The 144,179-nt window shown below is 37.0% G+C and overlaps 1 protein-coding gene, 2 non-coding genes and 2 pseudogenes across 3 annotated transcripts; 3 read left to right on the forward strand and 2 right to left on the reverse strand.

Moving 5' to 3' along the window:
- The first annotated feature begins 1,613 nt into the window (after positions 1–1,613).
- LOC107648289 (uncharacterized) lies at positions 1,614–3,868 on the forward strand. The gene is made up of 5 exons (XM_021104607.2): positions 1,614–1,787; positions 1,874–2,116; positions 2,227–2,316; positions 2,398–2,550; positions 3,743–3,868. Exons 1-5 carry the CDS (start codon positions 1,614–1,616, stop codon positions 3,866–3,868), a joined length of 786 nt encoding a protein of 261 aa, XP_020960266.2.
- Positions 3,869–24,505: 20,637 nt separating this feature from the next.
- LOC107647067 (cytokinin riboside 5'-monophosphate phosphoribohydrolase LOG7-like) lies at positions 24,506–121,281 on the reverse strand (annotated as a pseudogene).
- On the forward strand, positions 92,625–95,815 carry LOC148562189 (uncharacterized; annotated as a pseudogene).
- Positions 109,282–109,389, reverse strand: LOC148562190 (small nucleolar RNA R71). The gene has a single exon (XR_015886756.1). It is a non-coding gene; the product is annotated as a small nucleolar RNA R71 (small nucleolar RNA).
- An 18,773-nt stretch (positions 121,282–140,054) lies between the features above and the next one.
- LOC148562191 (small nucleolar RNA R71) lies at positions 140,055–140,162 on the forward strand. Its single transcript, XR_015887725.1, has one exon. It is a non-coding gene; the product is annotated as a small nucleolar RNA R71 (small nucleolar RNA).
- Positions 140,163–144,179: the final 4,017 nt, after the last annotated feature.

The following is a 144,179-nucleotide window of genomic DNA, read 5'->3' on the forward strand; positions in this document are numbered from 1 at the left end:
TGTTGGTACACAACTTAAAACTTTGGGCTTTTTTGGGCTATGGCTGAAATAAATTTGTTTTATTTTGACAAAAAAAAAGCCCATTTGGGTAACCACATCATGTGTAAAGCCTAATTTTTGGAACAAAATGTTTATGTAGACAACTTAAAAACCCTTTTTCCCAAAACCTTCGTATAAAAGAAAAAATCCCAAAAGCCTGATAATATGCCACAGTTGTGTTCGTTTTCTTTGTATATTCATGATTGTCGTTACACTTCATGTGGTGGTTACCAACATCGAACGAAAATTAATATCTTGGTGTGTGTGTAATTTTTTTTAAGGGGTTGTTTATAACAGGTGGCCACGGTTTAGAAACGGCATCTTTGAAATAGCTTGTTCGTGAATTTCATGATAAATATTCAAATTGAATTTTGTATCAACCCTAGGGTTTGACACAATGACAACGACCTCTGCAGCGGCTGTTCTTTTCCAAGGTCTCTCTACGGCCTATCTAACAAGCTTCATCATATCCTACCTATTTCTCTAATGCAATGTAAGCAAGAGTAGCAATTTTCGACTATCATAAAAGGCAAATGAAAACTCCCTCTCTTAACAAGTTCCACCTTTCTCCCTCTCTTTACACCTTCTCAGACAATAGCCAGAAAAGCTTTGGAGCAGGTGTAGCTAGGAAAGCATGGACGACAACGCAACCAACATTATCGATGTCGACTCTACAAAAGAAGGGGAGGACGATGCGGGGAATGTGATGGATCAAGATGCTGAGTGACCCAACGGCAGAGACGTTTGTGGTGTAAATGTGACAACATTTTTTCATGGCTGTAATTTTTTTCCTGATTTAGTTGCATTTCACGTATAATTCTGTAATCTACCTTACCCCTTTCCGTTGTCAACAGGCTACTGTTGCCGCTGCTTTGGTGGAGCTGAATAGGAAAATGAATGAATTAAGTAAGAACCTGATGAAGGTGTTAGACGTAGGTCACTCCCTCATAACATCTAAAAAAATGTGAACATCGTGTCTATGTTTTTACCTTTTTCATCTCTATGTTTTGCAATACAGGCACATAAGAAGGATGCAGAACGAGTTGGTCGTATGGATGATGAAATGAGGCAGGGCCTCGCATTGGTTGAGGCATGCATGGAAATATTCATACAGCCTCAACATGGGGCCCCATCTGAAGAAAGAATGGTTCCGCCAAATGTTACCGTCACAGCCATCGATAGCGTGGTCATGGAGTGTACACGAACCCCCTTAAGGCATGCAGCTGATGCGGTGGGAAGTCGTACCGACTCTGGAGGCACTAAGATCCCACCGAAAAGAAGTGGTGGTGATACCCCCTCCTCCCAAATCTTCATGGCTCTTGGAATGAAGGGACCATCATTTTTGGGTCTATGATGCAAGTAAAAGCTACAACTGCACTGAAGACCCCACCACCATACCTCGGTGCCTTTGAGGTGAGGGCCTCCCCTGCAGTTTAATAGTCACACCTCCCTACCAACACCAAGGGACCAGTGAAGCTTCATCCTTTTTTATTGCTTAGGGTTTGTGACCAATGAACGTTGTTGTCTTGTAATGTAAACATGTTTATGCTTCTTCCTTCATGTGAGACTCGGAGATGGCATTGGAACTTCCGTTAGCCATTTTTGGTGTAAATCTGAATCCATCAAAACTTCCTAAACTAACACTAGAATCATCGGAAGAGATGAAAAAATTCGGAAAGATTCGAAGGCCCCCAAGGGAGGCGCCCTCCCAAATCTCCTCTGCGCTGGTTGGGGTCGTTTTCCTGCCGGTAAGTTCTGGTTGTCAATCTTGTTTACATGCAATAATCCATAACTCATACTTGTAATCTAAGCAATGGTTATATTGTTTTTTTAGTTTATTCATTTGAGATTCAAGATAACAAAGGCCATGCGGTATTGTTTGGAAGAGGCCCATTCAATAGCTTACATATTCGGAGACTCCATGAACCCTAAGGAGACGCTATTTAAAAGAGGTGACATGAAGCTCGACAGGGAAGACTTCAACTGCCTGCTGCCGGGCCAAGAACTATCAGCATACATTATGCAACTCATGGCGTTGAAGACAGCTTGGACACAGTCACAATTGCAGCAACACACAGTATGGTCACTTCCGTTAAACTTTTCAATAATGTTTTCCAAGACTTCTGAATCCGCTTCGTTAGTTATGCTTCGCTCTTGCTCTAAGCCAAAAACCATGCAAATAAGCAGGAGTTCGTATTGAATCCCAACATAACTGATGGGGACATCGACGCATTCTTCAGCAGAGACTATCTTCCAACACCTAACGCGCTAAAATATGTAAGGGTTTTGGGATATGGTACATGTAAAAACATAATTGCATTTAACTACATCAATCCTGAGAGTGTATGCTTTGTATAGGTATATGTTCAAATGAAAGACAGGCTGAAGGTGGATCAGGAAAATCACTTTTATTTGATGGTTGTGGATATACAAGGCTGGAAGATCTGGCTCCTAGATAGCTACCCCACCGATGATACAATTATTGGTCGGAAATGTGTTGCCAAAGCTGTGGTTAGTACGACGGGTTGAAATATTTTTGTGTGACACCATCTTCAATTATTTTTTTTATTTTTACGGTCGGGCCCGACGCCATATAGATAACTATTCTATTTAAGTTTTTTTCTAAAATTAGGGTAAACTTAGGGCCGACTATTTTGTGAATTTTTTTGGCTTAGGCCCATTAATCGAATGGGACAGAATAATGCCCATTATTCACAATCCATGGCCGAACATGGAAATATGGGTTTTTTTCATAAATTAATTTTATTTTGTATGATCGTAGGTGTTATCTACTTTTCTTTTTTATTCGGGCATGATATTTTTTTCTGTGACTAGCAATTGGTTTAGTCATTAAGTACGAGTTAGGTATAAACAAACGATTTTTCACTTTGACAACTTGTTAGGGTATTTAATACAAAAGAAACTATTAACTAAATATTTATTTTTAAATTTGTGGAAATCAAATTTTTAAAATTTTTACCCTTCATGATGCGTACCGTAAGTCTTTTCAAAAGACCCATAAAATTTAAATTAGCAAGAGCAAAATATCTACCTAACTACTGATATTTTTGAACATTTTACAACTTGGATATTTTTGGGACACCATGTTAAAAGTTGTGGTAACATAATGGGTGCCCAGATTTAAATTTGTTTAAGGCCCAATATTCATTGTTTCTTTTCTATGGGTGCTGCTATCCTGGAGACCTTCCAAAAAATGGTGGCCAAGCCCTAAAGAGGGGTTTAAACCCCCTCTCTCTCTCTCTCTCTCTCTCTCTCTGTGTGTGTTTAGTAGCTTTTTCCTTCCTTTTTTCCCTTCTTTTTTTCTATGTATTTGGTCACTCTTTCCTACAGTTCCCACCCCAATTTTTTTTTTGTGCATAGTATTCATTTTTATTAAAACCTCTATTTTTGTTATTGTTTTCATATTGGAGTAACTGCTGCTTGTATTTGTCCCTGATTTCTTTAATATTTCATTTTTGTCTGTTGACGACAACGACTAATTAATGCTTATGTTAATCCCTCAATGTGTGCAGTTGGTTTCCACTATAAACATTGATCTTATTATTGTTGAATAAGAATTTTGTGGTGTGCATACTTTAGGCCTATTAATTTAGCATTACATTCTTAGTTGCACGGATCGGAGGAAAGTTACTTTTTTTGCCATTCATTATCTATAACTGTGCGAGTTCAAACGACTCTACAGGCCAGAACTTTGGACAACCTTATGAAGGTCAAGTTCATTGAGGTTAATCTCTTGGGACGTAGACCTCCCCTTGCGGAGTGGAATCCTGAATTTGTTCTTGGAGTTCTTAATATGGGCAACTGGTAATTATAGTGTCAAACTCATTTCCTAGATTGCATCTAATTAAGGCTGTTAAATACTGTACTCCTTTAAACTTTGACTTGGACTCCTGTAACAGATACAAGGATAAGTTATGGATCTTGCTATGGCTACAGATGGAGCAAGCCTTCACACTAAACCCTCCTGGACAGAAGAAGGTTTGTGTCATCTCTTGATCTAAACATTGTTACCTCTTATGGCATCTCGTACTTCAGTAGCTCTAATACGAGTTGTTTCCTCACTTGATGCTTTGTCAAAACAATAATATAGACCTTCTTGGGGACAAAATACACATTGATACTGCTTTAGGCTTAGCCACAGAGCACTTCAACCAGATGAAGGATGAATTTCTGTAGAGAGCTATGGTGGACTGGAACAGCAAGCGCACCATGGCTAAAATTCTGCTTTGGAGAAATGTTGATTTTGTTATCTGCAATATTATTAGTAGCCGGCTGTGTAGTAGCACCATATTTTTTATGTGACTAGTGTTGAACTAAATAGTTGTATGAGTGGAAGCTGATGGTAGTACATAAGTATCCTTGTTTAGTTATTGTGTGTCTGATATTTTGGCAGGATTAGAAGGAAACCCATATCCTTGAAGTGGTGGGTTCTATTTTATTAGTTTCCCACCCCTTTTAGCTCATGGGATTCCTCCAGACATTCTACGTTGGGTCATTTTCAGGATGATGAATTTTGAAAATGTGCATGCGTGCATTTTTTGGTCGGATCATGAAATCAGAACGATCTGAAACGAGGCATGCACATCACAAAATTGTGAATTCAGGGCTACTCTTGATAGTTTGTATTTTGTAGTTGTTATACATTATCACTATTTACTAATGTTTAGGTAAACTCTCTTTGCGTAATCCCACATTTATTTATGTGATGTTTATTAATCGAAAGGCTGGTGATTGAAATTTTACTTGAAAATCTATGCTTTCAACCGTGAATTACTTCATCTATAACTACCTTGCCAACCTTCAATTAATTTAAGTATTGTTCAATTAACATTACTACTAGATATTTACCAAAAAAAAAAAATCAAATGCAACATACTTTCACATGGAGACCGTAAATCTAAATTGTAGTTAACCCCAATTAAGCCATACATGGGAAACTCGTTGCTGCCAGATACTTACCACAATGAAAATGTGTTCAACATACTTCCACCTGGATACATTAAATACATAAATGTCGTTATGGATAATTAATCCATAATTGGCAAATTATTGCTGTCAATAATTAACAAGAATGGAAACCAAATTCAACAAACTTCTACATGGATTCCTTACTTTTAAAATGCAAATAGTCATAATTTGACATAAAAATACTAAATAATAATAGGGTACCAAATACAACTTCAGTGTCTCATACATAATCATGAAGTCTATAGGTCTAAGCTTAAATGCATAGATTAAACAAGAGGCATATAAAACAGTGCTAGTGGCACTATAATCATCTCATACAAGGTAATATGTCTCTCTATGACTCATGCATGATAATTCTAGTTGTCCCGAGATAACCACACACTCTGCAGCATCCTCCGAACATGATACACTGAACTCTCTCTGATAGGTTGAATTCATCACTATCCTGATATCGGAAAATTAAATACATACATGAAGCAACTGTTAGATGTTCATAACCTACGAATATGTGCAACATGGATAGAAAACATATTTACGGACTTACATTTGCTTCAACCATATCATCCTCCTCCTAGACCACATCCATGTTCTGCCAATCTGAGGTGGCCGCTGAGGCATCCTGGCTGCCATCAACAAACAAACTGCTGCACTTGCAAGAGTTGTGCCCAGAATTGCCACACTTTTCCCTGGACATCACTGCACGTTGACCGCATCCTTTGTGCCTTGCGCGTAAAGGATCTCTAATACCAAGCTTTTCACCCACGTCGACAGTCTCGGCTCGTAAGTGATGCTTCTCTCTTAAAGCTGCCCTTTCATTTGCAATCTTAGTCTTCAGCTCAAAATAATCTTCAAAGTATCAACATGACAATCTAATTAGGTCTCTGCAATCGTCAAGCATTGCTGCATGCATGCTCATGTAAGCAGCGTCCAGAATCTCTCCCACACGTGTAACAATGTTTAGCGTCGGTTGTTTAGCTCTCGTTGATCACCTTTCCATTATGAGCTTAGCAGGGATAATGGTAATGTTTAGATACACCAAAAAACCTACTATGTGAATGCATGGAATGCCAAAAGACTCCATGCGCAAGCATGAGCAAGTAAATTCCTCTTCCATTTCCTCCCAAGCAACATTCCAACAACTTTGCTGGCAGTACATCGCAACTTCTAGTGTTTAAATATGGAAGAATTGATGAATCCATATTTGACGATAATTTTTTATTAGAATTGAGTGGATTTCATCATATAAACCTACACTTATTCCCTTAAATAGCATGCTTTTGAGTTTTCCTCCTAAATTATGCTTGATTATGAAAACATGCTCTTTTATGCTTAATTTAATCAAGTTTATCCAATTTGCATTCCATTCGATACCTTGATGTTGTTTGTGAGTGATTTCAGATGTAAAAGGTAGGAATGACTTGGTGAGAATGGAAGAAGAGCATGCAAGAGGGAGGAAGCATGAAGAAACAAAAGAGAAAAGCATTGAGAAGTGTGCGTACGCACAGCCTAAGAATTCGGCCAAGTGTGCGTAAGCACACACCTGTGCGTACGCACAGGTACCAGCGCGTGACTTCATTAAAAAGTCACGTGGCTTGCGTTTTGGGGCTTTTGGAGGCCCAAATATGATGGCTAGAGCTCATATTGGAGAGGCAACACTTGGAGAAACATAAGATATCATTAGAAGTAGTTTTTAGATAGTAGTAAGAGGCTTTAGGTTTAGTTTTTATTTAAGTTTTCTCTCAACTCTATTAGGGTTTCCATTAGGGTTTACATTTCAAGTGCTATTTCCATTTTTTATCTTGGATTTTTGCTTGCCTCCATTGTAAGTATTTCTTAATTACTTCCTTTTATAGCTACAATTTTGATACTCTTTTTGTAGTTAAAATATATATATATACTTCTTTGCAATTTTGATTTCTTGTTGATGATTTTGATGATTGATGATTGTTATATGCTTGTTTGAGTTGGTATTGTTGATTTTGATCATTTGTTGCTCATAGTTTCAAGCATTTTCTTAATTTTCCCATGTTTAATGTTTATGCCCACCAAGTGTTTGTGGAAATGTCAATTTTGATTATGGGCCAAATTTTCACCTCTTGACTTAGGGAAAATGAGCTCATGGGCTACTAGAGTTGTAATATCTAACATTTAGTGATAATTCATGGATTGTTAATTGCTCTTGTTTCCACTAATGCTAACATTTTGTTAAGGCAATTAGCAAATGAGTTAGGATTTGTGGATTAGGAACACTTATGCTCACTTGACTTACTCTTCGATGCTAAGAGTTGACTATGTGAGATTAATCCATCATAATTGTCATAGTTGTGGTTACAAGAAGGAAAGAATCACATAGCTCATCCCAAGCCAAGATTCCACTTATGCTTTGAGTCACATACACACATACGTCAATCACTTTCATATCTTACTTGTTCATATTACATAGCTAGTTCTTTAATTCCTTCATTAGTTTATTAATTACAATTTTGGATTGTTCGTTTGTTCTTTAATTTCTTGTTTCTTTATTGAAAATACTCTTTCCTTTCACAACCGAAATCGTACACTTGTGGTCGCTAATCCTTGGGAGACGACTCGGGATCCTACTCTCGGAATTAATTGGTTTAAATTGTGACACATCTACTCTAAACTTTGGTTGTGAGTCGCCTTATCGGTTGGAACTATACATGCAACGTTAAATTCCATCTTTCCTCCCCTTTTTGGAAGAAAGAGATTTCCTAACCGACGATCCAGGGAGCACCAACCTCTAACCAAATTCTTTTTCAAAAGTTTAGAAATTTGAAACATGCTAGCATGTCCCAATTTCTTATGTCATAACCATTTTTTAGATTCAATGGAAGTAAAACAAGCTACATTTTGTTCTTTCAGTTCCTCCAAGGTGAGTCTATACACATTATTGCATCTTTTAACTACAAACAAAGTTTCACCAAAATTTTCACACACAATTATGCATTCCAATTTTTTGAAAATAACTAAATAACCTAAATCATATAATTGGTTAATGCTTAGAAGATTATGTTTCAATCCATCAACCAAGAAAACAACATTAATGAAGGTGGAGAAACTCTTACCAACCTTACCTATGGCCACAATATTTTTCCTTTCCATTGTCACCGAAAGTCATAAAGCCTCCTTCATATTTGTCAAGCTTGATAAAGAATGTGGACTTTCCGGTCATGTACCTAGAGCATCCACTATCAAAGTACCACATGTCATTCTTCTTCTTGGATGCTAGGCAAAACTGCACAATATTTTTAAGTGATCTTAGGTATCTAAATCATTTTGGATCCTTTAATGTTAAACCTTCTTGGTTACCCAAGAACATTGTACTTGCCAATTACTTTGTAAACACTATCACCAAAAATCTTTTTTCAAAAATGAAACATTGAATGGGCAAATGACCAAACCAATTGTATGAATGACAGAAATTTTTGCTTGCTGATTTTTCAAATTGATTTAAGTTTTGAAAGATTTTGTTTTTGGAAGTTGAGGCCTCATTTTCAAAACATGATTTTTCAAAAATAGATTCAGATTTTTCTTGATACCCTAACCCATCCTTCACAAAAAAGAGGTCTTTGACTAGCTAATAATTTATCTAAATTTTCATAACTTTGAGCAAATTTAGCTATGTCTTGATTTAGACCCTTAATCACTTTACGCAACCTTTCATTCTTTTCAATGCAATTCAAATAGGCAACAACAGAATGCTTTCCTTCAAGATTTTTAATTTCAGATCTAAGCCTTTTGTTTTCTTTAATAAGATTAACATTACATTCGGCTTCTTTCATTTTTTCTTTGAGGAAAGTATTTTCAGCCTTTAAAATGTCATTTCAGATTCAAGTTTATGGCATTGATTCAAGAAATTTATGAATTTCTTCGGTAAGATCATCAGTCATAAGATGAAGTTCTTCATTAAAGGGTTGAAGAAAAATTACTGTGGTCATCCATTAAGCATGCTTGAGAATTGTTATCTGACTCTTCATCCTCTTCAGTGTCATTTTTCAAATCTTCCCAAGAAGTCATAAGCCCCTTCTTCTTGTTCTTCCGAGACTTGTCTTCTCTCTTAAGCTTAGGACGATCAAATTTGAAATGTCCAGCTTCTCTGTAGTTGTGACAAATGACCTTGCTTAAGTCCTTCTTTGATTCCTTTAAGTTGCCTCTTCTGCTTCTTCCTTTTAGTACAAACTCATCATCTGATAAACAGTCATTAGATTCATCATCTAATGATTTAGTACAAGATTTAAGAGCCACTCCTTTCTTTTTTGTATCATTTTTATGTGAGTGATTTTATAAGCTAGTTACTTTTCTCCCAGCTCATCATAAGTCATTTGACTCAGGTTACTACTTTCAGAGATAACAGTAACCTAATACCAGGGCATCTTGGCTAGTTTCACAAGCCATTTTTAGTTTGTTTTAGATTAGTTTCATGTATTTCTTAGGCAATAAGTAAGTATTTAGATGAGAATTTCATGCACACCTTGATTCATGCAAACTTGGTTATTTATGTGCTTTTCATAAGATTTTATGCAACTTATGTTTGATGATTTAATGATGCAAAGATCTTGTGAATTATAGCAAACTTTGATGCAAATGTTTGGTTGATGATAGGTGGAAAGGAAGCTAAGAAAAGGAAAGGCAAATAGGCAAAAAGAAGGCCATAAAAGGAGGCAAAGGGAAGCAACGTTGGAGCCAAAGTTGGTGCTCCAACGTTGCTGGAAACGTCGCTCCCCACAGCCTGAAGGGGTAAACTTCCAACAAGAAAAACATGAGCTACAGAGCTCCAAATGAGGTGAATTCAAAAGCATTGGAAGGTAGGAATCGAGAGCTTTCCAAGAATATATGGCACTACATAGTGGACACTAAAATTAAGGGAGAAAACTACCTCGAAAAGTGCATAAACGAACATGGTACCAACCTGTAGTAAGGCCAGCTGACCTCTACATCTTCGATGGAATATAACTCGAGCTGTGGAGCTCCAAATGATGCGCTTCTAACGGAATTGGAAAGTAGACATTCAGAGATTTCCAACAATATATAATAGTATGGGGGTGGACAGCACGTTTGAGCTTCCGAATCTGACAATGTTCCCAACGTTGGTGTGCCAACATTGCCTCCAACGTTGCACACCGACGCCAGCAACCCTATCCCCTTCAAAGGAGTATAACATAAGTTGCAGATGTCCAATTGAGGTAATTCCAGTTGGGTTAGAAAGCTGACATTTAGATCTTTCCAACCATATATAATAGTCTATCGTGGGCATCAAATTGGCAATGTTGACAAGAGGACAAAGTGACATCTCAAGGCTTGATGTGCAACATTCAGATTTGGAATTTGAGAATTTAGCATCCACGTGCACGCGTAGGTGACGCGCACGTGTGGATGTGTGAACGTTGGAGGTCCAACGTTGCCTCTAGCGTCTGTGATAAGATTTCAGAAATGGGAGTTGGGAATTTTGTGTCGACGCGTACACGTGAACATACTTTTTCAGCCCAACCACACGCACGCGTGAAATAGCAAATTTGACCATTCACGCGTATGCGTAGGTCACGCGTATGCGTGAATAGAAAAACGTTGGCCCTCCAACATTGAGTCAAACACCAATGACAGCAAGCAAAACTAAATTTTCAAAGTGGCATTTGATTCAACGTTTGCCCTCAAATGTGATCACCAACGTTAAGGCCAATTCAATTCCAAATTGCACCTATGCCCAATATGAAAGTGAGTTGCCAATGCCCATCACTGGAGAATTGCTCCTAACTGCTTCAACCAAGGCCCACATCCAAATACTTAATCCAATTGAAGATGAGAAGAGGGTTATAAATAGAAGAATTGTTGAAGATTGAAGGAGCTTTCGGGAGGCCCTGAGGGGCTCTGGGAGTTCAGAATTCTGTTATTTCTCTTCTGCAATTTTTTCCTTTTTAGTTTTATGTATTTTATTTTTCTTTTACTTTCTATCTAGGCTTTAATTTTCATGCACTCTTCTTCTTTGTAAATTGAATTGAGCTATGAACAACTAAACCCCTTTCATTGGGTTAGGGAGCTCTATTGTAATTCAATGGATCAATAGTAGTTTTCATCTTCTTCTTCTATCTTTTCTCTTGATTTTTGTTAGAAAGCTTTCGATCTTAATTCAATTGGATAGTTGTCTTGAGAGAGAAGCTATCCATAATTGGAGTTCTTCGGATCCTTGAGAGAGGGATGAAGAATTCATGCTAGAATTGCTTTCTCACATTGGATTAGATTGGGGGTTGGATGGATATAGTGACATGTAATCCTACCAATACTTTGATCTATGAATTTTTGTGGTATAGTCAGTGACCGAACTTCAACTCTTCCCATGAACAATTAAATCAAGACATTGGACAATTGTTCATGCTTAGAGAGATTGGTGAGCCAAGACATTGGGATCCAATCATCTAAGATTGCCAAGCAATGTCAATGAATGCATTGATTGCGGAAGAGATGAAAATGAATTTGATCTAGAGAATTATACATCTCCTGAACCCAATGATTCTCTATCTCTGATCTACCCATTCTATTTACTTTTTGCTCTTTAATTTCATGCTAAACCCCCATTCCCATTTAATTTTCTGCAATTTAAGCTTCTGTCATTTAATGTCTCGCACTTTAAATTTTGTCATTTAATTTCTTACAATTTAAGTTTCCCGCCAATTTTACTTTCTGTAATCCCAAATCAAAATAATTCTTTGATGGAACACCAAACTTAAAATCCTACATTCACCCTTTGATTTCTAGTTCATAGTTGTTTTCTTAATAAAAGCACATGAGGTTCTCTGCATGTATTCAATCTGTTGCATTAGGCAAGGAACTAAGTTTGGTGTTCACACACCAAATTAAGTTCAGAAATTCACAAGCATACATGCATGCTAACTGTTTTTCAGGTGCTTGGAGAACAAGCAACTTCCAATCATTTTTACAGGAATTCAATCAATCTCTTGGAATGACTATACACCATCATCCAAGGAGACAAAGAAGGATGCAAAAGCTATGGATGATGATAACAAGGAAGAAACAAGAAAACAACAAGAGGTTGTGTTGTACTTAACTGTCTCTGATTTGTAGTGCTTAAATTGAAAGTATGATTTAATCCTGTTCTCATGAACATTCATATTCTCCTTGTTTCTCTTTATTGACGTTTTGGGCTGCTAGTCTAAGTAACTGCTTCATTTTTATCTTGCTTGAATTGTATATTGTGTCCTTGAGCTCAATAAAAAGAAGTTTATAAGAATTTACTGTGAAAGACGAGTGAAATCCAATGTGCAGAATTAAGTCCTAGTGTTGTGGTGGTAATTGCTAGCTAAGTTGATTCATCAATAAGGTACAGGGCTAAGATATCTCTTGAATTATGAGCTTGAAGTGCATTCTATGAGACTCAAATGAATTAATAAAGATCCTAAAAAGAGAAAAAGAGAATGAAAAAGAAAGAAAAGAGCAAATAAATCTAGGCACCAATAGTTTGAACTTTAAGGCATGTGTCTGTGGTGTTTCTGTGCAAGGATATGCTTGGATGAGTAAGTTCTTAGGAGTGCTTTATCACTTGATAACTTGGGTTAACTAACCCGGGATTGTCAACTGAGAGTCCACTATCAAGAGCAACCTTGTCATAAAACATTTAGCAACCCAAAGAGGTGCTAGACACCAAGGTGTAAGGAATGAATAATAAACCATGTGCCTGTGGTGTGTGTGTGCTGAGGAGAGACTTGGGTGATTAAGTCCTTAGGGGTGTTTCAACACCTAGCACCTTGAACCAACTGGTTTGGGAGTGTTGGCTAAAAGCCTATCCTAAAGAGTTGTCTTAACACAGAACACTTAGCTATAGAAAGCAATAAGCTCTAAAGAAGAAAAGAAAACAAAAACAAAGAAGTTAAGGATCAAGAATAAGAGTCTCATAGAAGGCAATAGAGTGAGAGTTCAAGAGCATATGAGAGCCTAGAAACCAACATGAACATGAACCTAAGTTGCCATGCATGAAACCCCATGACCAAGGATTTTAATTCTCTGAATAAGGACTTGTATCTCTTGTATTTTCATGTTTTATCACTTGCTTGAGGACAAGCAAGATTTAAGTTTGGTGTTGTGATGCCAGGACATCTTGGCTAGTTTCACAAGCCATTTTTAGTTTGTTTTAGAGTAGTTTCATGCATTTCTTAGGCAATAAGTAAGTATTTGGATGAGAATTTCATGCACACCTTGATTCATGCAAACTTGGTTATTTATGTGCTTTTCATAAGATTTTATGCAACTTGTGTTTGATGATTTAATGATGCAAAGATCTTGTAAATTATAGCAAACTTTGATGCAAATATTTGGTTGATGATAGGTGGAAAGGAAGCTAAGAAAAGGGAAGGCAAAGAGGCAACAAGAAGGCCATGAAAGGAGGCAAAGGGAAGCAACGTTGGAGCCAAAGTTGGTGCTCCAACGTTGCTGGAAATGTCGCTCCCCACAGCCTGAAGGGGTATACTTCCAACAAGAATAACTTAAGATACAGAGCTCCAAATGAGGTGATTCCAAAAGCATTGGAAGGTAGGAATCGAGAGCTTTCCAAGCATATATGGCACTACATGGTGGACACTAAAATTGAGGGAAAAAACTGCCCCGAAAAGTGCATAAACGAACATGGTACCAACCTGTAGTAAGGCCAGCTGACCTCTGCACCTTCGATGGAGTATAACTCGAGCTGTGGAGCTCCAAATGATGCGCTTCTAATGACATTGGAAAGTAGACATTTAGAGCTTTCCAAAAATATATAATAGTATGGGATGGACAATACGTCTGAGCTTCGAAATCTGGAAATGTTCCCAACGTTGGTGTGCCAACGTTGCCTCCAACGTTGCACACCGATGCCAGCGACCCTGTCCCCTTCAAAGGAGTATAGCATGAGTTGCAGATGTCCAATTGAGGTGATTTCAGCTGGGTTAGAAATCTGACATTCAAATCTTTTCAACCATATATAATAGTCTATAGTGAACATCAAATTGGAAACGTTGACAAGAGGACAAAATGACGTCTCAAGGCTTGATGTGCAACATTCAGATTTGGAATTTGAGAATTTAGCATCCACGCGCACGCGTAGGTGACGCGCACGTGTGGATGTGCGAAAGTTGGAGGTCCAACGTTTCCTCAAACGCTGCCTCCAACGTCCGTGATAAGATTTCAGAAATGGGAGTTGGGAATTTTGTGTCGACGCGTACGCGTCAATGACGCGTACGCATGAACATACCTTTTCAGCCCAACCACGCGCACGTGTGAAATGGCAAATTTCACCATTCACACATACGCGTAGGTCACGCGTACACGTGAATAGCAAAACATTGGCCCTCCAACATTGAGTCAAATGCCAATGACAGCATGCAGAACTGAATTTTCAAAGTGGCATTTGATTCAACGTTTGCCCTCAAACGTGATCACCAACGTTAAGGCCAATTCAATTCCAAATTGCACCTATGCCCAATATGAAAGTGAGTTGCCAATGCCCATCACTGAAGAATTGCTCCTAACTGCTTCAACCAAGACCCACATCTAAATACTTGATCCAATTGAAGATGAGAAGAGGGTTATAAATAGAAGAATTATTGAAGATTGAGGGAGCTTTCAGGAGGCCCTGAGGGGCTCTGGGAGTTCAGAATTCTGTTATTTCTCTTCTGCACTTTTTTCCTTTTTAGTTTTATGTATTTTCTTTTTCTTTTACTTTCTATCTAGGCTTTAATTTTCATGCACTCTTCTTCTCTGTAAATTGAATTGAGCTATGAACAACTAAACCCCTTTCATTGGGTTAGGGAGCTCTATTATAATTCAATGGATCAATAGTAGTTTTCATCATCTTCTTCTATCTTTTCTCTTAATTTTTGTTATAAAGCTTTCGGTCTTAATTCAATTGGATAGTTGTCTTGAGAGAGAAGCTATCCATAATTGGAATTCTTCAGATCCTTGAGAGAGGGATGAAGAATTCATGCTAGAATTGCTTTCTCACATTGGATTAGATTGGGGGTTGGATGGATATAGTGACATGTAATCCTACCAATACTTTGATATATGAATTTGTGTGGTATAGTCAGTGACCAAACTTCAACTCTTCCCATGAGCAATTAAATCAAGACATTGGGCAATTGTTCATGCTTAGAGAGATTGGTGAGCCAAGACATTGGGATCCAATCATCTAAGATTGCCAAGCAATGTCAATGAATGCATTGATTGCGGAAGAGATGAAAATGAATTTGATCCAAAGAATTATACATCTCCTGGACCCAATGATTCCCCATCTCTGATCTACCCATTCTATTTACTTTCTGCTCTTTAATTTCATGCTAAACCCCCGTTCCCATTTAATTTCCTACAATTTAAGCTTCTGTCATTTAATTTCTCGCACTTTAAATTTTGTCATTTAATTTCTTGCAATTTAAGTTTCCCACCAATTTTACTTTCTGCAATCCCAAATCAAATTCCGATTTCGCTCAACTAGAACAATTCTTCAATTAACATTGATCAACCAACCAATCCCTGTGGGATTCGACCTCACTCTATAGTGTGTTTTTACTTGATGACAATCCGGTGCACTTGCCGGAGGAAAATTATTGAGAGACAGTTTCCGAGTGAATCATAGCCTTAGTTTACCACTCTTTTATTAGGCTTCTCAAGACTTTTCTCACCAGTACTTGTTCGGAATGAGTAATCCACATAGCATCCAAGCTATTAATGATGATAGAGAACCTCTCAAACATGTCATCAATTGATTCTTCTTCCTTCATAAAAAATATTTCATACTCTTTACTCAGCATGTCAATCATTGTTTCTTTTACTTGTGTGGTACCCTTATGTGTAACTTGGAGCTTATCCCATATTTTCTTTGCTATTTTGCTTCTTGAAATCTTCTGGTATTCCTCAAAGCTGGTTGTACAATTTAGCATCTTAACTGCCTTGGCATTGAGTTCCACTTTTTTCTTATCATCTTCATTCCACTTTGCTTCAAATTTGGGAGTAACAACACCATCAGCACTTGTTTTAGTAGGAATTTGAGGACCATTCATGATTATCTTCCAGAGGTTGTAATCCACAGACTGAACAATGATCTTCATTCTTTCTTTTCAGTATTTGTAATTTTTTTCATTGAAGAATGGAGACCTGTTGCATTGCCCTTCTGTCAGTGTGTAAGCTACTGCATTGGATTCCCATGTTGTTTGCCATCAAGATCTTTTTGCTTATTCACTTAGTATATATAGCTATATAATTCATTTAAATGGTTGAATTTCACATTTTTGTAAATACTCCAAAGATTAGAAGGATACGAGGAAAAACAAGGTGTGCTAAATTTATGCAAGTTGGAAAGAAAGAGAATAGGTGACTTTTTATGGAGGATGATGGATATTAGTGGCTAAGAGAAGGAGGGTTGAATCTTGTCCTATTTTGATTTTTGCTTTCAAACTAGGATTCTGTTAAGATATTTTGAGTAAGAAACAGGAGACACTTTGGTTTTGTCTCTTTATGTGGTAGGAGCCAAAACAGTTATGAGCAAGGTGTATTATAGTGAAGTATAGCTGGATAGAAGAATCAAGAGATACTTTTATTTTGTCTCCTAAAGTGCAAAACCAAAAACAGAGAACAGAAGAAGAAGTAACACGACCACATATCCTAGTTTGGCTACTCAGTGCAATGCAGCCTACGTCCAGTCTCCATCACAACAATGAGAGAATTTCACTATCTTTCAACAAGATTACATTCACCAATTCTCCCTAGGATTCTAACCCATCATATCTAGGACAAATCCAGTTTCTAACCTAAACCAGACTTGACTAGGAACTCACCCTAGATTTTTAACAATAAAGTGCTAATCCAACTTGTAAGAGAATTCCCACATGATCATGACAACAAAATAGAAAAACTTACAAAGAATTTCTGATATAAATATAGAATTTTCTCCAAGTCTAACACTCTTGCATTTTTCCACTCAATGGCTTTTTTATATAATCCTCACTGTATTGCCTTTTTTCATTGAAAATAAAGAAAGTCTGGACTGAAAAAATAAGATATTCAATGAGAACCATGAAGGAGAAGAGGTAATAGCTCTGTAAGCTATAGGAACCCAAATATTGTGCTCTCACTCCTTGTTCCAATCCTTGATCGTTCACTCCTTTAATAGAGGAGTGAAGCTTTCAGGGCTTGAAACTTACTTCAGCACTTGTTTGAATTCTTCTCCCAAAATCAGAAGCAGCAGCAGTGTGACAGAGGAGAAATAGGGTAGAAGCAGTGACCGAATCATACATGCATCCATACCTTCTATCTTCTCTTTCAACTTATTTCATGTTTCTTGTTGAATATGAAGCCTTCATTCTTGCTTTGGCTCTAAGTCAGATTCTTGAATGTTGATTCACAACAGATCTCCATGATCTTCAATATTTTCAACTTTTTACTTCTGTGATTGTAAGAGAGGATTTTTTTTCATCGAGCTTTAATGAAACACAAATATGGAATCTTCTTTTTGTGATTTGCCCTTCGGATGTGATCTTTCTTTTTGCCCTAGCCTCTATGACTTACTCTTCTTTGCTTGGATTTAGAAACTTGCTTTTTGTTCTTTCATTTTGCCCTAACTCAGAGCTTTCTCTTTTTCTTACTTTTTCTTCTGAGAAATCACGTGGGTGATGGACAAAGAGAAGAGAGAAATTAGTTTCAATGATACGGTTATGTTCAGATGCAAATGGAAATGAATTACTTAGTTAGCAACTAAGTGAATCGTTGGACTTGGACCACCATTTGGGTTTAAGCTTGTTCTTGGGTTAGATTCTTTCTTTCCTTCTTTTGGCTAGATGCTTAATTTTTGTTTCTTATGGGAAAGATTTGTGATGGTAGCAAATAAATCTCGGGCCATGATTGTGTGTGTGTGGGCCATGATTGTGTGTGTAGACCAGATGCCATTTGGGCTTATTTTATTGTTTCTTGGGCCAGTTTTAATTGAATTTGTTTCTTGCACACTTAGCAATTAAATTAAGCACATAATTGGCTTTTAATCCAATAATAATGTTTAGTCATCATTTTAAAATATTGTTAGTTCTTCAAACTCAATAGAGGACAAGCAGTGGGACCAACTCTAAAAAGAGTGAAGGACTTAACTTACTTTATTGGATCATTGGGAAGGAATAGTAATTTCATAACATTGATATATACTAATTAGAAAGTTGTGCCCCCTCAAAGTCAAAAAACGCATATAGAAATATATTAAGGTAAGTGTTTTCTTGATTTTTGTATATAAATAGATGCAACTATCCTCACTTAAATATGTATGTTTGTATATAAATACCAAGGTTGTGAGAACCAAATCGGTTAATGAACCAGTGGAATAACTGGTTCATAGTTCAGTGGTTCAACCGAAGTTCAATCGAAGTTCAATCATTTTAATTAAATGTAAAATAAAATTATTAAAAATTTAATATATACTTTCAAATATTTAAATTTAATTAATTGTAAGCTAATGAAATTTAAAACTTTTCAATTTCACATAATAAATTATCCATGTATTTCAATAATTTTCTTATTAGCTTTAGCTAAGGCTGTGTATTTCATAAATTGGCACAGCAAGCAAGCTTATCAGTTTTCTCATTCAGAATTTCAACTAAAAACTCTTTTCTAAACACATTCATTCCCATCAAAGTACCATCAATAACTGAGAATATAACCAGAAAAATTAGCAACCAACATATTAGAAATCAAAATCAATATAACAAAACTTAACAATGCAGCACATAAATAATAAACACTTATCTGCCACCCGAAGAAACAACAAACAAACAAGCTTTAAACTTTAACTAATTTGCCAACAACTAATAAATTAACTCAGAATTAGAACAATAGCACAAAAATAACTCAAAAGATTACGAATAATCAACAATAATTAATGCAGAAGTCAGAACAAAACAACAACAATCCAGCCCTGTCAATAACAATGAACAACGAAAAAAAATCAACTCAGAAAACAACAATTAACCCAGAAAAAAATAATCAACAATCAACATATTTGATTCCAAAAAACAACAATTAACTCTTAAAAATGAAACTAAAGAAGTAATGGAGGGATGGAGGCTTACCAATAATGATAGTAAGTGAGCTAGGAGAAAGAGAGAGAGAGAAAGATAACGGAGGCAAAGTAGAAAAACGCCGACGAGAAGCGAATGAGCGTGAGTGAGGGGGATGAGAGAAGTCCACGCCTGAGTTAAGGCATGCCAGTGAGAGCCATAAGCGAACCAAAATTAAAAAAAACAAAAAAATCAGCAACTTAGGTTTGACAATGACAATTGGTTAACAACAAGGACAAAGATAACGACGTTAACAGCTATAAGTAGACCTTCTGGCGACGTCGAGGAGAAAAGGGCCGAGCAGACCTTCGAGAGGTGAAGACGGCAACCACTGGCTATCTCTACCATTTTTTGCCAATTTTTTGCAGGGTGGTTCTGTGCATCAATCGAACCGGCCAAAAAACTTATTCTCAGTTAACCTGATCAAATTGATCAGTCCGATTCGATTTTCAAAACATTGATAGATACATACACCTAAAACTGGTGAGTAGTTTTGGTCTCTGTTATGGATCTGGGGTTGATTAATTAGCTCACTATGAATTCTAATTTCTTTTAACCTTTTAACTTCATTTTGTTATGTGCTCTTTCAAAATCGAAGTTCATTCTTTCAAAAGAAGAAAAAATGTGGGTGATGACTCGTATTCGAGAAGATTAAAAATGTTACAAAACAAAAATCAAGAAAAAACATTTTAACATATTTAACAACATTGAAGATATACTAAAAAAATCGCCCTTCAAATATTTTAAAAGTCTAATTTTAGAAGTTAATTGTATATTGGAATATTCTTTCTTTCAGGTAAATTGTAGAACAAATAATTCTATTTCTTCTTTTGATATTTTTTAAATTTTAGTCATTTTGATGTTTTTGCTTTATTTACATATAACTCTCTTTAATTTTGTTAGATATATACTCTACCTCGTATAAATTCTGAAAATTGTAAAAGGCAACAACATCAGCATCGGCCATATCTATAAGACCCTCCCAAAACATTGTCTTAGATCCAAAAATATTATTATTATAGATTAAAGACAGTTCTTTTTTAATCTGTAGGCAATTATTTTTAAATGTTGTCTCACAGAAAATATTGTAGTGATAGTAAGTATGATATATATGACAAAAGCTAACTTTTTTTTTTATTATATTGACTTTAAATTAATATAATGTAAAATATTTAATAGACATTAGCTAGTCGTGGAAATCCAGTAACTAACCTAGTGGTATGGTGACATATACTCATTTCTCATTTCAACTCCTATATGCAACTAGTATACTACTCACGATTAAGGCTGACATATGGACAAGTTGATTTTTAATTTGTATGATATGATTAATTTTAGTGGACATACATAATTCGATATTAATCTCCAAAATAGATTCAGTTTCGGAACAGCTACTTGACCTAACAAGGAGCCCAACCAAATTTGGGAGAAAGAAGGCGAAGTTTTCTTTTGGAACATCTGACTTTCTTTTTTCAGTCTTACTGATCTCTTTAAAAATGTAAAATATATAAAGAACAAAAGAAAACTAAAAAAAAATAAAAAAATACAAGAAACATCTTGAGAAATAATGGTACATGAATACTCTATCATATGTATGTTTGACGTTAGTATATAATTCATCATACATTATCCTACTAGATTTTTCAGTTGAATTTTATTTTATTTGCTTGTTTGTCAATGAGTTTAAGTTAAGAGTAGTATTATCATGAACAGTATTTATCAAAGAAAAAAAAGATTATTCTGTTTACAATAATATTATATATAATACAAACTCTCCTAAAAATTTTAGTTATAATTTTTATCTTTCACTAAACTTCTCTCTTCATCAAAAAATTCTCTTAGCTTAATTATAAAACAAAATTATGCATTATTTATAGCAGTTGAAATCTTAGAAAGCAGTTTTTTATAATAAATTTTAATAGTATATTTGAGATATTAAATTCCATCAATAATAATGTACCAAAAATATTAACGTCGATCTTTTTTTTAAAGCGTTCAAAACTTTGACATTCTTCCAGGTAGACATCGAACAAGAATGCCATGCATTATATAAATAATTATGATGATAGGATTTCCAAAAGTCATAGGACATGATATAATTATTATTATTGTAAAGGATATTGTACATTGTCAACTATTAAAGAATCTACAAATCTAAATTCCATAATGTGCATAATTACGCAGTTTTCACCAACTTAATTATTATTATTTAAGAATTTTCCAAGCTTTAAGTTAGTGGCATGGATTTATTTGAACATATTCTTGATTGGTTAGTTCAGAGCGACAAATGAAACTGAACTGCCAAGCAAAAAATAAAAATAAGAGAAAAAAATTTACCCAAATGATTCTGCATAATAATAAAGGCTTGAAATAACATAAGAAATAAGTACACGTTAACATTGATTTTATATTAGGGAGCTACTTAGATAAAGATGTCAAAAACGTCTTTTTTAAAGATGCTTTTTAAAAATTAAAATTTAACATATCTAATCAATTAAATTGTATTATTTTTATTAAAATTAGACTGGACAAATCAGTTTAGCAAAAAATTAATAAATTAAATTTTTAAACTGGTATAAATTAATATTTTTTATAAAAAATTACTACAATATCTCTATTATAAAACATAACTAAAATATTCCTATCATATATATATATATATATATAAATTTTGAAAACTTTAAATTCTAACCCTATAACGATAGAGAAGAAAAGGGATAGAATTTAGAATCCTCAAAATTAATATATATAATAAGAGTATTTTAGTCATTTTATATAATAGGGATATTGTGGTCATTTTTTATAAAAAATAATATTAATTTAGACGGATTCAAAATTTGATTCACTATTTTTCGGTCAAATTAATTTATCTGACATAATTTTGACAAAAATAATATAATTTAAGTGATTATATGTGTTAAATTTTAATTATTAAAAAATATCTTTAAAAAAAGACATTTTCTGCGTTTTTATGGGAGCATTCCCTTTATATTAACCGCGTATTTGAAAACTTTTAATAGTATAAAATTGAATTAAATTTTAGTGTTTTGAATAAATTAATAAAATTATAGAATTGAATTGAATTCTAATATTTAAAATTTTTATCAAATGAATTAAAATTTTATAATAAATATTTTATTTTTTATTAATATAATATTATATTTAAATAATAAATATATTTATTTATTAAATTATATGAAATAATTAAATAAATATATTTTTGACTAATTTTTTTTTTCAACTAAAATTTGTTCACCTCTTTTAAAAAAATAAAAATTAGATTAATCTAAAAATATTAAATTTAAAAAATATTATTATTAATTAAAAAAATTAAATAATTTTTCTTGGCTGATTTTAACGACAAACCACCAACAGAAAATAAACATGAACTATCAAGAACCAACTTGTTGAATGGTTTAATCACATAGCAAATAAAAAAAATAAAAACATAGTTATTAAGGATAAATTATAGTAACTAATTCATGTTATTAAAATGGAACAAAATTATGCTACTTTTTATTAGTGTTATAGTTGACACAAGTTCGCTTAAAATGTTAAGACTTATTGATAAACGCTTGGTGTCATTAGTCTAAGTTAAACATATAAAATTTATACATATGGATATTTTTTTTAGATCTATATAATAGATTTTTCAAAAAAAGAAAAATAGCTATATATTATAGGTTTAATTACTCTATTGGTCCCTATAGTTTTGCGAAATTTTCAAATAGGTCTCTATACTTTTTTTCCTTTTAATTGTATTCTTGCACCAAATTTTATTGAGTAAAGTATCGTTTTTGTCCTCAACGTTTGGGGTAAATCCTATTTATGTCCCTAACGTTTAAATCGTCCTATTTGTATTCCTAACGTTTGTAAAAGTGATTCAATGTTATCTTGCTGTCAATTACACATTATGAGCGCTTTAGTTTGAGTTTTAAAAATCTCTTCTTGAAGTTAGAATACAAATGTTTGGGATAGAATTAATGATCTAGTCCGAAAAATAGCTCATCAAATGTTGAAACTAATTCCTACAACATTTACATAATTCACTTTTCTAGGGACATAATTGAATCTAAATACAAATAGTGGGTATAATATTAAAATCGACCACATCCAAATGAGACCTAATTGAGAATGAATACATCCAAGTGAGAATAATTAAAAAATATATTCTGATTTGTTAGTATAATTGATAGTAGGATAACATTGAATCACTTTTATAAACGTTAAGGATACAAATAGGACGATTTAAACGTTAGGGACACAAATAGGACTTACCCCAACGTTAGGGACAAAAACGATACTTTACTCAATTTTATTTTTAATTGGATCCTTATACTTTTTTTTTTCTTTTATTTGGGTCTCTGCACCAATTTTTTTTTTAATTGAGTTTCTATATAATTAAACCAATTACTGTTAAGAAGGATCTAATTGAAAAAAAATTTTGGTGCAGAGACCCAATTAAAAAGAAAAAAAAGTATAGGGACCTAATTGAAAATTTTGCGAAATTATAGGGACCAATAGAGTAATTAAACCTATATTATATTAAGTGAATTGAAAAAAAAAAAAGAAAGGGAAGGGAATTAAGGTAGGGAGAGAAGAGAAAGTATGTGTTAAAAGGTGAGAAGCTTTGAGAAAAAGTGAATGAGAAATATTAAAAATTAATTAAATTATAAAGATATTTTAAACATTTTAAATTTTAAGTAAAATTTTAATAGAATTAAATTTTAAATCAGATCTATTTAAATTGGAATTAATTTTGAGAAAAAATAATAGAATTAAATTGAATTTTATCTAAACTAATTTAAATATTTTTATTTCAAATACCGAAATTGAATTCAATTTTCATAGAAATTAAATTTTAAAAAATTTTCAAATATCCTGTAATTTTTTTTTATCCCACATTTTTTAGCTTCCATCATTTTCCATATACCAACGGTATTTAAAAGAAGGAAAAATATAGGATACCAATATAATATTTACTAATTTATTCTCAACAATAATTAATTATTATATTTTAATTATAATTAGCATTAACATGTATATTTATAAGGAGACACATTCACAAAGATACTTCTATTAATTATAATTATAAAAAAGATATTTTTATTAAATACATCTACAAAGATATTTCTATTAAATACAATCACAAACAAAAATTGAAAGAAATTGGTAGAATCCTTATTAATTAAGTGGCGAAATCGTTAAAAGAAAAAGAAAATACTGTACTGTCTACTGACATCTACGGTCCTGTGCGTATATGTTAGATGACTAATTTATGTACCCAAATTGCTACTAATTAATTAAAATGAGAAACCCCAAAAACGTGGTTTGATCAATCGGCCACAAATTAAAGAGGATGGATCTATTACTATATATTATCACATGGCAACTTCTGATTCGGTCCCGTAATTTAGTCTTTCTTCCCACACCAACTTGGATGCAAACTCATCTTGTTCAGGAATTTGTTCCTGCACACATTCACATTTTCTTATATGACTAGGATCAATGCATAGTAAAGAGCATTGAATATTTGATTATCAACTTGTATTTTACGTTATTTATATCTCCATTTTGCTTTGCTCAAAGGAAAAGGGGTTGTCCTTGAACCACGAAAACATTTGATGAAATGTCCATCATTTTAATATATTGAGTAAACTAGCTAGTAATAATTTGCTTATGAAATGTACATTGTAACGAAAATTTAGTAAATAAATAAAATAAACACGGGATGATACCAAAAAACTGTTTGACAAAGTTGTCCAAAACAAATCTCATTTCCGCCAACCGCAAGCTGATGAGTACATTTTTTAAGAACTAGAAATTGGTTTGAATTTTAGAAGTTAAACTGTGAAAATTTTAGTTTTTGAAAGCTTAATTAGTGAATTAACTAGATTGATCAGATTCTCTTCCTATCTATTCATAAGACAAGATCAATCAAGGAATCCAGAGGCAGGATTTTCTACGGGCTCTATAGGCCTTCACGAATGCGTCTTCTCGTCATAATATGGACGATTCCTAATTCATCGTTAAAACGTTAATTTCTTAGTAATAAGAGAAAGGGCTATGCTATTATCGGGATCTTCATAGCGAAATTAAAGAATTGCCTAAAGATTCAAGTTATTACCAGATCAGCTGGAGAATTGGGTATAGCCTTCCGGGTTGGCTCCCACGTAACCCCTTCATCAAGAACGAAAGACCAAGAATGGCCTCTTTGAAAGAAGACGACAGACATGCTGGGAAGGAAAAGAAAGGAGAGAGAGGAAAAGTAGAAAAAGGAAGGGGGGAGGAGACTCGCCTCAATACTTCCCACTAAAAATTGTTATGTACATATTAAATATTAATTATTATGTATTTTATTATTTATTTTTAATATATGTTATATTTTACTATATATATATATGGTTAGAAGCAATAATGATACCTCTAAGTCTAGCATCAATTGTTTGGCTGTGGGAGCCGAGACGATAATGCGACGTGAAGTTGAGGATATAAAGCCTTCATCAACTGCCTTGTCAATGAAGGACAGCAACGAATTATAGAATCCGTCCACATTCAACAGCCCCACCGGCATGAAACCCAACAACACACATTATGTTATTATATTATTACAACCAATCTTCCATTTACCAACAATTCTGTGTGACATCTCTTCTTTAAAACTTAAGAGCTCTTACCTTTTCTTTATCATTATAAAATACTGCATGCTATGGTATCTATAATTATTGTAGGTATCACTACAACAAATAGCATTTTAACGACGGTTTTTTTAATGCTTGGTGACGGTTTTAACTGTTACTAAATGGCTTTGCGACGGTTAAAGAAAGCGTCACAGATTTGAGCGTCGCCAGCTGACATAGTGACGGTTTTGGACCACCGTTGATAAGGAGTGTCGCTAAATTGTTTGTGACGGTTTTTAAAGTATAAAACCGTCACTAATTTGTAACACTTGTAAAGGTGTTTTTTATACTGTATTTCGCAACATTTTGAAACTGTCGTTAAATTACTAAATTCTGTGACAGTTTTTTCTTATATTTCATGACTATTTTAAACCGTCACTAAGTTACTAGTTCTTATGATAGTTTTTAGACATATTTAGTGATTATTTAAATCGTCACAATATTTTTAGTGACAGTTTTTCTATTTAAAACCGTTACTAAGTTATTTATTCCTGTGACAGTTTTTCCTATATTTAGTGACAGTTTTAAACTGTCATAATCTCTTCAACATCAAAGATTTCTATTATCAAAAGTTAAATTCTAGAAATGATATTGTATTTCAACAAATCAAAATTCAATCCCACAAATTTTACAAAAATAGCAACAATGTATTTCAAAAGTTGAATTCTACAAATTCTAATTACATAGTCATAATCCCACTTAAACTCTCCTTCTTTCTTAGCCTTCTTCTCATCATACCTATAAAAACATAAAAGAAATAAAAGAAAATTATATTACTTAAATCAAAGAATAACAATCATGAATAACAATCATGTATAGGTTCACACTTTAAGAATTTGGTAAAATTAAAAATTGAGATATGATCATTTCCTCTTGCATTAGGGAATAACACTAATTTAGCATCTTCAACAATTTTGAGAAATTTTTTAGGACTTTGATACTTCTTTATTAGCCTTCTTCTCTTCATACCTGTAAAAACATAGTAAAAAATATAATTAAAGAGTTCCATGTTAATAAATGGTGCACACTGCACAGTTTATCAAAGAAATAAAAGAAAAAATAAATATAAATTAAAACGGCACATTTGGTATGACTTGTATACTACTAGTGGTTCATCAAGAAGAAATGTGCTTTAGCAAGACTTAATCAATTTGCTAATTACACAACTTAATCTTTTATCACCAATATTTACTTACAAATTATTCCTTAAAGTTTAGTTCGTCAAGAATTACTCCTAAAAATAATAAAGAATTGATTTGACTCATGTTGGACGCACTCATTTGGGACCTTATCAGTTCATCAAATGAGAGAGTGTGGCTTCACCCTTGAGTGGGACCTACACTACATCCTATCATGATATGGTAATGAACTTTTCAATTTGTCCACATCACTCTTCAATTAAATATGCTATAGGCTTACACGGTTAAATTCTGCTTCACAAAAGGAGACTAAAGTAGGGGAAAAGATGAAAATGAGAACAAACAAACTTGAAGTCGGCAAAACACAATCCAATTGACATAAAAGGTGGTTTCAACTTCTAGCAAGTAAAGTATCTGCATATATAAGTTTTCAACTCATAACCAATTAGACATAAACCAATGGCTGCGTGGCAAGGAAGCATGCTTACCTCCCACGTTGCAGCTGATAGTGTTTCACCGGATTCACTCTCTTTTAGCGGCCTTGTTTCTATCCAAGGGCAATCAATGCTCCCTTCTCCTAACCATGCCAAATACTACCAGGAAAGTAAGCAAAACCCAAAAATAGTGCAATCACAAATCATATGAAATGACCAAAGATTAGATTGAAACCACAAATTCTACCTATGACTAATCCACAATATAAACTCAGAGCCAACTAAAAGCATTGTTAAATACTCAATTGAAGAGCTAATTCACAATATAATATGAACAAAAGTATATATGTAATGTACTATTTTAATATACTATAGTTTTCATCCTTACATGATGAAGCAAACTTAAACTTAATTACCCTCCCACATATAGCTAAAGTCTTCCAAGAAATCATCACGTGATTCCAAAATGTATGTAGTGGTTGATTCACCAAAATAAATGAAAAACATGAGAAGTAAATTACTGTGCTAACACTCATATATCACAGATGAAATAACTAACTCAAACTAATTAAAAGAATATCAAGCATTAAATTACATACACGACTAACAGTTTTTGACTCAACTTCCACATTCCAAAGTTGCTGTTAAGTCAATGAAGGAAGATCACAAAATGATAATGAAGCTCAATGATTGATTTGAAATTTCGAATTCCTTCCCAATTTTGGGGCATAACAAGGAATTAGGACAATATTCATAGCCTAGAAACAGATTAATTAGCAACAAAAACATATGTGACAAGTCTGGAATTTGTTTGAAGCATCTCTACTTTTACATTTTTAAACATTATTACTAAGCAAAATCAATCATAGATGCATGAAAGTAATGAGTAATTAAATTTGCAGAAGCATAATTAAACACATGCTAAGTAAATATAAACCACTTTTCCACATTACTATTGACTAAAACCAATCTTAGATAAATCAAAGTCATCAGTGATGAAGCTCGCAAATGCTGAACCAATCTAATTGACAAATGAACTAACATTTAACCAATCTAACTAAAAAATTAGCTAATTTTTAACCAATCCAACTGATTTCTTCAACTGTGAAATATTACTAGTCTCTCCTTATGCTTCTAACTTTCTATTAATCTAACAGATCCTAAGCTTTTCAGATACTAAACTACTAAACATAAATCACTCAATTTCAGTATTGTTAAATACTCAATTGAAGAGCTAATTCACAATATAATATGAACAAAAGTAAAACATCAAAGCGGAGACTATAATAAACCCTAATGATAAGAGCATTTTTAATGTCAGACTTGTACTACAATAGCAATAGAAATAAGAGAATGCAAAGAAAAAAAATCAAACAAATTTGGTTGAAGCATTTCATCGAACATGTTGAATATTGTAGTTGAAAGAGAAGAAATGGTTACTGAAAAGAGCCCAGAGATTAAAGAGCTCCTGCTGAATTTAATCACACATTGAATTTACATCTCATAAAGAGGCAATATCAAAGCTAATCTAATAAAATAGATCAATGAACAAAGAAATTAGAAAATTTGAATCCATATATGTTAACACATCAAGTCATCAACCATCAATTAATCAAAAAACAAGATCTTGAGAGAGGCACAGAAACTAGATGAGAGCAGATCAGTGGAGAGAACTGACCAAAGGCGAGAGAGTTCAGAGGCAGTGACGGAGACTGAGGGATCAGAGCAGAGAGCAGAGCAGCGGTTGCGAGAGCAGATTTGAAGCAAAAACAGAGCAACGGCGGAAAGCGGCATAAAAGAGCAAAAAAGAGCAGATCGGAGACGAGCTCAGAGGTGGCGAACGACAAATGCTAACTTCCTAGAGATTCAGATTCAGAGTTTACCTGGCCCTTAAATATGTTCCTCAAATAAACAATAAAGGCCATTAAAAGAGTTTACCTGGCCCTTATCCAAAAGATATCGACAAAGGGACTCCGAATCATCAATTCTACCAAATCCTTCAGCTTCTTTTCCATAGTAGTAGCTGAAATCAATGAATAGATAAAATGCCCCCTGCATGTGGGAAGAAAGAGTACACATTTATGAAGCAGAACAACAAACATATTAGGAAGAGACAAAACACAGAGAATAACTATTAGGGAATTAACAAAAACATAATTGAGTTTTCTCAAACCTGGGGTTCTGATATTTTAAGACCCTCAATTTCCCTAAAACTTTTAACCAAGAAATCTCATCCCTACAAGATGAGAAAATTAGAATTTTCTTGGTATGCTAATATTACACATGATAAAAAAAACTGAGAAAAGGGAGTAACAGCATTTGCTGCCAACAGACCTGAACCACAAGAGCTTCACCGAACATCCTGAAATCTGTGGCACAGAGAGGTTCAACTGTTAAACCAAAACCAAAAGAAGAGCCAGCCAAATTGAGTTTCCCTATTCAAAGCTCAAATTTCTCTTCCCTAAGGGCCATTTCGGCAGCCTCTTCCTCCTCATCATCAAGCACAAAGTACTCATTCTTCTCCATAGGCCTAAACATATAGGACATCACCATGTAAAATGCAAGGCTCACGGTCTCCTCGGCTGCATTGCTCACCCACTGGTACTTATAATTAAAAGATTCAGCATAATGCTATTCTTGCTTTTTCAATACTTAGAATAAATACATCAATGGGAGATTATAAAATTAAACAATCTAGAAGAAAAAAATTAATCTGAACAGAATTTGAAACCTTGTCGAAATTTCAGTGTCTTAGTGGATCCTCTTGATGAAGTAAACACATCCTCAATACCAGCGAACTACAACACCTTCTTTGGAACCCTCATACTCTATTGATATAAAAAATTAGGCAAGAATAGAATACAAGGAGACATCTTCAATTATATATAAAAGTCGTGAAACTTCAATGCTAACAAATCCGTACAAGGCATAACAAAGTCATAGTATCCCCTATTTTCAGATTTCAATCATGATTATACAAAAATTTGATCCTCCTGAAACTTAAATTTGCATATTTCCTCCCTGGAGATTACGTGTATCATAGATATAAAAATAAAAAATTGAAAAAGAAAGAAGACAGATATACCGTCGATGGCCTGAGTGATTGATTCGAAATCCATGAAAGTTTTGGTTGCTCTGTCGTGAGAGCTCTGAATTAGAATGATCGGTCGCGATTTGACTGCAGAATGTGAAAAGAACAGAATAGATTAGGGTTTTATACTCGTGAAAGAGGGGAAGAGAAGGACGAGGGGGACGGGGGACGGCGAACGGCGAACGGCGAACGGCAATCGGTAAATGGCAAACGGCGAACGAAGAATGGAGAATGGCGAACGCAAACTGCAGTGCGATGAAGGCTAAGCTGTGGTGATACTTTCTCATGTCCTCTTCTCATATCAAACGAGCATGAATAAGGTGGAAGAAATAGGAAGTAAATGAAAAAGTGTAAGAGGTATAGTCTCAACATAGTGACTAGTGACAGTTAAAAAAATTGATGCAAAAGTGTCACAGTATTGCTAAATAGAGACATTTATTTTAAGTGTCGTAAAATAAGCGTAGCTATATACTTAATTTGTTGTAGTGTATGGTGACTATTTATTTTTAGAAATACTTCAAAATATTATTAAAATTAAAGTAAATATTTTTATTATTTAATAATATTTTTAATTTAAAAATAAAAAATTACTAAAATATAAAAAAAATTAACTTTCGTTTCAATAATATTTTTGAAATATTATTAAAATTATTTAGTTATTGTAACTATCATAATTATAGACACTATAAATTCTACCTTATAAAATAGAATATATATATATATATATATATATATATATATATATATATATATATATATATATATATATATATATATATATCTTGTTCAAAAGAAAACCTCTAACTAAACATAATATATATATATATATATATATATATATATATATATATATAACAATAAAAATTTGTCTATATATATATATGATCCACGTACGTACAAAACTTTTTATATTCTCTTTGTTTTTCATTTTAGAAAACAGTCAATTAGAAAGTTGTCGACTTTCAGTGTAACAACTTTGTAAATGTCAACATAACATGTCACAACATAAAAAAATCTTTGTTTTGATTTATTTCCATCCATTTTATATATATTGGTTGATAATGCCATGTTTTAATCTGCTCCTACTCATCAAACACGCAAAATAAACTTCATCATATAATGTACAATTAATGAGACATATGTTCATGTGAATCTGAATTAAATAGCCCACATGCATACATTGTATCGTTTCCCTTTGTTGGTTTGAAGCTTCCTAGCTGTTGAACATATATGGATTGCAAGTTGATAAAACAATTTGTTCACTAGACTTAGGAATATTCAGTCTAATAATTAACCCAAAAAAACATGCATATATCTACCTATGGGTATTATACATGTAACACCCTAACTACCAAAACTCACACTTTCGACTGCGCGGCTCAGATAGATTGGACATTACGACGACTTTTATACTATATAATACTAAAATATGAGCCTGTTTAAAATTTTAAACCGCAATACCGATTTAAAAATATTTTCGTTCGATAACGTACATCCATAGATACCATACAACTTACGAAAAAACTCATAAAGAGTACATCCATATATATATATATATATATATATATATATGGTATTACAAGCATTAGCCAATACCATCTCTATCCCTCTTACAGAATACGTAAAGATAAAGGCGAGGAAACAGTAATAAATAATAATCTAAATCAATACAGAGCATGTCAACGACAACTAAATAAACTCTTCGTGACTTCTGCGCCCATATCCTGAAAGGGGAAAAATGTAGGGGGTGAGAACATCATCCTCGAAAGGGTTCTCAGTAGAGGATTTTTTTGGGAATTACTGTAATAGGATACGTGAAGATAAACCGTACCAGTGATTAATAACCGTCTTATGCCTCTTTTCAAAAACAACGGTTTACAATAAAAGTAAAGTCGAAAATTTTTTCTGAAAGAGGAATCGTTCAATTCTCAAAAACTCAAAAGCCTTTCAAAAAGGTTTATCTATGCTGAACCAAAATAGCCTTTCATATTTTTCCAAACCAGAAACACAAAAACGAAACCAACCATCGGTCCATCACATTTCAACCACGGCCCTAGGTCCAAACACTCCAACCAACAACCAATCACCACAGTCCAACAGAGTCTCAGTCGCAAACACAAATAGGAAGGTTCAAGCACAAACAAACAGTTACAGCAAGTAGAACAAATAGCAGTTAATCACAAGTAATCACAAAGGTAAACCAAGTACAATATGCACACTCAAACAATGTCACATAGATGCATATGATGCATGCCTGTCCTAGTGGCTGATGATATCATCTGTCAGTTATAAAGCCAACCCGACAAGTCCTGGTAACTAACCATTGGACTGTCCCTCTGTCGCGCATCCCCAACTCAATTTATACTCAACATAATCGTGATCATAAACATGATCCATATCCAACACCCTCACTGGTGTATATCCAGGGGGCGAGCTCATCCGGAACTTTCACAGTGTCTGGCCACACTTACGACATAGGGTCAACAGAGTCTCGAGCCTCCACCTGGAATGCATGGTGGCTAGCCACTGCTTTCTTCCAGGGAAACTCATGTCTCAAATAGTGGAAGTGCAACATTCACATTTCATTCAATAGCATATATGCATTCATTCTCAGCCATGGATCAACACCCATCTCAGCCATCCGGCTTAAATTCATAATTCATAGTCAGCCATATGACTCATGACTCATTCGGCAATCAGCCATAATTGAATATCATACACAACCATTCCGACTCATAACAAAATAGCACTTCCACGATTCAACATCATCATTTCGCAAAATCGGCATTTAAGCCATAAATTACTTTTTCTCAATCCACTTTACTTTGAAATAAAAAAAGGATTAAAAAATTAATCCTTTCCAGCCTTGGCTTTAAAATTCTCATTTCTCAAATCATCCCAGGCTCACAAGCCACTTTTACTCAAAGTAAAGTCCTTTTTAAAACAACGCCACTCTCGGCATCCTCTTTCCAAAACTTCTAAAACCATGGAAATTAAAGAGTTATTTGAAAATATTCAAAATCCTCCATCCAACAACTGAATTTTATAACGAAAGTTCCTCGACAGAGTCTCAAGTCTTTAGGGGAGATTAACATAACTCATTTCCTCAAATTCACTTAAATCATTAAAACCTTGGCTTCCTGATTTGAGTAACAAAATAGGATCTAAGCCAAACCAAGTCATGTAATCAATTACTCTTTTCAAAGCCGTTTCCTTTACTTAAACAAAAACCAGCTTCAACCCCATGGAAATTCTAAAGCATTTCAACTGCTCAAAAATTATTTTAGTCTTGCAAACATTCAGAACTCAAAGAGTACTTAAAACTTTTCCCAAAATATTTTAGAATGAAACTTGTCAATAGACGTTTAGGTTCTTTCAAAGTCACTGAAACTTCTCTAATTGAAACCCTCAAATCAATTCAAAGGCATAAACCCCCTTTTTTACATTTAAAATAGCCTTAAAGCATAAGTTTCTTCTAAATGACTTGTTCACAAGGAAAATATAATACTTTTCTTAAGAAAAAAGACTAAATCACAATTTTCTTTTTAATAATTCATTTCAGAAGCATAAGACATCCCTTTCTTAATAATTCAGAAAATATAGTAGAAATCTTTAACTCGTGAGTTTCCGAATAACGTTTTAGTAAAGTCCCAGATTCTACCGGAATTTCGGCAGCACCTCCCCTAAAACTTGGACTTTGTCACCCGGTTCGGGTTCCAACAAAACCGTTGCACAATCCTTTTCAACAGCCCAAAATCTAAAATCAGTTCAAAGGCAAGCCAAATTCAACAGTCACCTCATTTCCATTTTTCAAGGAAACCGTTTCAAAATCAAATCATTATCAGCCAAATAAACTCATTTCTAAAGCTTTAAAGAAACGGTTCAGCAACAATGATTTATCAAAACCAGATCATTTAAAGTAAACCAGGCTGAATACAATGGTGTATTCTATTTTTTACATTCTCAAAAAAATTAACTCAAATCAATTCTCAACGGATTAAACTCGATCTCAAATCTTTAAAAGAGTCAACTTGAAAAGCATTCCGTTTCACAAAACCGCACAACGATCCAGCCAAACAACATTCATAATCATTCGAGACAATCAAACAATACATAACGATGATACAATCACCAAATCATTGTCTCACATCAATATCCATATGTAATAATTCCAATATATAAAAATATAGTTTTCGGAAAGCGCCCTTACCTCAAAACGTAAATCCATAACCCAAACGTCTCACAGAGTCCTTTCCGCCTCAACTCGAAATGACAGCAACCAACAACTCGGCTCCACTTGATTTCTCCACAATCTTAACAACTCTAATCGTAACATACAACAACCGAAACTCAATCTTATAGCAATTAACGCCACAAACCTCAGCGTATGATAGCGGAACAGTAACTAAAGGGCTTTCATATCGAAAATGCTTACCGAACCGAAGGAGGAACGGCTGAACCGAAACAGTAACAGTCTCCGAACCAGTTCGGTGGTAGCCCGACAGCCACCTCAAGTGGCAACGGCGACGAATTCCAATCACGACGACTGAAACCAACAGGCAGTGACCATAGTATCATCGGAATTCAAAAAGACAGATGCTAATGACAAGACCCTTATCGGCAGGATTTTCCGGCGACGGCAGAAGTAGCCAGAAGCTCCGGCAGTGGTCCCGAAAGTCACAGAACCATACCTCGGTAGTCAGAAACACAGAGGCGCAGCTTCCTTCTCTGACAGCGACATCTGCGGTGGTCTGAACCCTTTTCCGGCGGCGGTTTGGGCTTACCATCATCAGCAACAGCGAGCTCAGATGGTGGTAGCAGCGTGAGGCGATGGCATCTTCTCCCCACCAGCGGCAACCCTCGGCGGCAGCGCACGGAACTCCTCCAGTGGCAACGAGGGTGGAGCTTCTTCTCAATCCGTGGCTCGCAGCTCACGGTTCCCCTCTCAACGGCGTTCTTCTTCTGTTCGCGCCTCCAATGGCACCGGCGAAGGCAGCTTCTGTGACAACGGCAAGGAAGCTCGCGACGGTGACAGGCGGTGTCAGACCCTAGCACCGGTGGTGGCACGGCGTAAACCCTCCTCGCGAGGCCTTCCCGCCAGTCTCTTCCCCTCTCGCCTCAGCTCCGATCTGTGACGGAGACGGCCCCGCAAACAACGGCGGCGACCTCAACTGGGCAGGACGCGGTGGCAGAATGTTTCCCCACGTGCAGCAGCTCGGCGTCTCGCTTAGAGGCATCGACGGTGGTGGCGAGACCCAGTGGCGCCGGCGAACATCTCCCTTCTTCCCCTTCCCTCTGCCATTTCATTTCTTTCATTCAAGAAGAAGGGAAAGCAGCGCGTGCTACTGCTGCTGGTGAGGGAACATTTTGAGTGCTATGGCTGGGTCTTGGGGGAAACGGGTTGGTTATGGTTTTCAGGGTTAGGGTTTCATTTTTAAACTTAGGGTTAGGGGCACTTTGGTAAATTCAAATAAAATTGGGAATAATATAGTAATTGAAACCCAAATTAAACCCAACAATAATATCTATAAAGATACTATTTGTTCCTCAATTTCACAAATTACTTTCAATAAAACGTTCAAATCCAATAATTAGGAATAATATAATTAAATCCTTTATTTTCCCAAAACATCAGTATCAATACTTTAAAAATATTAATTATTTAGTCCAAATCATATAAAATCCTTATTATTTCACAACTACCAACTTTATAATTTAAATATAAAAAATAATCTAATAATTGTAAAATTGGATAATAACTATAACTTATTTCAAATTCAATAAATCAAAACTTGCTTTAATTATCTTTAATAAGATAATTTCTGAAATTAAAGCTATAGAAATACTGAATTTGAAATTAGCTCATGATGACCCCTTTTTCAAAGTTCTGGGTCTTACATTCTACCCACCTTATAAAAATTTTCATCCTCGAAAATTGATACAAGACGAAAGAAATTCATAACAGTTCACCCTTGACCACATTTAAGGAAGAAGCAAAAATATCTCATCATATAAACATATATACGGTTTTCAAATACTTAGATTGTCGTATGCTTAAGGATACATAGGGAGAAGTGTGATTGCAAAGTAAACGTTACAAGATAGGCTCAATGCAAAAGATGACACGGTTTAAACATGTGATAGCAAGGCAAGGCGTCGAAGGCTATAAAACAGGATGGGGTTAAAATGATGTGCTCAACATCTGCACACTAATCTCATATCAACCTCAAAGCTTCAACTTTCCAACTCCATCAAGCACTTTACAATCCCCATATTCGATCATAAGCCTAACAACCGCAAATCCGTTCGTAAGGAACAAAACACCCACAACTCATAACGTTGCACACCTACCGCTTCAACTTCTGTATACACATATCACGTCTTAATGAACTAACACATCGTATTACTACGTCTACAAGTCACACGTGATATCAAACAATTCTTGAGTTTACTCAGAAGGATACAAGATTCTAGAAAGGAGAGACAAATGTCAAGGATAATACTCATAGATTTGAGGGAATGCATCCAATTCTAGGTAAACAAGAATTCTCAAGCAATGAAGTTTGCTAGAAATAGTCAACTGATAACTTCAAAAATAACCCTTGGATTAAGGAAATCCAATAGAACCGATAAGAAGAAGAATTAGCACATTAGTTCGAAACAAATTCAAGCTAAGTCAAAGAAGTATGAGGTCTACAGGAAAGAATATCTCAACCCAAGACAAAGCTCACAGAACTTAAGAGCACGATTAAAATACTTCCGAATACATTGTTCATAAAAGAATAAAAAACTTGCAAAAAAATCACTTCACGGTCTGAAAGAGAAGTTAAACAACAAACATCTTTCAAGAGAGTAACAAAAGCATAAACGTGGCTTTGCTTTAATTCAAATTCATGTTGAAGTAGATTATATAGAATGTTAAAAACCAAATGCACACAAGTTTGGCTAAGAGCTAAAATATCTCCTCAAATATGTTAGAAAGATAGTTAGGTGCACCACCTAACCAAAAGCAATCATAAAACTCGGAATAGAAATCAAATGCTTGTTCAAAAATTCCCAAGATCCATATTCAAACAAGCGTGTATAAAAGTTTTAGCAAGGATGAAAGGGAAAGTTAAACTCTATTTAGAAAAAAAAATCCGAGGTAACATTTTCTTATAAATTGATAAAGGAAATAAGTGGTGCATTACGAACGGACAGGTTTCCGATAAATATGGAAGCTTCCCAAAACTTCATTTAAAATGGCGCATGCCAACTTTAAATCAACTTTGTCAAAATTGAACAATGGTTTCAATTACAATCAGGCAACAGAAAAATAAATTTAGTTTAGAACTTCTTCAAAGAGAATTCAAAACTTCAAAAAGTCCGAAACAAGACTCCAAAAGTATACTTGAAATCACCATCTCAGAAGGATATTCAAGAAAATTAGGATGTACTTAGAAAGGAGTCAAGCCATACAAGGAAGGATCTCAAATCAAGGGAGTTCGAACAATATCCACTAGGCATGAGATTCACCAGAGAAGGAAACTAAGATTGGTTGTAGTGCTCACAAGAGATAGAAGAATAATTAAAACAGAATCAAGTATGACATTCATGGAGATGAAAAGCTTAAAAGAGAATGAGTCCGTTGGTAAGAAGAAAGCTATGAGTCCAACATTTTCAAAAGAATAACAATGGCATAAACAATGTAGTATGCTAAACCAAACTCAAGCCAAAAATAAATTAGGTAAAGTTTATCAACGAAAATCAACCAGAATAAAAACTAAAAATCCCTTTCTCTCCAGAATTTTTGAAAAATACCGAAATACATAATCACATAAAGATATGCATTGGAATTGTAGCAAAATTATTAGAAAGTCAAATTTTATTTAAAGTAAGTGCAATCCATAAACCAGTAAAAGTACAGGCGAGGTATTAAAAATAGATAGTTGTTAAACTGTGTAAGTAATCTTCAAAGTTTTATATATACAGATAAGTATATATCTAATTAACAGCAATTTTTATAAAAATCTCAAAATTGGCTGTAATCACTGTCAAATAAGAGAAAAACTAAATCAACAATTTCTCTAAGAATGGACTCAGAATCCGGAGTTAAAAGGCACAGCGCATTAAGACAAGTTCAAAGTTATATCAAAGAATACGTGAGTCAAGAAGAACTCAAACAGAGGAAGATAGATGTAACAAGGACTGCAAACAAGCATATGCAATTAAGATCAAACAATAATGCATATGAATAGAGGAATAGAGTTGAAAAATCAAACTACTTTTCAAAATGATTAGCAAACAAGAACTTCAAGTTAGGATATGAAAGAACAGGTCGACTCGAACAGAATCCAAGATACACAACTGAATAGCCTCGAGAAATAATTTCCAACGTTCCCAAAACCCGCGATTCGTTTTACCCAAAACCCGCATATCATCTATGATAACCCATTAGTGCTTTCATATACATAATTCACTAGTATTAAGCCAGCCAAAATTAATACCAAGAATTATGCAATGCAAGACTAACAGCGTTAATCAATAGATCGTCATGTGCATAAAGCTCTAATTCTCGTCATTCGACAAGACTATTGCATACTCAGATTATGCAACTGAAGCATAGTCAGTCTATTCCTCAGGCTCTACAGGAATGACCGCTCTGATACCATAATGTAACACCCTAACTAACCAAAGCTCACGCTTCCGGCTGTGCGACTCTGATAGATCGGACATTACGACGACTTTTATACTACAGAAATACTGAATTTGAAATTAGCTCATGATGGCCCCTTTTTCAAAGTTCTGGGTCTTACAATATATATCCTAAATATACGTATTACAAAACCATAGGTATGGGTATTATTCCAAGGATTGCCTGAAATGGATGGATTTGGGCCTGAACGTTAGGTCCAAATTCCTTTTAGGACAGCATCCGACTTTACTGATGTCGAGGTGCCGCCGTTCGAGTTTCTTGTGAGGAGGTGGGGGTGATACCTGTAAGGGATTTTGATGCTTATGTTAGCAAGGGTTTAAGCAGGTTTTTTGTAGATTGGGTTCTAAATATACCTGAGTGTGTCACTGTATTTATAGTAGAAAAGATAACCACCTTTTAGAGTAGTTCCTCCTTGAATAGCGGATGATCGTTCCCCTTTTATAGGGAAGTTTCTTAGATCTCCCTTCTAGATGGATAAGAGATATCTTAAGAGTTAGTTATTTATTCAAATAAGTAAGGCTAAACTGCCGTCATCACACCCGACCTTTATGAGGTCGGGTAGGAGTAGATGAAACTACATCCGTCGGGTGGACTTTTATTCCTTTTGGGTCTGGCTATATTTTTTAGGCCAAGATATGAACAGTGCCCCCTATTTGAGTCCGATTTTTACAAGGTCGGGCTCAAGCATTTATAGATCATGCTGATTCCTTGCAGATTTAGCGTATTAGATCGGATAGACTGCCTTTCAAGTATTATATCAGGTACTCGACATATTTTAAATGAAAAGATGTTATGTCTTTTCATATCTTGCGCACGTCACTCTGTGGTTACTTTGGTAATTTCACGCCATAAATGAGGGATCGTAAAATCACCCTTTTGCCCCTAGTGTCTTATAAATACTCAAACTTATTTTTCTTTTTTCTTTTTCGCCTTTCTTTCTGAAACGTTTGCACTTCATCGTCTTCTTTCTTTCAACAAATCCCTTCAACTACTTTTCTTGCATCCATTCTTGCATTAAAGATTTTCTCTATCTTGAGTCTTGGAAAGCTTTGTCTGTACTTTGGAGTGGAACCTTTGTGTCTTGCTATTACAAGTGCCCCTTTTTCCGCTTCGCATTCCTTCAAGTTAGCGTTTTTATTTTTTGAACTTTTGTCTTTGTTTTTATGTTTTGGGTGATGTCGTTGTTATGACTTTTGGCTATGTTTCTTTGTCTGTTGAGAAATTCTTTGGAAAACTTTGCTTCTTTTTCTTTCTTGAATTTGAACATTTGTTACTGCCATCGATCAACCTAAGTGTGGGATTTTTATACTGTTTTGCCCCAAATGGTGCAACTTTATTTGTTGAAGATGGAACCATTTCTGTATCTAATAATGTGATGGTAATTGTTATATTTATGAGAATTTGTAAGAACTATAATCATTTGTTGGTGTTGTTGACGATGACTCGACTTCTTGTGATTGTTACCCGACTTTTTGACTTGTTGTGACGATTTCCTGTTTGTTGCATTATAGGTATAGTTTATATATCTTGGCCAGTTATTCACAACATGTCCTTTAAAATTACATCCGATCTGACCTGGGTAGATATATCTATTCTTACTCCCATCCTTGTTATTGATAGAGAGTATGTCGATATCTTTCGTAGGCACCATAGGTTATATGAAAATCGAGTGGATGAGCGTAGATATGAGATCTTAGTTGCCAGTCCTGAGGAGATGGTGTATTTCCCTCGACTTAGTAACTTGGAACGCCATTTCATATATGTATACTAGTGTTTTTTTTACGAAATTAGGGGTTAGCCTTTTTTTTTACTTCGAATCCGATGTCCTTAGGGTTTGTAAGGTTGTTTCTTCCCAGCTTCATCCCAATTCTTGGGCTTCTTAAAGATTTATCAACTTCTTTGTTGGGAGCTTGACATCCTGCCTTCTCTGAAGGTATTCTTTTATCTTTTTGTCCTTACCAAACCCTTGAACTCCAAGAAACATGGCTAGATCTCCTTCTGAGCTGTTCAAAGGAGGAAGGTTTTCACCATTTTTGATGATTCATTTTATGACTTGAAAATTTACTTTTTTTAAGATCTATTCCGTTGAGGGTGTCCAACCTTTCTTTCTGAATGAAAGGGATGAGCCTATTTTTAGCTTGTAATAGGAGAAGAACCCTGTAGTTGTTAAGTATGGGCTAGATGATTTGGATGAGGTCGAGGAGAGTGTAGTCGCCTGGTGCACAAAATTGTGATCATCAACAATGGCGCCAAAGGACTTGGAGCTCTCAAACGTGAATCACACTTTGTCACAATTCCGCACAACTAACCAGCAAGTGCACTGGGTCGTCCAAGTAATACCTTACGTGAGTAAGGGTCGATCCCACAGAGACTGTCGGCTTGAAGCAAGCTATGGTCACCTTGTAAATCTCAGTCAAGCGAATTCAGATGGTGATGGAGAATTGATAATTAAAAGATAAATAAAACATAAAATAAAGATAGAGATACTTATGTAATTCTTTGGTTGGAATTTCAGATAAGCGTATGAAGATGCTTTGTTCCCCCTGGACTTCTGCTTTCCTATTGCCTTCTTCCAATCATTCATACTCCTTTCCATGGCAAGCTTTATGTTGGGCATCACCGTTGTCAATGGCTACTTCCCGTCCTCTCAGTGAAAATGTTCCAAATGCGCTGTCACCGCACAGCTAATCATCTGTCGGTTCTCGATCATGCTGGAATAGGATCCATTGATCCTTTTGCGTCTGTCACACGCCCAACAATCGCGAGTTTGAAGCTCGTCACAGTCATCCCTTCCCAGATCCTACTCAGAATACCACAGACAAGGTTTAGACGTTCCGGATCTCAGGAATGACTGCCAATAATTCTAGCCTATACCACGAAGGTTCCAATCTTAGATTAGAAACTCAAGAGATACGCATTCAAGCCATTGCTAGTAGAACAGAGGTGGTTGTCAGGCACATGTTCATAGTTGAGAATGATGATGAGTGTCACGGATCATCACATTCATCAAGTTGAAGAACGAATGAATATCTTGGAGAAGAAATAGACTTGAGTTGAATAGAAAAATAATAGTACTTTGTATTAATTCATGGAGAACAGCAGAGCTCCACACCTTAATCTATGGCGTGTAGAAACTCCACCGTTGAAAATACAAAAGTGATAATGGTGGTCATTGGCTTCGGCCCTAGAGGGGGAACCAGAAGAACCAAGATGAAAATACAATAGTAAAAGGTCCTATTTATAGAGGACTAGTAGCCTAGGGTTACAAAAATATGTAATTAATGCAGAAATCTTCTTCCGGGCCCACTTGGTGTGTGCTTGGGCTGAGCATTGAAGCTTCCATGTGTAGAGACTTTTCTTGGAGTTAAACGCCAGCTTTTGTACCAGTTTGGACGTTTAACTCCAGCTTTTGTGTCAGTTTTGGAGTTAAACGCCAGAATTCTTGAGCTGATTTGGAACGCCTGTTTGGGCCATCAAATCTCGGGCAAAGTATGAACTATTATATATTTCTGGAAAGCCCAGGATGTCTACTTTCCAACGCAATTGAGAACGCACCAATTGGGCTTCTGTAGTTCCATAAAATTTACTTTGAGTGCAGGAAGGTCAGAATCCAACAGCATCTGCAGTCCTTTTTCAGCCTCTGAATCAGATTTTTGCTCAGGTCCCTCAATTTCAGCCAGAAAATACCTGAAATCACAGAAAAACACACAAAATCATAGTAAAGTCCAGAAATGTGATTTTTAAATAAAAATTAATAAAAACATAATAAAAACTAACTAAAATATACTAAAAACATACTAAAAACAATGCAAAAAAGCGTATAAATTATCCGCTCATCGCCTTATTCCAGGAATACTATGGCTGAGCTCCTTATCTGGATATCGAAAAATACTTGGGGAATCCGAGCCAAATCCGACTCGAGCTAGGTAGCATTCTTTCTATTTTATAGATATGATTTTGCTGATTTATTTTGGTGGCTAATGTGACCTGACTTTGATATCATACAGAAAAGATGACTCCCAAGTCGGTTGCATAGGAAACTCTTCAGTCTGCCAAAAAAACTGTTGTTGCCCGAACTATCCAATTAAAAGAAGTTAGTGAATATAGCGATCTCTCATCTTTTAAATCGGGCTTAGGCGCGTCAGCCTCGGTAAAAGTTATTGTCGGCCCGACTCCTCAACCGACTCCCCCCTTCTAGCTCGGGAAAGTAAACAACTCTTCCTCCACCTTCCAATCCCGAGCCGAACCATAAAAGGCGTAAGGCTACAAAATCAGTAGGTATTTATGAGCAGAACTTTAATGCAACAGCTTGGAGTGAGAAACACATCCTTCTCCATAGCTATATTAGCATGGATGATGTTTTCGTAAAAAGCCATCTTCAAGTACTTGCCTGGAGCGGAGTTCGGATGGCCGGAGTGTATGCAACTTTGCTGAGGGAATTAGAGAAGACCCCTTGGTGCCACTTAGCGTACTTTGATTGATTTACAAGCTAAGGTGGCATCGTTAAGGGAATCAAAAAAGGAGTTAGAGGGCAAGAAAGAGGTACTTATTTCCGACCTTGGCAAGGCTCAGGAAAGGGTAAAGCAATATGAGGCCGCCTTAACTATGGCGGAGAGCTTAAAAAAGAAGTCCGAGGAGAGTTACACCAGGGTCTTCGGGAAAAAGCTTGAGTTGGTGGATGAGGTCGTCAAGTTTAGGGAAAAATATGTAGAGATGGAAAGGACTATTGTTGAAGGAATGGATGAGTTGGAAGAAAATCTGAAGGTTCAGTTCTGAGTTATAGCTCCCGAGTCTGACCTCTCTCTTATCAGTCCCGACAATATTGTAGCTAATGGGAAGATCGTTCCTGCACCTAATGATGAGGAAGGTGTTCCTATGCCCTATCTGAAGGCCTTAGAAGTTCAAGTTGAAGGCGCTTCTCAGAGCCTTCCTACTCGTATGGACGATGAGCCTACTCCTTCTCAACCAGAAACTCTCCTGACCCTTTCTGCGCAGACCAAAGACGTTTCCAACATGAGTTCTGGTTAACAAATCACTCCTTCGTAATTCAATTTTCAGAATTTGTATGACCCAACTTGTGGGTCTTTTATGAATAATTTGATTTTTTTTTTGTAATAGTTGTAGTGTGAATAATTTGCTTTACTGCTAAAAAAATCTTTTTCCAATACTTGAATATGTGGTGGTTTTTTGCATGAATGAATATTCCTTCATCCTCTATTAGTTGGCGTAGTTCAGTTTTCTGTGACTTAATGATTTTGAGTCACTTGGTAACTTTGGATTCTAATTTTTTAAGTCCCTGAAGACGTCGGTCAAAGTGGCTTGGTCGTTATATTGGATCTTTAATGTTATTTCCCTTAATTGTGTTCCAACTTTAAGTAGTCGGTTTTGTTAAGTTACTTTTGCGATTCGTTTTAGGTCCAACTCTTTCACTTTTATATTTCAAATGAGATCGGACCACGATCTACTTAATTATGTAACTTCTTACACTAATTTGTACCTCGTCGCTTCATTTTGCAGACCATCTAGGTTGGGCAATCATTTTTGTGATTTTTCGAGCTTAAATTAGTGCGTTTGAATGGGAAACTAAATGAAAAAATGAATTATTATTAATAAGAAAAAACAGATTTACATAAGCTTTGTTACTAAGAGTTTTTATTAACCCATTAACCCTTGCTATGGTGCCTCATTGAAATCCCTTTTAGGAAAATCCTTCTCCAGAGAAAACTATGAAGTCGGAAAAAAGAGTACACTAGGGAGAAACGTGCACTTCCTAACTGTGGTATCTTTTTAGATTACATGCGTGCTACGACCTTGGGAGCTCGTTTCCCCTTAAGTCGTTCACTTTATAGTAACCTTTTTCTAGGACTTTGGTGAACTTATAAGGTCCCCTCTGGTTTGCAGCCAGGTTTCCTTCGCCTGACTTCTGTGTTCCGATGTCATTTCGGATTAGTATGAAGTTGTTTGTAGCAAGGCTTCTCCTAATAATTTTATTGTTGTACCTTAAGGTCATTCTTTATTTCAATGCTTCTTCTTTTACCCGAACTTGTTCTTGGACTTTTGGGAGGAGATCAAGTTCTTCCCATTGAGCTCGAATGTTTCCTATCTCATCATAGAATCTAGCCCTTTGAGATTCTTCATTGACTTCTATAGGTATCATGGCCTCTATACCGTAAGCAAGTCGGAAAGGAGATTCTCCTGTTGTTAACCGGGAGGTTATCCGATATGCTCACAAGACTTGAGGAAGCTCCTCTGCCCATGCTCCATTTGCAACTTGTAGTATGCATTTTAACCCGGCCAACACAACTTTGTTCGCAAATTGAGCTAATTGCTCCTATGCTTCTTCTAAGTACTTCTTAATGTTGGGATCTTTAGCCTGATAGGTCCCATTAAATTGAGAGGTTATTATTTGAGAATTAATAAACACAATCAACTTTACTGCCCCAACTTCTTTGGCTAGCCTCAAGCCAACAAATAAGGATTCATACTCGGCTTGATTGTTGGAGGCTAGAAACTCGAATTTCAATAAAAGTTCTATCCGAGTTCCTTCTCGCTCTCCGGAATAACCCCTGCTCCACTTCCAGCTTTGTTGGATGATCTATCTATATATAAGTTATTGGCTGCAGGGCTTCCAAGAGTTTCAGTGTATTCAGCCACGAACTTAGATAGCTCTATTGCCCATTGTAGCATCTGACCTACGTATCCGTTTTTTGTAAGATGTGCTTCATAGACTGATTAGTTCGGACTCTTATAGTATGAGTTTGAAAATAAGGTCAGAGCCTTCCAAATCGGCTTCCTTTATTGAGTATTGAGAACAGGGGTAAAGACTTCAAAGCTGATCCTGCCAAGAATCTAGATAAGGCTACCAGCCTTCCATTTAATTGTTGGACTTCTTTGAGATAGGTCGGGTTTTCATCTCTAATATTGTCTTCCATTTGTTTGGGTTGGTCTCAATACTCCTTTAGGTGAGCATAAAGCCTAAAAGCTTCCCAGTTTCCACTGCAAAGGTACATTTTGAGGGATTTAGTCTCATTCCATGCTTTTTTACTGTGCTGAATACTTCGGTTAAGTCGGACAAGAGATTGGCATCTTTTTTATTCTTGAGAAGCATGTCGTCCACGTATACTTCCATTAATTTTCCAAGGTGAGGTGAGAAAACTTTGTTTATTAATCATTAATATGTGGCTCCAGTATTCTTCAATCCAAAAGGTATGACCACATAACAATAGTTAGCCTTTGAAGTGATGAAAAAGGTCTTTTCCTAGTCCAGCTTGTACATTGGAATTTGGTTGTAACCCAAATACGCATCCATGAAGGAAAGGTATCTATATTCTGAAGCTGAATTTACTAAGGCATCAATGGTTTGGAGGAGATATGGGTTTTTAAGATAAGCTTTGTTGAGGTCAGTATAATCAATGCGCATCTGCCACTTTTCGTTTTGTTTTTTCAAAAGTACCACATTAGCTAGCCACAAAGGGTATTTTACCTCTCTTACGAACCCAGCTTCTAGCAGAGCTTGCACTTGTTCTTCCACGACGTGTGTTCTTTCAGAACTGAGCTTCCACCGCCTTTGTTGAATAGGTCGTGAGCCTGGATAAACAGTGAGCTTATGACACATAAGGTGGTGATGTATACTAGGCATATCAAAGGCTTTCCAAGGAATGAGGTCGGCATTTTGTTATAAGAATTCAACAAGTTTTGCCTTTAATCCTTCATTAAGGTTATCCCCGATGTTTGTTGTCTTCTCTGCCTGATCTTCGTTTTGAACCTCTTCTATTTTTCTGCCGGGTTGTGGTCATAGCTCTTCTCGTGCTTGGACACTGCCGAGTTTAATAGTGTTGACCTCCTTACCCTTTGTATTGTCTCGTAGATTTAGGCTTTCATTATCTCATTTTCTTGCTAACTTTTAATCTTCTTTGACGGTGGCGATCCCTTCTGGGGTCGGGAATTTCATCTATAGGTGAAGTGTAAAAATAACTGCAACTAGCTGATTTAAGGTTGTCCAACCTATTAAGACATTGTAGACTGATGCCATGTTGATCACAATATAGTCAACACTTAAGGTTATTGATTTCATATCCTTACCAAAAGTGGTATGTAATGAGATAAAACCAAGGGGTTGGATAGGTGTATCGCCTAACCTGAAGAGGTTATCCGGGTAAGCCCTCAGCTCCTTTTCATCTAATCCAAGCTTTTTGAAGGCAGTCTTAAACAATATATCGGCCAAACTCCCATGATCTACCATATTTCTGCGGAGGTTTGCATTGGCAAGTGTCATTGTGATCTCAACAGGATCGTCATGACCAGGAGTCACCTCTTGGGCATCTTCCTTAGTGAACGAGGTTATAGGTAAGTTGGGCACTTCATTTTCCTCGCTAACCTGGTAGACTTCTTTTAGATGCCTTTTTCGAGAAGACTTCATTATGTCTTCTCCTGCAAATCCTTCATCAATCATGTGAATGTGTCTGTTAGAGATTTGTGATGGCTGATCTAGTTGATTCCCGTCTTTATCACCTATCTTCCTTTTCCCTGGATTGCCGGACCTATTCGTAAGGTATCTGTCTAACCAACCTTCTCTGGCCAGTTTCTCTATCACATTTTTCAGATCATAGCAATCATTAGTGGAATACCTATATAGTTTGTGGTACTCACAATACTCCGTTGACTTTCAGCTTTCTTGTGCTTAATAGAATGAGGAGATGAAAGTTTTTCAGTGTGACAGATTTTTCTGTAGATGTCAACGAGAGAAACTCAGAGTGTGGTGTAGTTATGATATCTTCGTGGCTTTTCTGAGCTATATTCCTCTTTTTTCTTCGCTTCTTTATCTTTGTCCCGAACTTTGTAGGAGGGTTTTTGATGATTGGAGAATTGACGGTTTAGAATTCACAAATGAATTCTCGTTACAAGTACAGTTTCTAAACCAACAATAATCCTTTCATACAAAAATTTTTGTTTGTCACAAGTAATAAACCCCTAATAATCCTAATAACCAAAGTATTTAAACCTCGGGTCGTCTCTCAAAGGAATTGCAGGGTAGTGTTCTCATTATTGGTTATGAGTTGTATATTTTGGGGTTTTGGATAAGAAACAGGAAAAGTAAATGACAATGGAAATCAAATGACAAAGCGGTCTTGGCAAGGTTTGGTGGTCAAGGATCTATATCCTTATCACTAACCACAACATGAGAATTGGCAAGGATCAATCCCATTAAATCATCCTCTAACTAGTGGTAGAGGAAAGTTAAATGAGCTATATCAATCCAAGTCCATAAGTCCTAACTCTCCACTAATTCAATTAGTGAGAACTAGAGTCAATGGCTCCCAATCATCAATTACTTTGACATTAGTAACTCAAGAATTCCTAAGTTACCATCTCAAGCCAAGAACATAAAATTCTACTCTAACATCCTTCCAAGCATTTCATCAAATACTTAGAAGGCACAAAAGAAAAGCATGATAAATTGACAATAAGAATAGAATCTAACAACTACTAATTGCAAAGAATCAACAATAGAAAAGAAAACAATTATGAAACAACAAAGACATTGAAGAAGAAATGTAGATCTACAAAAGAGAATCCATAAACTACAACTAACAATTCAAAATAATTACAAGAGAAGTAGAAGGCTACAACTATAAGAGAACAATTGAAGATGAAAGAGGAAAATTAAGAGAGAAGAAGTAGTAGATCTAGATCTAAACCTAATCCTAATTCTAGAGAGAACAGAGAGCTTCTCTCTCTAGAAAACCTAACTAAAAGCATGTGAAAACTAAACTAAACTAATTGGTAACTTCTTCATGTGTTTTCTCTTCAATCCTTGGGTTAAATAGCATCAGAAAATGAGTTGGATTGGGCCCAAAATGCTTTAGAATTCGTTGGCCACGAGTTTGCATTTAGTGAATCACATGCAACATCGATGTGTACGCGTACAGTGCACGTACGCATCCCTATACGTGATGCAGTTATGGCAAATCTTATATAGAATCCCTGGATGTTAGCTTTCTAACGCAACTGAAACCGCGTCATTTGGACCTCTGTTGCTCAAGTTATGATCAATTAAGTACGAAGAGGTCGGGCTTGACAGTTTTTTGATTCCTTCATTTCTTCATGAGTTCTCCATCTCTACATGCTTTTTCTTCATTCCCTCAATCCAATCTTTGCCTCCTAAACTTGAAATCACTTAGCAAACACATCAAGGCATCTAATAGAATCAAGGTGAATTAAATTTAGCTATTTTAAGTCCTAAAAAGCATGTTTTCACGCTTAAGCACAATTAAATGAGAATTTACAAAACCATGCTATTTTATTGAATAAATGTGGGAAAAGATGATAAAACTCTCTAAATTCAACACAAAATAAACCCTAAAAATGGGGTTTATCAGTTTTGCCTTGGAATTGGCTCTCTAAGTTGGAATTTCTCCTTCATATTAATGTACTTCTCCGTCCGTTCTTGTACTTCCTACAAAGAGGTCGAATATCGCTTAGATATAGATTGAGAAAATGACCCTTCTCTAAGACTGTTAACCAACCCCATTATTACTAATTTTGGAGGTAAGTTTTGTATTTTCAAGCATGCTTTGTTGAATCTTTCCATATAATCTTGAAGAGTTTTTCCGACTTCTTGTTTAACCCCTAGGAGACTTAGAGCGTGCTTGATTTTGTCCTTCCTCAAAACATGTCACTGTCCTGGGTGGTAAGCTATCAAACCACTTCATTGCTGCTTTGGTTAACGTGGTCGGGAAAGCTTCACAGCGAGTTACATCAAACCCATCAGCTAGGTACATCTGACTTTTAAAATTGCTAATATGGTGCCTTGGGTCAGTCATAGAGATTCATGTTGGGACTTTTGAAGTTTCAAAGAACCCTAGCTCACATGATCTCTTCAATGAATGGATCTTCTCCTCAAAGAGGGCTTTCCCTTGATCAGCCCGAGTTCTAAGGTTGGCCTCTAATTTTGAGAGCTTTTCTTTTAGTTCTCTTCGGCATCGTACCTTCTTTCGCAGATCTCTTTCTACTTCGCGTTGTCGCTCAATCTCCTGTTCGAGTTGCTCCAATTGACCATTGTGCCCGTGTACAAGCCCCGTGATCTTTCGAATGGATTCACCCCAGTGGTGGATTTTCTTATGTACCCTCTCCGACGTTACCCTCTTCGGAGGTAACACGAGTGCTCAGTCATTGTTGTGAGGCTTTGGTTCTGATTCAGATGCTGTATGACCCTCTTCAAATTGATTGTCCGCCATGAGTATGTGTAGACTTCCAAATCCCCAACAACGATGCCAATGTTCCGAGAGTTTTCCGAAACTGATGGATTTGGGCTTGAACGTGAGATCCAGACTCCTTTTAGGGCAGCATCCAACTTTGCTAATGCCGAAGTGCCGCAGTCCAAGCTTAAAGTCAGGAGGTGGGGGTGATACCTGCAACGGACTCCGATGCTTAAGTTAGCAAGGGTTTAAGCAAATTTTTTGTAGATTGGATTCTGAATATACCTGAGTGTGTCACTGTATTTATAGTAGAAAAGATAACCATCTTTTAGAGTAGTTCCTCCTTGAATGGTGGATGGTCGTTTTCCTTTTTTAGGAAAGTTATAACACCCTAACTATCAAAATGTCATGCTTCTGGTTGCGCCACTCTGATAGCTCGGGTATTACGACGATTTTTAAAATTATTTAATACTAAAATATGAGCCTATTTCAAATTTTTTAAACCGTTTAACCGCTCAAGAGGTTACTTATCTGATAACATACAACCACATTTACAAAACAAACCACAATACTTACAAAAGATACATATACATATATCTACATAGAATTAATATTACAAGCAATGCATAATCAGAATCCTATCCCTCTTGTGAAAACTTGTAAAATTAAGGGCGAGGAAAACATAAATGCTAAAACAATACAAAATATCGTGTAAACAGAAATGAGATAGACTCTTCCGAACTTCGTCATCCATATCCTGAAAAGGAAAAACTTGTAGGGGAGTGAGAACATCGTCCTCGCTGGTTCTCACCATAGGGTTAGTGAATTGCTATAATAAGATATGTAAAAACAAAACTGTTTTCATAATACCGTGATCGTTGCTCGTCTTATGAATCATTTTAAAACCAACTATTAATAATCTAAACATTTTCAAGAATCTTTAGTTAAATGGCCAAAATCTGAATTCATATTTGGAATTATCAAACTTACACTGACCCATCACGGCCTCTGGCCCAACAACATATATCACCACCATAATTAACTCACCACCAATACTTAAAACAGAAATTAGTCACAAGCACAAACAAATATAAGGCAAACACACTTAAAGAGCAGTTACAACAAATATCACAGTTATCAGTTAAGCAGAACTTATCAGGTAGGCAAACCAAAACAATTTAAGCACACCCAAACAATGGCAAACAAATGCAGTATGATGCATGCCTGTCCTACTGGCCATGAGCTCACGTGTCGGTTACTTTACCAGAACCTAACACATCTGGTAGCTAACCCAGACATTGGTCTCTAGGTTGCGCATCTCCAAGAGGATCATAAACGAAGGAGAGTGCCTTTCCACCTTCTCCTGGAGGTTTCACGAAGGAGAGTACCTTTCCACATCGAAGGAGTGTGCCTTTTCACCTTGCAACCAGAGAAGAACATGGGGATACAATACGAAGGAGAGTGCCTTTCTACCTTTCCCACATTCACATTACGACAAGAGAGGGAATTTTCACCCTCAACTTGCCATCCAAACATATTTCCAATTTAATACGCAAGCAAGATTACCACCAGACCTTGCCATGCCTCATCATATTCTTAGTAACACCCACAGTCACTCGGACTCAAAATCTTATTTCAAAAATCATTCTTGGCCCACTTTCAAATCACAAACGTATTTAGTTCACATCTTGCCAAGCCAAATTCAAAATCTCTTCTGACAGATCAAAATCACCCGTTTTCAAATCATTCGCTCCATAATTTTGAAATCAAGAGTTATTAATCAACAACTTTGGCAAAGACTCAAGACCCTAGGGAAGAATAACCTGCCTCATTTCTTAAAAATCCTCAGAATCATAGTTACCTAAGTTAAAAACAATTAAATTGAAGATTTAAAATCAAAACCAAAGCATGCAAGCCAAAAGTTCCGAACCAGTTTCAAAACTAAAATTATTTAAGCCCAAAGACCAATTTCTTTTCATTCTTAAATCGGAAACTTTTCCAAAGGCTCGGATTTGTTTAGTTAAAATTTAAAGAATACTTCAAAACATAGACCCCTTCATATTTAAATCAATCGGGAAACATAAACTTTTATTAACCAGCTTAAACTCGAAACACCAATTTCTTAATAAACCAAGAACCACTTCATAGAACCTCTCAAATCCAAATCATTTTCTAAATCACATTTTAAAACAAAATCTAAATTTTTATGAAAATTCGGCAGCATCTCCTCTAAAATTTGGACTTTGCCACCCTTTCGGGTCCCAACCAAACCAATCCTCAACTCTTTTCCAAAGGGTTCAAGACCAAATCAGATTTCAATAGAACCAAATTTAAACTTTAGATATCAAAACCATTTTAAGCCAAATCAATCAGAAATCTCAATTTTAACAAAATTAAATATTATCTCAGTCAAGCAGACAACCATATTCATCCAAAACAAATCAGACGATGCATAAGACTTACATAATCACAAAAAAAAAGTATTTCGCTCGTCATATCAATTTATAACAATTTCACTTTAAGATAAATTAATTTTATAAAAACCCCTACCTTGATAAGCGAAACCACAACCCAAACACGTCTAGGAATTCCTTTCCCCTCGACTCGAAATCAACGGCAACCGAAACCTTAGTTCCGCTTGCTTCCTCAATAGCAGAAACAGCCTCAATCGCAACATGCAAACTCGTTTTCTAATTCCTAAAAACATTAATATCACGGAAATCTTAAAATGCATAACGGAAAACTAATGGCGAGGATTCCGAGATAGAGACACTTACTGGAATAAAAGGAACGATGCAGCAACCACCTCAACATTTAAGCGGCATGCAACAATCAGAACTCGAACCTACGTTATTTATTTTCTTTTATAAGAACTCTAAATAATAAATAAGAATTTACTCAACTTATGATAAAAATTTCTAAAAATATGATCTAAAAAAAATATAATAGATCATAAATATTTAATTAATAACCTTTCAAAATTAGGGATCTTACATAAGTTGCTTAGATCTCCCTTCTAGATGGATAAGAGATATCTTAAGAGTTAGTTATTTATTCAAATAAGTAAGACTGAACTACCGTCGTCATACCCAACCTTTATAAGGGCGGGTAGGAGTAGATGAGACCACCTTTGTTGGATAGACTTTTATTCCTTGTAGACTTGGCTATATTTTTTGGATAAGGGTATGAACAGGTATCATATGGTGAAAGGCTGAAAGCTAATTGAACATAACCTAAGATATAAGGTCAATTTTTTTTAGGAGTGTTTAAGGGTCAGCAAAATTTATTATTTTTTAATCATTATTTTTAGTTATTAATCCAATATTTTTTATTATATTAATCCAATAACATATTTTTATCTTACATATTTAAATATTAATAATTAACTACTAATAAAAAATAATAAATTTTATTGACTTCTCAACCTTCTTTTAATTTTTTCAATTCCGTTAGGTAATCAATAAAGATCTATCCAACAATGAACCAATAAGTATTTTTGAACTATACTTTATATTAATTAATTAGTAATTATTTAAATTTTATTTTAAAAATATAAAATTAATAATTATTAATTATAGTTATTTAAAGTTAGTTGATTAGAAATTGTTGACCTATACTTTTTTTTTAGGTTTAATTACTATATTATATTGGTTCCTATAATTTTGTAAAATTTTTAATTAGATCTTAATACTTTTTTTCTTTTAATTGAGTCCTTGCACCAAAATATTTTTTAATTGAGTACCTACATTTTTTTTCTTTTTATTTGAGTCCTTGTACCAATTTTTTTTAGATGGGTCTCTATACAATTAAGCCAATTACTATCAAAAGAGACCTAATTAAAAAAAAAATTGGTACAAAGACCCAATTAAAAAGAAAAAAATATAGAGATCTAATAGAAAATTTCATAAAACTATTAAAACCAATAAAATAATTAAACTTTTTTTAAAGTTTTTTTTATCGATCTTATTACCATTTTCTTTTTGCCTTTTTTCCAATTTTAAAGTGAATTCCGTCTAGGACGTCTAACATGACACACCAGTTTTTCATCTGGTTGCAAATCATGCATCCCCTGAAGTAATCAAAGTCAGCAGATTAGTAGATTTGAACCAACTCGCCACAAATAGTGTGCTAAAATTGAAAGAACCCATTAATATTTTTTTTTATGAGTTAAAAAATGCCAATTTGACTCAATTCGTCAAAATAACCAGTTGAATGAATTTGTCCGTTTTATAATTTAGTGTTTTATCTTTTAATATTTATATAACAAAATTTTTTATTTATTTATAATTTTATATATTTTCATTTTAAATTAACTAAAATTAAAAGTTTAGTTAACAAATTATAATAACAAAACTTATATATATATATATATATATATTGTCAAAACAAGACATGTCACAATTTGACAAAAACTAAAAATGGCACAGGATGGGCACAAACATTGGATGACACCGTAACAATCACTTTGACTAGAGTTTATATCTATAGTATTTCGAGTAAATGCTTAAAATGGTTCCTGAATTTCAAATCGCTATTTAATTTAGCCTTTTGACTTTTTAAAATAACCAATTAAATTTTTGAAATTCGAAAAAATACGTCTCTATTAGTCCCTTGTAGAAGTGTCGTCTAAACGTTAATGATGTGGCATTCCAATTATATGCTGATGTGTACCAAATTTGAATTTGATTCAAATTGGTACCCGAAATTATTTAATAATACTCAAATTAGTGCATTTTCAATTATAAAACCCTAATCCTCAAATTATTGTCTTCTCTTCTTCAATTTTTCTGCTGTCTTTTTCTCTTTTTCGACCTCTCCGCTATCTTCCAATTCATATTCATCCTGAACTACAACATCAGTGCACTTACCTAAAAACTATTTTAATTGCAAGTTAACGTGGTTGGATTAATTTTAAGTTCAACACAGATTTAAATTATATGTATTCTTGCAGGTTCGTCCATTAAGCTAAAATATATTTTTCACTTTTAAGAAGGTAACAATGGTCATCATCTTTAAGGTCTTAACATCACTTTCTAAGTTTGTCATCCTCCAATTGAACTCATATAAAATTTTTTGTGGAATGGGTGTCGCACAAACTGGTTCTTCACCGCCATCAACCCAATAGAAAAAATTATAATGAATTTCATACTGCAAAGTAAAAAACACAGGTGAATCCAAACTCAAAGTAAAATCATCTTAACATTTTTAGAGCCCATAATCTTACCTCATAGTTTGGACAACTATAAAATAGTTTATCAGGATTCTCTGTCGTCGTTGAGTACTTCATCATTGTCCAAAGTCTGCAATTATAGAAAACGGCATTCTTACCTTTCCTGTTGCACATTCTTTTGCTGCCATAAGGTCTCCCTGCAGAGTTGTTTCTATTTGAGCTACTTTGCCTTTTCTCTCCACCATCCATCATCACTTATGCAGACGAGAAAATAAGATGAATTGAAAAATAATGAAAAAGTCGAAGAAGAGAAGACAGTAGAAAGATCGAAGAAGAGAAGACAATAATTTAGGGATTAGAGTTTTATAATTAAAAATAGACTAATTTGAGTATTATTAAATAATTTCAGATATCAATTTAAATCAAATTTAAGTTTAGTACACATAAACAAACAACTAAAATATCACATTATTAATGTTTAGACAATACTTCTACAAGAGACTAATAAAAATATATTTTTTTAAATTTTAAAAATTTAACTGATCATTTTTAAAAATTAAAAATTAAATTAAATAACGATTTAAAATTTAGAGATTATTTTAGACATTTATCCATAGGATTTCGTTTCATTATTTGTTACAAGCAAGCGGTATTCCAATAAAGAGGTGGCCAAAAAGATTTTTGAAGTTTGTACAATTGAACTGGGTACAATAAAATACTTCGGTCAACGAAGTTTGTAACTAAAGTCAATTGAATCCTTTGACCAAAAGAAAGTCATTATTGTTATCCAATCCACTATTTAGTGTGTGTTTGAATTACAATTTGTAAATGGGAGTTTGTATAGAATTGATTTTGCAAATTTGATTTTAATAAAAAGTAAGTTTGTGTTAACGTGATTTATGTTTGGCAATCTTTATGTCAAAATGGATTATAGTAAAATAAATGTTGTTTGAATTATACTGTTCAAAATCACTTTTAGATGAAAAATTACTAAAAGAGACATCAATTAAAATAATTTTAAATATTATTATATTATTTTATTTTAGATATTTGAATAAATCTTTTTAATTCATTTTATAATAATGTTAATATTTACTTACTAAATTAAAGTAGCATATAAAAATTGACAATATAAGACTTTTTTGACGTCCAACATTCATAATTTTATTAATACTTATTAATAATTTTTTAATTAATTTGTCTTTTTTTAATGGGATCAATTAATTTATATTATAAAAAAGTTACAATAAAATATAATATATGAGAATTATAATTATAAATTTTATATTGTCGAATAAAAAATAAAAAAGACACTTTACATATTAAACATAAAGAACAGTAAATAATAAAAAAAATTCATATGAACTAAAAAACAATAAGAAATAAAAATATAAAAGGGAGTACTATACATTTTATAATATTAAACAAAAAAAATATTTTATAATTTATTTTAGTGTCATTAGTACTTTTTAATCTAGTGTCATTTTGGACTATAAATTTTTATTATTTATAACTCTTTTGTTACTTATAATTATCACAACCAACAACATATATTATATGAATAAAAAAATTATAATAAAAAGTAAATAAAACTCATATAAAAAAATCAAATAAAAAAAAATTTTTACACACAACGTAAATATAGTACAATAAAAGATAAAAAAATAATTTATATAAACAAAAAATAATAAAAATATCATAAAAATTAATAAAAATAAAAATTTATATCAACAATAGTTGTCATATAAATAAAAAATACAATAAAAATATAACAATAGAAAATTAAAAAATAACATAAAAAAATGATATGAAAAATATTTATCATATAAATAAAAAATATAATAAAAAACATAAAAATCAAAATATGAAAGAAAGAACTAAAAATAATAAAAAAATATTAAAATCTTTACCTTGGCAATGATGAAAATAATTCTGGAAAAAAAATTTGTAACCAAGAACATACAGAAAGTGTGAAATTATGTGGTTATGTGCATCCTTTTTATAGAAGAAATGAAGGGTACAATTGGTAGATATGGAATAAGTTTCTTATCTAATTTCTCCAAGAATAATTAACTTTTCCAACGTGAACGCAGAAGCTTGAATTTTTAGCTTCACCTAAACGTACGTTCAGAGGTGAAAGCACTTCTGGGTTAGGGGTTCCAAAAAGTTGCCAAACATGACAATGGAACGTTCAAGACATTCAAACGGGCTTTTCTATTTCCCAACGTAAACCCAAACACACCCTTAACTGTCCAACCAAGGATTTAATTTTAAAAAATGAGAAATAAAAAAAAGGAACAAAAAGGTGTATGTTAGAACTTATGGGTTCGCTGTGGATTCCAAGCTGAGTCCATGTGATTAGGGATGGTAATAGGCAGGGCAGGATAAGATTTGGACTCTATTCTAATTTTATTCGTGGATTAAATTTTTTTTTTAAATTCTATCTTATTCTATTTGCAGGTTGAGAATCTCGCAACTCTAATCCTACTTGCACCTTAAACTTTTAAACCTTATTCTATCCGACTCTATCCGTAAAAAAATAAAAAAATTTTAAGTAAATATAAAATTTAACCATTTTAAATTTTATATTAATAAAATAAAAAATAAAAAACTAAGTTCAAATTAAAATTAAAAACAATAAAATTTTAAAAAAATCTAACATAAAATTACAAATAATATGATCATCAACTAGTTTAGTGGTTATTTCAAATTTTTATAAGAGGAAGATTGTGAGTTTTTATATATATATATTATTAGGAGTGCGGATAGGATAGGGTAAGGTATACTCTAAACCCGTATCCTGACCTATCCTACTTGCAGATAAATTCGTACTCTATCCTAACATACTCGTTGCGGATAAGATAGACAACCCTACTTAAACAGATTGGTTTAGATTGGATACTTACGAATAGAGTATATATTGCGAACCCCACATGTAATAACTTCCAGCAACTCTTCAAGGGTTCCATAACCTCCTATAAAACATCAAACAAATTTAACCCTTCATATGATTTTCTTTTCTTAATTTTAAGTGTTTTTTTTATTTTCCAAAATATCTAACAATAATGTATATTAGTTAATGATATTAGTTTATCTAGAATGAGAAATATGTTACCAATGAGGGCAATGAAGGCATCAGCTTATTGACGAGCCATCTCAGCTTTCCTTTGATGCATGTTAGCTACCACTCTCACTTCCCCAATTGGATCACCTGTTATCTGCATTAACTTTAATGCATTATATATTTATGATTATCATGTAATATCTCATCACTAATTATGCATTATATATTGGCCATTAAATATTTAAAATAAAGTATTATTTTGACTATTCTAAATCAATTGATAATGTCATCATCATATATCATGGTTAACAATATAGATATAATTTAATTTTCAACTATACTTAGTGTTAAAAAAAATCGAGAACTATTACTAATATAGAATGCATATATCAAAATATAAGAGGCTGATTGGTTTGACTATTTTCATTTTCGTTTTTAAAGGAAAATGAATATAAAATATAAAAATATGTTGGTTGAGTATTTGAACCTTATTTTTTAGCAAAAATATTTTTAAAAAGTACAAAATTAAAAATAATATTTTTACATTTTCAGCTTTTTTAGATAGAAACTATGAAAATATTTTAAATTCTTCTCTTCTATCTTTGTATCTCACATCAAAATTAAATTCTCATTTATTTACAGTGAAAAACACTACTTTTTTTTCTATTTATTTTCATTGCCCTTTTATTCTGACACTTTATTTTATTTAAAAGTAAAAATTTCTGATTATATTTTTTTAATTGAATTTTAATATAGTGTCAAATTTAATTTTTTTTTGTCTATCTTCAATGTCTTTTTAAATATTTTTTTTTATTATTGTGAAGGTGTATTTTTCAATTTAATGGGAATATGATCATTTTTTTCTTTAAACTATTTTCTAAAATGTAAAAAGTTTAAAAATAAAAATCATTAAAAAAAACAAAAAAAATTTCATAAACCAATTAGTCCTTAAAATACATATTAAAAATAAGTTAAATAATATATGTATTTATACCTAAATATTTGATAATTAATTTAATGACTAATTTTTTATGTGTATAAAATATTTTTATTTAATTTTATTACATTGACTAAAAAAATTATACGATCATTCAATTAGATTGATGTATTCAAATAATATTTTAAGTAATGAATATAAAAATTATTTTTTCTTTTGCTAATGTGACAATACACTATTAAATATCTTTCTTATATTGACAAAAATAATTAAAAATAATTAATAAAAAATAATAAATTTATTTTTTATACCATAAAAAAATATATATATAAAAAAATACAAACATGCAATGTATATAGTAAGGGATTTTTTTTCAGAAATAAAAAAATTTCATATTTTTTCAAAAACTATTTTTGAACTTTAATTTCCTAAATATGATTTTTTTTTTTGTTTAGAGTAAGTTTGCCTAACTCCCGGCGAACTCTCTTTAATTTTTTTCAATCCCATGTTTTTAATCCATTATTATCATCTCTATATAGTATATAGATCTACAAATAATATATAGGAGTACACAAAAATACATAAACAATAAGTATGACTTCTTCAAAGATTTTTTTAATTATAAATAGGTTGTCTTAAAACTTCAAAGCTCAAGTAATAAAAGTAAAACAAAAGAAAATGAAAAAATGAAGTGGTTCCAATTGTTGCGCAAAAACTACTTTATAACGTCCTTTTTTTTAAAGAGCCAAAACCCAAGAGGCATTAACTTTCTAGAAACTTCTAACCAGCTGCAAAGGAGGTCATCCTTCTCTACGAAGGATATTAGATAGCTATAGAATTTATTATTTTTGTCATTAATTAGTTATGAATATATATTTAAAAATATAAAATAAAGTATGTTATTGGTTATTATACTAAAAAAATTAAATTAAAAAAATTAAATTAATAATTAAATAATAAACAAAAATAATAAATTTTAATAGTTTCTAACATTTTTTTTTAAATTATTAGTATGTATATGTATATTACTCTTTCACTGTACTTTTGAATTTTTGTTTTTCAACAAATAACAATAAAAAGAACTCAGATAATGGTACAGAAGCCACAGATACGGGTAATTTACTTTACGTCGCACGAGTTAAAAATTTCTGTTTTTGGTTTCGATTTTTTTTTTTAATTTTTTTGGATTGTCACTTTTTATGTTAATAAAATGTAAATAGATTTATTTATTCTATCACTACTCCAAATATATAAGTATCCTTTCTTAACTTCTCATAGTTGTAACACCCTACCATACAGAGTCTTATACTTAAGTCATAATTCAGAGATGGCAAGGTATTACGACCTCTAAAACAAAAATTTAGTACGTATAGTAGTACGAATAATTGATTATAACTAGGAGCCTTGTGGAAAAAGGGGTAAACAAAAACCGTAACTCGAAAACGCAACACTCTGATCGATAACGTAACAAACAGGGACAAGCTAACGCAAGATTATATATATACAAAAGAGTGTCAAAAATAGGAATATCAAGACTCAAAATCCGGTTGCGAAGATAACCGGTCCGAGCATAGCAATATATACATATAATAAAATAAGGAAACCCCAAAGGAAACCCAAAGGGACACAAATACAGAAAACCTATTCTCCAAAAATCCCCTCTAGAAGGAGTCATCACAGTTTGTATTATTTAATGGAGATAAAAGTATCTAAACAAGATATATAAACCAAAACAGAGCCCCGAGAACAAAGATCTTCGCTAATCCGGAAGTCTCCAGCATGCCTCAACGAGAAGCCTCGCGTTCTGCATCTGAAAACCACAAAATCCGCATGGGTGAGAACCAGAGGTCCCCAGCACGGTAACAGCTTCCACATATATAGTACATAATAATAGAGGAAAGCTGAAGGCAATCCTAGAACTTCCTCCAGATAATATCAAAGCTTATAAACAAGCTAAACCGTAAGTGGCAACTGACTAAAGATTCTTCAGTCTAACTAATACTTCCCTTTCCAATTCCTTCAGACCTCCCAACCACCAGCAGGAGTATAATATAGCAAACACAGTTATATCAGACAGGAGATATACAAATAAGAATAATTAAGGCATTTAGACAAATAGCAAGTAATATGCAGTCAAATAGGCAATCTCAAACAATTCATGTAGTATGCTTATGATGCATGCCTGTCCCTAGTGGCTGATGATATCATCTGTCGGTTATAGAGCCAACCCGACAAGTCCTGGTAGCTAACCATTGGACTGTCCCTCTGTCGTGCATCCCCAACTCGAGTTATACTCATCATAAACTTGATCATAATCATGATCCATATCCATCACCCTCACTAGTGAATATTTATCCATCACCATCACTGGTGAATATTTATGGGGGCGAGCTCATCCGGGCCTTTCACAGTGCCCGTCCACACTTACGACATAGGGTCAAAAGAGCTTCGAGTCTCAACCTGGAGCACGTGGTGGCTAGCCACTGCTTCCTCCCAGGGAAACCCTCATCTCCGATGGTGGAAGTGCAAACATTCACAATTCATTCAACAGCATATATGCATTTATACTTAGCCATAATCATGGCTCCGCCGTAACACGGCAATAATCTAGCCATCCGGCATACGGTTAAATCCATAACCAGCCAATTCATTAACAATTACGGCCCTTCGGCCCATGGCACATCAAGCACTTCCACCGCCATTATCCGCATCTCACATAATCATCTTTGATCCTCATTGATCATTCATTTTTCCCTTGCTTCACTCGCAAGTTACCACATTCACTAGCCCTTTTCCTCATGCTAGGCATATCATAATGATTTAAGATATAAGTGGTGAGATCGGAGGCTTAGAAGTATGAAATTTGGCTTTTAAAACTCAAAAATCAACTTTGGGATGAAAACAGGTCCACGCATACGCGCACTCCACGCGCACGCGTGGATGGCCTTAAAACTCATCGACGCGCAAGCGTCACACGCGCGAACGCGTGGGTTGAAAATTAGCCAAACGACGCGCACGCGTCAGCCACGCATACGCGCGAATACATTGTGCCCCAGGCACAAAACTGGCACAACTCTAGCACAACTCTCTGGAAAATGGCTGGGCATTCGATGCAGCGTATCGACGCACCCGCGCACACCACGCGCACGCGTGGATGATGCTTTCTCGAAGAACGGCACGTACGCGCCAAGTGCGCCTACGCGCAAGGGGTCATTCTGCTAAAAATTTTCTAAGTTAAAAGCTGCAGAATTCACAGATTCAACCCCCAATATTTCGACGGTCATAACTCTCTCATTTTAAATCATTTTTCACCCGTTTTTCGAACGGCATGGACATTCCGGATCCAATTTCATTTCTAAACAGATTTGGCACAAATCAAAGATCCGTAGTCCAAGTTATGTCCTGTAAAAGTATGCCCAAAAACCATATTTTCATTCAAAACCACAAAGTGCCATTTTCAAAACAAGCCACTTTCAACTCTTTTCAAGATCAATCAAAACATGCCAATTTCAACCCTTCTCTTTGAAATCATTCAAAATGTACCAAAATCAACAACAAGCCATCCTCAACTCACACATTGACATTTTACCAAAATTCCCAAAATCACATCCAACCATTCTAACACTTCTCAATCAAATGGCTAAAGGATAAACACAATATCATGTCATACATCCTTCTCATCCCAATTTCCAATAATATCATTCCCAATCAACCATCATTATACATAATCATCATCATACTCACCATCAACATGGTACCACCCATCAATTCAACCTCAATCATCCATCAAGCATATATCACAACATGCATTTCTCATATATCACACAATCAATGCATCAATATTCATAATCACATATATGAACACATCATATATCTCAACTATTCAACAACACCAACAATTCAATGCCTATCTTAGGGCCTCTAGCCTAAGTATTTCCTACCACATTACATATTAGATACGGGAAACCGAAACCATACCTTAGCCGATTTCTCAAGCTCAACCGGAGCACTTCCAAACCACTTGTCCACAAGCTCTCAAGGTATCAACACCTCCAAGAACAGATTTTATCACACAAAACCCTCTTCCAAGCTTTCCAAAATCACCAATCAAGCTCCAATATTCACATATACACAACCTAAGCCACAATCATTATATCCATACACAACATCTCAATACCCAAACATCATAGAACAACAATTTACACTAGGGTTGAGAATCTTACCACACCCAAGGTCCAAGGAGACAAGATTAACCTTCTCCTTCAAGAGAGTTGGGTCCTATAACATCAAAGAACCCAAAATCTCAACATTTTTGCTCATGAAACTCGAAATCAAGGGCTGGAATTTCGAACAGTAAAACGTGGCTTACCTCAAGATTAATTGTATGAGTTTTGTAGAGCTCTCCGCGGTGAACGCGTGGCCGCAAACGGAGCGACAATCGGAGCTCTAGATCAAAAGTTATGGTGGTTTGAAGATCAAGTGAGAGATAGAACTTGAGAGAGAGTTCTTCCCTTCCCCTCCACCATTTCAGCGTGTTTGAGTGTATTGTGAGGAGAGAGAGTGCTGAAAACTAGGGTTTTGGTTTTGTTATGTTGGGCCAAGGGCCCACTTTGGGTCCGGTTGGTCCGGTTTGGCCCGTTCGGTCCAATCTTGGTCCGATTTCTATAAAATTGGTACCGAAATTCTCGTCTCAATCTCCTCTATCACATTTAGCCATAAAAATAACATTTTTGGCTTTCTAGAATAAATTCTCATTTATGGGTTAATTAGTCGTTAATTAACCGGGTCTTACATTCTACCCACCTAATTGGGAATTTTGCCCACAAAATTCAAATCAAATTACCTGAGAATAAGTGCGGATAATCCGTACGCATCTCCGACTCAAGTTCCCAAGTGTGTTCCTCAACACCGCCTCGACTCCATGCCACTTTGACTAATGAAACCTCTTTTCCACGCAACCGTTTGATACTAGTATCATCGATTCTGACTGGAGCCACTGGAAGCGTCATATCTTCCCTTGACTGAACCAATTCGGGTTCTAACACATGGCTAGCATCAGGAGTGTACTTCCAAAGCTGCGACACGTGAAACACATCGTGCAGGTTCAAAAGATGAGGTGGTAGAGCCACCCGATACGCCACCGGTCCAATCCTCTCCAGGATCTAAAATGGACCAATGTATCGAGGATTCAACTTCTTTGCTTTAATCGCTCTACCTACTCCTGTGGTCGGAGTAACCTTAAGGAAAACATGATCTCCTGCCTCAAATTCCAAGGGCTTCCGCCTCTGATCGGCGTAACTCTTCTAACGACTCTGCGCCGTAAGCATCCTATCTCGGATTTTCTTGACTTGTTCAGTGGTCTCAGCTATCATCTCTGGCCCCAACAAGCCTTTCTCTCCAGCTTCATACCAACATAGAAGAGATTGACATTTTCTCCCATACAATGTCTCATACGGAGCCATTCCGATGCTCGCATGGTAACTATTATTGTATGCAAACTCCACTAACGGCATATACCGATCCCAACTCGCCGGTTGGTCCAAAACATAAGCTCTCAACATATCCTCTAGTGTTTGGATCGTCCTCTCGGATTGACCATCTGTTTGAGGATGGTAAGCTGTACTCAAGCTTAATCGGGTTCCAAAAGCTTTCTGAAATGCACCCCAGAATCTCGAAGTAAAACGAGGATCTCTATCAGAGATTATAGTAGCAGGTACACCATGAAGTCTCACAATTTCCTTTATGTATAACCGTGCTAACTCCTCAAGGGTGTAAGTCATCCGAATGGGCAAAAAGTGAGCTGACTTGGTCAGTCGGTCCACAATCACCCAGATAGCATCAAAACCAGTCCTAGTCCTTGGCAATCCCGACACAAAGTCCATTGCAATACTTTCCCATTTCCATTACGGAACCTCTAAAGGTTGCAACATCCCGGAAGGTCTTTGATGTTCAATCTTTACCTTTTGACAAGTTAAGCACTTTGAAACATATTCCGCCACATCATTCTTTATACCCGGCCACCAAAACATCGCCTTTAAATCATGGTACATCTTAGTACTTCCCGGGTGCATGGAGAATCCGCTTTTGTGTGCCTCCTTTAAGATATCTTGCCTCAAAGTGCCAACATCTGGCACAATGATTCTACCCTTGAATCTCCATAACCCATCTTTTTCTTCCGACACTCTCCACTGTTTTCCTTGCTCGATAGCCGTAACACCTTCCATAACGCTTCATCGTTTTCATGAGCCTTTAGGAGTTCGGACTTAAAGTCACTTGAGATTTCTAATCGGCTCAAACACAAGGTTCTAGATACTTCTCGAACACCAATTTTTAGACTCTCGAATCCCTTGAGCAACTTCTCCTCTTGAAGCATCATCCAAGACGCATATAACGACTTCCAACTTAACGCATCCGCCACTATATTCGCCTTTCCAGGATGGTAATTTAACTCAAAGTCATAGTCTTTCAACAACTCCATCCACCTCCTTTGGCTCATATTAAGCTCTTTCTGATCAAAGAGGTATTTCAAGCTCTTGTGATTGGAGAAGACTTGGAACTTAACCCCATAGAGATAATGCCTCCACACCTTCAAGGCAAACACGACCGCAGCGAGTTCCAGATCGTGCGTAGGGTAACTAACTTCGTGAGGTCTCAACTGCCGTGAGGCATACGCCACCACATTATGATGCTGCATCAGCACGCATCCTAGACCCTTTAGTGAGGCATCACAGTACACTTCAAATGGTTCGTTCGGCTCAGGTAACACTAACACAAGTGCAGTGGTCAACTTTTTCTTCAATGTCTGAAAGCTCTCCTCGCACTCAGGAGTCCAAACAAACGGGGTATCTTTGCGGGTTAACTTTGTCAACGGCAAGGCTAATTGCGAAAAGCCTTTGATGAACCTTCGGTAATAGCCAGCTAGACCCAGAAAACTCCTTATCTCAGTTACTGTGGTTGGTTGCTTCCAATCCATCACAGCCTCCACCTTAGTTGGATCTACGGCTATTCCCTTCTTACTCACCATGTGACCCAAAAACTTTACCTCACTCTTCCAAAACTCACACTTAGACAGTTTCGCATAGAGTTTCTTCTCCTTTAAAATCTACAACACGGTCCGCAAGTGTTCCGCATGCTCTTCTTCAGTCTTGGAGTAAATTAGTATATCGTCAATGAAGACAACAACGAATTTATCCAGAAACGGACGGAATACTCTATTCATGTAATCCATAAACACTACAGGAGCGTTCGTCAAACCAAAAGACATTACAGTATACTCGTAATGACCATAACGAGTCCTGAAAGCGGTCTTAGGGATATCCTCACCCTTTACCCTTATCTGGTGATAATCGGATCCCAAATCGATCTTAGAGAAAACCCCAGCTCCTTGTAACTGATCCATGAGATCATCAATCCTCGGCAATGGGTACTTATTCTTTATGGTGACCTTGTTCAGCTGCCTGTAATCCACGCAGAGTCGCATACTTCCATCTTTCTTCTTTACCAGTAACACTGGAGCACCCCACGGGGATACACTTGGTCGAATAAAGTTCTTACCCAACAATTCCTCTAACTGAGACTTTAGCTCGGCCATCTCTAACGGTGACATCCTATAAGGAGCACTTGAGATTGGTCCCGCCCCAGGCACCAACTCAATAGCAAACTCGACCTCTCGGTTAGGTGGAAATTCCTCAATATCATCGGGAAACACTTCCGGAAACTCACACACTACCGAAATCTGATCCAACCTTTGATCATCACCCGAAACACCAGCGGTTAACAACAGGATACCCTGACATTCGATTCCAGAACAGTTCACCATCATCGAATTCAAGTAATAATTATTCACCACGACCGGCCCTTCTGTATCCTCTGGCATAAAGTACACCGACTTGGTAGAACAATCAAGCAGGACATGGTTTTTGGATAACCAGTCCAATCCCAAGATAAGATCAAGACCGATCATCGGTAAGCAGATTAAATTATGGACAAAATCACACTGCTTGAACCTAAACGAAACTTTCGGGCATCCTAGCCTAGTTACCATGGCTTCATGGGTAGCATTATACACTTTTAAGTCATAACCTAAGGTTAGGATCTTCAATCCTAATTCATGGGCTTTCTCAAATGCAATAAATGAATGCGATGCTCCCGAATCAAATAAAGCATTTAAAGTTTGACCAGCCATTTCACAGTTACCTCGAATGAGTGTCTCAGATCCTTCTGCACCCATAGCTGAGGTGATGAACACCCGACCAGTCTGTTGTGCTTTCCCAGCACCTTGCTTTTGCTTCTCTGGACAACTTGCGGCTTTATGCCCCGCCTTTCCACAATTGTAGCACAAACCCCATCCGGCCTTGCATGGTACTCCCGGATGGTGACTTCCACACCTAGTACAAGCTTGATCATTCTGAGGCTGCTTCCCAAACCTTTTCCCTTGGGAGTTTTTGTTGTTGGGCCTCCTAAAAGAACCTCCCCTCTTGAAGGGTGGACCTCTAGGTGCAAAGCTCTTCCCTCGGTTCTGTGGAAATGATCCTTTGTGACTTCCTTCACACACTCTTCAGCAACCCTACACTTGTTCACCAATTCGGAGAAAGTCCTAATCTCCATTGGTCCCACTGAACTGAAAATATCGCTCCAGAGTCCTCCTTCGTACTTAACACACTTCCATTCCTCATATTCCACCGGAGTCCCTTGACACATACGAGAGAATCTGAACAGCTCCTCAAACTTGTCAGTATACTCAGATACGGACATAGCACCCTGCTTTAGCTGCAACAATTCAAGCTCCTTGGCTGTCCTAGCAGAAGTCGGAAAGTACTTCTTATAGAACTCCTCTTGGAAGACATCCCAGGTGATATAGTCATCACCCTGCTGCAGGAGGCGTCGGATACCCTGCCACCAATGCGACACTTCACCAGTGAGCAAATAGGTAGCAAACTCAACATGCTGTCCTTCAGGCACCACCTGCGCTTGCAGTGCTCGTTCCATAGCCTGAAACTATGTATCGGCCTCAGTCGGGCTAGTAGTTCCCTTGAACTTCGGGGGATTAACCTTCAAAAAGTTTGCCAGTGTCATCGGGCCTTGAACTCCACCTCCGTCATTACCATGGTTATTCATCTATTGACCAAGAGCCTCAGCAGTGGCTTGCATAGCAGCAGCCATATTCTCCAACGCAGTCATAAAGTTCACCGGATCATTAGGGTTAATCCCTGGCGCACGAGCATTCGTATGACCTCTCCCACGGCCTCTACCGCATCCACGAGGCGCCATCTGGTTCCTATACACACCAAACAATCGATATTAAGTTGATCAGTCTCAATATCGGAAGTTTAGTGCTTCAAAGTCCCAAATGCATACTCATGAACGTTTATGCCCATTATATCAAGCTGATATACTAACAGCACATAACACACATACAGAGAATGCACAGAAGCATAGTCAGTCCATTCCTCAGGCTCTACAGGAACGAACTGCTCTGATACCATAATGTAACACCCTACCATACAGAGTCTTATGCTTAAGTCATAATTCAGAGATGGCAAGGTATTACGACCTCTAAAACAAAAATTTAGTACGTATAGTAGTATGAATAATTGATTATAACTAGGAGCCTTGTGGAAAAAGGGGTAAACAAAAACCGTAACTCGAAAATGCAACACTCTGATCGATAACGTAACAAATAGGGACAAGCTAACGCAAGATTATATATATACAAAAGAGTGTCAAAAATAGGAATATCAAGACTCAAAATCCGGTTGCGAAGATAACCGGTCCGAGCATAGCAATATATACATATAATAAAATAAGGAAACCCCAAAGGAAACCCAAAGGGACACAAATACAGAAAACCTATTCTCCAAAAATCCCCTCTAGAAGGAGTCATCACAGTTTGTATTATTTAATGGAGATAAAAGTATCTAAACAAGATATATAAACCAAAACAGAGCCCCGAGAACAAAGATCTTCGCTAATCCGGAAGTCTCCAGCATGCCTCAACGAGAAGCCTCGCGTTCTGCATCTGAAAACCACAAAATCCGCATGGGTGAGAACCAGAGGTCCCCAGCACGGTAACAGCTTCCACATATATAGTACATAATAATAGAGGAAAGCTGAAGGCAATCCTAGAACTTCCTCCAGATAATATCAAAGCTTATAAACAAGCTAAACCGTAAGTGGCAACTGACTAAAGATTCTTCAGTCTAACTAATACTTCCCTTTCCAATTCCTTCAGACCTCCCAACCACCAGCAGGAGTATAATATAGCAAACACAGTTATATCAGACAGGAGATATACAAATAAGAATAATTAAGGCATTTAGACAAATAGCAAGTAATATGCAGTCAAATAGGCAATCTCAAACAATTCATGTAGTATGCTTATGATGCATGCCTGTCCCTAGTGGCTGATGATATCATCTGTCGGTTATAGAGCCAACCCGACAAGTCCTGGTAGCTAACCATTGGACTGTCCCTCTGTCGTGCATCCCCAACTCGAGTTATACTCATCATAAACTTGATCATAATCATGATCCATATCCGTCACCCTCACTAGTGAATATTTATCCATCACCATCACTGGTGAATATTTATGGGGGCGAGCTCATCCGGGCCTTTCACAGTGCCCGTCCACACTTACGACATAGGGTCAAAAGAGCTTCGAGTCTCAACCTGGAGCACGTGGTGGCTAGCCACTGCTTCCTCCCAGGGAAACCCTCATCTCCGATGGTGGAAGTGCAAACATTCACAATTCATTCAACAGCATATATGCATTTATACTTAGCCATAATCATGGCTCCGCCGTAACACGGCAATAATCTAGCCATCCGGCATACGGTTAAATCCATAACCAGCCAATTCATTAACAATTACGGCCCTTCGGCCCATGGCACATCAAGCACTTCCACCGCCATTATCCGCATCTCACATAATCATCTTTGATCCTCATTGATCATTCATTTTTCCCTTGCTTCACTCGCAAGTTACCACATTCACTAGCCCTTTTCCTCATGCTAGGCATATCATAATGATTTAAGATATAAGTGGTGAGATCGGAGGCTTAGAAGTATGAAATTTGGCTTTTAAAACTCAAAAATCAACTTTGGGATGAAAACAGGTCCACGCATACGCGCACTCCACGCGCACGCGTGGATGGCCTTAAAACTCATCGACGCGCAAGCGTCACACGCGCGAACGCGTGGGTTGAAAATTAGCCAAACGACGCGCACGCGTCAGCCACGCATACGCGCGAATACATTGTGCCCCAGGCACAAAACTGGCACAACTCTGGCACAACTCTCTGGAAAATGGCTGGGCATTCGATGCAGCGTATCGACGCACCCGCGCACACCACGCGCACGCGTGGATGATGCTTTCTCGAAGAACGGCACGTACGCGCCAAGTGCGCCTACGCGCAAGGGGTCATTCTGCTAAAAATTTTCTAAGTTAAAAGCTGCAGAATTCACAGATTCAACCCCCAATCTTTCGACGGTCATAACTCTCTCATTTTAAATCATTTTTCACCCGTTTTTCGAACGGCATGGACATTCCGGATCCAATTTCATTTCTAAACAGATTTGGCACAAATCAAAGATCTGTAGTCCAAGTTATGTCCTGTAAAAGTATGCCCAAAAACCATATTTTCATTCAAAACCACAAAGTGCCATTTTCAAAACAAGCCACTTTCAACTCTTTTCAAGATCAATCAAAACATGCCAATTTCAACCCTTCTCTTTGAAATCATTCAAAATGTACCAAAATCAACAACAAGCCATCCTCAACTCACACATTGACATTTTACCAAAATTCCCAAAATCACATCCAACCATTCTAACACTTCTCAATCAAATGGCTAAAGGATAAATACAATATCATGTCATACATCCTTCTCATCCCAATTTCCAATAATATCATTCCCAATCAACCATCATTATACATAATCATCATCATACTCACCATCAACATGGTACCACCCATCAATTCAACCTCAATCATCCATCAAGCATATATCACAACATGCATTTCTCATATATCACACAATCAAGGCATCAATATTCATAATCACATATATGAACACATCATATATCTCAACTATTCAACAACACCAACAATTCAATGCCTATCTTAGGGCCTCTAGCCTAAGTATTTCCTACCACATTACATATTAGATACGGGAAACCGAAACCATACCTTAGCCGATTTCTCAAGCTCAACCGGAGCACTTCCAAACCACTTGTCCACAAGCTCTCAAGGTATCAACACCTCCAAGAACAGATTTTATCACACAAAACCCTCTTCCAAGCTTTCCAAAATCACCAATCAAGCTCCAATATTCACATATACACAACCTAAGCCACAATCATTATATCCATACACAACATCTCAATACCCAAACATCATAGAACAACAATTTACACTAGGGTTGAGAATCTTACCACACCCAAGGTCCAAGGAGACAAGATTAACCTTCTCCTTCAAGAGAGTTGGGTCCTATAACATCAAAGAACCCAAAATCTCAACATTTTTGCTCATGAAACTCGAAATCAAGGGCTGGAATTTCGAACAGTAAAACGTGGCTTACCTCAAGATTAATTGTATGAGTTTTTTAGAGCTCTCCGCGGTGAACGCGTGGCCGCAAACGGAGCGACAATCGGAGCTCTAGATCAAAAGTTATGGTGGTTTGAAGATCAAGTGAGAGATAGAACTTGAGAGAGAGTTCTTCCCTTCCCCTCCACCATTTCAGCATGTTTGAGTGTATTGTGAGGAGAGAGAGTGCTGAAAACTAGGGTTTTGGTTTAGTTATGTTGGGCCAAGGGCCCACTTTGGGTCCGGTTGGTCCGGTTTGGCCCGTTCGGTCCAATCTTGGTCCGATTTCTATAAAATTGGTACCGAAATTCTCGTCTCAATCTCCTCTATCACATTTAGCCATAAAAATAACATTTTTGGCTTTCTAGAATAAATTCTCATTTATGGGTTAATTAGTCGTTAATTAACCGGGTCTTACAATAGTTTACATAAGTATTCTTATTTTTTGAAACATTTTCATAGTTTGCATAAGTATTTTTACTTTTTGAAACATTCACTTTGATGAGCACTTCTTAGGATTGGCTATAAAGATCCTGCCTCACAATACATTGTATCTTGTGGAACTTCATATATTATGCGCAACAAATACAACTTCAAAATATAAACAACACAATTCAAAAGATAAATATGACTAAAAATCATAACCAATATAATTTATGTATATAAATTTTTTTTATTTATCATGTTAAAATCATTTATATCTTGGATAAAAAATTTATTTTACAAAAATGCAAGTTGTCATTTTTCACTGCTAATAGAGATCTATCAAAAAGAGAGGGTCAAATACACAAAAAGATGAAGAACTTAAGAATTTGAAAAAAAAAAAAAATACTATTTTGAACTTTTATTTTGTTTAAATGCTGACTGAAGAAAAAGAAAAAGAGAAAAAGAATGAATATTTGATATCTCTCGTCAAACTTGTTATTTTTCAAGATCAAAAAAAGAAAAAAGAACAATAAATTTAAAGCTTCTTTTGCGCAACTTCAACTCGTTCCTACAAATATCTCAACCACTATTTTTTAATCAAAATCCTAACTTAGATGAGAGAGAATGCACCATAGAGGACATTTTTTTGTTTATCTTTTATTTTTTATTTTTTGCTTTCTCTTTAATTCTTCATTTGGAATATGTGCGACGCACAAACGAAAAACATCTGTTGCCAAAATTTACCATGATGAGTTTCTCTCTTTTACCCAACTGTATGCTCTACTTACCCACTGTATCAAAATATACCATTCTTTATTACAACAAATAACATTTTACTTTAATGACTACACTCTAATATCCAACTATCAATACACATGATGATCAAAAACTAATAAATCTTTGTTATTTATTCACCGAAACAACAGTAGCTGTAGGATCAAGTTTTCAACAATGAAGGATTCAGAGATAACTTAGTGGATCCACGAACATGTTGGCCCAAAACAATCATTTCACCAGAAACAGAAAACTCAAATACTATAGAACAAGTACAATAAAAGTGGAAAAAGGAATATAAGAAATAATAATAGAAGAGATTCATGACATATATTTGACCCTAAGAGAGAAGTACTTTGAACCTATAAATCATAGTCTTCCGAACAGTAGCTTATATCTTGCACCCTTACCAATCAACACAAATTATAGCAAATATCTAATAAATGACAAATGGAATAAAGAGAAAAACACATTTAAATGAAACAAAATTTGAGACCTCGATATAAAAAAAGTAAGGAGAAACACTTCTAAATATAAAAAACAAACAGCCAAAAAAATTTAATAGATTTAGACCACTATAACTCAGATTCATCCACCAAAATTATCTCCATCAAATTTGGGAGAAGCTGACCACTGAAAGTAGAAACAGTCCAAAGTCTAATCACCCTAACTTTGAGGTTCCATACTTCTTTCTCAGGATTTATCTTATTAACCATATCCATGGAAGTTCTCATCTTGAAATGCAATTAAAGGGATGAAAGAGAAAATAGATTTCAGTCAATTAAATAGCAACTAAGAAAAACATACAATAGCACATGAATGTGAAAAAAATGTGACATGATCAATAAATTCATACTTTATTTATAAACACATATCAATTGAGTAATTTGAATTTGAAATCCATAAAATCCTTATTTTGGGAGGGAAAAAAAAGAAGCAAGTAAGATAGAGATTTGAAAGATATTGAGTGACCTTAAAAATCAATCAAAAGATATTTGCGGGCCCACTAAATAATCCTATATATAGGTCCTAAGCTAACAACAATTGATGCACAAATAAGGTGTATAAATGGTAAGCTATAGTAACCCTAAGTTATCCTCTATATAAATTGTAAGGTAATAGCAAGAGAGAGGATTGGATGAGAAGAGGATGAGAGAGAAGAGAAAGATAACAAAGACAACATGAGGTAATACAGAGAAAAGCGAGAACCAAAAATAAAAAGAAAACCTATGCACAAATCCAGGATTAGTAGACTTAGATGAGGACACCTTTTAGTATAGACATCATTATTTTATTAGGTTTCTTATATTATTAGATTTTCAATGAAAAATATATCATATTTCCAATAAAGATACACATAAACTAATTATCTATGTAATTAAATACCAAAAAAACAAAATGACCATTAATCAAGTTCAAAAATTGTGCTCAAAAGAAAAAAAGAAATACAATCAAGGAATGAAGATATAAATAAAAGAGTAACAAATAGTAATAAATTTCTTACTAATTTTATTTAAAAAAATAGGACAACAGAATCAAAAACTCAAATTTCTCAGAAAAAGAATCGACATAAGCTTGATAGCTAAATAGAGCAACTGCTCAGGCCACTCTTCAGGCAGCTCCAAGATTACAAATCTTATTAGCTCCATTGATTCATAAGCTTAAAGTTGTTTGAAGAGTGGTCTGACCAACCCAACAAATTGATCAATCCCATAATCCGAAACTCGGAAACTTCAAAGAAATCATCCAACTAATCTGAGAAGTTATAGTATTTGATTCTCACAACACAATGTTCATTACTCAACAAACAAAGACAACAAAAAAAAATAAAAAAAAAGGTTTGAATTAATATTCTCACAACCATAACAAAATTTTCAGTCAAAAGTATTTATGGCTAAAAAATTAAATAAAAGGAGTATTTCTAAAAATAAAAACCAAGCAAATAAAAACTAAAAAATGAGCGAAACAGACAAAGAACAAAACGCAAAATAGTAACAAAATACATAACGACTTTTCATAAAACAACTTAAGGAAGCTAGCATCTGAAATTGGACCACAAAAAAAATGTATCACTGATCAACATTTTTTAAAATTTTCCAACAGCCCTTTATAGAATAGTACTCTAATTATTTTTCACAATCTAATTATTATACAAACAAAATCTAGTTACCAAAAACACACGAGAAAAAACTAAAAACAAAAAAGGTAGAAAGATAAATTTGACTCTCAATTTCTTTGTGTGGTAGAATTAAAAAAAATGGATATGTGAACAACTCAAATACAATTCAAGCACTGTAGGATAATAAAAAAAGATAAACACTTACTCATTTTATTTCAAAAGAATGGCGAACAAAACCAAGAAATAAAATTAGCAAGTGTTTATTTTTTTTTTTGGTTATAAATCACAACTTTGTAAGAAATACATAATAAGAAAAATGTAAGACCCGGTTAATTAACGGCTAATTAACCCATATATGAGAATTTATTCTAGAAAGCCAAAAATGATATTTTTATGGCTTAATATGATAGAGGAAATTGAGACGAGAATTTCGGTACCAATTTTATAGAATTCGGACCAAGATTGGACCGAACGGGCCAAACCGGTCCAACCGGACCCAAAGTGGGCCCTTGGCCCAACATAACTAAACCAAAACCCTAGTTTTCAGCACTCTCTCTCTCCTCACACAACACCAAACACGCTGAAAAAGAGAGGAAATGGGGGAAGAACACTCTCTCAAACCTCTATCTCTCACTTGATCTTCAAACCACCATAACTTTTGATCTAGAGCTCCGATTGCCGCTCCGTTTGCGGCCACGCGTTCACCGCGGAGAGCTCTACAAAACCCATACAACTAATCTTGAGGTAAGCCACGTGTTTCTGTTCGAAATTCCAGCCCTTATTTTCGAGTTTCATGGGTAAAATGTTGAGATTTTGGGTTCTTTGATGTTATAGGACCCAACTCTCTTGAAAGAGAAGGTTAATCTTGTCTCCTTGGACCTTGGGTGTGGTAAGATTCTCAACCCTAGTGTGATTTTGTTGTTCTATGATGTTTGGGTTTTGAGATGTTGTGTATGAGTATGATGGTTGTGGCTTAGGTTGTGTATGTGTGGGTATTGGAGCTTGATTGGTGACTTTGAAAAGCTTGGAAAGGGTTTGGTGGTGAAAAATCTGTTCTTGGAGGTGTTGAGGCCTTGAGAGCTTGTGGATAAGTGGTTTGGAAGTGCTCCGGGGGAGCTTGGGAAAATCGGCTAAGGTATGGTTTCGGTTTCCCGTATCTAATATGTAATGTGGTAGGAAATACTTAGGCTAGAGGCCCTAAGATAGGCATTGAATTGTTGATGTTGTTGAATGATTGAGATATATGATGTGGTCATATATGTGATGATGATTATTAATGCCTTAGTGGTATGATGTATGAGAAATATGCATGTTGTGATATATATACTTGATGACTGGTTATGGTTGAATTGTGGGTTGAACCATGTTGATGGTGAGTATGATGTTGATTGTGTACAATAATAATTTATTGGAATTAGTGTTGTTGAGAATCGGCATGAGGAATAGTATATGATATGTCAATGTGTTTGAGTTTGAGCCACTTGGGTGAAGTGGGGTAAAATGATGAGATAGTGATTTTGGTAATTTGTGGTAATGTGTCAATGTGTGAGTTGAGGAGGCTTGATGTTGAATTTGATATATTTTGATTGATTTCAAAGAAACGGGATGAACTTGGCATGTTTTGATTGGTTTTGAAAAGAGTTGGAAATGGCTTGTTTTGAAATTGGCACTTTGTGGTTTTGTATGAAAATATGGTTTTTGGGCACACTTTGGCGGGACATAACTTGGACTACGGATCTCCGTTTTGTACCAAATCTGTTTAGAAATGAAATTGGATCCGGGATGTCCATGCCGTTCAAAGAACGGGTGAAAGACGATTTAAAATGAGGAAGTTATGTCCGTTGGAAGATTGGGGTTTAAATCTGTGAATTCTGCAGCTTTTAACTTAGAAAATTTTTAGCAGAATGACCCCTTGCGCGTGGGCGTACCTGGCGCGTACGTGCCGATCTTCCAGAAAGCGCCATCCACGCGTGCGTGTGATGTGCGCGGGCGCGCCGATTGTGCTGCACCCAATGCCCAGCCATTTTCCAGAGAGTTATGCCAGAACTGTGCCAGTGTTGTGCCTGGGGCACGAGAACACCCGCGCGTACGCGTGGTTGGCGCGTGCGCGTCGATTGGCAAATCTTTAATCCACGCGTTAGCGTGCATGACGCTTGCGCGTCGATGAGTTTTTGAGGCCATCCACGCGTGCGCGTGGAGTGCGCGTACGCGTGGCCCTGTTTTCATCCCAAAGTTGATTTTTGAGTTTTAAAAGCCAAATCTCATACTTCTAAGCCTCCGATCTCACCATTTATGTCTTAAATCATTATGACATGCCTAGCTATTAAAAAGGGGCTAGTGAATGAGGTAACTTGCGAGTGAAGCAAGGGAAAAATGAATGATCAATGAGGATCAAGATGATTATGTGAGATGCGGAGGATGGTGGTGGAAGTGCTTGTTAAGCCATGGGCCGAAAGGCTGTAATTGCTAATGAAACGGCTGGTTATGGATTTAACCATGAGCCGGAAAGGCTGTGTATAATATGAATATTGGCTGGTTCTGGACTGAACCGTGAGCCGGATGGCTGATATGGATGTTGATCCATGGATGAGAATTTATGCATGCTTATGCTGAATTATTGATAATTGAGATTTGCACTTCCACTATCAGAGGCACGAGATCCCTGGGAGGAAGCAGTGGCTAGCCACCACGTGCTCCAGGTGGAGGCTCGAGACTCTGTTGACCCTATGTCGTAAGTGTGGCCGGGCACTGTGAAAGACCCGGATGAGCTCGCCCCCGAAATATTCACCAGTGAGGGTGATGGATATGGATCATGTTTATGATCAAGTTTATAACGAGTATAACTCGAGTTGGGGATGCGCGACAGAGGGACAGTCCAATGGTTAGCTACCAGGACTTGTCGGGTTGGCTCTATAACCGACAGATGATATCATCAGCCACTAGGGACAGGCATTCATCATATGCATACTATGTGAATTGTTTGAGATTGCCTATTTGACTGCATATTACTTGCTAATTGTCTAAATGTCTTAACTGCTCCTATTTGTATATTCTTTGTCTGATATAATTGTGTTTGCTATTATATACTCCTGCTGGTGGTTGGGAGGTTTGAAGGAATTGGAAAGGGAAGTATTAGTTAGACTGAAGAATCTTTAGTCAGATACCCTTATATGGTTTAGCTTGTTTATAAGCTTTGATATTATCTGGAGGAAGTTCTAGGATTGCCTTTGGCTTTCCTCTATTATTATGTATTATATATGTGGAAGCTGTTACCGTGCTGGGGACCTCTGGTTCTCACCCATGCGGATTTTGTGGTTTTCAGATGCAGGACGCGAGGCTTCTCGTTGAGGCATGCTGGAGACTTCTGGATTAGCGAAGATCCTTTGTTCTTGGGACTCTGTTTTGGTTTATATATCTTGTTTAGATACTTTTATCTCCATTAAATAATACAAACTGTGATGACTCCTTCTAGAGGGGATTTTGGAGAATAGGTTGTATGTATTTGTGTCCCTTTGGGTTTCCTTTGGGGTTTCCTTATTTTATTATATGTATATATTATTATGCTCGGACCGGTTATCTTCGCAGCCGGATTTTGAGTCTTGATATTCCCATTTTTGACACTCTTTATATATATGATCTTGCGTTAGCTTATCCTTTGCTCGTTACGTTATCGATCGGAGTGTTGCGCGTTCGAGTTACGGTTTTTGTTTACCCCTTTTTCTACAAAGGCTCCTAGTTATAATCAATTATTCATACTACTATACGTACTAAATTTTTGTTTTAGAGGTCGTAATACCTTGCCATCTCTGAATTATGACTTAAGCATAAGACTCTGTATGGTAGGGTGTTACATTATGGTATCAGAGCAGTTCGTTCCTATAGAGCCTGAGGGATGGACTGACTATGCTTCTGTGCATTCTCTGTGTGTGTGTTATGTGCTATTAGTATATCTGCTTGATATAATTGGCATAAACGTTCATGAGCATGCATTTGGGACTTTGAAGCACTAGACTTCCGATATTGAGACTGATCAACTTAATATCGATTGTTGGGTGTGTATAGGAACCAGATGGCGCCTCGTGGACGCGGTAGAGGTAGTGCGAGAGGTCGTACGAATGCTCGTGCACCGGAGAATAATCCTAATGACCCGGTGAACTTTATGGCTGCGTTGGAGAACATGGCTGCTGCTATGCAAGCCACTGCTGAGGCTCTTGGTCAACAGATGAACAACCATGGTAATGATGGAGGTGGAGTTCAGGGTCCGATGACCTTGGCAAACTTTTTGAAGGTTAATCCGCCTAAGTTCAAGGGAACTACTAGCCCGACTGAGGCTGATACATGGTTTCAGGCTATAGAGCGAGCATTACAAGCACAAGTGGTACCTGAAGGACAGCGTGTCGAGTTTGCCACTTATATGCTCACCGGTGAGGTGTCGCATTGGTGGCAAGGCATCCGACGTCTTCTGCAGCAGGGTGATGACTATATCACCTGGAATGTCTTTCAAGAAGAGTTCTATAAGAAGTACTTTCCGACTTCTGCTAGGACGGCTAAGGAACTTGAATTGTTACAGCTGAAGCAGGGTACTATGTCCATATCAGAGTATACTGACAAGTTTGAGGAGCTGTTCAGGTTCTCTCGTATGTGCCAAGGGACTCCGGTGGAATATGAGGAATGGAAGTGTGTTAAGTATGAAGGAGGACTCCGGAGTGATATCTTCAGTTTAGTAGGACCAATGGAGATTAGGACTTTCTCCGAATTAGTGAACAAGTGTAGGGTTGCTGAGGAGTGTGTGAAAAGGGCAACCGCTGAGAAAGGGAGTCACAAAGGTTCATTTCCACAGAATCGAGGGAAGGGCTTTGCACCTAGAGGTCCGTCTTTCAAGAGGGGAAGCTCTTTCAGGAGGCCCAACAACAACAACAATTTCCAAGGGAAGAAGTTTGGGAAGCAACCTCAGAATGAACAAGCTTGTACTAGGTGTGGGAGTCACCATCCGGGAGTACCATGCAAGGCCGGATGGGGTTTGTGCTACAATTGTGGAAAGGCGGGGCATAAAGCCGCAAGTTGTCCAGAGAAGCAAAAGCAAGGTGCTGGGAAAGCACAACAGACTGGTCGGGTGTTCACCACCTCAGCTGTGGGTGCAGAGGGATCCGAGACACTCATTCGAGGTAACTGTGAAATGGCTGGTCAAACTTTAAATGCTTTATTTGATTCGGGAGCATCGCATTCATTCGTTGCATTTGAGAAAGCCCATGAGTTAAGGTTGAAGATCGTAACCTTAGGTTATGACTTAAAAGTGTATAATGCTACCCATGAAGCCATGGTAACTAGACTAGGATGCCCGAAAGTTTCGTTTAGGTTCAAGCAGCGTGATTTTGTCCATAATCTAATCTGCTTACCGATGATCGGTCTTGATCTTATCTTGGGATTGGACTGGTTATCCGAAAACCATGTCCTGCTTGATTGTTCTACCAAGTCGGTGTACTTTATGCCGGAGGATACAGAAGGGCCGGTTGTGGTGAATAATTATTACTTGAATTCAATGATGGTGAACTGTTCTGGAACCGAATGTCAGGGTATCCTGTTGTTAACCGCGGGTGTTTCGGGTGATGATCAAAGGTTGGATCAGATTCCGGTAGTGTGTGAGTTTCCGGAAGTGTTTCCCGATGATATTGAGGAATTTCCACCTAACCGAGAGGTCGAGTTTGCTATTGAATTGGTGCCTGGGGCGGGACCAATCTCAAGTGCTCCTTATAGGATGTCACCGTTAGAGATGGCCGAGCTAAAGTCTCAGTTAGAGGAATTGTTGGGTAAGAACTTTATCCGACCAAGTGTTTCCCCGTGGGGAGCTCCAGTGTTACTGGTAAAGAAGAAAGATGGAAGTATGCGACTCTGTGTGGATTACAGGCAGCTGAACAAGGTCACCATAAAGAATAAGTACCCATTGCCGAGGATTGATGATCTCATGGATCAGTTACAAGGAGCTGGGGTTTTCTCTAAGATTTATTTGCGATCCGGTTATCACCAGATAAGGGTGAGGGGTGAGGATATCCCTAAGACCGCTTTCAGGACTCGTTATGGTCATTACGAGTACACTGTAATGTCCTTTGGGTTGACGAACGCTCCTGCAGTATTCATGGATTACATGAATAGAGTATTCCGTCCGTTTTTGGATAAATTCGTTGTTGTCTTCATTGACGACATACTGATTTACTCCAAGACTGAAGAAGAGCATGCGGAACACCTGAGGACCGTGTTGCAGATTCTAAAGGAGAAGAAACTCTATGCGAAACTGTCTAAGTGTGAGTTTTGGAAGGATAAGGTGAAGTTTTTGGGTCATGTGGTGAGTAAGAAGGGAATAGCCGTAGATCCAACCAAGGTAGAAGTTGTGATGGATTGGAAGCAACCAACCACAGTAACTGAGATAAGGAGTTTTCTGGGTTTAGCTGGCTATTACCGAAGGTTCATCAAAGGCTTTTCGCAATTAGCTTTTCGCAATTAGCTTTGCCGTTGACAAAGTTAACTCGCAAAGACACTCCGTTTGTTTGGACTCCTGAGTGCGAGGAGAGCTTTCAGACATTGAAGAAAAAGTTGACCACTGCACCTGTGTTAGTGTTACCTGAGCCGAACGAGCCTTTTGAGGTGTACTGTGATGCATCGTTAAAGGGCCTAGGGTGCGTGCTGATGCAGCACCATAATGTGGTGGCGTATGCCTCACGACAGTTGAGACCTCATGAAGTTAGTTACCCTACGCACGATTTGGAACTCGCTGCGGTTGTGTTTGCCTTGAAGGTGTGGAGGCATTATCTCTATGGGGTTAAGTTCCAAGTTTTCTCTGATCATAAGAGCTTGAAGTATCTCTTTGATCAGAAAGAGCTTAATATGAGGCAGAGAAGGTGGATGGAATTGTTGAAGGACTACGACTTTGAGTTAAATTACCATCCTGGAAAGGCGAATATAGTGGCGGATGCGTTAAGTCGAAAGTCGTTATATGCGTCTTGGATGATGCTTCAAGAGGAGAAGTTGCTCAAGGGATTCGAGAGTCTAAAAATTGGTGCTCGAGAAGTATCTGGAACCTTGTGTTTGAGCCGATTAGAAATCTCGAGCGACTTTAAGTCCGAACTCCTAAAGGCTCATGAAAATGATGAAGCGTTATGGAAGGTGTTACCGGCTATCGAGCAAGGAAAACAGTGGAGAGTGTCGGAAGAGAAAGATGGGTTATGGAGATTCAAGGGTAGGATCATGGTGCCGGATGTTGGCACTTTGAGGCAAGATATCTTAAAGGAGGCACATAAAAGCGGATTCTCCATTCACCCGGGAAGTACTAAGATGTACCATGATTTAAAGGCGATGTTTTGGTGGCCGGGTATGAAGAATGATGTGGCGGAATATGTTTCAAAGTGCTTAACTTGTCAAAAGGTAAAGATTGAACATCAAAGACCTTCCGGGATGTTGCAACCCTTAGAGGTTCCGCAATGGAAGTGGGAAAGTATTGCAATGGACTTTGTGTCGGGATTGCCAAGGACTAGGACTGGTTTTGATGCTATCTGGGTGATCGTGGACCGACTGACGAAGTCAGCTCACTTTTTACCCGTTCGGATGACTTACACCCTTGAGGAGCTAGCTCGGTTATACATAAAGGAGATTGTGAGACTCCATGGTGTACCTGCTACTATAATCTCTGATAGAGATCCTCGTTTCACTTCGAGGTTCTGGGGTGCATTTCAGAAAGCTTTTGGAACTCGATTAAGCTTGAGTACAGCGTACCATCCTCAAACAGATGGTCAATCCAAGAGGACGATCCAAACACTAGAGGATATGTTGAGAGCTTGTGTTTTGGACCAACCAGCGAGTTGGGATCGGTATATGCCGTTAGTAGAGTTTGCATACAATAATAGTTACCATGCGAGCATCGGAATGGCTCCGTATGAGGCTTTGTATGGGAGAAAATGTCAATCTCCACTATGTTGGTATGAAGCTGGAGAGAAAGGCTTGTTGGGGCCAGAAATGATAGCTGAAACCACTGAACAAGTCAAGAAAATCCGAGACAAGATGCTTACGGCGCAAAGTCGCCAAAAGAGTTACGCCGATCAGAGGCGGAAGCCCTTGGAATTTGAGGAAGGAGATCATGTTTTCCTGAAAGTTACTCCGACCACAGGAGTAGGTAGAGCGATTAAAGAAAAGAAGTTGAATCCTCGATACATTGGTCCATTTCAGACCTTGGAGAGGATTGGGCCAGTGGCGTATCGGGTGGCTTTACCACCCCATCTTTCAAACCTGCACGACGTATTTCACATGTCGCAGCTTCGAAAGTACACTCCTGATGCTAGCCATGTGTTAGAACCCGAATCGGTTCAGTTAAGAGAAGATTTGACGCTTCCAGTGGCTCCAGTCAGAATTGATGATACTAGTATCAAACGGTTGCGTGGAAAAGAGGTTTCATTAGTCAAAGTGGCTTGGAGTCGAGGCGGTGTTGAGGAACACACTTGGGAACTTGAGTCGGAGATGCGAACGGATTATCCGCACTTATTCTCAGGTAATTGAATTTGAATTTAAATTTTGTGGGCAAAATTCCTAATTAGGTGGGTAGAATGTAAGACCCGGTTAATTAACGGCTAATTAACCCATATATGAGAATTTATTCTAGAAAGCCAAAAATGATATTTTTATGGCTTAATATGATAGAGGAAATTGAGACGAGAATTTCGGTACCAATTTTATAGAATTCGGACCAAGATTGGACTGAACGGGCCAAACCGGTCCAACCGGACCCAAAGTGGGCCCTTGGCCCAACATAACTAAACCAAAACCCTAGTTTTCAGCACTCTCTCTCTCCTCACACAACACCAAACACGCTGAAAAAGAGAGGAAATGGGGGAAGAACACTCTCTCAAACCTCTATCTCTCACTTGATCTTCAAACCACCATAACTTTTGATCTAGAGCTCCGATTGCCGCTCCGTTTGCGGCCACGCGTTCACCGCGGAGAGCTCTACAAAACCCATACAACTAATCTTGAGGTAAGCCACGTGTTTCTGTTCGAAATTCCAGCCCTTATTTTCGAGTTTCATGGGTAAAATGTTGAGATTTTGGGTTCTTTGATGTTATAGGACCCAACTCTCTTGAAAGAGAAGGTTAATCTTGTCTCCTTGGACCTTGGGTGTGGTAAGATTCTCAACCCTAGTGTGATTTTGTTGTTCTATGATGTTTGGGTTTTGAGATGTTGTGTATGAGTATGATGGTTGTGGCTTAGGTTGTGTATGTGTGGGTATTGGAGCTTGATTGGTGACTTTGAAAAGCTTGGAAAGGGTTTGGTGGTGAAAAATCTGTTCTTGGAGGTGTTGAGGCCTTGAGAGCTTGTGGATAAGTGGTTTGGAAGTGCTCCGGGGGAGCTTGGGAAAATCGGCTAAGGTATGGTTTCAGTTTCCCGTATCTAATATGTAATGTGGTAGGAAATACTTAGGCTAGAGGCCCTAAGATAGGCATTGAATTGTTGATGTTGTTGAATGATTGAGATATATGATGTGGTCATATATGTGATGATGATTATTAATGCCTTAGTGGTATGATGTATGAGAAATATGCATGTTGTGATATATATACTTGATGACTGGTTATGGTTGAATTGTGGGTTGAACCATGTTGATGGTGAGTATGATGTTGATTGTGTACAATAATAATTTATTGGAATTAGTGTTGTTGAGAATCGGCATGAGGAATAGTATATGATATGTCAATGTGTTTGAGTTTGAGCCACTTGGGTGAAGTGGGGTAAAATGATGAGATAGTGATTTTGGTAATTTGTGGTAATGTGTCAATGTGTGAGTTGAGGAGGCTTGATGTTGAATTTGATATATTTTGATTGATTTCAAAGAAACGGGATGAACTTGGCATGTTTTGATTGGTTTTGAAAAGAGTTGGAAATGGCTTGTTTTGAAATTGGCACTTTGTGGTTTTGTATGAAAATATGGTTTTTGGGCACACTTTGGAGGGACATAACTTGGACTACGGATCTCCGTTTTGTACCAAATCTGTTTAGAAATGAAATTGGATCCGGGATGTCCATGCCGTTCAAAGAACGGGTGAAAGACGATTTAAAATGAGGAAGTTATGTCCGTTGGAAGATTGGGGTTTAAATCTGTGAATTCTGCAGCTTTTAACTTAGAAAATTTTTAGCAGAATGACCCCTTGCGCGTGGGCGTACCTGGCGCGTACGTGCCGATCTTCCAGAAAGCGCCATCCACGCGTGCGTGTGATGTGCGCGGGCGCGCCGATTGTGCTGCACCCAATGCCCAGCCATTTTCCAGAGAGTTATGCCAGAACTGTGCCAGTGTTGTGCCTGGGGCACGAGAACACCCGCGCGTACGCGTGGTTGGCGCGTGCGCGTCGATTGGCAAATCTTTAATCCACGCGTTAGCGTGCATGACGCTTGCACGTCGATGAGTTTTTGAGGCCATCCACGCGTGCGCGTGGAGTGCGCGTACGCGTGGCCCTGTTTTCATCCCAAAGTTGATTTTTGAGTTTTAAAAGCCAAATCTCATACTTCTAAGCCTCCGATCTCACCATTTATGTCTTAAATCATTATGACATGCCTAGCTATTAAAAAGGGGCTAGTGAATGAGGTAACTTGCGAGTGAAGCAAGGGAAAAATGAATGATCAATGAGGATCAAGATGATTATGTGAGATGCGGAGGATGGTGGTGGAAGTGCTTGTTAAGCCATGGGCCGAAAGGCTGTAATTGCTAATGAAACGGCTGGTTATGGATTTAACCATGAGCTGGAAAGGCTGTGTATAATATGAATATTGGCTGGTTCTGGACTGAACCGTGAGCCGGATGGCTGATATGGATGTTGATCCATGGATGAGAATTTATGCATGCTTATGCTGAATTATTGATAATTGAGATTTGCACTTCCACTATCAGAGGCACGAGATCCCTGGGAGGAAGCAGTGGCTAGCCACCACGTGCTCCAGGTGGAGGCTCGAGACTCTGTTGACCCTATGTCGTAAGTGTGGCCGGGCACTGTGAAAGACCCGGATGAGCTCGCCCCCGAAATATTCACCAGTGAGGGTGATGGATATGGATCATGTTTATGATCAAGTTTATAACGAGTATAACTCGAGTTGGGGATGCGCGACAGAGGGACAGTCCAATGGTTAGCTACCAGGACTTGTCGGGTTGGCTCTATAACCGACAGATGATATCATCAGCCACTAGGGACAGGCATTCATCATATGCATACTATGTGAATTGTTTGAGATTGCCTATTTGACTGCATATTACTTGCTAATTGTCTAAATGTCTTAACTGCTCCTATTTGTATATTCTTTGTCTGATATAATTGTGTTTGCTATTATATACTCCTGCTGGTGGTTGGGAGGTTTGAAGGAATTGGAAAGGGAAGTATTAGTTAGACTGAAGAATCTTTAGTCAGATACCCTTATATGGTTTAGCTTGTTTATAAGCTTTGATATTATCTGGAGGAAGTTCTAGGATTGCCTTTGGCTTTCCTCTATTATTATGTATTATATATGTGGAAGCTGTTACCGTGCTGGGGACCTCTGGTTCTCACCCATGCGGATTTTGTGGTTTTCAGATGCAGGACGCGAGGCTTCTCGTTGAGGCATGCTGGAGACTTCTGGATTAGCGAAGATCCTTTGTTCTTGGGACTCTGTTTTGGTTTATATATCTTGTTTAGATACTTTTATCTCCATTAAATAATACAAACTGTGATGACTCCTTCTAGAGGGGATTTTGGAGAATAGGTTGTATGTATTTGTGTCCCTTTGGGTTTCCTTTGGGGTTTCCTTATTTTATTATATGTATATATTATTATGCTCGGACCGGTTATCTTCGCAGCCGGATTTTGAGTCTTGATATTCCCGTTTTTGACACTCTTTATATATATGATCTTGCGTTAGCTTATCCTTTGCTCGTTACGTTATCGATCGGAGAGTTGCGCGTTCGAGTTACGGTTTTTGTTTACCCCTTTTTCTACAAAGGCTCCTAGTTATAATCAATTATTCATACTACTATACGTACTAAATTTTTGTTTTAGAGGTCGTAATACCTTGCCATCTCTGAATTATGACTTAAGCATAAGACTCTGTATGGTAGGGTGTTACAAAAAAAATAAAAAATAAAAAAGGTAGATAGTTAAATTTGACTTTAATTCCATTGTGTTGAATAATTCAAAAAAATAGACATGTGAAAAATTGAATTATAATTCAAGCTCTGTAGGATAATTAAAAAGAAAAAGATAAATACTTACTCATCTTATTTTAAAAGAATGTCAAACAAAACCAAGAAATAAAATTAGCAAGTGCTTATCTTTTCTTCATATAAAAGAGAAATTGCAATGTATAGAATTTCATAGGTTTTCACAGGTTTACCAACTTTTTTCACCAAAATTTTTTTATTATTTAATTGCATAAAATTATATCATTTAAGATTGAGAAAAATAAGTTTTAAAATTATGAAATATGTCATTCGTAATAAAAATATTAAAAACTGATTTAGTATCAACAGTGAAAATAAAATAAATATCTAGAGAAGATAAAAACTTAAAAAAATAGGAGTCTTTCTAAAATAAATAACCAAGCAGATAAGATCTTCAACATGAGACGAACCAAAAAAAATAAAATAAATAATATAACAAAATGCAACTTTTCAAAATACAACTTAACGAATGAAACAACTAAAATTGGACCCTATAATTTGGGAAAAAATATTTCTTCCCGAAATGAGAGAAGCATAAAGAGAAAATCTGCACCAAATCGATTTATACAGAATTTTTCACTATTTAAAACTATGCTTTCTGAAAAGACATGCATAAAAATGTATCACACATCAAAATTTTTCAACAGTTTTTTCAGAACAATATTCTAATTATTTTTAATACACTTATGAACTCTCACGTATCAGAAAAAAAATTATATAACCACATAAGAGAAAACAAAAACATAATTTATGTAAAATTAAGCAAGGAGAATTATTAGTTAACTTCATCAAGTAGCTTTATTTTCAAAATCAACAGCTCCTCGACAATTAAAGAAGACATGAGCAAAAAATAATAAAGTATTCTAAATAGCATCCAAATAAAACTCAAGTTGTGTAAACTTGTATATAAATAAGGGACAAAGATAAATTTGACTATCAAGAAAAAGGAAAAAAAGGGTACAAAGTAAAATTTGACTCTCAATTTTTTCATGTGCAAGAACTCAAAAGGATGAATATGTGAACAACTCAAGTTCAATTCAAGTACTGCAGAGTAAGAAAAAAAAGAGAAGCACTTACTAATCTTAGTTTAGAAAACAGGCAAACAAACATGCATTCATAAAATAAATGCTCGATAAATGATTACAACTCAAATAACACTAAATTCGTATGCATTTTGAAGAAAATAAAAAGGCACCTAATTAATTAATTAGTTCAATACCCAAGAAGAAATAAGGCTGAAATAATTATAGCATAAAAATCCGATGATGAGTGGTGTAAAACCCGGTTAATTAATGGCCAATTAACCCATAAATGAGAATTTATTCTAGAAAGCAAAAAAAAATGTGATTTTTATTGCTAAATATGATAGAGGAGATTGAGACGAGAATTTCGGTACCAATTTTATAGAAATTGGACCAAGATTGGACCGAACAGGCCAAACCGGGCCAACCGGACCCAAAGTGGGCCCTTGGCCCAACTAAACTAAACCTAATACACTCATTTCAGTACTCTCTCTCCTCACTACATGCAAGAAACACGCTGAAATGGAGGCCATGGAGGGAAGAATACTATCTCAAGTTCTTTCTTTTATTTGATCTTCAAACCACCATAACTTTTGATCTAGAGCTCCGATTGCCGCACCGTTTATGGCCACGCGTTTACCACGGAGAGCTCTACAAAACATATACAATCAATCTTGAGGTAAGCCACGTTTTGCTCTTCGAATGTCCAGCTTTGATTTCGAGTTTCATGAGCAAAAATGTTGAGATTTTAGGCTCTTTGATGTTATAGGACCCAACTCTCTTGAAGGAGAAGGTTAATCTTGTCTTCTTGGACCTTAGGTGTGGTAAGATTCTCAATCCTAGTATAATTTGTTGTTCTATGATGTTTGGGTATTGAGATGTTGTGTATGGGTATGATGATTGTGGCTTAGGTTGTGTATATGTGAATATTGGGGCTTGATTGAGACCTTGGAAAGCTTGAAAAGGGATTTGTGGTGGTAAAAATCTATTCTTGGAGGTGTTGAGACCTAGAAGACTTGGGGACAAGTGGTTTGGAAGTGCTCCGGTTGAGCTTGGAAAATCGGCTAAGGTATGGTCTCGGTTTCTCGTATCTAATATGTAATGTGGTAGGAAATACTTAGGCTAGAGGCCCTAAGAAAGGCATTGAATTGTTGATATTGTTGAATGGTTGGGATATATGATGTGGTCATATATGTGATGATGATTATTGATGCCTTGATGGTATGACGTATGAGAAATATGCATGTTGTGATATATGCTTGATGAGTAATTGAGGTTGAATTGTGGGTGACACCATGTTGATGGTGAGTATGATATTGAGTATGTGTAATGATGGTTAATTGAAAGTGGTATCATGGGAAATTGGAATGAGAAAGTATGTATGACATGTTTATGTGTTGTCTCTTAGCCATTTGATTGAGAAGTGTTAAATTAGTGGGATGATGTTTTGCGAATTGTGGTGAAGTGTTGATGTGTGAGTTGAGGAGGCTTGATGTTAATTTTGGTACATTTTAATTGATTTAAAAAAGGGTTGAAATTGGCATGTTTTGGTTGATTTTGAAAAGAGTTGAAAATGGCTTGTTTTGAAAATGGCACCTTGTAGTTTTGTATGAAAACATGGTTTTTGGGAATATTTTGACAGGATATAACTCGGACTACGGATCCCCGTCTTGTACAAAACTTGTTTAGAAATGAAATTGGATCCGGGATGTCCACACCGCTGGAAGAACGGATAGAAAACGATCTAAAATGAGAAAGTTATGTCCGTCGGAAGATTGGGGGTTGAATCTGTGAATTCTGCAGCTTTTAACTTAGAAAATTTTTAGTAGAATGACCCTCCGCGCATAGGCGCACTTGGCGCGTACGCGCCGTTCTTCAAGAAAGCACCATCCATGCGTGCGCATGGTGTGCGCGGGCGCGTCGATGCGCTGCACCAAATGCCCAGCTATTTTCCCGAGAGTTGTGCCAGTTTTGTGCCTGGGGCGCAAGAGCACCCACGCGTACGCGTGGCTGACGCTTGCGCGTCATTTGGCTATTTTTCAATCCACGCGTCCGCGCGTATGACGCTTGCGCGTCAATGAGTTTTGTGGCCATCCACGCGTGCGCGTGGAGTGCTCGTACGCGTGGTCCTGTTTTCATCCCAAAGTTGATTTTTGAGTTTTAAAAGCCAAATTTCATACTTCTAAGCCCCCGATCTCACCACTTATGTCTTAAATCATTATGATATGCCTAGGAATAAGACAAGGAGCTAGTGAATGTGGTAACTTGCGAGTGAAGCAAGGGAAAAATGAGTGATCAATGAGGATCAAAGATGATTATGTGAAATGCGGAGGATGGTGGTGGAAGTGCTTGTTATGCCACGGGTCGAAGGGCCGTAATTGTTAATGAATTGGCTGGTTTTGGATTTAACCGTGAGCCGGATGGCTGGATTATTGCCGTGTTACGGCGGAGCCATGATTATGGCTAAGTATAAATGCATATATGCTGTTGAATGAATTGTGAATGTTTGCATTTCCACTATCGGAGATGAGAGTTTCCCTGAGAGGAAGCAGTGGCTAGCCACCATGTTCTCCAGGTTGAGACTCGAAGCTCTTTTGACCTTATGTCGTCAGGGTGGCCGGGCACTGTGAAAGCCCCGGATGAGCTCACCCCCATAAATATTCACGAGTGAAGGTGATGGATATGGATCATGATTATGATCAAATTTATATTGAGTATAACTCGAGTTGGGGAGACACGACAGAGGGACAGTTCAATAGTTAGCTACCAGGACTTGTCGGGTTGGCTCTATAACCGACAGATGATATCATCAGCCCTTAGGGATAGGCATTCATCATATGCATACTATGTGAATTGTTTGTGATTGCCTATTTGACTGCATATTACTTGCTATCTGTCTAAATGCCTTATTTGTTCCTATTTGTATATCTCTTGTCTGATATAACTGTGTTCGCTATATTATACTCCTGATGGTGGTTGGAAGGTCTGAAAGAATTGGAAAGGGAAGTATTAGTTAGACTGAAGGATCTTTAGTCAAATGCCCTTTATGGTTTAGCTTGTTTATAAGCTTTGATTTTTATCTGGAGAAAGTTCTAGGATTGCCTTTGGCTTTTCTCTATTATTACATGTTATATATGGGGAACTGTTACCATGCTGGGGACCTCTGGTTCTCACCCATGCGGATTTTGTGGTTTCCAGATGCAGGACGTAAGGTTTCTCGCTGAAGCATGCTGGAGACTTCTGGATTAGCGAAGATCCTTTGTTCTCGGGACTTTGTTTTGATTTTATGATTTCTCTTAGATACTTTTATCTCCATTGAATAATACAAACTGTGATGACTCCTCTTATAGGAGATTTTAGAGGATAGGTTCTCTGTTTTTATGTCCCTTTGGGTTTTCTTTGGGGTTTTCCTTATTTTAATATATGTATATATTGCTATGCTCGGACCGGTTATCTTCGCAACCAGATTTTGAGTTTTGATATTCCCATTTTGACACTCTTTCGTATCTATATAATCTCGCATTGGTTTATTCTTGTTCGGCATGTTATCGATCGGAGTGTTGCGCTTTTCGAGTCACGATTTTTGTTTACCCCTTTTTTCTTCAAAGGCTCCTAGTTATAAACATCATTCATACTAATATACGTACTTTTTTTTATTTTTATTTTAGAGGTCGTAATACCTTGCCATCTCTGAATTATGACTTAAGCATAAGACTTTGTATTGTAGGATGTTACATTATGGTATCAGAGCAGTTCGGTCCTGTAGAGCCTGAGGGATGGACTGACTATGCTTCTATGCATTCTCTGTATGTGTGTTATATGCTATTAGTATATCTACTTGATATAATTGGCATAAACATTCATGAGCATACATTTGGGACTTGAAGCACTAGACTTCTGATATTGAGACTGATTAACTTAATATCGAATGTTTGGTGTGTATAGGAACCAGATGGCGCCTCGTGGACACGGTAGAGGCCGTGGGAGAGGTCATATGAATGCTCGTGCGCCAGAGATTAACCCTAACGACCCGGTGAACCTTATGACTGCGTTGGAGAACATGGCTACTGCTATGCAAGCCACTGCTGAGGCTCTTGGTCAACAGATGAACAACCATGGCAATGACAGAAATGGAGCTCAGGGACCAATGGAGATCAGAACTTTCGCTGTGTTGGTGAACAAGTGTAGGGTTGCTGAAGAGTGTGTGAAGAAGGCAGCTGCTGAGAGAGGGAGTCACAAAGGATCATTCCTACAGAACCGAGGGAAGAGCTTTGCACCTAGAGGTCCACCTTTCAAGAGGGGAGGTTCTTTTAGGAGGCCCAACAACAACAACTCCTGAGGAAAAAGGTTTGGAAAGCAGCCTCAGAATGAGCAAGCTTGTGCTAGGTGTGGAAGTCACCATCCGGGAGCCCCGTGCAAGGCCGGGTGGGGCTTGTGCTATTACTGTGGTAAGGCGGGACATAAGGTCCCAAACTGTCCGGAGAAGCAAAAACAAGGTGCCAGGAAGGCGCAACAGACTGGTCGGGTGTTCACCACTTCAACTATAGGTGCTGAGGGATCTGAGGCACTTATCCGAGGTAACTGTGAAATAGCTGGTCGAACTTTAAATGCTTTATTTGATTCGGGAGCATCACATTCATCCATTGCATTTGAGAAAGCCCATGAGTTAGGATTGAAGATCGTAACCTTAGGTTATGACCTAAAAGTGTATAATGCTACCCATGAGGCCATGGTAACTAGGCTAGGATGCCCGAAAGTTTCGTTTAGGTTCAAGTAGTGTGATTTTGTCCATAATTTAATCTGCTTACCGATGATCGGTCTTGACCTTATCTTGGGATTGGACTGGTTATCTGAGAACCATGTCCTGCTTGATTGTTCTACAAAGTCGGTGTACTTTATGCCGGAAGATACAGGAGGACCGGTCGTGGTGAATAATTATTACTTGAATTCGATGATGGTGAACTGTTCCGGAATCGAATGTTAGGGTATCCTGTTGTTAACCGCGGGTGTTTCGGGTGATGATCAAAGGTTGGAAAAGATTCCGATGGTGTGTGAGTTTCCGAAAGTGTTTCCCAATGACATTGATTAATTTCCACCTAACCGAGAGGTCGAGTTTGCTATTGAATTGGTGCTTGGGGTGGGACCAATCTCAAGTGCTCCTTATAGAATGTCACCGTTAGAGATGGCCGAGCTAAAGTCTCAGTTAGAGGATTTGTTGGGTAAGAACTTTATCCGACCAAGTGTTTCCCCGTGGGGTGCTCCAGTGTTACTAGTAAAGAAGAAAGATGGAAGTATGCGGCTCTGTGTGGATTACAGGTAGCTGAACAAGGTCACGATAAAGAATAAGTACCCATTGCCAAGGATTGATGATCTCATGGATCAGTTACATGGAGCTGGGGTTTTCTCTAAGATCGATTTGCGATCCGGTTATCACCAGATAAGGGTGAGGGGTGAGGATATCCCTAAGACCGCTTTCAGGACTCGTTATGGTCATTACGAGTACACTGTAATGTCCTTTGGGTTGACGAACGCTCCTGCAGTATTCATGGATTATATGAATAGAGTGTTCTGTCCGTTTCTGGATAAATTCGTTGTTGTCTTCATTGACGACATACTGATTTACTCCAAAAGTGAAGAAGAGCATGCGGAACACTTAAGGACCGTGTTGCAGATTCTAAAGGAGAAGAAACTCTATGCGAAACTGTCTAAGTGTGATTTTTGGAAGAGTGAGGTGAAGTTTTTGGGTCACGTGGTGAGTAAGAAGGGAATAGCCGTAGATTCAGCCAAGGTGGAGGCTGTGATGGATTAGAAGCAACCAACCACAGTAACTGAGATAAGGAGTTTTCTAGGCTTAGCTGGCTACTACCGAAGGTTCATCAAAGGCTTTTCGTAATTCGCCTTGCCGTTGACAAAGTTAACCCGCAAAGACACACCATTTGTTTGGACTCCTGAGTGTGAGAAGAGCTTTCAGGCGTTGAAGAAAAAGTTGACCACTGCACCTGTGTTGGTGTTACCTAAGCCGAACGAACCGTTTGAGGTGTACTGTGATGCCTCACTAAAGGGTCTAGGATGCGTGCTGATGCAGCATCATAATGTGGTGGCGTATGCCTCATGCCAGTTGAGACCGCATGAAGTTAGTTACCCTACGCATGATTTGGAACTCGCTGCGGTCGTGTTTGCGCTAAAGGTGTGGAGGCATTACCTCTATGGATTTAAGTTCCAAGTTTTCTCCGATCACAAGAGCTTGAAATATCTCTTTGATCAGAAAGAGCTTAATATGAGGCAGAGAAGGTGGATGGAATTATTGAAGGACTACGACTTTGAGTTGAATTACCATCTGGGAAAGGCGAATGTAGTGGCGGATGCGTTTAGTCGGAAGTCGTTATATGCGGCTTGGATGATGCTTCAAGAGGAGAAGTTGCTCAAGGGATTCAAGAGTCTAAAAAAATTGGTGCTCAAGAAGTATCTGAAACTTTGTGTTTGAGCCAATTAGAGATCTCAAGTGACTTTAAGTCTGAACTCCTAAAGGCCCATGAGAATGATGAAGCGTTATGGAAGGTGTTACCGGCTATTGAGCAAGGGAAACAATGGAGAGTGTCAGAAGAAAAAGATGGGTTATGAAGATTCAAGGGTAAGATCATTGTGCCGGAAATTGGCACTTTGAGGCAAGATATCTTAAAGGAGGCACACAAAAGCGGATTCTCCATTCACCCGGGAAGTACTAAGATGTACCATGATTTAAAGGCAATGTTTTGGTGGCCGGGTATGAAGAATGATGTGGCGGAATATGTTTCAAAGTGCTTAACCTGTCAAAAGGTAAAGATTGAACATCAAAGACCTTCCGAAATGTTTCAACCTTTAGAGGTTCTGCAATGGAAGTGGGAAAGTATTGCAATGGACTTTGTGTCAGGATTGCCAAGGACTAGGACTGGTTTTGATGCTATTTGGGTGATTGTGGACCGACTGACGAAATCAGCCCACTTTTTACCCATTCGGATGACTTACACCCTTGAGGAACTAGCACGGGTGTACATAAAGGAGATTGTGAGACTTCATGGCGTACCGGCTACTATAATCACTGATAGAGATCCTCGCTTCACTTCGAGATTTTGGGGTGCATTTCAAAAAGCTTTCGGAACCTGACTAAGCTTGAGTACGGCTTACCATCCTCAAACAGATGGTCAATCCGAGAGGACAATCCAAACGCTAGAGGATATGTTGAGAGCTTGTGTTTTGGACCAATCGGCGAGTTGGGATCGGTATATGCCGTTAGTGAAGTTTGCATACAATAATAGTTACCATGCGAGCATTGGAATGGCTCCGTATGAGGCTTTGTATGGGAGGAAATGTCAATCTCCGCTGTGTTGGTATGAAGCGGGAGAGAAAGGCTTGTTGGGGCCGGAGATGATAGCTTAAACCATTGAACAAGTCAAGAAAATCCAAGATAGGATGCTTACGGCGCAGAGTCGCCAGAAGAGTTATGCTGATCAGAGGCGGAAGCACTTGGAATTTAAGGAAGGAGACCATGTTTTCCTTAAGGTTACTCCAACCACAGGAGTAGGTAGGGCGATTAAAGCAAAGAAGTTGAATCCTAGATACATCGGTCCGTTTTAAATCCTGGAGAGGGTTGGACCGGTGGCGTATCGGATGGCTCTACCACCTGATCTTTCGAACCTGCACGACGTATTTCACGTGTCGCAGCTTCGGAAGTACACTCCTGATGCTAGCCATGTGTTAGAACCTGAATCGGTTCAGTTAAGAGAAGATTTGACGCTTCCAGTGGCTCCAGTCAGAATTGATGATACTAGTATCAAACGGTTGCGTGGAAAAGAGGTTTCATTAGTCAAAGTGGCATGGAGTTGAGGCGGTGTTGAGGAACACACTTGGGAACTTGAGTCGGAGATGCGAACGGATTATCCGCACTTATTCTCAGGTATTTGAATTTGAATTTTGTGGGCAAAATTCCTAATTAGGTGGGTAGAATGTAAAACCCGGTTAATTAATGACCAATTAACCCATAAATGAGAATTTATTCTAGAAAGCCAAAAAAATGTGATTTTTATGGCTAAATATGATAGAGGAGATTGAGATGAGAATTTCAGTACCAATTTTATAGAAATCGGACCAAGATTGGACCGAACGGGCCAAACCGGGCTAACCGGACCCAAAGTGGGCCCTTGGCCCAACTAAACTAAACCTAATACACTCATTTCAGCACTCTCTCTCCTCACTACACTCAAGAAACACGCTGAAATGGAGGACATGGAGGGAAGAACACTCTCTCAAGTTCTTTCTTTCATTTGATCTTCAAACCACCATAACTTTTGATCTAGAGCTCCGATTGCCGCACCATTTGCGACCACGCATTCACCACCGAGAGCTCTACAAAACCCATACAATCAATCTTGAGGTAAGCCACGTTTTGCTCTTTGAATATCCAGCTTTGATTTCGAGTTTCATGAGCAAAAATGTTGAGATTTTGGGCTCTTTGATGTTATAGGACCGAACTCTCTTGAAGGAGAAGGTTAATCTTATCTTCTTGGACCTTGGGTGTGGTAAGATTCTCAACCCTAGTGTAATTTGTTGTTCTATGATGTTTGGGTATTGAGATGTTGTGTATGGGTATGATGATTGTGGCTTAGGTTGTGTATATGTGAATATTGGGGATTGATTAAGACCTTGGAAAGCTTGAAAAAGGATTTTTGATGGTAAAAATCTATTGTTGGAGGTGTTGAGACCTAGAGGACTTGTGGACAAGTGGTTTGGAAGTGCTCCGGTTGAGCTTGGGAAATCGGCTAAGGTATGGTCTCAGTTTCTTGTATCTAATATATAATGTGGTAGGAAATACTTAGGCTAGAGGCCCTAAGATAGGCATTGAATTGTTGATGTTGTTGAATAGTTGGGATATATGATGTGGTCATATATGTGATGATGATTATTGATGCCTTGATGGTATGACGTATGAGAAATATGCATGTTGTGATATATGCTTGATGAGTAATTGAGGTTGAATTGTGGGTGACACCATGTTGATGGTGAGTATGATATTGAGTATGTGTAATGATGGTTAATTGAAAGTGGTATCATGGAAAATTGGAATGAGAAAGTATGTATGACATGTTTATGTGTTGTCTCTTAGCCATTTAATTGAGAAGTGTTAAATTAGTGGGATGATGTTTTGTGAATTGTGGTGAAGTGTTGATGTGTGAGTTGAGGAGGCTTGATGTTGATTTTGGTACATTTTGATTGATTTCAAAAAGGGTTGAAATTGGCATGTTTTGGTTGATTTTGAAAAGAGTTGAAAATGACTTGTTTTGAAAATGGCACCTTGTGGTTTTGTATGAAAACATGGTTTTTGGGCATATTTTGAAGGGACATAACTCGGACTACAGATCCTCGTTTTGTACCAAACTTGTTTAGAAATGAAATTGGATCCGGGATGTCCACGCCGCTGGAAGAAAGTGCGAAAAACGATTTAAAATGAGAAAGTTATGTCCATCGGAAGATTGGGGGTTGAATATGTGAATTCTGCAGCTTTTAACTTAGAAAATTTTTAGCAGAATGACCCTCCGCGCGTAGGCGCACTTGCGCATACGCGCCGTTCTTCAAGAAAGCACCATCCTCGCGTGCGCATGGTGTGCGCGGGCACGTCGATCCGCTGCACTAAATTCCCAACTATTTTCCCGAGAGTTGTGCCAGAGTTGTGCCAATTTTGTGCCTGGGGCGCAAGAGCACCCACGCGTACGCGTGGCTAACGCTTGCGCGTCATTTGGCTATTTTTCAATCCGCGCGTCCGCGCGTATGACGCTTGCGCGTCAATGAGTTTTGTGGCCATCCACGCGTGCGCGTGGAGTGCGTGTACGCGTGGCTCTGTTTTCATCCCAAAGTTGATTTTTGAGTTTTAAAAGCCAAGTTTCATACTTCTAAGCCTCCGATCTCACCACTTATGTCTTAAATCATTATGGCCTAGCAATGAGACAAGGAGCTAGTGAATGTGGTAACTTGCAAGTGAAGCAAGGGAAAAATGAGTGATCAATGAGGATCAAAGATGATTATGTGAAATGCGGAGGATGGCGGTGGAAGTGCTTGTTAATGCCACGGGCCGAAGGGCCGTAATTGTTAATGAATTGGCTGGTTATGGATTTAACTGTGAGCCGGATGGCTAGATTATTGCCGTGTTACGGCGGAGCCATGATTATGGCTAAGTATAAATGCATATATGCTGTTGAATGAGTTGTGAATGTTTGCACTTCCACTATCGGAGATGAGAGTTTCCCTGGGAGGAAGCAGTGGCTAGCCACCACGTGCTCCAGGTTGAAACTCGAAGCTCTTTTGACCCTATGTCGTCAGGGTGGCCGGGCACTGTGAAAGCCCTGGATGAGCTCACCCCCATAAATATTCACCAGTGAAGGTGATGGATATGGATCATGATTATGATCAAATTTATATTGAGTATAACTCGAGTTGGGGAGACACGACAGAGGGACAGTCCAATGGTTAGCTACCAGGACTTGTCGGGTTGGCTCTATAACCGACAGATGATATCATCAGCCCTTAGGGATATGCATTCATCATATGCATACTATGTGAATTGTTTCAGATTGCCTATTTGACTGCATATTACTTGCTATCTTTCTAAATGCCTTATTTGTTCCTATTTGTATATCTCTTGTCTGATATAACTGTGTTCGCTATATTATACTCCTGCTGGTGGTTGGGAGGTCTGAAAGAATTGGAAAGGGAAGTATTAGTTAGACTGAAGGATCTTTAGTCAGATGCCCTTTATGGTTTATCTTGTTTATAAGATTATCTGGAGAAATTTCTAGGATTTCCTTTGGCTTTCCTCTATTATTACATGTTATATATGGGGAACTGTTACCATGCTGGGGACCTCTGGTTCTCACCCATGCGGATTTTGTGGTTTCCAGATGCAGGACGTGAGGTTTCTCGCTGAAGCATGCTGGAGACTTCTGGATTAGCGAAGATCCTTTGTTCTAGGGACTCTGTTTTGATTTTATGATTTCTCTTAGATACTTTTATCTCCATTGAATAATACAAGCTGTGATGACTCCTCTTATAGGAGATTTTGGAGGATAGGTTCTCTGTTTTTATGTCCCTTTGGGTTTTCTTTGGGGTTTTCCTTATTTTAATATATGTATCTATTGCTATGCTCGGACCGGTTATCCTCGCAACCGAATTTTGAGTTTTGATATTCCCATTTTGACACTCTTTCGTATATATATAATCTCGTGTTGGTTTATTCTTGTTCGGTACGTTATCGATCGGAGTGTTGCGCTTTTCGAGTCACGATTTTTGTTTACCCATTTTTCCTTCAAAGGCTCCTAGTTATAAACATCATTCATACTACTATACATACTTTTTTTTTATTTTTATTTTAGAGGTCGTAATACCTTGCCATCTCTGAATTATGGCTTAAGCATAAGACTCTGTATGGTAGGTGTTACAAGTGGTGTACAGTTATACATAAATAATGCACAAAGAAAAATTTGACTTTCAAGAGAACACCATAAAAAAGGCACAAAGATGAATTTGAAACTCAATTTGGTTGTGACAAAAAAAAAAAAAAAAACAAACAGAAATAACAAAAATAAAAAGTAATAAAGAAACAGGTAACGACTTCTCAAGATACAAAATAAGGACGGCAGCCGTTGGAATTGAACCATATCAAATTTTATAGTTTTTCTCACTTTTACATTCTTCACTGTTGACCACATATTATTTTTGAAATTTAGTGAATAAAAATGTGTCACTCGTCAAAATTCTTAAAAATTGTCCAAAAGTTTTGCGTAAAACAATATTCTAATTGTTTTTAATACACCTATGAACCTTCCCATATCTGAAAAAAAGTTATTGTAAAACCACACAAAATAAAACAAAAATATAATTTAAGTAAAAATATGTAAGGAGAAATATCACTTAACTTCATCAATCAGCTCTTTTTTCCAAGCCAACAGCTCTTTGACAATCAAAGAAGAGAGGATAAAAAATAAAAAAAAGTATTTTAAATAGCTTTAAAATAACACTCAATTGGTGTACACTTATGTATAAATAAGGCACAAAGATAATTTTGACTCTCAAGAGAAAAAAAAAGCACAAAGGTGAATTTGACACTCAATTTGGTGGTGAAAAATGACAAACAGAAAAAAAAAAGAAAATAAACAGTAGTAAAGAAACAGGTAACAACTTCTCAACATAACAAAATGAGGAAGGCAGCAATTGAAATTGAATGGTATCAACTTTTATAGGTTTTTTGTGCATAAGATTATATCTTTTAAAGATCGAGAAATATAAGGCTCAAAATTAAGAAATATGGCATCAGTAATTCAAAGATTAAAAAGTGATTTAATATCACAAGTGAAACTAAAATAAATTTCTGGTTTTCTATTAAAGTGAAACTAAAATAAAATTTGATGAGTATCTTTAAAATAAAAAACCAAGCAGATAAAAACATAAAAATGAGAGGAACAGACAGAGAACAAAACAAAGAATAGTAATAAAACTTTTTAACGACTTTTTAACATACAACTCAACGAAGTTAGCAGATAAAATTGGCCCCTATAAATTGGGATAAAATATTTCTCACAGAAATTAGAGAAAATTACATTGGATAACGTGTACCGGTTTGGTTTACATAGCATTTCAATTGTTGACCACATTTGCTTTCTGAAAATAAGTGAATAAAAATGTATCAATCGTAAAAAATGTAACAAAATATACCAATTAAGAAAAATATTGTAATTATTTTTTAGCATACCAAAAAAAAATATAAATAAGCAAGGAGAAGTATCACCTAACTTATGAAGCAACTTCATTTTGCAAGCCAAGAAAATAAAGACCAAAAGTTTAGAGAAACAACAAAAAATAAACACACTTTTTTACCACAATAGTTTTTTAAAATTGAATGCATAAAAAAGTATTATTCAATAGTTAGAAATATAAAAGATAAATAGCTCCAATCTGAAGCAAATGAGAAAGCTAACAACTGAAATTGAACCATATCAAATTTTATAGGTTTTTCCACTTTTTACAATAAAAGTACTTTATCATTCAAGTGCATAAAATTATATCTTTTAATATTGAGAAATATAACAGTCAAAATTAAGGAATATGGGATTAGTAATCCAAAGATTAAAAAATGATTTATTATCTTCAGCGAGACTAAATTAAATATCTCGTTTTCTATTAAAGTTAAAAATTTCATTTGTGAGATACCAGCTTAAAAATACACGTTTCACAGGTTAAAAATACAAAATGAGGAAGGCAGCAATTGAAATTGAACCGTATCAACCTTTATAGATTTTTTCACTTTTTACAACAAAAGTATTTTATTATTCAAATGCATAAAATCATATCTTTTAAAAATCGAAAAATATAAGACTTAAAATTGAGAAATATGGCATCGGTAATCTAAAGATTAAAAAGTGATTTAATATCACCAGTGAAACTAAAATAAATATCTGATTTTCTATTAAAGTTAAAAATTTAATTTGTGAAACATGAGAATATTTTTAAACAAAAAATAAACACTTCCTAACCAATATCAGAAAAAGAAGAAAAAAACTTCAATAAATTATGACTATCTTTAAAGTACAAAATCAAGCAGATAAAACTATAAAAATGAGAGGAACAGACAGAGAACAAAACAAAAAAAACTTTAGTAAGCAAGGTGAAGTATCAGTTAACTTCATGAAGCAGCTTCATTTTGCAAGCCAAGAGGTCATCGACAATTGAAGAAGAGGTGAACACAAATTGAAAAAAGTATTTTAAATAGCTTCTGAATAAAAATCAAGTGGTGTACACTTATATATAAATAATAAGGCACAAAGTTGAAAAATAAAATGAAAAATAACAAAAAAAATAGTAACATGAATAAAGAGTCATAACCAGCAGTGCTACCGCCGCCGCCACCGCCACTGCAAATAGCAGAGTGGACCAACAAAAATAAATCGTCATCCATCATGCCTATCACTCTTAACTTGTAAGAAAAGAGGGAAAATAAATAACACAATCATGAGAAAAATGAATCTAAGTAAATTCCCCTTGATTTTCTTTATCAAATAACACAAATTCACATTCGATTTAATATTTCCACCACTAAATGATTTCAATTTTTATGTTCGTAGAAAATTTAAGGGAATCCATATTAAACCTATAATCTTAAGGTATATTTTCAATGAACAAAAATAATACTCTATATTATTCTATTTGCAATTTGTATGTAATTATGATATGAATTTTACATTAATTGTTAAAGGGGTACTCTATATTGTTAAAGCTGTACTCTATGTTATTCTATTTGCAATTTGTATATAATTGTGATATGAATTTTACATTAATTATTAAAGAGGTACTCTATATTGTTAAGGCTCCATATACAAACAAATCACAATATACCACAGTTTATACACAAATATATCAGAAGAAAAATTATTTTAATTAATTTTTCTAAAAATTTTCTTACCTAATTTTTGTCTACAGTAGGACTGTGCTGCAAATTCAGATCCGAAACCAGCAACAACCTTAATTGAACTCTTATACATCTACACCTACCAACACAAAACAACACAAAAAATAGTGAATTAGAATTCAAATGCACGCAACTATCTTTGGTACATAGCATAACTCTAAAGGAAAAAATTTGCCTCCTTCATAATACAAACACAATAATTTTTTCAATGCATAAAATTACCAAAAATATCAATTTTAAAATACAAATATCTCACTTTTTAAAAATTTTATGTATCAACATACAATCCCAAACCCACCCTAAAAATACTACGACATCACTGCACTTGCTGAAAGCACAAATATTTCTTTCTTCTTCATGCACTTCCCAAATCAGACAATTCATTTAATAGATTTGAAATAAAGGTAACAAATACAACATTGATCGGAGTAATAATAAAAAAGTTATCAATTTAAACTATTAAAATATGAATTATCTCAAATAACAAATAAATATTATAAAACCACAGAAAATAACAAATTAAACATAATTCATATAAAAAAAGCAAAAAGAAAATATTTTTAACTTAACTTTCTTGCAGACTTTCTCACTCTATTTTTGTTACTAGTAGAACTGTGTTGCAATCTCATATTTGAGTCTATCAAAGATCCTCAATGGATCTTTTAAAAACCCTAAATTATATACCAACAGATCACAGTAAAAAAATAATAATAAATTAACATTTATTTTTTTTCACACAACATAAGATCCAAAAAGACAGGATAAAAGGTACCTTGTTCTATTGCATTTTGTGCTCTCAACGGTTTCTCCTTCTTTGAATACCAATTTGAAGGCTTCCAATTTAGACTTTGCCATTTCAACCATTTATTCCTTGTGATGTTATCATCGCTCATATTTACTTTCTTGCACACAAGTCATAATAATGCAATTAAAAGGAAGCACAAATACAAAATAAGTACTTTTCCCAAATACACATTTGGGTTACAAAATAAGCACAAATAACTTACAACAGAACAATAATCCACCCCACTTACCTGAATTGAGTATGTTCAACTGGCCTTTCTAATTTCTGACTCTGACAACATGAGCTGCAACCAACCACCAACCACCAACCAAATTAAAACCCTCACCCACTTCGAATCAGAGTGCGATAACAAGGAAGATTTAAGGATAGACGCAACTTCAAATTGCAGAAAATTCTAGCAACCGCAGATAAGAAAACCAATCTACTTCAAATTGATGAGAATCAACCATCAGAACAACTCAAAGATTTGAGAAACAAAAAAAAAAATACCAAATTCCAAATCAAAGACCGCCAACCCACAATGAAAATTCAAAATCAACGACATTAAACCTGCAGTAACAGACAAAGAAAGATATCGGCAGAATACCTGCACGAGGAGAGCGACGGTTGAGATCCCACTGAACATGTCTCACCAAAGTTCTTCACTTCCGTGAATGTATTAAGCACCCAATAGAGATCATAGTTGCTCATTATCGTGAGCATCTCTCCGGCTGAAACTCACAATCGCCATCGCCTTTATCGTTCTCTCAGATGAATAATCCACTTAGCTCGGTTGGTTAGGGTTTTCAAATAGGGGTTGAGAGAGTTGTTCTTCGGGAATTGGGGTATCAAACTACTCGGTGAGAGAGACAGAAGGAGCGTGAATAGCCAGAGAGGATATCGACTGTAAGGATGGAGTGGGTTATCGAGGAGAGAACGAAGAGAAAGATGGGATTTAAGGTTTTCAAGGAGATAGAGGAGGAGACGGGTTGAAGTGAAACGCACATAGGGGAGAAGATTAGATGGAAGAATGTAACGTGTTTGCGTTACTCCCCGTTTCATTTTTTTATTCTGGTTAATTGAGAGAATGACGCGTGGCTTAATGAGCCACGACTATTATACAAGTAATAGATTCATTCATAATATCTACTCTAAATGGTCCCTTTTATTTGGACCAATATTTGCAATCCAATTAAGTTGTGAGCACCATTGATTAATGATTAGTATACTATATTCTTAGAAAATTGATTACTATTGAAACAATACACTTACACAAACATAGAAAGATGCAACAGAAATTAAAGAATTGAAGTTGGTGAATGGTGAGAAAGAGAGAGAGAGAGAGTGATAAGATATGAGAATTGAGAATTACAAACCCTAAAACATGGTGACCACCATCATGAACAGCCTGAGATACGAGACTGATGAGCGGATAATTTATACGCTTTTTGGCATTGTTTTTAATATGTTTTTAGTAGGATCTAGTTACTTTTAGGGATGTTTTCATTAGTTTTTATGTTAAATTCACATTTCTGGACTTTACTATGAGTTTGTGTGTTTTTCTGTGATTTTAGGTATTTTCTGGCTGAAATTGAGGGACTTGAGCAGAAATCAGATTTAGAGGTTGAAGAAGGACTGCTGATGCTGTTGGATTCTGACCTCCCTGCACTCAAAGTGGATTTTCTGGAGCTACAGAAATCGAAATGGCGCGCTTCCAATTGCATTGGAAAGTAGACATACAGGGCTTTCCAGCAATATATAATAGTCCATAATTTGGCCAAGAATAGACGACGCAAACTGACAGTCAACGCCAGCTCTCTGCCCAATTCTGGCGTCCAGCGCCAGAAAAGGATCCAAAACCAGAGTTGAACGCCAGAAATGGATCAAAACCTGGCATTCAACTCCACAAATGGCCTCTGCACGTGGAAAGTTAAAGCTCAGCCCAAGCACATACCAAGTGGGCCCCGGAAGTGAATTTATGCATCAATTACTTACTCATGTAAACCCTAGTGACTAGTTTATTATAAATAGGACCTTTTACTATTGTATTAGACATCTTTGGACGCCTAGTTCTTAGATCAGGGGGGCTGGCCATCTCGGCCATGCCTGGACCTTTCACTTATGTAATTTTAACGGTAGAGTTTCTACACTCCATAGATTAAGGTGTAGAGCTCTGCTGTTCCTCAAAGATTAATGCAAAGTACTACTGTTTTCTATTCAATTCATCTTATTTCGCTTCCAAGATATTCATTCGCACTTCAACCTGAATGTGATGAACGTGACAATCATCATCATTCCCTATGAACGCGTGCCTGACAACCACTTCCGTTCTACCTTCGACTGAATGAGTATCTCTTAGATCTCTTAATCAGAATCTTCGTGGTGTAAGCTAGAATGATGGCGGCATTCAAGAGAATCCGGAAGGTCTAAACCTTGTCTGTGGTATTCCGAGTAGGATTCAATGAATGAATGACTGTGACGAGCTCCAAACTCGCGATTGCTGGGCGTAGTGACAGACGCAAAAGGATAGTAAATCCTATTCCAGCATGATCGAGAACCGACAGATGAATAGCCGTGCCATGACAGGGTGCGTTGATCATTTTCACTGAGAGGATAAGATGAAACCATTGACAAGGGTGATGCCTCCAGACGATTAGCCGTGCCGTGACAGGGAATTTGGATCATTTTCCCGAGAGAAGACCGAAAGTAGCCATTGGCAATGGTGATGTATCACATAAAGCCAGCCATGGAAAGGAGTAAGACTGATTAGATGAAGATAGCAGGAAAGTAGAGGTTTAGAGGAACAAAAGCATCTCTATTCGCTTATCTGAAATTCTCACCAATGATTTACATAAGTATTTCTATCCCTATTTTATTTAATTAATTTCGAAAACCCCATTACTATTTTATATCCGCCTGACTGAGATTTACAAGGTGACCATAGCTTGCTTCATACCAACAATCTCCGTGGGATTCGACCCTTACTCACGTAAGGTATTACTTGGACGACCCAGTGCACTTGCTGGTTAGTTGTGCGAAGTTGTGAACCATGGTATTGGCATCATGTTTTTGGCGCCATTACCAGGGAAAGAAAGAGCGATGAATTTTACATAATCAAAGTGTAATCACAATTTCTGCGCACCAAGTTTTTGGCGCCGTTGCCGGGGATTGTTCGAGTTTGGACAACTGACGGTTCATCTTATTGCTCAGATTAGGTAATTTTCTTTTTGTTTTATTTTCAAAAATTTTTCAAAATCTTTCAAAAATTTCTCTTTTGTTTTCGAAAAATTTCAACAAAAAAAAAATTGTTTTCAAAAATATATTTTTTTCAAAATTTTTAAGAATGAATTCTAGTGTTTCATATAACATGTTTTAGCTTGGCTGGCTATTAAGCCATGTCTAACTCCCAGGATTTTGATTGAGGACTATGAATTCATTGCTTCCTTTTTCCCAAATATTTTTCGAAAAAAATTAAAAGAAAATACAAAAAAATTTATAAAATCATAAAAATCAAAAATATTTTGTGTTTCTTGTTTGAGTCTTGAGTCATGTTACAAGTTTGGTGTCAATTGCATGTGCATCTTGCATTTTTCGAAAATTTCATGCATTCATAGTGTTCTTCATGATCTTCAAGTTGTTCTTGGTAAGTCTTCTTGTTTGATCTTTGCATTTGCATGTTTGGTGTCTTTTCTTATTTTTCATATGCATTCTTGAATTCTTAGTGTCTAAGCATTAAAGAATTCTAAGTTTGGTGTCTTGCATGTTTTCTTTGCATTAAAAATTTTTCAAAAATGTGTTCTTGATGTTCATCATGATCTTCATAGTGTTCTTGGTGTTCATCTTGACATTCATAGCATTCTTGCATGCATTCATGATTTTGATCCATAACTTTCATGCATTGCATCATTTTTCTTGTTTTTCTCTCTCATCATAAAAATTCAAAAATAAAAAAAATATCTTTCCCTTTTTCTCTCTCATAAATTCGAAAATTAGATTTGACTTTTTCAAAAATTTTTAAAATCAAGTTGTTTCTTATGAGTCAAATCAAATTTTCAATTTGAAAATCTTATCTTTTTCAAAATCTTTTTCAAAAATCAAATCTTTTTTAAATTTCTTAGTTATTTTCGAAAATTCCAAAAATATTTTTCAAAAATCTTTTTCTTAATTTTTATATCAAATTTTCGAAAATAACATAATCAATTAATGTTTTGATTCAAAAATTTCAAGTTTGTTACTTACTTGTTAAGAAAGATTCAAACTTTAAATTCTAGAATCATATCTTGTGATTTCTTGTGAATCAAGTCATTAATTGTGATTTTCAAAATCAAATCTTTTTCAAAAACTAATTTCTATCATATCTTTTCAAAAATATCTTCTCATCATATCTTTCTCAAAAATTTGATTTCAAAATATCTTTTCTAACTTCCTAACTTCTTATCTTTTCAAAATTGATTTTCAAAATTTGTTTCAACTAACTAACTAACTTTTTGTTTGTTTCTTATCTTTTTCAAAACTACCTAACTAACTCTCTCTCTAACTTTCGAAAATATCTCCCTCCCTTTTTCAAAATTTCTTTTTTTAACTAATTATTTTAAATTTTTATTTTAATTTTTGAAAATTACTAACCTTTTTCAAAAACTATTTTCGAAAATCACTAACTCTTTTTTTCAAAAATAATTTTCGAAAATTCTCTTCTCTCTCATCTCCTTCTATTTGTTTATTCATCTACTAACATCTCTCCCTCACTCACAAAAAAAAAGGATCTCTATTATTATTATTTTTCTGTGCCCTCTTCTTTGTCATATGAGCAGAAGCAAGGACAAGAATATTCTTGTTGAAGCAGATCCAGAACCTGAAAGGACTCTGAAGAGAAAACTAAAAGAAGCTGAATTACAACAAACCAACAAGCACCTGTCAGAAACTATCAAACAGGAAAAGGAGATGGCAGCTGAAAATAATAATAATGCAAGGAGAATGCTTGGTGACTTTACTGCACCTAATTCCAATTTACATGGAAGAAGCATCTCCATCCCTACCATTGGAGCAAACAATTTTGAGCTGAAACCTCAATTAGTTTCTCTGATGCAGCAGAACTGCAAGTTTCATGGACTTCCATCTGAAGATCCTTTTCAGTTCTTAACTGAATTCTTGCAGATCTGTGACACTGTTAAGACTAATGGAGTAGATCCTGAAGTCTACAGGCTCATGCTTTTCCCTTTTGCTGTAAGAGACAGAGCTAGAGTGTGGTTGGATTCTCAACCCAAGGATAGCCTGAACTCTTGGGATAAGCTGGTCAAGGCTTTCTTAGCCAAGTTCTTTCCTCCTCAAAAGCTGAGCAAGCTTAGAGTGGATGTTCAAACCTTCAGACAGAAAGAAGGTGAATCCCTCTATGAAGCTTGGGAGAGATACAAAGAACTGACCAAAAAGTGTCCTTCTGACATGCTTTCAGAATGGACCATCCTGGATATATTCTATGATGGTTTATCTGAGTTATCAAAGATGTCATTGGATACTTCTGCAGGTGGATCCATTCACCTAAAGAAAACGCCTGCAGAAGCTCAAAAACTCATTGACATGGTTGCAAATAACCAGTTCATGTACACTTCTGAAAGGAATCCTGTGAATAATGGGACGCCTATAAAGAAGGGAGTTCTTGAGATTGACACTCTGAATGCCATATTGGCTCAGAATAAAATATTGACTCAGCAAGTCAATATGATCTCTCAGAGTCTGAATGGAATGCAAGCTGCATCCAACAGTACTCAAGAGGCTTCTTATGAAGAAGAAGCTTATGATCCTGAAAACCCTACAATAGCAGAGGTGAATTACTTAGGTGAACCTTATGGAAACACCTATAACTCATCATGGAGAAATCATCCAAATTTCTCATGGAAGGATCAAAAGCCTCAACAAGGCTTTAATTATGGTGGAAGAAACAGGTTTAACAATAGTAAACCTTTTCCATCATCCACTCAGCAACAGACAGAGAATTCTGAGCAGAATCCATCTAGCTTAGCAAACTTAGTCTCTGATCTATCTAAGGCCACTGTGAGTTTCATGAATGAAACAAGGTCCTCCATTAGAAATTTGGAGGCACAAGTGGGCCAGCTGAGTAAAAAGATCACTGAAATCCCTCCCAGTACTCTCCCAAGCAATACAGAAAAAAATCCAAAGAGAGAGTGCAAGGCCATTGATATTACCAAAATGGCCGAACCCAAAGAGGGAGAGGAGGACGTGAATCCCAGTGAGGAAGACCTCCTGGGACGTCCAGTGATCAATAAGGAGTTTCCCTCTGAAGAACCAAAGGAATCTGAGGCTCATCTAGAGACCATAGAGATTCTATTGAACCTCCTTATGTCCTTCATGAGCTCTGATGAGTATTCCTCTTCTGAAGAGAATGAGGATGTCACTGAAGAGCAAGCTACCAAGTTCCTTGGTGCAATCATGAAGCTGAATGCCAAATTATTTGGCATTGAAACTTGGGAAGATGAACCTCCCTTGTTCACCAATGAACTAAGTGATCTGGATCAACTGACATTGCCTCAGAAGAGACAGGATCCCGGAAAGTTCATAATACCTTGTACCATAGGCACCATGATCTTTAGGGCTCTGTGTGACCTTGGTTCAGGGATAAACCTCATGCCCCTCTCTGTAATAGAGAAACTGGGAATCTATGGGGTGCAAGCTGCTAAAATCTCATTAGAGATGGCAGACAATTCAAGAAAACAGGCATATGGACAAGTAGAGGACATGTTAGTAAACGTTGAAGGCCTTTACATCCCTGCTAATTTCATAGTCCTGGATACTGGAAAGGAAGAGGATGAATCCATCATCCTAGGAAGACCTTTCCTAGCCACAGCAAGAGCTGTGATTGATGTGGACAGAGGAGAATTGATCCTTCAATTAAATAAGGACAACCTTGTGTTTACAACTCAAGGATCTCTCTCTGCATCCATGGAGAGGAAGCAGGAAAAGCTTCTCTCAAAGCAGAGTCAAACAAAGCCCCCACAGTCAAACTCTAAGTTTGGTGTTGGGAGGCCACAACCAAACTCTAAGTTTGGTGTTGAACTCCCACAACCAAACTCTAAGTTTGGTGTTGGAGAGTCTCAACAAAGCTCTGCAGATCTGTGAGGCTCCATGAGAGCCCACTGTCAAGCTACTGACATTAAAGAAGCGCTTGTTGGGAGGTAACCCAATTTTTTATCTAACTATATTTTTCTTAGTTATATGTCTTTATAGGTTCATGATCATGTGGAGTCACAAAATAAATATAAAAATTGAAAACGGAATCAAAAACAGCAGAAGAAAAATCACACCCTGGAGGAAGCATCTGCCTGGCGTTCAACGCCAGAACAGAGCATGGTTCTGGCGCTGAACGCCCAAAATGGGCAGCATCCTGGCACTGAACGCCCAGAACAAGCATGGTTTTGGCGTTCAACGCCAAGAAATGGCAACAAATGGGCGTTGAACGCCCAAAATGGGCACCAACCTGGCGCTGAACGCCTAGAGTTGTGTGCAAAGGCATTTTACATGCCTAATGGGTGCAGGGATGTAAATCCTTGACACCTCAGGATCTGTGGACCCCACAGGATCATCTCAGGATCTGTGGACCCCACAGGATCCCCACCTACCTCCACTCAACTCTTCTCATCCCTCACCACTCTCTTTCACACAATCCCATACACACTCTTCCCCAAAAACCCTTCACCAATCACCTCAATCTCTCTTTCCCATCACCTCTTCACCACTCACATCCATCCACTCTTCCCCATAAACCTACCTCATAAACTCCACCTACCTTCAAAAATTCAAAACCAATTTCCCACCCAAACCCACCCATATGGCCGAACTTTAACCCCCCCTCCCTTCCCTATATAAAGCCCTCCATTCTTCATCAAATTCACACAACACACCCCTCTACACCCTTCTTGGCCGAAACACTTCCCACTCTCCCTCTCATCCATATCTTCTTCTTCTTCTATTCTTTCTTCTTTTGCTCGAGGGCGAGCAACATTCTAAGTTTGGTGTGGTAAAAGCATAGCTTTTTGTTTTTTTCCATAACCATTGATGGCACCTAAGACCGGAGAATCCTCTAGAAAGGGGAAGGGGAAGACAAAAGCTTCCACCTCCAAGTCATGGGAGATGGAAAGGTTCATCTCTAAAGCCCATCAAGACCACTTCTATGATGTTGTGGCCAAGAAGAAGGTGATCCCCGAGGTCCCTTTCAAACTCAAAAGAAATGAGTATCCGGAGATCCGACATGAAATTCAAAGAAGAGGTTGGGAAGTTCTAACAAATCCCATCCAACAAGTCGGCATCCTAATGGTTCAAGAGTTCTATGCCAATGCATGGATCACCAAGAACCATGATCAAAGTAAGAACCCGGATCCAAAGAACTATGTTACAATGGTTCGGGGGAAATACTTGGATTTTAGTCCAGAAAATGTGAGGTTGGCGTTTAACTTGCCCATGATGCAAGGAGATGAACGCCCCTACACTAGAAGGGTCAACTTTAATCAAAGGTTGGACCAAGTCCTTATGGACATATGTGTAGAAGGAGCTCAATGGAAGATTGACTCCAAAGGCAAGCCGGTTCAACTAAGAAGATTGGACCTCAAGCCTGTAGCTAGAGGATGGTTGGAGTTCATTCAATGCTCAATCATTCCCACTAGCAACCAGTCTGAAGTTACTATAGACCGGGCCATCATGATCTATAGCATCATGATTGGAGAAGAGGTGGAAGTTCATGAGATTATACCTCAAGAACTCTACAAGGTGGCTGACAAGTCCTCCACTATGGCAAGGTTAGCCTTTCCTCACCTCATCTGCTACCTATGCAATTCGGCTGGGATTGACATAGAGGGAGATATCCTCATTAAAGAGGACAAGCCCATCACTAAGAAGAAGATGGAGCAAGCAAGAGAGCCCATTCATGGAGCTCAAGAGGCGTATGAAGCTCATCACCATGAGATCCCGGAGATGCCTCAAATGCACTTTCCTCCACAAAACTATTGGGAGCAAATCAACACCTCCCTAGGAGAATTGAGTTCCAATATGGGACAACTAAGGGTGGAACATCAAGAGCACTCTATCATGCTTCATGAAATAAGAGAAGATCAAAAAGTAATGAGGGAGGAGCAACAAAGACAAGGAAGAGACATAGAAGAGCTCAAGGACATCATTGGTTCCTCAAGAAGGAAACGCCACCATCACTAAGGTGAATTCATTCTTTGTTCTTGTTTCTTCTATTTTTTGTTTCTATATTATGTGCTTATTTGTGTTTGTGTCTTCATTACATGATCATTAGTAGTTAGTAACTGTGTCTTAAAGTTATAAATGTCCTATGAATCCATCACCTCTCTTAAATGAAAAATGTTTTAATTCAAAAGAACAAGAAGTACATGAGTTTCGAATTTATCCTTGAACTTAGTTTAATTATATTAATGTGGTGACAATGCTTCTTGTTTTCTGAATGAATGCTTGAACAGTGCATATGTCTTTTGAAATTGTTGTTTAAGAATGTTAAATATGTTCGCTCTTGAAAGAATGATGACTAAGAGACATGTTATTTGATAATCTGAAAAATCATAAAAATGATTCTTGAAGCAAGAAAAAGCAGCAAAGAACAAGGCTTGCAGAAAAAAAAATAGGCGAAAAAAAATAGAAAGAAAAAGAAAAAGCAAGCAGAAAAAGCCAAAGCTCTTAAAACCAAGAGGCAAAAGCAAAAAGCCAATAACCCTTAAAACCAAAAGGCAAGGGTAAATAAAAAGGATCCCAAGGCTTTGAGCATCAGTGGATAGGAGGGCCTAAAGGAATAAAATCTTGGTCTAAGCGGCTAAACCAAGCTGTCCCTAACCATGTGCTTGTGGCGTGAAGGTGTCAAGTGAAAACTTGAGACTGAGCGGTTAAAGTCAAGGTCCAAAGCAAAAAAAAAAAGAGTGTGCTTAAGAACCCTGGACACCTCTAATTGGGGAGTTTAGCAAAGCTGAGTCACAATCTGAAAAGGTTCACCCAATTATGTGTCTGTGGCATTTATGTATCCGGTGGTAATACTGGAAAACAAAGTGCTTAGGGCCACGGCCAAGACTCATAAAATAGCTGTGTTCAATAATCATCATACTGAACTAGGAGAGTCAATAACACTATCTAAACTCTGAGTTCCTATAGAAGCCAATCATTCTGAACTTCAATGGATAAAGTGAGATGCCAAAACTATTCAAGAGGCAAAAAGCTACAAGTCCCGCTCATTTGATTGGAGCTATGTTTCATTGATAGTTTGGAATTTATAGTATATTCTCTTCTTTTTATCCTATTTGATTTTCAGTTGCTTGGGGACAAGCAACAATTTAAGTTTGGTGTTGTGATGAGCGGATAATTTATACGCTTTTTGGCATTGTTTTTAGTATGTTTTTAGTAGGATCTAGTTACTTTTAGGGATGTTTTCATTAGTTTTTATGTTAAATTCACATTTCTGGACTTTACTATGAGTTTGTGTGTTTTTCTGTGATTTCAGGTATTTTCTGGCTGAAATTGAGGGACTTGAGCAGAAATCAGATTCAGAGGTTGAAGAAGGACTGCTGATGCTGTTGGATTCTGACCTCCCTTCACTCAAAGTGGATTTTCTGGAGCTACAAAAATCAAAAAGGCGCGCTTCCAATTGCATTGGAAAGTAGACATCCAGGGCTTTCCAGCAATACATAATAGTCTATACTTTGGCCAAGAATAGATGACGCAAACTTGCGTTCAACTCTAGCTCTCTGCCCAATTCTGGCGTCCAGCGCCAGAAAAGGATCCAAAACCAGAGTTGAATGCCAGAAATGGATCAAAACCTGGCGTTCAACTCCACAAATGGCCTCTGCACGTGGAAAGTTAAAGCTCAGCCCAAGCACACACCAAGTGGGCCCCGGAAGTGAATTTATGCGTCAATTACTTACTCATGTAAACCCTAGTGACTAGTTTATTATAAATAGGACCTTTTACTATTGTATTAGATATCTTTGGACGCCTAGTTCTTAGATCAGGGGGGCTGGCCATCTCGGCCATGCCTGGACCTTTCACTTATGTAATTTTAACGGTAGAGTTTCTACACTCCATAGATTAAGGTGTAGAGCTCTGCTGTTCCTCAAAGATTAATGCAAAGTACTACTGTTTTCTATTCAATTCATCTTATTTCACTTCCAAGATATTCATTCGCACTTCAACCTGAATGTGATGAACGTGACAATCATCATCATTCCCTATGAACGCGTGCCTGACAACCACTTTCGTTCTACCTTCGACTGAATGAGTATCTCTTAGATCTCTTAATCAGAATCTTTGTGGTGTAAGCTAGAATGATGGCGGCATTCAAGAGAATCCGGAAGGTCTAAACCTTGTCTGTGGTATTCTGAGTAGGATTCAATGAATGAATGACTGTGACGAGCTCCAAACTCGCGATTACTGGGCGTAGTGACAGACGCAAAAGGATAGTAAATCCTATTCCAGCATGATCGAGAACCGACAGATGAATAGCCATGCCATGACAGGGTGCGTTGATCATTTTCACTGAGAGGATAAGATGAAACCATTGACAAGGGTGATGCCTCCAGACGATTAGCCGTGCCGTGACAGGGCATTTGGATCATTTTCCCGAGAGAAGACCGAAAGTAGCCATTGGCAATGGTGATGTATCACATAAAGCCAGCCATGGAAAGGAGTAAGACTGATTAGATGAAGATAGCAGGAAAGCAGAGGTTTAGAGGAACGAAAGCATCTCTATTCGCTTATCTGAAATTCTCACCAATGATTTACATAAGTATTTCTATCCCTATTTTATTTAATTAATTTCGAAAACCCTATTACTATTTTATATCCGCCTGACTGAGATTTACAAGGTGACCATAGCTTGCTTCATACCAACAATCTCCGTGGGATTCGACCCTTACTCACGTAAGGTATTACTTGGACGACCCAGTGCACTTGCTGGTTAGTTGTGCGAAGTTGTGAACCATGGTATTGGCATCATGTTTTTGGCGCCATTACCAGGGAAAGAAAGAGCGATGAATTTTACATAATCAAAGTGTAATCACAATTTCTGCGCACTAGAGACCCATCAATCCCACGCTCCCACCTTCATACACCAAATCAATCCTTCTCTCCACCTTCATCAAAACAAGATTAAAAATTACACTTAGGGGGAAATCACAGAGAACCCCAAAGGCTATATATCTATAAGGACACGCTTCTCCATACAGTAATCATACATTCATACTTAGGTACGTAGCACGTTTCAGTGGAAGCCACTTGAGTGCTTCTGCTCATTTAATTTAATAAATGATGTATATCAAGGAATTGCCAATTGAGTGCATGTTTGGAGCGTTTTAATTAATTATTTCAAAATAAAATAGAGTATATATTATAGTATATTATATGTATGTATAGGGGAAAACTAAGCAAACTAAAGGTCATGCAAGAATGCTGCTTAACTGACCACCCAGATTACAGCTAGCAATTCTCTCTCTCATGCCAAACTTAAACCCTAAACCATCCATCAGTTGATCCTTCATTCTATTTTCCCATCTGTTTTAAGAAACAGGGATCGAAAGAGTTGGAAGAGAAAACTGAAGAAAATCTCATGTCCTAAGTTGTTCAAGCTGTGATGTTGATGGTTTGATGAACCAGAAGGGATTAAGAGAGGGAGAGAAATAAATTCTTCTCATTGTTGAAGAGAATGAAAAATCTTCTTTTTGAAAATATTTGTTGAGTTGTTACACCTTATATACTATGTACTCTTTATGTACTCTCACTAAAAAAATAATTACAATGGTAAGCCTATTATTGATAAAGAAATAATCTAGGTAATACCCTCCCACAAGCTAGAATTGTGTAAATCTAAATCCTAGCTTGGAAACATTTGCAAGAAAAGGACCCGGTGGCAGAGCTTTGGTAAGAAAATCAGCAAGTTGATCCTTGGAACGAACTGGCATAAGATGAATGAGACCAGACAAATACTTTTCACGAATAATGTGGCAGTCCACTTCAATATGTTTGGTTCTTTCATGAAAGATGGGATTATTGGCAATGTGAATGGCTGAATGGTTGTCACAGAATAGAGTGATAGACTTTTGAAGCGGCAAACCAATAAAATTCATTAAGAAAGATAACCAACTAACTTCACAAGTTGCAACAGCAAGAGACCTATATTCAGCTTCTGCAGAGGACTTGGCAACTGTGGTTTGCTTCTTACTCTTCCAGCTAATGAGAGAGTTCCCAAGCATGAAGTAATAACCGGAAACAGAATGACGAGTATCGGCACAGGTAGCCCAGTTAGCGTTGGCATATCCAGTGAGATGCAGATTAGAAGTAGAGGAGAAGAAGAGACCAGTTGCAGGTCGGCCTTTTAAATATCGAAGTACGCAAAAAATAGTCTGTAGGTGAGAACTGGTTGCACAGTCCAAAAATTGGCTCAAACGTCCCAGAGCATAAGAGATATCAGGTCTAGTGTTTGTGAGGTAAAGGAGTCGGCCGATGAGCTGTCTGTAAATAGTGTTGTCTGTTAAAATGGTACCTGATTCATTTGAGAGTTTCTGACTATAATCAAATGGGGTAGAGAGAAACTAGAAATCTAGATAACTAAAATACCTGAGAAGGTCCATGGTGTACTTCCGCTGATAAATGTGAATTCCAGAGTTAGAGCATGCTACTTCCATTCCCAAGAAGTATTTGAGATCACCAAGATCCTTTATTTTGAATTTGTCATCCAAATTTTGCTTGATGGAATTGATTTCACTAATGTCATTCCTAGTTAAAACCAAGTCATCAACATATACTAGAATGGCAGTGAAGCTTTCAGACTGTTTCTTGATGAAGAGTGAATGATCATAAAAAACTACTTATAACCAGCATCCACAAGAGTCTGAGTGAGCTTAATGTTCTATTGCCTGCTTGCTTGCTTAAGCCCATATAGAGATTTTTGTAATTTACAAACCAAACCTGGTTGTGACACAGCAAAACCGGGTGGTATCTTCATATAAACTTCCTTGTCCAAATCTCCATGAAGGAAGGCAGTGTTGATGTTCAGCTGTTTCAAATACCATTTCTTTGCCGCTGCTAATGCTAACATTACTCGTAGGGTAGTCATTTTGACAACTAGACTAAAGGTATCACCATAATCTACTCCTTGCACTTGAGTGAATCCTTTTGCAACTAGTCTCGCTTTGTACCTCTCTATGGTGCCATCGGGATTGAATTTTACCCGAAAAACCCATTTGCAACCCACAGCCTTCTTGCCTTTTGGGTGTTCAGTGAGACACCAAGTTCTGTTCTGATCTAGAGCTGTCAATTCATCTTGTATTGCCTTTCTCCAACATTCATGTGCAGTCGCTTCCTCATAAGTGCTAGGTTCTTGATTTGAGGTGATGGCTAGAGACAGTGACTTATATTTTGGGGTTAGTTTATCATATGATAAGTGTTATGAGATAGGATATAAAGAGTTAGAGTTGGCAAAGTTGCTAGAGTAAGCTGTGTGGGTTGTCATACAATGATAGTCCTTCAAATAAGCAGGTGGTTTCTTGATTCTTTCAGACTTTCTAGTAATGCAGTCATGTGTGATGTCAGAGTGTTGTGATGCAGGTGCATTGTTAGTGTGTGGTGTGGTAATGGGTGCAATGGTATGTGAGGAAATTAGTGAGTGCATTAAGCTTTAGAAATGTTCATTTGAATCTGTGAGTGTGGTATGTGTGGGTGATGGCAAATGATGTGTGGATGGTGTATCATATTGAAAAAGATCAATGCATTGTGGAGGACGAATGGGTACTACAGAAATGTCAGTGCTAGTGAAATGTAAAAATGAAAAATGAGTTTCATAAAAAGTTACATTTCTGGATATGAAAATTTTCTTTGATTTTAAATCAATAAGTAGAAAACCCTTTGTTCCTAATTTAAAACCAAGAAAAGCTGTTTTTCTAGCTCTTGGGTCTATTTTGTTCTTGAATTTGTTAATGTGGAGGCATATGCAAGAGAACCAAATACTCTTAAATATGAAAGGTCAGGTAAGTTACCATACAAAATCTTGTAAGGACTAGCATTATCCAGGTTAGTGCTGGGCAGCCTATTAATTAGGTAAATGGCGTGAGCAACTGCGTATTGCCAAAAAAAATGTGGAATTCCTGATTGAAATAGCAGTACTCTAGCAACACCTAAAATATGCTGGTGTTTTTTCTCTACAATCCCATTTTGCTCTGGTGTTTCTACACAAGAAGTTTGGTGTAAAATTCCAGTTGATGCAAAAAAGGATTTTAGAGTGAACTCTGACCCATTGTCAGTCCTTATAAACTTAACTTGTTTCTCAAATTGTACTTTGACAAAATTCACAAAATTAATAACCAATTGTGATGCTTTAGATTTGGTTTTCGTAAAAAAAAATCCAAGTAAATCTGCTCTTACCATCCACCACAGTAAAAAGATACCTATGTCCTTCATTGGAAAGGACAGAAATAGGACCCCAGATATCCATATGAACTAAGTCAAAACAATCTTTTATTTTAGTTGTACTAAGATTAAAAGATAATTTCTTTTGTTTTGCAAAATGACATGAATCACAAGGAAGTTTTGAAGCAATACAATCTATAAAAGGATAATACTTCTTCAGAAAAATCAATTTATGCATAGGTATGTGTCCTAATCTAAGATGCCAAATATTGTTGTGCTCACTGTGTGAAGGTGTGGTGGGATGAGTAGTAGTCATAGTTGCCACAAATGAAGCTTGCTTTGTTGGAAGAGGGGAAAAGTGAGAGAATTATGGTTCTCTACTCATTGTATATAACCCTTCTATACACTCAGCAATACCAATAATCTTTGATGTGGATCTATCTTATATCTCAAAACACTTATCATTGATTAACAGTTGACAATGTAAGTTTGAGGTTAACTTTGACACAGATATCAGTTTAAAATCAAAAGAAGGAATGTATAAAATATTTTTGAGAAAATTTTTTTTAGAGAATGTGATTGTGCCAATGATGGAGCTAACAGTTTTGGTCCCATTTGGAAATATCACATTGATTGGAGCAATATTTTGAAAACTTGCAAAATCTTTTAAGTCAAAAGTCACATGATCTGTTGCACCGAAATCAATGACCCATAATGCGGATTTTAGAGTGATAATACTCATAATTCTCGCATTAAAATGTAATGCAATGATTTTACCTGGAGTGGAAGTCTGAATGGAATTAGTCAAAATTTGATTTGCATTATGAGGTTGTTGCTGCACACTTTTGTCTTTGAACAACTCTAACAAGGCAAATCTTTGCTCTGGAGTGAACCTAGATCTTGATATTCCAGTGTTCTCTTGGAAACAATTGAGCTGTGATTGTTTGTCACTGAGTATATCATCATGCCCCTCAGTGATCACGTGATTGATGGTGGTGTTATGTTGCTGCCGTTGATAGAAATGGGAGGATTACCCGTGCTTCTTATAGCATACATCTTCTGTGTGCCCTTGCTTGTTGCAATGAGAGCAAGCCAATGTATCTCCACGACCTCTACAATGGGAGGATCTGTTTGCCATATTCGCCATTTTGAGAAATTAATGAATCACAGAGTAATAAGGATTTAGATCTTCTTCCTTCCAACTCATTGATCGAAACAACTATGTTCACAAAGAAAGAATCTTGCGAAATAGGCTCTCATCAAATTCTATTGGATGAGTTTGAAGGAAGAGGTAAGAATGGGGGAAAGAAAAATTAGGGATAGAAAGAAAATGGCAAAATTGGATTGATCTTAATTCACAACTTTTTTTTTAATTTGATTCACAGCTTGGTTGCTCTCCACGCTCACCACACCATGAAGAAAATTTCATGCCCTAAGCTGTTCAAGCTGTGATGTTGATGGTTTGATGAACCAGAAGGGATTAAGAGAGGGAGAGAAATAAATTCTTCTCATTGTTGAAGAGAATGAAAAATCTCCTTTTTGAAAATATTTGTTGAGTTGTTACACCTTATATACTATGTACTCTTTATGTACTCTCACTAAAAAAATAATTACAATGGTAAGCCTATTATTGATAAAGAAATAATCTAGGTAACAAAAACGAAAGAAATTGCGTGGAATTCCAGATTGAAAAAGAGTCAGAAGGAATTACGGTAAATGAACCTAATAAATAATAAGAAAAGTATATGAATTTGATAAAAAAAATAGTGGCATTGTGTATGCTAAACCCAAAATTTGGAAGAGATACATATTAAAGAGTACCAGCTGGTTGGCAAGTTGTAGAGCAGCTTCTCGGTAGGTAGGTTTGTTCCCTGAACTGCTGCCACAGAAGATGCAAATGTGGTTGAACCTGGATTTGGCCTCTTCCATTTATATGAAAACAAGGTGATAATTTGTTAATGCATATATATGAATGTATGTGGGAAAATGAGTATAATGTATAAATACTCTGCCCCTCAAATCCACATCTCATGTGGTATTTAAAAAGAAAAATGTTAATCAAGTGGTTGGAGAGGAGGTCGTAGGGTTTCATTTTTATTTTAAATATATTGTCTGACAGTTTTACTTTTACCTATTGAAATGCCTATAAGCGAGGAATTAATCACCTACTTTTAATAGGATGATATAGTCTTTTTTTATTTTTGAAAAAGAAAAAAAACGTTAATTATTATAACAATTTTTTATCATTCCAAAAGAGTTTAGATGCGGACATTAGCCACTGCCAAGTGATCTTGCGTACACAGAAATGTTAATTTCAAAGTATGCGTACGCGACTTGTAACATGCGACGCAGGGATTCTCTTTCGTTTGGGACTCTCGCGTACGCGGGTGAGGTGTTGTGTACGCGTTCATCCGTTTTTTCCATTGTGCGTACGTGGGACAGGGACATGTGTACGCATGACCCTTATTTTACTGAAAACTTGTTTATTTTATTTTTCTATTGTTTCTTTAGCTTTCTAATCTTCTCTAATTCTTATTTAAGGTTCATAACAAGTGATTGGGCTTTGAGCACTGAGGATTGATTATAATTTTCACTTTTCGAACCTCACCTATTCTATCCTTAAACTTAGAAATTATTTTGATGTAATGCAATTCGATTTTTCCGACTGTATAACGGTTTTATGCATGCTTTAGGTTAATTGTGCACCTGAATATCTTTCCAAATATTTGAAGAAACATTTTTGCTCTTACCTTTCTTAAACTTTACATAATTTACTTTAACGTGAGTTTGTATTAAAATATTTCCATAATTATGCTTTTGTCATTCTTTTACAACATGTTTGTTGCATACCCTTTTCTTTTGGAAGTAAAATAACTTTCTTAAGTTTGTCATTCCTTATGAGCAATGCATTCGAAAGTATTTTTAATTATACTTGAGTTTTGTGAGCTTGGTCTTTGATTTTAGATATTCTCCTTCTATAAACCTCATATTTCTTTGGCTCAACTTGATTTTATTTAAACTACTGCACTGCTTTTCCTTTTATTGTTCCTATTAGTTTTCTATGATTCGAGAGTCTTTCTTGAGGTTGCCAAACTGATTTTCTTTCCGGCTCTTCAATGCTTGTACCTCCTTGTTTACTTGTAGTTTCAACAATTCTTTCAAACTTTTGTGGATACTATCTTTGTTGTTTGTCCATATTTTCCAAGGTCTTTTATCCTTCTGAATAAATTTGAGAATTGCTTTAATGTCACGTGTGACATTTAGGTATAATAAGCGATACGTTAGTTCCTTTAGGATGCTGTCCGTGGACGTAGAAGGGGAAGTTTATAAGTGTGCAGTATCACCGGAAGCTATGGAGCTTTAGTTTTCACACGAAAGAGTTTTGTTGGTCTTAGACTGGTGACCGGTAGTGGGTGTGTGAAGTGATTGATGAGGTTGAGAACTCCCGGACCAGTTGCTTGATAAAGCATGGTTGGGAATGGTGAAGATATGTCTTGATGGAGTTAGAAGGTTGAAGCTTTGACGTTGGTACGAGATCTGTGTGTGAACATTATCCCACCCTGTTTTTCAACATTTGGCCACCTTAACTACCACCTTATTTTTGCAAACATCTATCTTGAACAATTGCATCTTCTTGTGTTTCAATTTTTAATTTGATAAAGTATTAACCCCATGTAACTTCTTTGTTTTGAGCCTATCATGTAACTTTTACTTTACACCACACATTTTTCTTATATATATAAGTAGTGTAGTTTATCCGGTATTTGAAAAATTATATATATGCCAAGACTTCTTGCTTTTCTAAAGTATTCAAAAGTAAAATATTAAAACTATGTATTATCTTATGTATTATTTTAATTTTCAAGAACGAAAAATTTTATAAGGTGGATAGAAATGTAAGACCCAGAACTTTGGGAAAAAATTTTATTATGAACTAATTTCAAATCATTTATTTATTGATAGCTTTAATTTTAGAAATTATTTTATTAAAGATAATTAAAAGCAGTTTTGATTAATTGAATTTGAAATAAATTATGATTTTTATTCAAACTCTACAACTATTGAGTATTTTTTCTATTTACAACTTAAAGTTTTAGAAATTCGAAAATAATGAAGTTTGACTATTTAAATTAGAATGTTTATCTAACTTTACAATTATCGAATTATTTTCTATATTTAAATTATAAAGTTAGTAGTTATAAAATAATAAGAATTTATATGACTGATAAACTGCTATTTTACAGTTTATTTTGTACTGAATTGAGTGAATTTTATCCATTATTCTCACACTTCTTCATAGAATTCGCATGTTTTTACATTTTTCTTCCTAATTTTGTGCTATGATTGAAAACATGCTTCTATGAGAGACGACCCGAGGTTTAAATACTTCGGTTAATTTTATTGGGTTTGCTTAAGTGACAAACAATTTACATATTGATTGAGGTTTAATTGTCGGTTTAGAACTATACTTGCAATGCGTATTTTTCTGAAAATCTTTACTGACATTTTTTCTCCCATCAATTTTTAGCGCCGTTGCCGGAGAATTGCAAATGTGTGCATTATTATTGGTTATTGTGAATATTGTGAATATGTTTGCCTTTTGTTTCTTTGTTAGTTGTTTCTAGTTTTAGGAGTTTATTTTCATTATTTTTTATTAGTTTTTGTTTTTATTTTCTTTTGTTACCATGAATTCTCACCCCTTTGGTAATGAGTGTGGTTACAATTATGTTGTAGGAAGTGGAGATTACAATGAAGGCTTGCGTCAAGGATGGGACAATCAAAGATGGGAGGAGCAACAAGGCTTTGATCAACCCTCTTGGCAACAACCACCTCCAATGTACTATGAGCAACAACCATTCCATGATGCATACCAAGACAATGGTTATGGTGGACTTCTTCGTGATAATCAACAACCACCACCATATACATATAAACCCCCTCCTCAATATAGCCCTGAACCACCATACTCACAAGCCCCGTTTTACCAAACACCTTCATATGATCATAATCCTTACCCACCATACCAACCAACTTATGAGCCAAATGAACCATACATAGAGCCATCCCAATTCCAACCCAAGTACTCCCAAGAACCACCACCTCAATATACACTACCTCCAATGTGTGCAAACTTTCAACCACAATATGATCCTAATTATGTTAGCCAAGCGGAACAAGAGCCACGGGATCATTTTAAGAAAAAAATGGATCGACTTCAACCAACCATCCATCAGATGGAGCGAGAGCAAAGCTGAAAAGTACACGAAGCTCTCATGGCTCACAAATCTCAACTTGAGAACGAGGGACTGGAGTATGTTGTGCAACAAGTGGAAAAGATGGAGAGTGTTGAACCACCACATCCTTATCATGATGAACCATCTTCCTATTGTGATTCTTTTCTCCCATATAATGAACCCTCTTATCCACCCCAAGCCCTAATAGATGATTCTCTCACTTCACTACTTCAAGAGCAAAGAGATATGCAGTAGACGACACTAGAGTTCATAGCTACCTTGACCGAGGTAGTAGATAATTTAGCTTCACTGCACTTTAACACTCAAAGTACTCCCATGGACGTATGCGGAGAATCTAATGAGGAGCGTAGCATGAGAGAGAGATTAGGAACTCCGGTGGAAAGTGAGGAACGTGACTTTGTATTGGAACAATTGGAGGAAGCCGTAAATATTGAAGAAGAAGAAGTGGTTGAAGACTTAGGAGATGCTGAACCTCCATGGGAATCTAGAATTGTAGAGTACTCCTCTCAGAAGCTTGAAATTAATATTGAGGAGGGTAGTGCACAACCTCCAAGGCATGTTCCTTATGAAGAATTAGACGGGATAGATCAAGAAGCAAGTTTCCTTGGTGATGATGATCATGAATCAAGCCATCCTAGTTATGAATTTGCACCCACAAGTGAACCCCTTGAGTTAGAAGAGCCTTCTCCTGATGACATTAAAAGCAACGTTGAGGTAGATTCCTCTCAACCTCATATTTATGATTTGAGTGACGGAGAAGAGTTGGATAAATTCGGTGAGGAAGAGCTTGAAAGTGGAGAACCTTTTCAAAAGGTGGAAGTCCTTTGGCAAGGTTGGACGGGAGTTGAATATGCTTTGTCAAGATCATTGGAGACTTCTTTACCTAGGTTGCCATCTACTCCCTCATTTGAGTGGATAAAATTTATCTCTATTAGCTTTACTGTCCCACTTGAGTATGGTATGCTTGAAACGGATGGCCAACTTAGGAGGCTTTGTGGCATTAAGCGTAAGAGAAGGGCGTTTAGTGGTTAGAGTTGCAAATCAAGACTCATCAAGGTTGAGATTTCAAGAGCTAGATGCAAGGGTTGGACTAGTGATCAATTGGTTGGATCTAAGAGAAGAGTATGGTACTTCATTGAGAATTTGGATTGCTTGCCACCCGGTTGGAACAATGATGATCCACTTAAAGACAAGTGTAGAAACAAGATTTGAGATCCCAGCATATAAGGGGATCAACTTTGGGAGCTCAAAGCTTGTGAAGAACTTCATTAAGGCTTGGTGAATTCACTTGGAAATGGAGCTTATTGGAAGTCCAAGCGTTGGTGGAAGTTTCAAGATGAGTTCAAGCACAAGCCACCATGACAAGGAGCTCACCAAATGTCCAACTTAAGGACTTTAACTAAAAGTGCTAGGTGGGAGACACCCCACCAAGGTAAATTCTTCCGTTTTTCCTCTTTTATTCATATTGGTAATAAGTTCAATTTTCATTTTTAGTTTGGTTTGTTTAGTTTACAGTGCAATTTCGCTTGTTTATTAATGTTTGACATTACTTTGGTAGCCTGTTAAATAAAAAAAGAGGGGCTGTCACGCGTGTGCGTGACTGACGTGTGTGCGTCGACGCCCATATTTGGTTTGAGCCCAGACCGTGCCAGAACGGCGCGACAGCGTGGCCTGGACAGAGAGTTGTGCCAGGACCGCACTGGTGGGGTGCTAGACGCATAGCCAGCCCCACATGTGCGCGTCACTGACGCGTACGCGTCATTTGTGTTTTTTACCACCCACGTGTAGGCGTGGACGACGCGTACGCGTCAATGCCAATTTCGCACTCTGGTACATTTTCCCGAGAGTTGGGCTGCCCATGTGCGAGTGTTATGTGCATAGCACAATTCACATTCACGCGTACACGTGGCCGACGTGTACGCGTCACCTACACATTCTGCAACTCACGCGTACGCGTGGGCGACACTTACGCGTTGCGTCCTTGATAAACCCCTATTTTATGATTCATCTTGTGCTCAATTAAGTGTTTTTATCAATTCTTCACCCACTTATTCATAAGATTTGCATGGTTTTACAATTCCTTCCTCATTCCATGATATATGTGAAAACATGTTTCCTATGCCTTAAAAATGTTAATTTTAATTATCCTTTATTACCATTCGTTGCCGTGATCCGTGTGTTGAGTATTTTCAGGCTTTATAGGGTAGGAATGGCTTAGAGGATATAAAAGAAACACGCAAAAATGGAAGGAATGCATAAAAATGGAGTTTTGAAGAAAATGGCAGTGACGCGCATGCATGGACGACGCGGACGCGTGCTAGTGCAAAATGGCAGTGACGCGCACGCATGGACGACGCGGACGCGTGCCTAGCGTAGAACACAATCGACGCGTATGCGTGACTGATGTGTACGCGTGACAAGGAAAATCTCCAATGACGTGCACGCGTGACCCACGCGCACGCGTGACGGACGCCACGTGCAGAAAATTGCAGAAGTCGCCCCCAGTGATTTCTGGGCTGTTTTTGACCCAGTTTTTGGCCCAAAAATACAGATTAGAGGCTATAAAGTGGGAGAATCCATTCATTCAGATCGAACATTCATAATTCACAATTTTAGGTTTTAGATGTAGTTTTCTAGAGAGAGAGGCTCTCTCCTCTCTCTTAGGATTTAGGATTTAGGATTCCTCCTAATTTTAGGATTGTTTCTTCATTCTAGGTTCAATGTTCCTTTTATTTAAGTTATCTTCTACTTTTATTCACTTTATCACTTAGTTTATTTACTTTCCCAATTTGATTTATGAACTTTCCCATGTTAGAATTGATATCTTTATTTAATATAATTTGAGGTATTTCAGACTTATGAATATTTTCTTTAATTTATGTTATTGATGCTTCCAATTGATCAAGGCACTTTTATTCGAGTAGATTTTCTTCTCTTTTAGCTTTGGTTAAGTAATTGGTGACACTTTAGTTGTCAAACTCAGCGGTTGATTGAGAATTGGAAATTGCTGATTGATTTGGATCCCTCTAAAGCTAGTCTTTCCACAGGAGTTGACTAGGACTTGAGGAATCAAGTTGATCAGTCCACTTGACTTTCCTTTATTTAGTAAGGGTTAATTAAGTGGGAGTAATAAACAATTCTCATCACCCCTGATAAGGATAACTAGGATGAGATTTCCAGTTCTCATACCTTGCCAAGAGTTTTCTTAATTATTAATTTATTTTTCTTGTCATTTAATTTACTTTTTCTTTAATTCAAAAATCCAAAATATACCTTTTTCCATAACCAATAACAAATCATACTTCCCTGCAATTCCTTGAGAGATGACCCGAGGTTTAAATACTTCGGTTATAAATTTTATTGGGTTTTGTTACTTGTGACAACCAAATTTTTGTACGAAAGGATTCTTTGTTGGTTTAGAAACTATACTAGCAACGTGATTATTCTTATAATTTTTTTTACCGACAGAAAATCTAATAGTCAAAATGGCGCCGTTGCCGGGGAATTGCAATTGTGTGCCTTATTATTGGTTATTGTAAATATTTTCTTTTGCTTGTTTATTTGTTCTTATTTTTGTTTTTAATTTTTAATTTTTATTAGCTACTATGAGTTCTCATCCCCGTCGCTTTTAGTTTGGTTCTAATATTGTTGTAAGGAATGGAAGCTATAACAGGAACATGCATCAAGGTCGGAACAATCAAAGATGGAAGGAGCCACGAGGATCTGATCAACCCTTTCGGCAACAACACTTTCCAAAGTACCAGGGACAACGACCATTCTACGATGAACACCCAGACAATAGTTATGGTGGACCCTTTCGTGACAAACCACCTCCACCAAATTACTATGGTCAAGAGCCATTCCAAGGTGTATGCCAAGATGATAGATATGGTAGACCCCCCTTGTGGTTACCAATAAGCCCCATCATACGCCTATACACCACCTCTTCAACATAGCTTCGAACCACCATACTCACAAGCCAACCACCACCATTCACCTCCATATGACCCTAACTCTTATCCATTCCAACTCCAATCTAACTACTCCCAAGAACCACCACTTCCATATGCACCATATCCATGTCCATCGAACCAAGAATCAAAGGATTGTCTCAAGGAAACAGTGAACCAATTTCATGCAACCCTTCATCGATTGGAGCAAGCGATAAATCGATTAACCCCCTGTACGAAGTAAACACTAGAAGCTCCGGTGGACAATAGGGAGCATGACTTTGTACTGGAACAAGTAGAGGAAGCAGCAATTATCGAAGAAGAAGAATTGGTTGAAGACTTAGGAGACGCTGAACCTCCATGGAAATCAAGAATTGTAGAGAATCCCGCCAAGGAATTTTCAATTGATGCTAAAGAGGATAGTGCACAATCCCCAACGCATGTATCTTATGAAAAACTGGACGGAACAGATCAAGAAGCAAGTTTTCTTGGTAGTGATGATCATGAACCAAGCTCTCCTAATGGTGACCTTACAGTCACAATTGAACTCTTTGAGCTAGAAGATTCTTCCCCAAGTGAATATGAGGATGGTGTGGAGGTAGACTTTTCTCAACCTCTAACTTATGACTTGAGTGATGAGGAAGAAATCGAAGACTTTGATCAAGACGAGGTTGCAATTGAAGAAGTCTGTCAGGAGATGGAAGAATTCACAGAGGAGTACAAGGAAGTGGAGCTTGCAGAACCACCGGAAACACCTCTCCCAAGGTCATTATCACCTAATAAAAACTTCAAGTGGGTAAAATCTTTAGCCTTTATCTTTACCTTTCCACTTGAATATGGTTTGCTCGAGACCGATGGCCAGCTTAGAGCTCTTTGTGGCTTTAAGAATAAGAGGGAAATGATTAGTAATAGAAGTTGGCAGGTAAGGTTCAATACGGTTCCACACTCCAAATGGAAGTGCAAGGATTGGTATAGAGGTCGATTGAATGAATTTCGGAAGAAGTTTGGGTATCTCAGTGGAAATTCAGGTTGTGTACCGCCCGGTTGGAATAATGAAGATAGAAGCGAAGACGGGTTCAAAAGCAAGCTTTGGGATCCTGGGATTCATTCTGATAATCAATACTCCTGGAGACTGAAAACCTGCTTTAACTTGCTTAACGACTTTACATGCCTAGTATGGGACCTCGGAGGCTATTGGAATTGCGAACGTCGGTGGAGATTCATGGATGAGTTCAAGCACAAGCCACCATAACAGGAAGCTATTCAAATGTCCAACTTAAGGACTTTAACTAAAAGTGCTTGGTGGGAGACAACCCACAATGGTATGATCGTTCCTTTTCAAATTTTAATTTTATTTTGTTTTGTTTATTTTTAGTTTCATTTTATTTTTATTTTATTTTCCCTAGAATCATTCATAACATCAGCATCTGCATTCTGCATACTGCATAAAAAAAAATCACCCGACGTATGCGCATGGGCCACGCGTGGGCGTCGACTCAAAATTGACGTCACAATCCAACGCCCAGAAAGTTGGGCTGGTGATGAGCGGATAATTTATACACTTTTTGACATTGTTTTTAGTATATTTTTAGTAGGATCTAGTTACTTTTAGGGATGTTTTCATTAGTTTTTATGTTAAATTCACATTTCTGGACTTTACTATGAGTTTGTGTATTTTTCTGTGATTTCAGGCATTTTCTGACTGAAATTGAGGGACTTGAGCAAAAATCAGATTCAGAGGTTGAAGAAGGACTGCTGATGCTGTTGGATTCTGACCTCCCTGCACTCAAAATGGATTTTCTGGAGCTACAGAACTCAAAATGGCGTGCTTCCAATTGCATTGGAAAGTAGACATCCAGGGCTTTCCAGAAATATATAATAGTCCAAACTTTGTCCAAGTTTAGACGATGCAAACTGGCGTTCAACGCCAGCTCTCTGCCCAATTCTGGCGTCCAGCGCCAGAAACAAGCTGCAAAGTGGAGTTCAACGCCCAAACTGGCACAAAAGCTGGCGTTCAACTCCAAGAAGGACCTCTACACGTGCAACATTCAAGCTCAGCCCAAGCACACACCAAGTGGGCCCCGGAAGTAGATTTATGCATCAATTACTTACTTCTGTAAACCCTAGTAGCTAGTTTATTATAAATAGGACTTTTTACTATTGTATTAGACATCTTTGAATCTTTTGATCATCTTTGGATGCTTGGTTCTTAGATCAGAGGGGCTGGCCATTCGGCCATGCCTGGACCTTTCACTTATGTATTTTCAACGGTAGAGTTTCTGCACTCCATAGATTAAGGTGTGGAGCTCTGCTGTTCCTCAAAGATTAATGCAAAGTACTACTGTTTTCTATTCAATTCAACTTATTCCACTTCTAAGATATTCATTCGCACTTCAACCTGAATGTGATGAACGTGACAATCATCATCATTCCCTATGAACGCGTGCCTGACAACCACTCCCGTTCTACCTTCGCTTGAACGAGTATCTCTTAGATTACTAATACAGGGGACCGAGTCCGAGATATTGGGATCTTCATGGTATAAGCTAGATTGATGGCGGCATTCATGAGAATCCGGAAAGTCTAAACCTTGTCCGTGGTATTCCGAGTAGGATTCTGGGATTGAATGACTGTGACGAGCTTCAAACTCGCGAGTGCTGGGCGTAGTGACAGACGCAAAAGGATAGTAAATCCTATTCCAGTATGATCGAGAACCTCCAGATGATTAGCCATGCAGTGACAGCGCATCGGACCATTTTCACAGGGAGGAATAGGATGCAACCAATGACAAAGGTGATGCCTCCAGACGATTAGCCGTGCTGTGACAGAGCATTTGGATCATTTTCCCGAGAGAGATCGAAAGTAGCCATTGGCACCGGTGACATCCTTACATAAAGCTAGCCATAGAAAGGAGTAAGATTGATTGGATGAAGGTAGCAGGAAAGCAGAGGTTCAGAGGAACGAAAGCATCTCTACACACTTATCTGAAACTCTCACCAATGATCTACATAAGTATTTCTATCCTTCTTTTATTATTTAATTTCGAAAACTCCATAATCAATTATTATCCGCCTAACTGAGATTTACAAGGTGACCATAGCTTGCTTCATACCAACAATCTCCGTGGGATTCGACCCTTACTCACGTAAGGTATTACTTGGACGACCCAGTGCACTTGCTGGTTAGTTGTGCGAAGTTGTGAACCATGGTATTGGCATCATGTTTTTGGCGCCATTGCCAGGGAAAGAAAGAGCAATGAATTTTACATAATCAAAGTGTAATCACAATTTCTGCGCACCAGCTAGAATCGTGCGGCTGGTATGCGTTAGGCACAATTGGGCCACGCGTGCACGTCAATGACGTGTACGCATCACTTCCACTTCACACACACCACGCGTAAGCGTGGGCGACGCGTACACGTCGCGTGGAAATCTTAGCCCCCTTAATTGAAACAGAGAGTTGCGCCAAAACGACGCTGAAATTGTGCGTTTAGCACAATTCTGGGCGACGCGTACGCGTGCTTCACGTGAACGCGTCATTTTCATTATCCCACGCTCCCGCGTTCGCATCAATGACGCGTTTGTGTCGTTGTGTTCCTGCCTCATCCACGCGTACGCGTGACCCACGCGTCCACGTGGATTTGAATCCACTTAACCCCTGACACGGAACCCTAGCCCCTCGCATCAACCCTTTTCCCTCCTCCCCTCTCTGTAATCGTTTCTTCTCCCCCTCCCTCCTTCAACCACCCAACACCACCGCCGACCATCCGCCCTGCCGCTCCCCCATCATCGCCGAACCATCCTCACCCCTCCCTCTTCTCTTCTTCTCCTTCCTCTTCTTCCTCTCCCCCCTCTCTCCCCACCGATCCACCACCCCTACCGCCGGCCACTACCCCCCAACACCACTACCCAGACCGCCCCCTCGCTTCTCTTCCTCTCCCTCTCTCATCCCCTGCCCCCACCTTAACCACCGCTCGCACTCTCAGCACCATTGTGCCGCCTTCCAGCACTGCTGTGCCGCCCACCAGCACCACCACACCACCACCCTCTCTCTGCATCCAATTACTGCTACTGCACACACCAGGTTCCACTGTGCTCCGATCCCATTCCCATTCCAGTTAGTTAGTTTGCATATTTTTCAATTCCGTTCAAATTAGGATAGTTAGATATGCATGTTCGTAGTGGATTTTAGGTGGTTAGGTAGCTAGGATGTGGTTAGTGGATTTAGGTATGATAATTATGCCGTTCTTGCTACTTGTTTTATCTATTTCGCAATTCTGAAATTGCTGTACTATTGATGCTACTAATATGCTATTCATTACTGTTTAATGCTGTTTTGAATTACAATTCTTGCTGCCGATTGTGTTTGTTTTTTTTTCTAAATTCATGTGACTTGCTATTTGTTACTCTTTTATGAACTACTTTAATGTCATATGAACTGATTTCTGTTGCTGTTTATTACCCGGGAACATCCAAATTATAGCCGAAATGCTGCCCGATTTTTTTCCACAAATTTTTTCACTCAACTCCCATTCATGAATTGGTTTTCGTACTTTCGAATTTTGCACTAATTGGTTTCAACCAAGCCAATTCATGGACGAATGGGCTAGCACTCTTATTCATTCTGGTTCCCTTATTAGTTAAATCGCATTATTGATGATTTCATTCTTTTTTGCACTTCTTCTATTTATATGATTTATCATCAATAAACTGAAATCTCTGCTTGAATGTGAGTTGCTTGTTCTTCATGTTTGCGCAATTTTTGTTAATTAGGAAATACAATACTGGTATGCGAAATTGTTACTCAGGTTGTGAATTACTGTTCGAAATTGATTCCCTGGCGATGTCACCAAAAAAAAACGGATGCATAGAACCATGGTCTAAACATATCTTCACAACTTCGCATAACTAACCAGCAAGTGCACTGGGTCGTCCAAGTAATAAACCTTACGTGAGTAAGGGTCGATCCCAAGGAGATTGTTGGTATGAAGCAAGCTATGGTCACCTTGTAAATCTCAGTCAGGCGGATATAAAATAGTTATGGAGTTTTCGAAATTAATACTAAAATAAGGATAGAAATACTTATGTAAATCATTGGTGAGAATTTCAGATAAGCGTATGGAGATGCATTCATTCCTCTGAACCTCTGCTTTTCTGCTGTCTTCATCCAATCCGTCTTACTCCTTTCTATGGCTGACTTTATGTAAGGATGTCACCGGTGCCAATGGCTACTTTCAATCCTCTCGGGAAAATGGTCCAAATGTTCTGTCATAGCACGGCAAATCGTCTGGAGGCATCACCCTTGTCGTTGGTTGCATCCTATTCCTCTCTGTGAAAATGGTCCGATGCGCTGTCACTGCATGGCTAATCATCTTGGAGGTTCTCGATCATACTGGAATAGAATTTACTATCCTTTTGCGTCTGTCACTACGCCCAGCACTCGCGAGTTTGGAGTTCATCACAGTCATTCAATCCCAGAGTCCTACTCGGAATACCACGGACAAGGTTTAGACTTTCCGGACTCTCATGAATGCCGCCATCAATCTAGCTTATACCACGAAGATTCTGATTAAGAGATCTAAGAGATACTCATTCAATTTAATGTAGAACGGAAGTGGTTGTCAGGCACGCGTTCATAGAGAATGATGATGATTGTCACGTTCATCACATTCAGGTTGAAGTGCGAATGAATATCTTAGAAGTGAAATAAGATGAATTGAATAGAAAACAGTAGTACTTTGCATTAATCTTTGAGGAACAGTAGAGCTCCACACCTTAATCTATGGAGTGCAGAAACTCTACTGTTGAAAGTACATAAGTAATGAAGGTCCAGGCATGGCCGAATGGCCAGCCCCCAAACGTGATCAATAGATCAAAAGATAATCCAAAGATGATTCCAAAGATGTTTCCAAAGATGTCTAATACAATAGTAAAAGGTCCTATTTATAATAAACTAGCTACTAGGGTTTACAGAAGTAAGTAATTGATGCATAAATCCACTTTCGGGGCCCACTTGGTGTGTGCTTGGGCTGAGATTGAAGTCTACACATGGAGAGGTTATTCTTGGAGTTGAACGCCAGCTTTTGTGCCAGTTTGGGCGTTGAACTCCACTTTGCAACTTGTTTCTGGCGCTGGACGCCAGAATTGGGCAGAGAGTTGGCGTTGAATGCCAGTTTGCATCGTCTAAACTTGGGCAAAGTATGGACTATTATATATTTATGGAAAGCCCTGGATGTCTACTTTTCAATGCAACTGGAAGCGCGCCATTTTGAGTTTTGTAGCTCCAGAAAATCTATTTTGAGTGAAGGGAGGTCAGAATCCAACAGCATCAGCAGTCCTTCTTCAACCTCTGAATCTGATTTTTGCTCAAGTCCCTCAATTTCAGCCAGAAAATACCTGAAATCACAGAAAAACACACAAACTCATAGTAAAGTCCAGAAATGTGAATTTAACATAAAAACTAATGAAAACATCCCTAAAAGTAACTAGATTCTACTAAAAACATACTAAAAACAATGCCAAAAAGCGTATAAATTATCCGCTCATCACAACACCAAACTTAAATTGTTGCTTGTCCCCAAGCAACTGAAAATCAAATGGGATAAAAAGAAGAGAATATACTATAAATTCCAAACTATCAATGAAACATAGCTCCAATCAGATGAGTGGGACTTGTAGCTTTTTGCCTCTTGAATAGTTTTGGCATCTCACTTTATCCATTGAAGTTTAGAATGATTGGCTTCTATAGGAACTCAGAGTTTAGATAGTGTTATTGACTCTCCTAGTTCAGTATGATGATTCTTGAACACAACTATTTTATGAGTCTTGGCCGTGGCCCTAAGCACTTTGTTTTCCAGTATTACCACCGGATACATAAATGCCACAGACACATAATTGGGTGAACCTTTTCAGATTGTGACTCAGCTTTGCTAAAGTCCCCAATTAGAGGTGTCCAGGGTTCTTAAGCACACTTTTTTTTTCTTTGGACCTTGACTTTAACCGCTCAGTCTCAAGTTTTCACTTGACACCTACACGCCACGAGCACATGGTTAGGGACAGCTTGGTTTAGCCGCTTAGGCCAGGATTGTATTCCTTTAGGCCCTCCTATCCACTGATGCTCAAAGCCTTGGGATCCTTTTTATTTACCCTTGCCTTTTGGTTTTAAGGGTTATTGGCTTTTTGCTCTTGCCTCTTGGTTTTAAGAGCTTTTGGCTTTTTCTGCTTGCTTTTTCTTTCTATTTTTTTTTCGCCTATTTTATTTTTTTTTCTGCAAGCTTTGTTCTTTGCTGCTTTTTCTTGCTTCAAGAATCATTTTATGATTTTTCAGATTATCAAATAACATGTCTCCTAGTCATTATTCTTTCAAGAGCCAACATATTTAACATTCTTAAACAACAACTTCAAAAGACATATGCACTGTTCAAGCATACATTCAGAAAACAAAAAGCATTGTCACCACATCAATATAATTAAACTAAGTTCAAGGATAAATTCAAAACTCATGTACTTTTTGTTCTTTTGAATTAAAACATTTTTCATTTAAGAGAGGTGATGGATTCATAGGACATTCATAACTTTAAGACAAAGTTACTAACTACTAATGATCATGTAATGAAGACACAAACATAGATAAGCACTTAACATAGAGAAAATGAAAAACAGAGAAAGTAAGAACAAGGAATGAGTCCACCTTAGTGATGGTGGCGTTTCCTTCTTGAGGAACCAATGATTTCCTTGAGCTCTTCTATGTCTCTTCCTTGTCTTTGTTGCTCCTCCCTCATTGCTTTTTGATCTTCTCTTATTTCATGAAGGATGATGGAGTGCTCTTGATGTTCCACCCTTAGTTGTCCCATGTTGGAACTTAATTCTCCTAGGGAGGTGTTGATTTGCTCCCAATAGTTTTGTGGAGGAAAATGCATATGAGGCATCTCCGGGATCTCATGGTGATGAGCTTCCTACGCCTCTTGAGCTCCATGAATGGGCTCTCTTGCTTGCTCCATCTTTTTCTTAGTGATGGGCTTCTCTTCCTCAATGTGAATGTCTCCTTCTATGGAAGCTCCAGCTGAGTAACATAGATGGCAGATAAGATGAGGAAAAGCTAGCCTTGCCCCAGGAGAGGGCTTTTCGGCTATTTTGTAGAGTTCAAGGGAGATGACTTCATGAACCTCTACTTCTTCTCCAATCATGATGCTATAGATCATGATGGCCCGATCCACAGTAACTTCAGATCGGTTGCTAGTGGGGATGATGGAGCGTTGGATGAACTCCAACCATCCTCTAGCCACAGGCTTGAGGTCCAATCTTCTTAGTTGAACCGGCTTGCCTTTGGAGTCAATCTTCCATTGAGCTCCTTCCACACATATGTCCATGAGGACTTGGTCCAACCTTTGATTAGAGTTGACCCTTCTAGTGTAGGGGCGTTCATCTCCTTGCATCATAGGCAAGTTAAACGCCAACCTCACATTTTCCGGACTAAAATCCAAGTATTTCCCCCGAACCATTGTAGCATAGTTCTTTGGATCCGGGTTCTTACTTTGATCATGGTTCTTGGTGATCCATGCATTGGCATAGAACTCTTGAACCATTAGGATGCCGACTTGTTGGATGGGATTTGTTAGAACTTCCCAACCTCTTCTTTGAATTTCATGTCGGATCTCCAGATACTCATTTCTTTTGAGTTTGAAAGGGACCTCGGGGATCACCTTTTTCTTGGCCACAACATCATAGAAGTGGTCTTGATGAGCTTTGGAGATGAATCTTTCCATCTCCCATGACTCGGAGGTGGAACTTTTTGTCTTCCCTTTCCCTTTTCTAGAGGATTCTCTGGTCTTAGGTGCCATCAATGGTAATGGAAAAACAAAAAGCTTATGCCTTTACCATACCAAACTTAGAATATTGCTCGCCCTCGAGCAAGAAAATAAAGAATTAGATGAAGAAGAAGAAGAAAAGATGGAGAAGAGGGGGGAGGTGTGTTTCGGCCAAGAAGAGAAGAGAGGGTTGTGTTGTGTGAAAATGAGGAAGAATGGAAGGCTTTATATAGGGAAGGGAGGGGGGTTAAGGTTCGGCCATATGGGTGGGTTTGGGTGGGAAATTGATTTGAATTTTGAAGGTAGGTGGAGTTTATTGGGTAGGTCTATGGGGAAGAGTGGGTGGATGTGAGTGGTGAAGGGTTAATAGGGAAGAGAGATGGAGGTGATAGGTGAAGGGTTTTGGGGAAGAGTGTTTATTGGGAATAGAGGATGATTGAGAAGAGAGAAGAGAGTGAGTGGAGGTAGGTGGGGATCCTGTGGGGTCCACAGATCCTGAGATGATCCTGTGGAGTCCACAGATCCTGAGGTGTTCAAGGATTTACAACCTTGCACCAAATTAGGCATGTAAAATGTACTTGCACACAACTCTGGGCGTTCAGCGCCAGGTTGGTGCCCATTTTGGGCGTTTAACGCCCATTTGTTGCCCATTTCTGGCATTGAACGCCAGAACCATGCTTGTTCTGGGCGTTCAGCGCCAGCTCTTCTCCATAGTGCAATTCTGGCGTTCAGCGCCCAGATGCTGCCCATTTTGGGCGTTCAGCGCCAGAACCATGCTCTATTCTGGCGTTGAACGCCAGACATGTGCTTCCTCCAGGGTGTGATTTTTCTTCCGCTGTTTTTGATTCTGTTTCTAAATTTTTCGTTTATTTTGTGACTCCACATGATCATGAACCAAAGAAAACATGAAAAATAAAAAATAAAATTAGATAAATAAACATTAGGTTGCCTCCCAACAAGCGCTTCTTTAATGTCAATAGCTTGACAGTGGGCTCTCATGCAGCCTCACAGATGTGCAGAGCTTTGTTGAGACCTCCCAACACCAAACTTAGAGTTTGGATATGGGGGTTTGACACCAAACTTAGAGTTTGGTTGTGGCCTCCCAACACCAAACTTAGAGTTTGACTGTGGGGGCTTTGGTTGACTCTACTTTGAGAGAAGCTTTTTCTGCTTCCTCTCCATGGATACAGAGAGAGATCCTTGAGTTGTAAACACAAGGTTGTCCTTATTTAATTGAAGGATCAATTCTCCTCTGTCCACATCAATCACAGCTCTTGCTGTGGCTAGGAAAGGTCTTCCTAGGATGATGGATTCATCCTCTTCCTTTCCAGTATCCAGGACTATGAAATCAGCAGGGATGTAAAGGCCTTCAACCTTTACTAACACGTCCTCTACTTGTCCATAAGCCTGTTTTCTTGAATTGTCTGCCATCTCTAATGAGATTTTAGCAGCTTGCACCCCATAGATTCCCAGTTTCTCTATTACAAAGAGGGACATGAGGTTTATTCCTGAACCAAGGTCACACAGAGCTTTAAAGATCATGGTGCCTATGGTACAAGGTATTATGAACTTTCCAGGATCCTGTCTCTTCTGAGGCAATGTCAGTTGATCCAGATCACTTAGTTCATTGGTGAACAAGGGAGGTTCATCTTCCCAAGTTTCAATACCAAATAATTTGGCATTTAGCTTCATGATTGCACCAAGGAACTTGGCAGCTTGCTCTTCAGTAACATCCTCATTCTCTTCAGAAGAGGAATACTCATCAGAGCTCATGAATGGCATAAGGAGGTTCAATGGAATCTCTATGGTCTCTAGATGAGTCTCAGATTCCTTAGGTTCCTCAGAGGGAAGCTCCTTATTGATCACTGGACATCCCAGGAGGTCTTCCTCCTTGGGATTCACGTCCTTCTCCTCTCTTGTGGGTTCGGCCATGGTAATTAATTCAATGGCCTTGCACTCTCCTTTTGGATTCTCTTCTGTATTACTTGGAAGAGTACTAGGAGGGATTTTAGTGATCCGTTTACTCAGCTAGCCCACTTGTGCTTCTAAATTTCTAATGGAAGACCTTGTTTCATTCATGAAACTCACAGTGGCCTTAGATAGATCAGAGACTAAATTTGCTAAGCTAGATGGATTCTGCTCAGAATTCTCTGTCTGTTGCTGAGTGGATGATGGAAAAGGCTTGCTATTGCTAAACCTGTTTCTTCCACCATTATTAAAGCCTTGTTGAGGCTTTTGATCCTTCCATGAGAGATTTGGGTGATTTCTCCATGATGAATTGTAGGTGTTTCCATATGGTTCACCCATGTATTTTAACTCTGCTATTGCAGGGTTCTCAGGATCATAAGCTTCTTCCTCAGAAGACTCCTCTTGAGTACTGTTGGATGCAGCTTGCATTCCATTCAGACTCTGAGAAATCATATTGACTTGCTGAGTCAATATTTTATTCTGAGCCAATATGGCATTCAGAATATCAATTTCAAGAACTCCCTTCTTCATAGGCGTTCCATTACTCACAGGATTCCTCTCAGAAGTGTACATAAACTGGTTATTAGCAACCATGTCTATGAGTTCTTGAGCTTCTGCAGGCGTTTTCTTTAGGTGAATGGATCCACCTGCAGAAGTATCCAATGACATTTTTGATAGCTCAGATAAACCATCATAGAATATATCCAGGATGGTCCATTCTGAAAGCATGTCAGAAGGACACTTTTTGGTCAGCTGCTTGTATCTTTCCCAAGCTTCATAGAGGGATTCACCTTCTTTCTGTCTGAAGGTTTGAACATCAGCTCTAAGTTTGCTCAGCTTTTGAGGAGGAAAGTACTTGGCTAAGAAAGCCGTGACCAGCTTATCCCAAGAGTTCAGGCTGTCTTTGGGTTGAGAGTCCAACCATATTCTAGCTCTGTCTCTTACAGCAAAAGGGAAAAGCATGAGCCTATAGACTTCAGGATCTACTCCATTAGTCTTAACAGTATCACAGATCTGCAAGAATTCAGTTAAGAACTGAAAAGGATCTTCAGATGGAAGTCCATGAAACTTGAAGTTTTGCTGCATCAGAGAAACTAGCTGAGGTTTCAGCTCAAAATTGTTTGCTCCAATGGTAGGAATGGAGATGCTCCTTCCATGTAAATTGGAATTAGGTGCAGTAAAGTCACCAAGCATTCTCCTTGCATTATTATTGTTGGGTTCGGCTGCCATCTCCTTTACTTGTTCAAAATTTTCAATAAGGTTGTCTCTGGATTGTTGTAATTTAGCTTCTCTTAGTTTTCTCTTCAGAGTCCTTTTAGGTTCTGGATCAGCTTCAACAAGAATGCCTTTTTCTTTGTCCCTGCTCATAAGAAAGATAAGAGAAAAAGAAAAGAAGAGGAATCCTCTATGTCACAGTAAAGAGGTTCCTTATTGTTAGTAGAAGAAGAAAAGGAATAGGGGTGAAGAAGAATGAAGAATCCAAACACAAAGGTGATGATAGGAGCAGAGATGTGAGATGAAGAGAAGTGTTAGTAGATGAATAAATAAATAGAAGGGGATGAGAGGAGGAGAGAATTTTCGAAAATAATTTTTGAAAAAGAGTTAGTGATTTTCGAAAATAGTTTTTGAAAAAGGTTAGTAGTTTTTTGAAAATTCAAATAAAAAATAAAATAATTAGTCTAATTAAAAAGAAATTTTGAAAAAGAGGGAAGATTTTTTCGAAAATTAGAGAGAGAGAGTTAGTTAGGTAGTTTTGAAAAAGGTAAGAAACAAACAAAAAGTTAGTTAGTTAGTTGAAACAAATTTTGAAAAGATAAGAAGTTAGGAAGTTAGAAAAGATATTTTGCAATCACTTTTTTGAAAAAGGTAAGATAAGAAGATATTTTTGAAAAGATATGATAGAAATTAGTTTTTGAAAAAGATTTGATTTTTAAAATCTCAATTAATGACTTGATTCACAAGAAATCACAAGATATGATTCTAGAACTTAAAGTTTGAATCTTTCTTAACAAGAAAGTAACAAACTTGAAATTTTTGAATCAAAACATTAATTGATGATGTTATTTTCGAAAATATGATGTAAAATTAAGAAAAAGATTTTTGAAAAAGATTTTTGAAATTTTCGAAAATAACTAAAAAAAATTGAAAAATGATTTGATTTTTGAAAAATATTTTGAAAAAGATAAGATTTTTTTAAATTGAAAATTTGATTTGACTCATAAAAACAACTAGATTTTAAAAATTTTTGAAAAAGTCAAATCTAATTTTCGAAATTTTAAGAGAGAAAAAGGGAAAGATATTTTTTTGATTTTTGAATTTTTATGATGAGAGAGAAAAACAAGAAAAATGATGCAATGCATGAAAGTTATGGATCAAAACAATGAATGCATGCAAGAATGCTATGAATGTCAAGATGAACACCAAGAACACTATGAAGATCATGATGAACATCAAGAACACATTTTTGAAAAATTTTTAATGCAAAGAAAACATGCAAGACACCAAACTTAGAATTATTTAATGCTTAGACATAAAGAATTCAGGAATGCATATGAAAAACAAGAAAAGACACAAAACATGCAAATGCAAAGATTAAACAAGAAGACTTACCAAGAACAACTTGAAGATCATGAAGAACACTATGAATGCATGAATTTTTTTCGAAGAATGCAAAATGAACATGCAATTGACACCAAACTTATAACATGACTCAAGACTCAAACAAGAAACACAAAAAATATTTTTGATTTTTATGATTTTCTAATTTTTTTGTATTTTTTTTCGAAAATTATTTGAAAAACAAAAATAAGGATTCCAAAATTTTTAATATGAATTCCAGGAATCTAGCATTCTTAGTCTAAAGCTCCAATCTGAGGGTTAGGCATGGCTTAATAGCCAGCCAAGCTTTAGCATATAACATCAGAGAATATACTGCTCATTACTTATCAAAGTAACTTGCCTCTATGCTGATGGTTTGGAAGCCTCAGTCCAAAAGAATTTAGACATGGCTTTATAGCTAGTCAGGCTTCAACATGCTTCATGAAACACTAGAATTCATTCTTAAAAATTTTGAATAAAAATATATTTTTGAAAACATTTTTTTTTTCGAAAACAAAGGAGAAATTTTTGAAAGATTTTTGAAAACTTTTTGAAAAGAAAACAAAAAGAAAGTTACCTAATCTGAGCAACAAGATGAACCGTCAGTTGTCCAAACTCGAACAATCCCCGGCAACGGCGCCAAAAACTTGGTATGCGAAATTGTTACTCAGGTTGTGAATTACTGTTCGAAATTGATTCCCTGGCGATGGCACAAAAAAAAAACGAATGCACAGAACCATGGTCTAAACATATATTCACAACTTCGCATAACTAACCAGCAAGTGCACTGAGTCGTCCAAGTAATAAACCTTACGTGAGTAAGGGTCGATCCCATGGAGATTGTTGGTATGAAACAAGCTATGGTCACCTTGTAAATCTCAGTCAGGCGGATATAAAATAGTTATGGAGTTTTCAAAATTAATACTAAAATAAGGATAGAAATACTTATGTAAATCATTGGTGAGAATTTCAGATAAGCGTATGGAGATGCATTCATTCCTCTGAACCTCTGCTTTCCTGCTGTCTTCATCCAATCCGTCTTACTCCTTTCTATGGCTGGATTTATGTAAGGATGTCACCGGTGCCAATGGCTACTTTCAATCCTCTCGGGAAAATGGTCCAAATGCTCTGTCACAGCACGGCTAATCGTCTGGAGGCATCACCCTTGTCGTTGGTTGCATCCTATTCCTCTCTGTGAAAATGGTCCGATGCGCTGTCACTGCATGGCTAATCATCTTGGAGGTTCTCGATCATACTGGAATAGAATTTACTATCCTTTTGCGTCTGTCACTACGCCCAGCTGATGCACGGAAAACTTGTCTCTCAACAAATCTCCCTTCGGCAAGTGTACCGAATTTGTCATCAAGTAAAAACTCACAATAGAGTGAGGTCGAATCCCACAGGGATTGATTGATCAAGCAACTTTAATTAGAAGAATGTTCTAGTTGAGCGAATCCAGAATTTGGGTTGAGAGTTGCAGAAAATAAAATGGCGGGAATGTAAATAACAGAAAAGTAAATGCTAGAATTAAAGGACTGGAAGTAAATGACTGAAAATAAATTGCAGAATTGTAAATGGGAATGTGGGATTTGCTCATAAAAGTAAATGGCAGAAATTAAAGAGAATGGGTAAGATCAGAGATGGGGAGTTCATTGGGCTTAGGAGATGTTGCAATTCTCTGGATCAAGTTCATTTTCATCTCTTCCTCAATCAATGCACTTATTGATCTCCTTGGCAATCTTAAGTGATTGAATTACAATTTCTTGCAATTCAATCTCTCAAATCTTGATCAATAGCCAATTCCTTGGTCAATTGCTCATGAGAAGAGATGAAGTATGGTCACTGATTATACCACATGCATTTCCCAAATCAAGTATTGAGAGGGTTATAGTCACATACCCATCCATAACCCAATTTGGTCCACCATGAGAAAGCATTTCAAGCTTGATCTCTTCATTCCTCTTTCAAGGTTCAAAAGAGATCCAAGTTTGAATAGCTTCTCTTCCAAGATAACTACTCAATTGGATGAAGATCGAAAGCTTTCAAGTAAAATCAAGAGGAAAGATAGAAGAAGAATAATGAAAATTAGTATTGATCCATCAAATTACAACAGAGCTCCCTAACCCAATGAAAGGGGTTTAGTTGTTCATAGCTCTTGAAAATGAAAACAAAGATGGAGAATACATCATAAAACTAGAAATTGCAAAGAAAGTAAAATACAGAGAGTAGTTCTCTTTTTCCCAGCCTCCA

The sequence above is a fragment of the Arachis ipaensis genome, chromosome B6 (genome assembly GCF_059453495.1).
Source record: "Arachis ipaensis isolate K30076 ecotype BB chromosome B6, ASM5945349v1, whole genome shotgun sequence".
NCBI lineage: Eukaryota > Viridiplantae > Streptophyta > Magnoliopsida > Fabales > Fabaceae > Arachis > Arachis ipaensis.

What these genes read in the sequence shown, in the direction of transcription:
- LOC107648289 (XM_021104607.2), top strand. Translation starts at nt 1,614, where the DNA reads ATGGCATTGGAACTTCCGTTAGCCATTTTTGGTGTAAATCTGAATCCA. An exon ending in CACCTAACGCGCTAAAATAT is followed by an intron (nt 2,317 to 2,397) that starts GTAAGGGTTTTG and finishes TGCTTTGTATAG; the next exon opens with GTATATGTTCAAATGAAAGA. An exon ending in AATGTGTTGCCAAAGCTGTG is followed by an intron (nt 2,551 to 3,742) that starts GTTAGTACGACG and finishes ACGACTCTACAG; the next exon opens with GCCAGAACTTTGGACAACCT.